Here is a 144,179-nt window from a genome sequence, read left to right on the forward strand (position 1 = left end):
CCAGGGAGGAGGTCACAGGTGGATCCTCGTAATCAGTTCCCCCTTTCCAACCCACTCACCCTCCACTCTCCCAGCATCGCCCCTCACACCTTTGGTCCTGAAGGTATCATCCACCCTGGATTCCCAGTGCCTCCAGCCCCCATATGCACCAGTGTACAACCTCTGCCCTATCCAGCCCTGCAAGGTAGAATTTGGATCATGGTAGTTGGGGGGAGGAAGCATACAGGATCTGGGGGAAAGCTGTGTTCTTCATCGGTACTACCTCGCACCCTGACTGACCCATCTCCTCTTCTAAACCCCTCTATGAAGGGATCTCCAGTGGCCATGTGGCCTCATTTATATTACAAAAGAACTCCCTTCTTTTCAAACAGGATCATGTCCACCAAGGTTCAAATTTCTCACATATTTTGAGGGGGCTACAGATCAATCCATAATGGTTCTTTTGGGTAGCTGTAACAAATGGCTACCAATCGAGTGACTTAAACAGCAGGCATTTGTTCTCTCACTTTTCTGAAGGACAAAGGGTTAAAATTAAGGTGTGGGCAAGATTCATTCCTTCTGAGAGCTCTGAAGGAGAATCAAAGTAGCCTCTCTCTGCTTCTGGTCACTGCTGCTAATCCTTGATATTTCTTGGCTTATAGATGCACTGATCCAATCTCTGCCAGTGTCTTCACACGGGGTCTCTGTGTGCCCACTCCCCTTCTTATAAGAACACACCAATCAGTGCATGTAGTATCCATCTGAAATCTAAACCCAGAAAGATGGAGCTCTTGAAATACTTATCTAAGCACATCTGCCAAGACCTCCTCTCCAAGTAAGGCCATAGCCTCAGGTCCCATGTGAACATGAATGGGTGTGTGTGAATGTGATTTAATGTACTACAGAGGGCACGCTTTGGCCTCAGGAGGAGTGTTTCGCCATTACCTGCTTCACAGCCCTGAGATTGCCCAGGCATTTGCCACATTTTCTTGTCTTCCCAACATTTATCCACCATTAGGCCTTTTTCCCTAAGTTAGTCAAGCGTCAGTTTCTGTCACTTGTGATCATGACCCTCCCTCCCGCCCAGGTCACAAATTTAAAGTGACACAGGCAGTTTCTTTAATGGGCACTATGTTATCCTGACTAGCAAGCATTGCTAAGGAGGGAGGATGAATCAGGGAGAACCCGCTTGCTTCATCTAGCTTCGGGGCAGTCCACAGAGGATTGATCCCTGAGCCACTAACGAATTTTGCAACTGTCACAGAACAATGCAAATAAGTAAGATCCACATCTGCTGAACACCATCATGAGGTCAAACTGTGTGTAAATAAATGCCTGTTTCAAAGAGTGAGTAAATCCTAAGGTAAGGAGTGACAGGGCTTTGTTGGCATAAACCCAGCAAGGCATTATGGGTCGGATATTAATGAACTCATGCTCCTGGGCCTCACAGAGCCCCAGCTCAACTGCTTCAGCTTGTTGACAAACTGAACTCAGGGTACCCGGAGAGAGCACTACCATTTTGATGAACAAGGTTGGTTGGGGATGATGCTTCCTAACTTGCATTTTAATATAAATTTGATGATTCATCTGAGCAATGTGGAAAGAGCATTCAGATAAAAGAGAGGGACAAACATCAAGTGACCAGAGGATGAAACTTCTATCTAATCTGTGCCCACTGGAATTGCTTCTTGGGAAGGTATTTTTTGGGGGTGTGGGGTTGTTCCCCTACCCTGCTCCAAGCCTTCCTCCTCATGCCCACCCCCACCCCAGCATACATCCTACTGGGAGAATGTCTCTGAATAATGAAGTTTTAATAAATGAAGCTTTAATGAGCCTGATAGTCTGCCTAAGACCCCTTCAAACTGTAGTCTTTCATTTGTATTCTTCCATCCTTTCTGAAGAAATGAACCTGATGGCAGGTAGTATGTTTCCTTTCCAGGATGAGCTGATAGAGCCTCTCGCTGCTGCAGTGGGAGGTGAAACATTAAAAGGCCCTCTGTGGCCATGAGACATGCCCACTCTCCAAGAGACACTGGGCAGGTTTTCTGAAGCTCCTCAGAATTGACTAGTGGCCCTGGTCCACCCATCTCAACCAACCCAGTCTTCATTTGCACTGCATGCCCTCTCTGAGCTCCAACTGCATGCTTCATTTGAGGATGACAAAGCCTCTATTGTCTGAGAAGATGCGCAGACATATGAACTAATCAATGCTCCCCCTGTCCCCGGGGAGTGTGAAATTCTCCCATCATGACCCACCAGCTTCCCTGGAAATTCCTGTCTTAACTCAGGCACTTAATATCAATGGTGTCTCTGCTTCCTTTCTTCTTGCACACCCCCCAGGCATTAACTGTCATCCTTCCTCTCCCTAAAATATACTTTGAATCTATTCACTTCATGCCATCCCTACTGCCCCAAGGTGTGTCTTGCATTGACTATGAAACTAGATTCTGTATCCATTTTCCAGGGCTGTCAAAACAAAGCATCGTAAATCAGGTGGCTTTTAAGAACAGTCCACCACCTGTCTATCAGTTCGTGGTGCAGTGGTAGCTAGAGTGCTGCTGTGAAATTGGAAGCTGTGCCACCGATATGACAAACCCCAGAAGGGTCAGCAATGATGGGCAGGCTTCAGTGGAACCTCGAGCCCTGTGGTGCTCAACCTTCCTTTAATACAATTCCTCATGTTGTGGTGACCCCCAACCATAAAATCATTTTCCTTGCTACTTCATAACTGTAATGTTGCTACTGCCATGAATCGGGTGACTCGTGTTAAAAGGTCGCTGGACCCCAAAAGGGGTCACAACCCACAGATTGAGAACCACTGCTCTAGCCTAAGGCAGACTAGGAAGAAAGACCTGGTGATCTACTTCCAAATATTAACAAATGAAAGCCTTATGGGTCACAACAAAATATGGTCCTATAGAGTGCTGGAAGATGAGCCACTGACCTGCAAACAACAGCTACAAAAATAGACTCAAACACACCAACAAAGGCCTGCTGAACTCCAAAGCCCTAACAAACCCACTGCCCTCAAGTCCATGCCAACTCATAGCGGCCCTATAGGACAGGGGCGAACTGTGTATTAGTCTGGGTATGCTAGAGGAAAATCGAGGGAGACTCATGTGTATGAGAGAGAGTTGGTGGTTTTTAAAAATCATTTCCCTATTATTTAATCATTATATTAGGGATTTATACAACTCTTATCACAATCCATCCATCCATCCATTATAAAGCACATTTATACATTCATTGCCCTCATCATTGTCAAAACATTTGCTCTCCACATAAGCCCCTGGCACCTGCTCCTCATTTTTCTCCTCCCTCCCCACTCCCCCCTCCTTATGAACCCTTGATAATTTTATTGGGGGCTCATACAACTCTTATCACAGTCATTCCATCCATCCATCCATCCATCCATCCATCCATCCATCCATCCATCCATCCATCCACCCATTGTGTGTCAAGTACATTTGTACATGTGTTGCCCTCATCCTTCTCAAAACATTTGCTTTCTACTTGAGCCCTTCGCATCAGCTCCTCATTTCCCCACTTCCATCCTCCTCCCCCTCCCTCATAAATCCTTGGCAATATATAAATTATTTTGTCATATCTTACACGTCAAACATCTCACTTCCCCCACTTTTCTGTTGTCCGTCCCCCAGGGCAGAGATTTTATGTAGATCCTTGTAATCGATTCACCCTTTCTACCCCACCTTCCCTCCACCCTCCTGGTATTGCCACTCTCACCACTGGTCCTGAAGGGATCATCTGTCATGGATTCCCTGTGTTTCCAGCTCCTGTCTGTACCAGAGTACATGTTCTGGTCTAATTCTACCTTATAAATCCAGAGAGAGAGTTTTATATCAAACAGTAATTGTACATTAAGCAAACGTCCCAGCCCAGTGCACATCAAATCCATAAGTCTGATATTAGCCCATATGTCTGATACCAATCTATAAATTCCTTTTCAGACCCATAAAACATGTGCAGTGATGCTGAATGCAGGATAATCACAGGCCAATGGGTGGAAAGTCTTGTGGATCCAGTGGCATTGTAAGCATCTCAGTGCTGGCTGCGATCTCTCTGAGGCTTCTTTGGCTTCAGAGGTCTGGTTGCATCCATTTGGCTTGCCTTCTGCAATGTCTCCCAAGGAGTAGCAGAGAGAGAGAGAGAGAGAGAGAGAGAGAGAGAGAGAGAGAGAGAGAGAGAGAGAGAGAGAGAGAGGTGTCTTCCACCTCTAAGGAGGAAGTACCAGATTTCTCAGAGTTCTCAGGAGAAGGCTATGCCCACATAAAAATCTCACTGACTATCTCCAGATTGGCAGCCTAGACTCCACGCCTACACTCCTAATCCTTAACTTGACACAAGATTAGGTGACTACCACAGGCTCCTAATCCATAACAAGCCCATTTATTTTTTCCCTGCATACCGACACCAATCCAATACCCAAAGCTTTACACAATGGGTGGAGATCTACTTCTAAAACATGAATATAGAAAAATCGCTTTTGCTTGAAGGCTCTCAAGGAAATGCTCACTGAAAACTCCATTCCTATTATCTCACCTCCCCCAAATTAGTCTTCTTCTGGGCTTTCAGTCACACCAAGATCTCTCCTGCCCCAAGGCCTTTACATGCACTGTCACCTCTTCCAAGCCCTGAAGTGCCAAGTTCAAAGTTCCAGTTAATCTCCCTGATCCTGAATTTTAAGAACTGTGTGTGTGGGAGGGAAGGGGTTGGGCTGTTTGTTGAACTGCTGGGTTTTGGAGCCATTTGTCATGCAACCTCATTTTGTCAATGACTGGTTAATTAATGCAGCATTCATTTGCCCTTCTTCCACTCACAGCACATGGCTTGTATCTTTGGGATCACTCTTCCACCATGCTCCATCTCCATGCTTCTGCTGGCATTGACCCAATCTGCCAGCTCCAGGCCTGGCTAGTCAGGGCATGACTTTCCTCTGTCCAAAGGGACTGGGTCAGACTCAGTATGAGACTCATGCTAGGTTAATGATATCTAACCCTAAAAAATGCCCCAGAAACAATTTCTCCATTGCCAATGAGTCCATTTTGAATCATAGAAGGTCCCTGTGGGGTTTCTCAGACTGTAAATATTTATGTGAGCAGAAAGTTCCATCTTTTTCCCTATGAGGTAGCTGGTAGGGTAGCACTGCCAACCTTGCAGTTAGCAATCCAATGCTTACCTGATAGTACCACCAATGATTAGAAAGGAAAAGAGCCTCTCTCTAATAGAATTCCTGAGCTTCTAGATAAAACTACAGCTGTCATCAGGAAGCCTGCGTGAAACTCAAAAGGAAACAGCTCTGAAAGGAAAAGGTTCAAACTCTGATGGTATCAACTGAGTGCCAGAACCCAGCTATTCCTGATGCTCTGTCTCCAGACTTACAAATTCCATAAACCTACCCATTAATTCCTTCTCCTGCTCCTTCCCTTCTCACGCCCCAAGGTACTTTGACTTCGCTTTGAAGGCACTCACAACTTCACGGGTTCTGCCTTGCACAGGTGTCTGCTTGCTTCCAGTTCAGTCCTGACATTGTCCCTATCTTTAGCCATGTTAGGCTTGCGTCCTAGAGCTTTCCTTTGCTTGTCTCCCTATTGCTCTTGTCCTATGAAGTCTGTGGCTTTATCTTTAAGTCTAAGTCCTGCCCTTTCGCTTTCGTAGAAATCTGTCTCTGTATCTTGGCTCATGGCAGGTTGTGTCCTTCAAAGATGACTGTCCTAATGTTGCACATCGCACATTCTCTTGTTACAAGATGAGTTTGTGTTCATTTTTCCAGAAACAGGGCCTGCTTTCCCTCTTCCTTGCATCTTGGCAGGCCTTTGACTATGGCAGAAGTGTTGCTCTGTGACTTCCACCTGGTCGTATTGGGTTGTTCACCATTGGGACCCTGTCAGGATGTTGCAAGGAAGACCAAGCCAAATGAAAATGTTACATATAGGGTTCTTCTTGAGCTCCAACCAATAGAAGTATCAGTCGTGTGAGGGAGTGAGTCTTAAGAGAGCTGCAGCCTCTGTCCTTTGAGCTACCCCAGCTAATGCTTGATGAAGCCAAAACTAGTGTCCTCACTGAGCTCTGCCCAGATTGCAGATTTGTGAGCAAAATTGATATTATCATTACTTTAAGATGTTATTTGTGGGGATACTTTCTGTTAGCAGCAGATTATCAGAATACTGCCTAATCAGACTGCATTGCCAGTTTTACTCTCTCTCTCTCCATATATAGATATAGATATCCTCCACTCATCTGTCAGTTGGTTGTACTATAATGGTTTGTGTATTGTCATGGTGCTGGAAGCTCTGTTCCCAGAATTTCAAATACCAGCAGGATTGCCCATGGTGGACAGGTTTCAGTGAAGCTTCTAGACTAAGACAGACAAGGAAGAGGGGCCTGCTAGTCCACTTCCAAAAATTACTGAAAGAAAACCTTATGGATCACAAGAGAACACTGACTGACTAATGTGTTTTGGACACACTATCAGTGGACAATTGCTAGAGGAAGACATCATATTTGATGAAATAGAGGGACATGGAAGATCCTTATTGAGGCAGATTGACCTAATCGCTGCAACAATGGACTTCAACATTCAGGAATGTGTGACAATGTTGCAAGATCAGACAGCACTCCATTCCATTTCATATAAGGTCTCCATGGATCACAGTAGACTTGATGGCACTCTCTATATGTTTGTCTTCAGTGACTTCCCAGAGGGCTGCTCTGCCTGGCAGCCTCTATTCTTCATGCTTCCAAATGGGGAGCACAACAGGTCCATAGTCACTGATATTCCCCTCAATCCCCAGGTCAAGTAAGGAGGCATGAAACTAACTATGTTGTTCTCTTTGCCTTGTCTCTCTTCCTTTTCCCCTCCTCCAACAGGGCTAGAGGGGGTAAATACTTACCTTGCAGTCTAGAAGAGAATTTCTTCCACACCAAAATCTTCTCCTTCTTCAAAAGGCACATACATGCTTTTCTCCCTGTTTTGAATTAAAATGGCAGATGGGATGGTAGGAAAGAAAATGAACTAGTCTAACAGAATGGCCAAATAGATTTACCTTCCACATAAGAATGCAAATAACTCCTCAATCTTGTTATAGAGTCATGATATGATGAGCTCCATCAAAGCAGAGTAGAACACCACGGAGGTCAGACCAGAAAGACCATATTGAGTTGATTTTGTATGAGAGATTCTAGTTGCTAATTATACTTTTCATAACAGACAGATGGCAGGTATAGAAGCCCAGACTTAAAATGTCTTTATCTAATTGCCTGCCTAAATATATATTTGCAATATGGTCTTCAAAGGGAATACTTTCTTTACCTTAAATTCCATTTCTTTTTCCCCTTTTTTATGTAATTTTATTGAAGTATCATTGATGTACAATAAACCATAGTGTGTTTTGCTCTTTGAGGTTTTTAAAAAGAATCATTTTATTGGGGGCTCCTACAACTCTTATCACAATCTATACATACATCCACTGCGTACATTTGTTGCCATCATCATTCTCAAAACATTTGCTTTCTACTTGAGCCCTTGGTAGTAGCTCCTCATTTCCCCTCCTTCCCCCTTCCCCTCCCTCATGGACCCTTGATAATTTATAAATTATTATTCTGTCCTATCTTACACTGTCCGACATCTACCTTCACCCACTTTTTTGTTGTCCCTCCCTCATGGAGGAGGTTATATGTAGATCCTTGTAATCAGATCCCTCTTTCTACCCCACCTTTCCTCCATCCTCCTGTTATTGCTACTCTCAGCACTGGTCCTGAAGGGGTCATCTGTCCTGGTTTCCCTGTGTTTCCAGTTCCTATATGGACCAGTGTATATTCTCTGGTCTAGCCAGGTTTGTAAGGTAGAATTGGGATCATGATAGTGGGCGCGGTAGCATTTAGGAATGAGAGGAAAGTTATATGTTTCATCGTTACTACACTGCATCCTGACTGGCTCATCTCCTCCCAGCGACCCTTCTGTAAGGGGTTGTCCAGTTGCCTACAGATAGATCTTGGATCCCCTAACTGTACCCCCCCTCATTCACAATGATATGATTTTTTTGTTCTTTGATGCCTGATACCTGATCCCTTCTACATCTTGTGATCACACAGGCTGGTGTGCTTCTTTCATGTGCGCTTTATTGCTTCTGAGTTAGATGGCCACTTGTGAACCTTCTAGTCTTTAAAACCCTAGACTCTTTATCTTTTGATAGCTAGGCTCCATAAGCTTTCTTCACCACATTTGTTTATACACCCACTTTTTGTCTTGAGTGATTGTGTCGGGAAGGTGACCATCATGGAATACCAGTTCCTTAAATTCCATATCTATAGGCTTAAGTCTTACCCACAGGAAACCTATTTTTATTTTATCCCTGGAACAAAATCTTGCAATAATTTTCTCTTTTTGGGCAAGTCCATCCTCAATCACTTATCCTTTAACATTTACAAGAATTTATCTGTAACCAACCCCATTTACATAGTCTCATTCATGCTATTTCCACAATAATTGCTAATAACCCTATTTTTTAGAATCGGCAGAAAGCATCAGCATCAATATCCCATTGCCACTGGGTTGATTTCAACTCAGTGGTACCCTATAGGACAGAATAGTATTGCCTCATAGGTTTCCAAGGCTGAAAAAAAATCTCTTTATTGTGAGTTGGGTGAAGGTTTACAGAATACATCTGTTTTCCATTTGACAGTTCACACATATTTTGCTTCATGATATTGACTGCAATCTGCTCAACGTAATATCACTTATCGCACTTCCTCCTTGTATTTCCTGTTTCCATTCCCCCTTCTTTCCTGACCCTTCTGAACTTTATCTTTGAATAAATTATATCCTTTTGATTCAAAGAGTTGATTAGTGTTACATTTTACCTTATAGATCTACCTATTGTTTGGCTGAAGATTGAGCCAAGGGAGTGAGTTCAGTTCCAGATCTGAAGGTGCCTAAGGACAACAGTCTTGTGGGTTCCAAGAATCTCTCTCTGAGCAATACCACTGAACATTTAAAATAAGTTTAAACTTTGTTGCACATATTTCTCCTATTCTATCCCAAAATTCCAAAGCAAACTCATTATCATTGTGTTGAAGCTGACTCATAGAGACCCTACAAGATAGAATAGAACTTCACCCTTTGATTTTCCAAGGCTTAAATCTTTACCGGAGCAGACAAACTCCTATTTCTCACATGGACCAACTGATAGGTTAGAACCACTTTCCTTGTGGTTAGGAGATCAATGAGGAGTCCACTCTGCCATTAGAGCTCGTTAAGAATGCGATCCAGCATCCCCTAATGCTATCCCTCTCAGATCAGTTGGTAGTGGTAATCAATGTAAATCTTAAGGGGGTCAGACTGCCACATCGTATCTCTTCCTTGGGGAAGATGGTGGGTTTGAACTGCTGATTGATTAGCCCTTAAGTGCTTAATTACTGCCTCATCAGGGTTCTCCTTAACATCAAAACAGTGGACACTTATTGGTTTATCTTACTGGTCTCTGTTCCCTAAAAATTGCACTTCATCCACAGGGTTTTCTTCCACAACACACAGCTGCTAGTGTTTTTGGTTTGTTTTTCCACATGACTTCACCTTCCTGGTCAAAGCTGATTTGTCCAGGGCTAAACACACAATGAAAACATAGCCATATTTGCACACTACAAAATTTGAAGTGAGACAGCAAGCTATTTGTTGAACTTTTTGAATAACTGAAGTCTAAAAGGAAGTGTTATGATACAGGAAACAGTGAGTTTTGATGTCCAGGATCTATGCTGGGGACCCAGTTGGCACTCTGAATGACTATTCAAAGTGATGGTATGAATTCTCCTCTTCCATGACCTACACAGATAATAGCTATAACCACTAAGTCCATGATTTGACAAATGTCTTGTGTGATTGAGTTTGGGTTCCCCATAGGATTAGATCCTGAGACAAAGGTTTTAATTAAGCCATTTTCTGGGGAGATATCAATAAGGAAATGGGAAATAGAAAAGAGAAAGAAGGCAGCCAATGAAGAGTACATTATCAAACAATTTAAAATTGTGAGCAACTGGAGGTTAATCTTACTGGAGACACTGTAGAAAATCCACTAGTTATTCTGCCCAGAATGTGAGGGAGTGTGGCTATTTGTCCAACAACTCCTATGGGTCATTGGTTAAGGGTTACTCCAGGAAGCAAGAATTAACTCCACAACCTCCTACGCCATGCATGCTCAGGTACAGTGGTCTACAGAAACTAGAGAAAGCAAGAAGAGAGATGTGCTGGCCATTCGGAATTAGGCTAGCATGCCAAGTTGTCAGACATGTCAGGTTCTTGAACTATCATAACTTGAAAGTCATCATGATCCTGTGAGATATACCACTGGTATTTCAAACACAAGCATAGTTACCCGTGGTGGAAAATTTTCAGAAAAGCTTACAAGCTAAATAGACTAGAAAGAATAACCTGCCAATCTACATCTGAAAAAAATAGTGGTGTTTGTGGAGCACATTGATAGCAGTGGAATATTGTTTCATATAGTGCAGGATGATGAACCCCTCAAGTTGGAAGACACTCAAAATATAATTGGGGAAGAGCTGTCTCCTCAAAGTAGAGTTGACCTTAGTGATATAAAGTTTTCAGGACCTATATTTGTTGATGTGGCAATGACTCAAAATGAGAAGAAACAGCAGTACTGCAATAACCACTAACAAGAAGATGGGATGCATGAAATATGGATCTAGAAAAATTGGAAGCCATGAAAAAATGGAACACATAAAGATCAAACACTCTAGGTGTTATTGAACTGAAATAGATTGGTATTGGCCATTTTGAATGTCACAATAATATGGTTTACATACCAGAGTAACAAATTTGAAAGGAATGGATGACTTTCATGTTAAAAATGAGAATGTTTCAACATCGATTCCAATGTTCACCATTGTTAGGTGTAGGATATATTACACCTACAAGGATGAATAATTAATAAAGTTATTATTCAAATTTACACACCAACCACTAATGCTAACAATAAAGCCATTGAGGATTTTTACCAACCTTTTCAGTCTGAAATTGATGAAACATGCAATCAAGATTACTGATGACTTGAATGCAAAAATTGGAAACTAAGGAGGAGGATCACTAGTTAGAAAATATGGCCATGGGGATGGAAGCCACATGGGAGATCTCATGATAGAATTTTCCAAAAAGGATGGCTTATTGATTGAAGATTTATTTTTCAGGGATGTAAACAGTAACCATAGACATGGATCATGTATATTCGATAGAAATACACACGAATTAAATCAACTATATCTGTTGAAATAAACTACTATACATACTCGAGTATAACCCAAGGCAACTAATTTTACCCCCCAAAGCTGGGGTGCTTTTTCAGCATAAAAAATGTGCTGAAAAAACCTCGGCTTATACTCAAGTATTTACGGTATAAAGAAGTTCAATATCATCAGTCACGAGACTGGAGACGAACTGTGGAACAAACCATCAATGGCAAATTCAACTCGAATTCCAACAAAATTAAAACAAGTCCCCAAGAGTCAAAGTATGAATTTGAGTATATCTCATCTAAATTAGAGGATACTTCAAGAAGAAAGTTGACACATTGAACACAAATCACCTGAGATGATACGAGTTCTGCAATAATATCAAGAACATCATAAATAAAGAAATTCAAAGATAATTAAAAAGATAGAAACTAAAGAAAAGACAAAACGGATGTCACCTTGAATGTGGAGTAGCTGAAGCCAATGAAAGAAATGAAGTACGAAAAAGAGAGAAAGAAATATAGAAATAATTGATGAAGTAAAGACGCTGAATAAAGAAGCTGAACATAAAATTTCAAAGGGGAATTAAAAAAGATGGAATAAAGAATTATATGAAAAGGTGCAAAGACCTGGAATTAGGACAGCAAAAATGAAAAGCATGTGCATTTCACTAGCTGAAAAAATTGAAGAGAAATTCAAAATACAGAATTACACAGATAGCATCAAAAGAAGATGAAAGGGATTCACTGACCACATGAAGCCCAGGCTCCACAGCGCTGAGTCCAGAAGACCAAGATAGCATAGGGTTCTCACTGCAGATTGCTCTGAAAGTGCTCACAGTAGTAGGCCCTGGATCAACTGGGGAAAATGTAGAACTCAAAATAAGAAGACTAACCTTAGGATATGATAGGCACTAGTGGAATTCCCATTTGACACCTGACCTCACCTCCATGGCTCAACTTTCAGCCCCCAAATAGGAGACCTATACTGTCAATGATGTACAATTCAGAGCCCAGCATTTGTCAGGGAGTTACTCAGAAGGCAGGAAGGCATGGGAACGAAAGACCAATGGAAACGGCAAACAAAGGGAGGGAATAGGAAAAGTAGTATTGCATTGTAGGTATTGCAATCAATATCATAAAACATTGCATGAATTGTAAAGAAAATCAATTTACTCTGTAGATTTTCCCTCACATCACAATCAAAACAGTGTAAAAAGAAAATAAGTCATATGACCGAGTACACTGGTAGATCTTGCTGAAGACCAATTTCCAGTGTTAAAAGATGTCACTTTGAGGAATAAGGCACAGCTGAGCCCTAGTGGTATAGTGGTTACAAACATAATGCGTCAGAACCAACCAAGTTGGGTTGCTCAACACAAGATCAGCAGTTCTGCTCCCATACAAAGTTCCAGTATTGGAAACCCACAGGGATATCTCTCCCCTGTCCTACAGAGTTGCTAAGGGTTGGAATCAACTTGATGGCAGTAAATTGGATGTAAGCCAGGCTGACTAGAGACACAAATCAAGTGACACTCATATATGTGCAATAAATAGTTTTTAATCAAGAAGTCATTATAGTATTTCTATTTCAAGGAAATATCCCAGGCCAGTCCAACTCAAGTCCATAAGTCCAACACTAGCCCATAAGTTCCTTTCCAACTTACGCAGTTACATGCAATGATGCAGAATGCAGGGATGTCAAAGGCCAGTGATTGCAATATCGTGTGGACCCAAGGTCGATGGAAGCATGGCAAGACTCTGGCAGCTCTCAACGTGGGCAGGAAGCAGTCAGGTGAATGCAAAAAGAAGGGGAGGTTCCCAGGGTCTTCCTTATGAGAAGGCCATGGTCACAAAGAGGCACCATCAGGCTATGGTGTGATTGACAGATTGGATACCAACCTTACACTTTTACATATCTTCAAACTGACATAAAATTATTTAACTATCATACTATGGCATTTTCAATCACCTCATATGTACTTGAAAATGGACAATAATTATGAAAGGTAAAATAAAAGTTGATGTCTTTGAATTATGATGCTGGTGAAGAATATTGAATATTCCATGGACTTTCAGAAGAAGGAACAAATCTTTCTTGGTGGAAGTAGAGCCAGAATGCTTCCTAGACGTGAGAATGGCAAGACTTCATATCACATACTTTGGACATCTTAACAGCTGAGCATAGTCCCTAGAGAAGGATATCATACTTGGTAAAGTGGAGTGGTGAAAAAAAGAAGAAGGTCCTCAATGGGATGAATTGGCATACTGGCTGCAAAAATGGTCTCCAACATTAACTGTGAGGAAACAGGCTGTGGGTGCTATGAGTTAGAGCCAAATTAACAGTGTCTAACAATGAAAACTCCCCTCCCGCGCCCCATCTGTCAATTTGCTGCACTGTGGTAGCTTGTGCTTTGCTGTGATGCTGGGAGTTAGTCCACTAGTACTTCAAATACCAGGCAGGATCACCCACGGTGAACAGATTTCAACACAGCTTCCAGACTAAGAACTGACAGGACGACAAAACAATCAGTCCACTTCTGAGGGATTCACCATTGAAAACCTTATGCATAGCAGTAAAATATTGTCTGATATAATGCCAGAAAATGAGTCCCTCAGATTGCAAAACAATCAAAATATCACCGAGAAAGAGAGCTTCCTCAAAGTAGAGTCCACCTTAATGATAACTCAAAACCTCACAACTAGAGCTGTAGATAACATCATAATAAATGGAGAAAATATTGAAGTTATCAAGGATTTCGTCTTGCTTAGATTCACAGCTAATGCTCATGGAAACAACAATCAAAAAAACCAAATAACATATTGCATTAGGCAAATCTACTGCACATAACCACTTTAAAGTACTGAAGATCAAGAATTTCACTTAGGATTAAGTTGCGCCTGGCCCAAGGCATGGCATTTTCCGCCACACCTTATCCATGTGAAATTTGAACATTGAATGAGAACGACTGAAGGAGAACTGGTGCATTTGAATTAAGGTACTGACAAAAAAATACTGAAAGTACCATGGGTGGAGAGAAGAACAAACAAATCTGTCTGAGAAGAAGTGCAGCTAAATGTTCCTTGGCAGATAGGATGGCGAGACTTCATCTCATGTACTTTGCAGATGTTATCAGGACAGACCAGTCCCTGGAGGACATCATACACATTACAGTGGAGGGGTTGCAAAAAGAGGAAGACACCCGATCAAATGGATCGAGACAATTCCTACAACAATGGACTCAAACATAACAAAATTTTTGAGTATGGGGCAGGACCAGGCAATGTTTCATTCTGTTGTGTAGACATTATTATGAGACAGAACTGACTTGAAGGCATCTAGCAACAAAGTGTACTAAAGCTTCTTCTGGCACCTTCATTTGCTAATGGATTATAATTCAAAATGAGAAAAATCATTGCAACCATTCATTAATAATCAGAACATGAAACGTGCAAAATAAGAATCTAGGAAAATTGGAAATCATAAAAAAACGGAATCTGACCTACAAAGATCAATATCCTAGGCATTGGTGAGTTGAAATAGTCCCTTTGAATCTTAAAATGATAAGAATGACTATGCTGACAATGACAAATTCAAAAGAATGTCTCTTTCATCCTCAAAAAGAGCATTTTTAGATCTATCTTGAAGTGCAATGCTGCCTGTGACAGAATAATATTTATCTTCATACACAAGGAAGGCCGGTTAATAGAACCATTATTCAAATTTTCTCACAAACCACTAAAGCCAATGAAGAATTGTACCAACTTCTTTAGTCTGAAATTGACCACACATGTACTGAAAATGCATTAATAATTGCTGACAATTGGAATGCACACATGGAAACAAAAAGGAAGGAAGAGTAATTAGAAACTATGGCTTTGGGGATCAAAAAGAAGCTGAAGACTGCATGAAAGAATTCTGCAAGAGCAATAACTTCCTCATTGCAAACACCTTTATTCAACAACAGGAGCGGCATATATACATGTGGAAAACACAGGAATGGAATTGATTAAATCTGTGGGAAGACATGATAGAGAAGCTCAATATCATTGAGACAAAACAAGACCGGGGGCCAACTATGTAAAAGACTATCAATTACTAATATGCAAGTTCAAATCAAACCTGAAGAAAATTAAAATAAGAACGCAAAAGAGCCCAAATACAGTCTATATTATATCTGTGGCCGGCTGGGGTTTCTAGAGAAACAAACCAGTGATACTGATACATGTAGAAGAAGGAAATTTATATCAATAAGAATTTTACATTAAGAAGTCCACACAACAGGAAACCCCAGTCCAACTCCAGCCCATAAATCAGATGCAAACTAGAGGCCCTTCCAGACTCCTGAAGCTGTTGGAGGAATAGCCCAAGAAACAGGAAAACCACAGGTTGGTGGAAGCAGAGTTGGGAGAATCCAATGTCAACAGGCAGTTGGCAGGCCACAGACAGCTCTTAGGGTCAGCAGGTCTCATGGTGATTGCCATCCCAAGAAGCCAGACGTAGGGTCCAGGGTCATTTCATCAGGAAGAAAAAGAGTGAGCCCATTCTCCACAGTCTACTTATAGCTATGAAATAGGTCATACCCCCAAGGAGAGTGTGAGCTGCACCTTCTGAAGATCCTGGTCAAGCTAAATTGACATGAAACCTTACTATCACAATATCTCACCTGAATTTAGAGCCTATCTCAAGAATGGTTCGGACATATTGAACATTAATGATCAGCTACCAGAAGACTTGTGAAATAGCATAAAGGTCATCAATCTTTTTTTTTGTCATGTCACCTGTGGCTATTTATTTATTTATCATAAATCATTTTATTGGGGGCTCCTCAAAAAGATCATTAATAATACAGGAAAGAAAGAAAATACTACAGTGGATATCAGAGGAGACTGGGAAACTTGCTCTTGAACCTAAAGCAGTTAAAGCAAATGGAAGAAATGATGAAATAAAAGAGTTGAACAGAAAAATTTGAAAGGCCAGCTTGAGAAGATAAAGTAAAGAATTATATTGTAACGTGTAAAGACCTGGAATTAGGAAAGCAAAAGGAATGAGTACAGTCAGCATATCATAAATTGAAAGAACAGAAGAAAAAATCCAAGCCTCGGATTACAATGTTTAAGGATTATTTATCAAACTATTGAATGATGTAGGGAGAATCCAAAGAATATGGATGGAGTGTACAGAGTCTCTGTTCCCAAGAATTAGTTGAGGTTCTACTAGTTCAAAAGGCCAAGAGGAAGTTGAAGCTGCAATGTAAGCATTAGTGAAAAGCAAGGAAGGGATAGGAATGGAAATATTTCAACACGCTCATGCAGTGATAGTCCATGTCAAGAAATTTGGAAGATAGCTATCTGGCCAACCAACTGGAAGTGATTAATATTTGTGTCCACTCTAAAGAAATATGACGCAACAAAATCTGCAAATTAATTTAAAATAACATTAATATGACATGCAAGTACAATTTTATTGACGATACCTTTAAAAGTAGTTATAGCAATATGTCAACAGGAAGCTGCCAGATATCCAGGCTGTATTAAAAGAGGGCATGGGGCAAGGTATATCAATGCTGGTTTCAGATGGACCGTGGCTGAAAACAGAGGATACAAGGAAAATGCTTACTTATGTACTATTGACTATGCAGAGGATTTTACTGTGTATCATAACAAACTTTGGGTAGCATATGAATACATATGAGAACAATGGGAATTCCCGTACATTTAATTGTGCTCCTGTGGTACCTGTACACAAACCAACAGGAAGTGGTTCGAATAGAACAAGTGGATAGTGCGTGGTTTAAAATCAGGAGAGTGTGTGTTGTGGTTATATCCTTTCACCATATGTGTTAGACAGGGTTCTCTAGAGAAACAAAACCAGGACATTTATGTTTTGATAGATAGATAGAACACGAAGGAATATAACAGCTAATTAGTCCACATAGCAGTACAAAGGACTCAGTTTAACTCACTTCCATGCAACAGTAAATATGGCAGTACAGCCAGGCAGCAAACTGCAGAACTAGGTAAGGCAGCCACACACTGGTCTGATCACCAGAGAGCAACTGAGAGATAGGTGTGGCTTGCTGAGCCATTTATCTCTTTGCCCACGAATCAAACTGCGAACTTATTAATCCCACATGTTCTTATTGGCCAGGTTGGCACTATAAACCTACCTATCTATCACACTATACTTATTCAAATAATCTGAGAAGCTGCTCTGTATGAAGAAGTTGAGACATCTGGTTTGGAGGAAGAATCATTAACAACCTGTATTATGCAGATGACCCAATCTTGCTGGCTGAAAGTCAATAGGCCTTGAAGTACTTACTGATAAAGCTCATATAGTACACCTTCAGTATGAATTAGTCTTCAACACTAAGAATACAAATGTCTTCTCAACTTGACAAATATAAACACACAACATCATTACAAATAGAGAAATGTAGCTAAACTCTATTTTACTTGGACCCACAATCAATACTCACAGAAGCAGCAGTCAATAAATCAACGTATTTCATTGGAAAAATCTGTTGTAAAAGACCTCTTTAAAATGTGAAAGAGCAAATGTTTTACTCTGGAGATTAGCAAATTATGCCTACTTTTAGCCTTGATATTTTTATTCACCTTAGATGCATGTGAAAGGAGTCTTAATTTCAGTGTCTGGTATGGGTTGAATGACTAACAGCAAGGTTGGTGGTTCAACCCACTTGCTGCTCCACAGAAGAAAGAGGAAGCTATTTGACCCTGTAAAGATTTACAGCCTTGGAAACCCTATATGGTCACTATGAATAAGAATAGACTTGATGGTAATGTTTGACATATGCATGTGAAAGATGGAACATAAATAAGGAAGACTGAAGAAAATATGATGCCTTTAAAATATGATGTTGCAAATAATATTGAATATGCCATGAATGCCCAGCAGAACAAAGAGGTCTATCCCGGAAGAAGTACAGCCAGAATGTATTTTAGAAGTGAGGATGGTAAAACTCCATTTCATATACTTTGAACATGGTATCAGGAGAAATTAGTCCCTAGAAAAGGACAAAATACTTGGTAGAGCATCGTCAAAAAACAGGTAAGCCCTGAATGAGATGGATCAACACAGTGGCTGTAACAATAGGCTAAAATATGACCATTGTGAGGATGTCACAGGACTAGAAAGGCTTTTATTCTATTGTGCATAGGGTCACTATAAGTGGCAGTGCGTGAGTTTTTGTTGATTAACAACACTGGGATATGAGCAATGTGCCCATGGCATATGCTAAACTGTCACCATGCTGGACACAGTTGATCTTTGTGGCTTTAGAGGGTAATTATTTAGAGGGTTATGATTCCACTGAATTTTTTTCTGTGTATTCAAACTATTCCATCCTAAGATTCCACAGATCTATCCAAACCAAGCTCACTGCCATTGAATCAATGCTAACTCATATCGACCCTACAGGACATGGGTAAAATTGTACCTGTGAGGTTCTGAGACTGTACCTCTTTACAGAGTAGAGTCCCATCTTTCTCCCGAAGAGCAGCCGGTGATTTCAAAATACCGACCGTGCAATTAGCAGCCCAATGTGTAACCAAGAACTATTCAGGGAAGCTAGAGGGAGAGCATGAAAAGAAATGAGTAGTTGAGGTGGTTGGATGCGCATCCATCCCTTTGTTCTACTCTCTATGACTTTTTCTGAGTTCATTCAAAATGTAAATTAAGACACAAAATAGAATTCTACCCAACCCTGCTATATGCCTAAACAGTATCCATTTTTCTCATTCTTACTACTAATAGAAGCTCAATTTTGTTTAGGGCGATAATGTACCTACTTAAATCGCTCCCTCCTAGGCTCCCTTGCAGCTATGCATAAGCATTTGACCCAGTTTGGGCCAAATATGTGTAGGTGAAAGATACTGAGTAGGACTCCCAAGAAAGTTTTTGTTGTTGTTTAAGGCAAAACACTTGTCTGGCATAACCCATTTCATTTTTGTCCTTGGCTCTTCTGCTGTCATGCTCCCTAGTCAGAATATTGAAAGATGAGAGAGTCACATAGGTTACATGAGTTTGGCAGACCAAAAAGCATGCATTCTCCTATATCCAAGATGAGTCCCTGAGCAAATACGCCAGACCTAGGCTACCTATTTCAAGACTTACTATTGTATAAGACAAACCCCTGTGTGGTGCAAAGGGTTAACACAATTCACTGCTAAGACAAAGATGCCTTGGAAGAAAAACCTGGCAATCTACATTTAAAAATTCAGCCCTTGAAAACCTCATGGGGCACAGTTCTACCCTGAATCATATGGGGTAACTGTAAATCAGAATCAATTCAGTGGCAACTGGTTTGGTATTTTTGGTGTTAATATAAGAAAAATGAAGCTTTTGTGATTAGACCACTAGTGTCGGTTTGTTTTTTCCCATGTAGCCAGATGCAATTTGGAATGATAGAGAAATAATTAAAACAATGTAGAGTTAAGTAAGCGTAATGATTATGGAACTAATCATTTAGCAATGGGCTGTCACGGTGTATCATATGAGGTCAGCCAGCGGGCCTTGGGGGCCCTTCCCATTATCCATAGATATTTGAAATAAATGGAGGCCCTCAGCAAGATGGGCTGCAGACACCTCCAGGACTCACTTGATCCTTGGCAAGCTCCCTTAGCCTTAGGACACCACCTGCTGGAACTGTGGCTTTGCTGCCTCTCCTGGCTCTCAACTTCCCTCCTAGAGGACTCCAGCCACCCTTCTCCTTCCAGATCCTTCCAGCAGGAGGCAGATATTGGTCTCTATGCTTTTGCATGTGGCCAGTTTTCTAGAGACAGATCAGCCTCTCCCAAGAATTTGGGTTGACCAGAGTGAGCGTGCCCACAAGTCTGCAGAGCGTACAGCCAGGCCTCTGAAGAGAGAACTGCTGGAAGATTTGCCCCTTTTCAAAAGCGCTAATTCCATAGTTGAGAGCTCGTCTCCTGGGGACTCAGCTTGAGTCTCAAGAAGCACATCCCCTTTGACACTGCTGGCAACTCGAGGTGCTGTGGGTCATTTTCTTGCCTTTGAGGAGTGCAAGGGAAATGCTACAATATGTCCCTTCACATGAACCACCAATCCTTATCTGGAGAACTCTCCGAGATGACAGGGATGGGAGGGAGATGTTTCTGGGGCACGCTTTCACCTGCACATCTCTCAGGTGAGTCAAACATTTGACCCCCCAAAAGTTGAGTGTGATGGTGAGAGTTCAGGCTGGGAGAAAGAGTGTCTGGGTTCAAATCAAGAGACTGCACATCTCAGCTCCCATGGTTCTCCTGCATAAAACCCAAGCCAAGCAGTTTATCACTTCCCTGCTGAGCATCCTACTGAGGCCAGCTAAACTCATTCTTTGCTGATAACAATGTTGCTTGTACCAAATGGCTTTGCCATGTAGCCCTTAGCAATGGCCAGAAGGGCTGCTCATCAAACCGCAGAGCAGGGCTTCTGGCGCACATGTTAAGAAGGGGGCTATTCACAACAAAGTCGGTAGTTCAGAACCCACTAGCTGTTTCTCTGGAGAAAAACTGTGGCTGTGTGCTTCCATAAAGATGCCCAGCCATGGAACCCCCCTGGAGAGGGCCATGATGAGCTGGAGTGAGCTCTACAGGAGTGGGATTTTTTACTGTGGATGTAATCCCACCCGGGCAGAGATTTTCTTTGTGACATTAAAGAGGCTGTACCTTACACCAATCACTTGGCTGATACAAAAGGATTCAATTCAACACTGAAGCAAACCAACTCCAAGGGAAGAAGGCAGAGAGCTCCAAGGACCACCAACCATGGAGGTTTTTGAAGTCAAAACAAGAATACCGCCCACGAGCCCTCAGCCCCCAGGGATGGACAAAGAGAGCCTGCCCATCAAGCTGGTGCACTGGCATGATGCTGTCAGCCTCCGGTGCTGTGAGAACATTGACTTTAGTGTGTTAAAGGCACCCACTTGCGGTATGTTTGTGATGTCAGCGTGTGGAAACTATGGCAAGCCCCCCTCCCTGCCTCACAGCAGCAAAGCCTTGGCATTAAAACCCCGTGCCTTCTGTGGCGCTTGCCAGCTGTGAGAGGGCAGTAAATGCCCTTGGCTTTTCTGCTCCTTGTTGCGACCTCCCTCTGAGGCAGGGAGCAGAGGATGTGAGGTTGGAATCTGTTTTGTTTCATCACTACCCTTTGTCATCTCTCTGAACACTGTCATGTGCTCCTCACCAGTGCTTCGCCCTCTCTATCACCAAGCCATGTGCTTTTTAAAACATGCACACACACACACACACACACATACACACACACACACACACACCTGATGTTCACATTTTGAGGCACATTTGTCTTTAATTCACTAATAATAACCATAATTATTCAAAGCCACTTTACCATCTGAAAAGAAATCTCTATGCATACACTTAGATCATGGATGCCAACTGCCTTCTTAAGAACATTTCCCAATGAAATATTCAGCAGCGATTATATTAAGCGTGAAGCTGTTCATCCAGTTTGTGTTAATCAAAACAAAAACAAGAGACGAAGGGATCCAAAAGGACATGTAAGATCATAGACTGAAAGTAGCCCCCTCGAGCACCAAAGGCTTGTCCAGAAGGGCAGAGCCACAGGTAAAAGCTATGTCTCTCTGGAGTTGCTGGCATTTAACTAGATGCAAAATGTCAGCGCAGGAAATTGCTTGCCCAATGCAAATACTAACAAGGGAGGCATGTGTTCCTGTGTAAATGGAGCTTCTGCCAATCCGGGCCTTCAGGATCCAGCTCCCATCACAGCATCCACGGGAAGCACCAGGGGAATGTTCCGTTTGCTTATTTTCCCTCTCTTTGCTAAGAAGAAAAAGAGCCTTTGTGGCCTAGTGGCTACAGGTTGGGCTGCTAATTGCTATATCAGCAGTTTGAAACTACCAGCTGCTTTGTGGGAGAAAGATAAGGCATTCTGCTCCCATAAAGAGTTCGAGTTTCAGACATTCACAGGGGCAAAATTACAGGGGCAGTTCTACTCTGCCCTATAAGTTGGCTGTGAGTCAGCATGGATTCGATGGCAATGAGTTTTCTAAGAGTAAGGAGTATTTAAGGGGTGTAAACAGTTAATGAGCTCTGCTATTAAGGGAAAAGTTGTCATTCCCAACCCACTTAGAGGAGCTGTGAAAGAGAAGCCTGGCAATCTTCTTCAGAATCCTCGGCCATTGAAAAGTTTATAGAATGTATAGGCCTTGGTTGTTAAATAAATCCAGGTATATGGTGGAGCATACAGGGCCCAATGTCATAAAACTGGGTGGGGGTGGAAAAAATCTCTGAGACAGATGCAAAAACTGTGAGGGAATGAGTTGTTGAGCCTGGGGGATCAGGACCATCGTCTCTGGGATTTTCAAAGTTCCTGAGCAATCAGGAAAGGGGCAACAGTTGGTCTCTCCCCATCCAGAGGACAGCAGAAGAGGAGAACTGATTGAGCACAATGAATTAATGACTAGTGACTCAAGCAACGATCACCCTCCACCACTGGAGACCAGAAGAACTAGATGGTGCCTAGCTCCCACTATCGACTGCTATGAAAGAGATCACATTAGAAGGGCTTGATTAGAGTAGAAGGGAAATGTGGGGCAAAACTCAAAATCATGATAAAACACCAAGCTTACTGTTTGGATAAAGGCTGGTGAAATTGCAAGACTATGGTGCTTAGTTACCCTGCAGGTCTGGAACTGAACTCATCATGGCTCGATGTTCAACCAAACAATAGACAGGTCTATAATGGGAACAATGACATTAGAGACATACAAATACCGTAGAATAATAGATCACATGAGATCAAAAGACAGCATTCCCCGAAGAACGAAGTTCAAAAAAGTTGAGAATGAAGGCAGCTTGGAGACAAGAAACAAGAAGATGTGGGGGAAGTGATGGTACATTGTGGGAATTGCTGTCAATGACATGAAACAAAATGTGTATGCATTGCTCAATGGACAGCTGAGCTGCTCTTTAACCTTCACCCAAATCACAATAAAAATGTTTTTAATCAAAGAAAACTTCATGGTTCACTTCTACTCTGACACACACGGGGTGATGAGGAAATAGTGTCAACCGGTTTGCTGTGGTCCAACCACCAGACATGTGCTTATGGGAGAAAGAGCATGATGACGCTGGCAATACCGAGCAGGACCAAGATGGTTTTATTTGCCTGCATCATGAAGATGGTAGCCTGGTGGTGAGATGATTCAGAGCTCAAGTGCTAACCAAGAAGCCACGCAGTTTAAACTCACCCAGCCCTACTGAAGGAGATTTCCCTCCTCAAAGGTGTTGTTGGTTGTTATGTGCCATTGAGGCGATTCTGACTCCCTGTGACGGGAAGGAAAGGCACACTGTGCTATAGTGTTAGGGTTTTCAGCGGCTACTTCCTCTGAAGTGGGCAGTGGGACCCTTCTTTGTATTCTGTTCTTAGCCTGGAAGTTTCCCTGACACCTCTTCACTTGGGGTAACCCTGCTGGCATTTGAAATACCAGTCACGTGGTTTCCAGCATCACAGTAACACACAACTCACCACAGCACCACAAATGGACAGACAACAACAGGCTAGGAGTCTTCATGGGAGCAGGCAGTCACGTCTTCACTCTCTCAATGGGGATCAGCGAGTTCAAACTGCCAGTCTCTCTGTTACAGCCGCACATGCAACCACTGTGCTGCTAGGTACATTTCCTTAAAATTCTGCCTAGAAAAATCTGTAGAACAGTTCTTCTCTGTCACAGAGGGTCACTGTGAGCCAGGATGGGCTCTGAGACACACAAATGCAACACCATGAAGCCACCTTACTCTGTCCTGCTCTTATTTAACTCTATTCTTTTCTGAGCTATCTTTTCCATATATTCAGAAGAGACTGGCACTGAGCAGTGTTAATTCCACCAAGGCCAGGAAGGAGGTCAAAGAGTCACAAAGGACTATCTCTTTGCTCTCATGCCACTGCACTAAGGAGGCTTGGGTGGCAGCTGGAAGCTGCACATTTCACTCCCTGTCCCTACACTCCAGGCTGAGTCTCCTCAGAGTGAGACTGCCCCTTTACCCAGCTCACTGCATTGGCTGTCTTGCTCTGAAAAGAGAATTCGCACATGTGAGTCTGACTGGGTGGCAGATGGGAATCTTAATGCTGCTCTTTGGAATATGAAAGGTCTTGGATCAGAGTGCTGCAGGGGAGTGATGTCTGCAGAAGACCTGCTGGTCTCCCAGTTAGAAAGAAGCCTTCCCCTTTGCCTCAGAGGTGCGTTCACTGTGGGTGGCAAGTCAGATCCTTGGGCTGGCACTCTCAGTAAACAGATCATATGGGCACCTTGAGAAGCGCTTGCTCACTGACCCAGCTCCCCAAGGATGTAAATATACCAACCAGGATGACTAAGGACACCAGTGCCAAGAATGATCACATTCTTTGCATGTGTACAAATGAGGTGGGCAGCCAACTTCGCTGATGGTGGCTGCACAGTGAGTGTCTGGAATCACACCTGGCTAGGTGGACCATTGAAAGAGTTGGTGACATGATAATAGGGAGTACACCCCGTTGCCAGTAAAGCTGAGGAAATGGCATTTGAGGAAGCAGGGGCAGCCGGGTCGCCAGCATGAAGTCAGCGAGAACCTTGCTTGTGCCTCCTTTGTTCACTGGTGGCTGCTGGAATCTGGGTAGTGAGGACACCATGGCTACTGCCAGAATTCTCCACGGTCCCTGGTTCCACTCTCAAGTCGCTGGCTTCATCACTACCACTGCCATCGAGTCGATTCTGACTCACAGCAACCCGAAAGGACAGAGTAGAACTGCGGCTGGTGGGTCTGGGGGGACTGTGGATCATTATGAGAGCATTTCTATCTCGCAGTAGCTAAAGGGTCCAAAATGCTGACCTTATGGTTAGCAGCCCAACATAACCCACTTGGTCATGAACCCTTGCCAGCTGATCCAGGGAGTCCATTCCCAAGTGCATATCTAAAAGAATGAAAGACGAGTACCCAGATGGATGCTGTACTAATCACTATGGGCAAAAGGTAAACAATAAGCCAACAATACCCATCAGTAGAAGAATAGAGAAAATATGATCTACACAGAGTGGGTATACATATAGTCTGTCACAAGAAAACTAAGGCCTTTGATTCGGACAGACTCTGTAACACAGGTGAATGCAAGACATGAAGTGAAAGACGCCAAACACCAAATGCCATGTATTGTGAGTCCATTTAGAGGAAAAATGCTGGACAGGTAAATCCCGTAGAGCCATAGAGTAGATTGGTGGTTTCCCAGGGTGGGGTGGGAGGGGCAATGGGGAATGACTGCTTAATGGCTGCAGGGTCGATGAAAATGTTCTGGAACTGGATGGTGGGAAGCTTTCACAGTGTCCTTAAAACTACTCTTAAAAAGGGGAGAGAAAGAATCTGCAGAAAGCACAGTTCTGATTGACTCACATGAATGTGATCACCAAGAATTGGAATCCACTAGAATTGGAATGGCAGCTAGACTATTGTTTCCTTGGGAGGTGCCTCCAGGAAGGACCAGTAGAGAAGGGTAATACTGATAGAGCAAAGGAGGGGGCCGATAAAGAAATGTCATTGAGTAGGTTCCCAGAGACAGTATAAATCCTCTTGTAGTTGTCCCACCCAACGGCTGAGGGAACTGGAGTGTGGCTCGACCTATCCTCATGTGTCATTGGTTAAAGTGGCATTAGGTCCTGGAGGATGTCAACTCCCCTGTCTGCTCAATGACTGTTCCCTGTGTGGGGAGTTACATGTGCTTCCTGTGAGACCATTGGTATTTATGGGAGTGGTGGGTGCCAAATGCTAATACATGGGCATATTAGCAGCTGCTACAGCAAGTGCTGTACATTTTTAGCTGCTTGAGTGACAGGTGGGCCCTACCTCCTGCCTATATTCAGTGGTAGGGTGTTCAGATGGGGGGCATCCGAAAAATAACAAGGCCCTATTCTTTGCAAATAGACATTATTATTATTTTAATCTGTCCCAACCCCCTTTCTTATCTGTCCCTGTGAACTACCTCACTGGCTGAAATATCAGTTCCCTGGAGAAGACACCAAATTTCAATACGGTCACAAGGCTGTTTTCATTGGCCCAGTGGAGACACTGACATAAGATGGGTCAACTAGATGCTTTTTCTGGAGCATTTCCAACCAAAAAACGAAAAAGAAAGTCCCGCTTTTGCAAGTGGCCTGGCATCTAAGAAGCATAATTCAGAAGCACATGTCCTGCCACGTGGAGGAGGCGGTCTATGTTGCGAGATTACAGCATGTGCCCTGAGAGACAGACACAAAGAACACAGGAACATGCCAGTGGTGGTCAGGAACGGTCGACAGAGCCAGCTGTCCTCTTGTTCTCCCCACCTTTCCATTCTCCTAGGATTCTCTCTTCCAAGTATTGGTCTCTTTGCCTGTTTACAACCAAATGAGCCCCAAATAAGATCCAGATCATAGAAATAGAAGGAGGAAGTTGGATGGAGACTGCAGTTCATACTCCCCGGAAGCCATTCAGACTCCCTGCAAGAAGGAGACACTGTGATGGAATTAGCTCTGGATTCCTGACATTTATTGAGGAATGCGCAGGGAATAAGCACCTATGGTGGGAATCAAGGAAGGGCACAAGAGGGAAATATCAACAGAGGTCTCAGCCCTGCCTATGGAGAGTGTCATAGTCAGTGTTCCCTAGAGAAACCAAACCAGTTATATAGCTGTAACTGGAGATATCGATATATCCACCAGGGCTCCTATGGTTAACCACTGCACCAGCTACTCATTGCCATCAAGGTGAACTCAAAGTGACTGTGTAAAACAGTATAGAACTGACCTTTTGGGCGTTGGAGACTGTAACTCTTCAGGAGATTATGAAGCTTCATCTTTCCCTCAAGGAGCCCTTGGTGTTTTCAAACTGCTGTCCTGGCTGTTGGATGCCCAATGGGCCACCCACTATGACACCAGTGCCCCAGAGAGTGAGGCTTATTTCTAGGAATTGGCTCACATAGGGGAATGGCAAGTTCCAAATTCAGAGGTCAGGCAACAGCCTAAAGAGCTCTGTAGATGTTCATCCTAAAATCGATAGGTTAGGTGATGGGAAAAGACAAGAATAAGAATGGTCAGAACACACCCTAGGGAAACTCCCTTTCTGCGCTGAAGGCCTTTGGCTGAAAGGTATACCCCTTCCCACATTATGGAAGGTATTCTATTTTGCTTGAGACCAACTCCTTCATAAGAGCAAATAGATGAGGTGAACAAGCGGCCATCTAGCTCAGAAGCAATAAAGCCCACCTGGAAGAAGCACACCAGCTGGTGCGATCACGAGGTGCCAAAGGGACCATGTATAAGGCATCATGCAAAAATAAAAGAATATATATATATATCTGTGTGTATATGGGTATATATATATATATATATATATATATATATATATATGTATATGGGTATATATATATACCATAGAGAATGAAGGGGGAAGTGCAGAGTGGAGACCAGAGGCCCAAATGTCGACCACTGGAGATCCCCTCATAGAGGGCTTTAGGAGAGGAGATGGGTCAGTCAGGGTGCGATGTAGTACCGATGAAGAACACAGTTTTCCCCCATATCCTGGATGCTTCCTCTCCCCAACTACCAGGATCCAAATTCTACCTTGCAGGACTGGATAGGGCAGAGGCTGTACACTGGTGCATATGGGAGCTGGAGGCACAAGGAATCCAGGGTGGACGATACCTTCAGGACCAGGGGTGTGAGGGGTGATACTGGGAGAGTGGAGGGTGAGTGGGTTGGAATGGGGGAACTGATTACAAGGATCCATATGTGACCTCCTCCCTGGGAGATGGACGGCAGAGAAGGGGGGAAGGGAGACTCCGGAAAGGGCAAGAGATGACAAAATAACAATCTGTGGATTATCAAGGGCTCATGAGGAAGGGGGGAGCGGGGAGGGAGGGGACAAAAAAAGAGGACCTGATGCAGAGGGCTTAAGTGAAGAGCAAATGCTTTGAGAGTGATTAGGGCAAAGAATGTACAGATGTGCAGACCTTCAGATAGGGCTTTGGTTAACAGGCTCATGGCCAAGAGTCTCTCTTTGTGAATAAAATTCTATCAGCACACGGCTATGTCCTTCTCTACTGCTTGCTGCTATTTCCACACTCCATCAGTTGGGTTCAGTAATAGTCTCCAAGAGTATATGACCAGTGGAATCATAAAGTATGATTTTCAGGCCTTTTTCAAAAAAGAAATTTGCTGATCCTTGATCTAGGGGAAGAGTAAGGAAGAAAAACAGCAAGACTTTCAGAAATTTATAATTTTAAACTATAATGATTATTTGACAGAATATAATATTTTAAAATTTTCACTTGAATGGATAGGTAAGAACTACCTACCATGGTTGTACAGTGGTGACTTGCCCAGTAGTTAAATGAAAAGTCAATCATTCAGACCCAGCAACTGCTCTGTGGGAGAAATTTTTGGTAGAATAACCTCATAAGGAACTACAGGCTTGGTATTCTTATATGAGAAGTTCTCATCTGTCCTATAGGATTACTAGGAGTTGGAAATGATCCGTTTTAGCAGACTTTTAGTTTGGGTGAAAAGCAACTTTTTTCAATATATTATACTTGAATAAATGACACCAATTTTCAAACCACCAACTTTACAGCCATTAGTTGAGTCCTTAACAGTTAGCACTACCCAGGAACTTCACTGAGTCTGCCTGAAAGCTATTCGACTGTGGCAGTTAAGTGATTTCCTGTCAACTTGCAAAGGAATGAACTCTAGCCTGTCAATCAGTTTGCAGCTAAATGACCTAATTTGGAGGTGCAAATAAGATAAACATCTCACTAGAGGCCACATACATTCTCTCCATGCGAGGCATTCCTGTTCACAAGTCACATGGAGCTACGCAAATAGCAGCCAGAGCCTTGGAGCTGGAGGAGTCCCGTGGAAACCCATGTTAGCACTAAGATGCTTTCAAGGCCACTGGATCCACAAGACCTTCCACCCACTAACTAGCCTGTGATCTGCCTGTACTCAGTGTTGTTGCATATGTTGCATGAATCGAGAGGAATTTACAGATTGGTGTCAGACATATGGACTACTATTGGACTTATAAGTTTGATCTGTCCTGGGCTGGTATGCTTTCTCAATTTACAATAGTTGCTTCTATAAAGCTCTTTCTATACACATAGAAGTGCCTATGAATTGATTTCTACAATCCACCCAGACTAACATACTGACCTCAAGACATATGCTGATCACCCCTGACAGAGTAATATACACTCCCTGTAGAACAAGCTCATTTGTTTGTTTTCCTCTCCAACAGAATGTTTTCTCTTCTTACAACTTTGAATCCACAAATATTAAGGGTAGGCACTGAATCATAAACAATATAGATTCCAAGTGGGAAACTATGAGATGAAGAACTCTGGATCAAAGTAAGAAACCTGACTTGAAACTCCCTCTCCAAATGCTCCAGAGTCAGAATGCTTCCTTCTTTTCAGGCCCTTACAGCACCCTACAATACACAGCTCCCTCCCTGCATGGGCGGTTCGTATCTGTACTCACACTGACTTCCCTCCGTGTGTCTTACCCACCGTAATACATGGAATTGTGATTGACTTTTAGACTGTCCATTCGCTGATACAGTGTGTTCTTGGCAATGTTTCTAGAGATGGTACACCAGCCTTCACGGAATCTACATAATATGCGATAGCAACAGTACTAATATGTGAAACCCACTGTAGGCCTGGAGCATGACTGATACAGGTTACAGCAGTGCTACTGAAAGTGAATCCAGAGATTGCACAAAAGAATCTCAAAGACATCTTAAGCTCCCTCAAGTCTCCTTCAGACCCAGCCGGTTGCACATTAGTGTTGACACTTGCAAACACAGAATATGCTGGTCATGAAAACCATGACATATTTCCAGTCTCCTGCTCCACACACTAGCTCTCAATAAAATGACTTGTTAAAATACCTGAGTGAGACAAGTCTGTGTTCATACAAACTACTGAATAGGCTTACCTGGGGACTCTGGTACTGAGGATCTTTTCCCAGAGCTGTATGGTTGGGAATGGTGTGGATTTTATTAGCAGAAGGGGGGGGGGCGGTATTTGCATATCTTCCTAATATACAGTGGCAACTATGGCTGAATATTTTCAAAATGCTCACTGTTCCAGCTTAAACGTAAATGAGTCTCCCAGAAGGATTCATTGGGATTATTACTTGGAAATGGTTCCTTATTATGTGATTGCGATACACAGAATACAGTCCTGTTCATATTGTTTCATACACAATAAGCGATTTATATATAGCTGATTTAAGACAGTATGTATGCTCATTTGCTTAACATATTTCACTCAATTTATTTCATTTATGTGGCAATAGACCCATAAGTTTATATCTAGTCAGTATGAAATGATTTTAATGCTTAACATCTTAGAGAAGGAACACGCATATACTACAATTTATCTCTTTTTAGACATTTAGGTTATTTCTCATTTCTGGTTTTATAATGAAAGTTACTATTTGGGTTGAAATAAAAGAGAAGAGAAAAAAGCATTCACATTAATATTACAAGAAATCACAGTAACAGACATGGCCTTACAGTAAACTTTTCTTCAACACAATTGTAATATTAACAATAAATATCATATTTTTAGTGAGAGCGTTCCCATTAGGACAGAAACACACCAAAGTCTTAACTTTGCTAGAGAAGATGTCTTAGATGACATTGGAACTGCATAAAGATTTTTCTAAAATATTTAATAGTTTAAAGCCTCTTGTGTCAAAGTCAATAGGATCTCCCAGAAGCACAGACTTACTACAATACTTGTTTTATTGCAGAACATATCTTAAGATGTAGATAACAAATGTGGCGAAGAAAGCTGATGTTGCCTGGCTATCGAAAGAGATAGTGTCTGGGGTCTTAAAGGCTTGAAGGTGAACAAGCGGTCATCTAGCTCAGAAGCAACAAAGCCCACATGGAAGAAGCACACCAGCCTGGGCGATCACGAGATGCCAAAGGGACCAGGTATAAGGCATCATGCAAAAAAAATGTGTATATATATGTGTGTGTGTATATATATACATACCATAGTGAATGAAGGGGGAAGTGCAGAGTGGAGACCCAAGGCCCATTTACCGGCCACTGGAGATCCCCTCACAGAGGGGTTTAGGAGAGGAGATGGGTCAGTCAGGGTGTGATGTAGTACTGATGAAGAGCACAGCTTTCCCCAGATCCAGCATGCTTCCTCCCCCAACTACCATGATCCGAATTCTACCTTGCAGGACTGGATTGGGCAGAGGTTGTACACTGGTGCATATGGGAGCTGGAGGCACAGGGAATCCAGGGTGGATGATACCTTCAGGAGCAGGGGTGTGAGAGGTGATACTAGGAGAGTAGAGGGTGAGTGGGTTGGAAAGGGGGAACTGATTATAATGATCCACATGTGACCTCCTCCCTGGGAGCTGGATGGCAGAGAAGGGGGGGTAGGGATACTCCAGATAGGACAAGATATGACAAAATAACAATCTATAAATTATCAAGGGCTCATGAGGGAGGGGGGAGCAGGGAGGGAGGGGAAAAAAAGAGAACCCGTTGCAAAGGGCTTAAGTGGAGAGTAAATGCTTTGAAAATGATTAGGGCAAAGAATGTACGGATGTGCTTTATACAATTGATGTTTGTATATGTATGTACTGTGATAAGAGTTGTATGAGCCCCTAATAAAATGTAAAAAAAAAGAGGTAAGTAACAAACAAAATTGATTTCCTTCTAATCGCTTGATGGTGGCTAGGGTAGCAGGAGAGTAATCACTGACAAAATGCAACCAAACTTACCTCTCCTGAAACTCAACAGAATAAAATCACTGAAAGGCTAGGTGTACATTCATAAAAATCTATATCTGACACAGATAAGAACAAATCTGAAAATTATGTCCAGAAGTTACTCTTCAGCTTGTTTGTGTATGAAGTCTTCCATTTCAAGAGGAACATAGACATTTGTAGCTGAAAATATTTTTCAACAAGGGAAAAAGGAAAGGGCAGGCACAGCTTCTCGACCTTTGCAGGAGGAAAGAAACAACGAGAAAGTCGTATTTCAGATGCAAGTTCTAAAAGGAAAGAAATGGGCTTACTTCAGGCAATGGTAGTTACCTGGACTTGAGGTGGGTGATCTTCAGTGGGGCCTTATACCCTGGGTACCATCAATCCTCCAAGGCCAAGCCAAGCAGCTCTTCTACTGAGGCATCTTGAGCAGGTTGCTCCGGAGGTGTAGTGGAATAAACTGTACCACACACTTTGTGTTCAGTGGGGCAGTCATTTCCCCAGCAACCTTTCTGTTCATACTATGGACATTACTTTCTTGGAGGTAACAAATTAGGACATACATTTGCCCATGGCCCCGAGTGAGAGCATCTGAAGCAGGGTGCTCATGGTTCACTCGTGGGCGGCCCAATAACTAGTTTAGATACACCCACTCGGTCCTGGAGGGCACTTGCTAACATTTGAAATTTAACCTTAAGTCTTGATAGCTTATATAACTTTTCCTGATCCTCGCTACTGTTGAAAACTTTGAATGCTGCACTGTGATCTTGCTGTGAAGTCTGGGGTCCACAGTCTAACTTTTTAAGGTTTCTTTTAATGTCTGGAGCTGATTGTGAGATGAAATTTGAGTGACGTACAATGATCCCTTTTGGTGTAGTAGGGTCTACTTTCATGTATTTAAACCTTCTGGAAGATGATGTGACAGAAATTTGGCAGAATTTTCATTTGGTTCCTAAATGATTTCCCTAATTTTGTCATAATTGGCTGCTTTATTTGAGGCTTTTGGCAAGCCCTCAATGAGATGAAAATCATATCATTTTGAAGAATTGGGTGCTCATGATCATCTGATAATTCTAATTAGGGTTGTGCTTGGGAACTGCCTTGAAGTCCACGGGCTTAACCCAGTCTGGGCATACCCTTCATCAGCTCTCTTTGTGCAGCTATCCAGATTCTCTCCCGATCTTCAGGGGTCAAGGTAGTTGTTAAAATCATATGGATGTCATGGCAGGTAAGATCATATGACTGAGTGACATATTTAAATTATTTTATTGTTTATCTTTTATTTCATAATCATAAACTTAACTCTGCTTTCCAGCTGGACACAGGAGAAATAAGGAAAGTAGGAAACCTGAGTAACTGGAGGGAGAGCACAAGATTAAACGATACTGCAAGCACATTGGGAACAGAAGGGTGATTTCTCAAGCTACAAAAGGAATGGTCTGGTGCTTAAGATAAAACATGAAAATTCAGATCAAATTTAATTAGAGTTGTCCACAGTCAGCAATGGTGATCTTCTTGCTGGTTTTGCCATTCGTGGAACCAAAACGCTCCATGGCTTCCACAATATTCATGCCTTCTTTCACCAGACCATCCAACCACTCAGTCTTTGCGGGACAGATAACTGACTGGGAACCGTTCGTAGTGGGCCCAGTATTTGCATAGACAGGGTGCCAAGACTTGTGTGCTTCAGGATGAAGTTCTCATCTTCAAATTTCTCTCTATAGATGGACTTGCACCAGTGCCATTATGGCATGTGAAATCACCACCCTGGCAAATGAACTCTGGAATGCGCCTGTGAATGAAGGAGCCTTTATAACCAAAGCCTTTCCCCTCAGTACTCAGAGTGCGGAAGTTTTCTGCTGTCTTTGAAACTTGTCTGCAAACAGCTTGAAAGAGATGCAGCCGAGGGGCTCACCATTGACAGCTATGTCGAAAAACACAGTAGGGGTGACCGTGGCTGGACCAGAAACCCTAAAAATTCAAGCAGCAGCATCTGCAAAGCCGATATTTAAATTCTTTAATGTAAGTGTCTGGGTCCAATGTATAGCATCTAAGATGTTTTCCTAAGCCTGAAAAATAATTTAACAAAAAAGGGATCTGAATTTTTACTAGCCTCTCTGCTCCTGCAACATCACAGAGGGTACTGAGGGGGGATAGGATTGAGCATGGATGCTTTGGATTTGAAGGAGCTGTCTTTGTGCTGGAGAGGGCTGGACATAAAAGAATGAGAGGTGGAGATGGTGCTGGCAGTAGGGGACAGGTGTCAGATGTCTTATAACATGGCAAGGGTGGGAGGGGAACTGGTGACAGAGAGGTGGGAGGACTGGACAATCATGGTATGGACAAGGGAGGAGTTTGGGTAGAAAGTGTATGAGGTAACAGGGTAGGGGATACTGGATTACAGAGTGTGGGCTCAGAGGTGGTGGGAGGGTGTTGAAACAAGGCAGGAGTGGGAGGAGGTGGTGAGGAGGAAGGCTGAAGAAGAATGAGACACTATAGCAAGAGATATAGGGTTACAGTCTGGCAACTGGGAGAATGTAGCAGCATCCTGTGGGTTGGAGAAACCTGAAGGAGGTTGTAAAGGGGAGGGGAGAAAGAAGGCACAGCTGCAGTTTGGTCAGAGACAATAGGCACTGAAATTGGCGGCATATCATGAACAGAAGGATCACAGACTGATTCTTAGTCTGAGAGAGGAACATTCTCCTGAACCAGTAGGACTTGCATAGTGGAACAATTCTGAAATAAATGAGGTTGAGCACAAAGGAGAAAACTTGGATATACGGAATATCAGAATATATTTTGTAGATTAAAAAGAAATTATTGAGATCTTGAAAAAATTTAAAATCAAGTATACCACCTGGTGACCATCTTGAATTGTTGTCCAATTTGTACTGCAGTCATGCATTATTACATAAGAAAATCAATTTTCCCCTATGAATAACTGATTTAAGACCGAGTGAATTGAAGTTTGCCAGTACACAAACTAGAAGTATTTTATGCCATTGCTTAGTGTGGTAGTTATATAAACATTTGACAATTTGATGATTAAGACTGAAGGGGTGGAGTCCAGCCTGCCAATCAAAATATAACCAATGGCCCCTGTGTGGGTATGGCCTTCTCCTGACAATTTTGGAATTCCGGAATTTCCTTCTTGGAGGCAGGAGACAGTCTCTCTCTCTCTCTCTCTCTCTCTCTCTCTCTCTCTCTCTCTCTCTCTCTCTCTCTCTCTCTTCTCTCGGCTCACTCTCTTAGAGACGCTCTACTGACCAGACACATGATACTATGCTGATAGACCCCATGCCCTGGGAACTAGAGAAGCCACATGGAGACCCCTGCCAATGCTGAGATGCTTACACCACCACTGAATCCAGACTTTCTACCCACTGGCCTGTGATTATCCTGCATTCAGCATCATTGCATGTGTTTCTTACGTCTGAAGGGGACTTCATGGATTGGTATCGGACATATGGGCTAATATCAGACTTATGGGCTTGAACTGGACTGGGTGGGAATGCTTTGTTAATGTACAATTTCTCTTTATATAAACCTCTTATACACACGACTTTCTATGAATTTCTCTAGCCTACCTGGACTAACACACTGAGCATTCTTACAACCCATTTTAAAATGCTGAGTGAAAATGTGAGCTCTGTTATATGAGGTAGTAAAACAGGAGAGCGTCCTTACACTGGGTAATTACCACCTAAGCCCCCGGGGCTGGGAAGACAATCTGACTGAGCAAAGCTTTCTGGTACGTGGACATTTTCAGAAAGGCCAAGAGAAAATGAGCAGATGACCTTGAAGTAGGGAGCTTTGGATTTAACACTCACCAATGTGTTGTCAGAGGGTCTTTAGCTGAAGATGTGGAGATCCCTCTGTTAGGCTCACTGGCTTGAAGGGGGTCCAGGAAGGCTGCTGGGAACTTTAGAGGCTAGGGAAAGGAAAGTGCCACTCCAGTCCTAGCCTCGACAGCCCCCCACCTCCCCCGTGCAGGCCACCATATCTCAGGTTTTACAGAGATAAGAGACAGAGTGAGACCTTTAATTTATAGATTTATTGAGGGAGGTGTGGTTTGTAGGGAACAGGAAATCATAGGGGTTTAGAATAGTTAGGTAAGAAAGGTTAGAGCTGGCCCTTCGTCTAAAGCCAGAGGATTAGCTAAATTAAAATGTGTAAAATCCATGAGACCCACTATTACATAAGAGAACATGAACAAACTACAGTAGAATTGGTGAGGAAGGGGTTAAACAGCTCTAATGTCTGCTGCAGAACCTGCAGAAAGAATCTAAGTGGGAGGGAGAGCCAGCCTTACAGGTAGAGAGAAGAGGTGAGAGCAAAAGAGGCCAGAGCAGCAGGAGGGTAGAAGGAGCCCAATCCAATCCAGGCTCAATTTGAGTGTGTAAGTCTTTGGGATATCTGTACTCTTTTTGATAGGAGGGTTCCCCCACATCTTTGTGGGTGGTCTGGATAACTCCAATGGACTGGCTGCCAGCTTCCACAGACTGACAACACAGCTGGGTGGCAAGATAGATGGAGGAAGCTTTGTAAACATAAGAAACCTATGCTTTCCTTAGTAAAGGCTTCCAACGAACCCTAGAAGGGTTCTGGCCCTTCTAGAGACCTATAAGCTTTCCCCCAAAATACTGGGTCTCCCTTTGACTGAGTTCCAGGTCACTGAACCCAATCTTTCTAGGGCGGGGCGTGTCTCTTCTTCTCCTGCCAGCTGCCAAGGTGTTCACTAAGAGCCACCGAACTGGGCCATCTCCTTGAGGCCCCAGTCCTGGAAGGGCTTAGCCCAGCAACCTGGGAATGCCAATCAGTTTCAGTGCATGGTGGCTGCACTGGAATACCACTTCTACACCCACAAGGCTGAGGCTCCCTGCGGCCACACAACAGCTGGCACTAAGAGCCAGGGAGTTTCTAGAACTGGACCTTGGGTTCTCCCCCGGCCCTGCTTCAGAAGAAGGTACCGCACAGGTGACAAGTCTTAGCAAACCTCCGGAGGAAGCCCTAATGTTTTGCGCACCAGCTGCAGCCACTAGCTTCTGGAGACGCGTGCTCTTCTTCGTAGTGAGAGAAACAACAGACCCCAGGGCTCACCGTTGAGCTGATGAGGTGCAAGGAGTCTCTGGGAGAAGGTATCGATGTATGGAAACAATGAAAAGGGGGGTGAGCAGAAACCCACAAGGCAACGAACCTGGGAACCTCGAAGACAAGACCCCCAGCCTGGGATTACCTTTCTCCAACAGGGATTTCCACCAAGAACCCCAACCAATCCAAAAGTTGGGGGATGGGACACCAGCTCACCTCTCACCAGGAGAGGAGCGTCCCCTGGGGAAGGTGAGGAGAAGAGAAAGGTCGCTTACACCCCAGCAGGACTTCTGTGTGCACCAGGGTACCCCAAACTGGCTGCTGCCCACACGCACATGCTTGGGAAAGAGCGCCCCTCACCTGGGAGCGCTGGCTACTACGCAGAGCTAAGGTACCAGGAGGTTCTCTCGCACCACATGCAGCGCACAGTAAGTAGGACGCTAGGACGCGCCCAATAAGCCACACTTCCGGCTGGGACATCGCCACTTCCACCCCATCTCTGAGCACCCGGGTTAGGAGGAGCCGGCGGGGTTGGTCTCTGCCTTCACTTCACCTTTGAGGCGGTTCTGGACCGGACCATTGGCTTGGATGCACACACCCAGGTGTCTGGGGAAGGGAAGAACCAGGGTGCTGTTTAGGCTGGGGGCGGGGCCAGAGGCGGGGCCTGGGGCGGCGCGGGGAGGAGCCAGTGATATTCCTCCCGCAACTATGGGCCCTCAGACTTTGATAATGATGACCAAGTCACCTGCGGGCAGAAACGGTACTTTCTCCCAGCACCGAGAGTGTGCATGGGAGACATAAAACGATGTACAACGTACGTGGACTGTGTAAGCTTGTGATCAGATTCCCCAGATGGGGCATCCTCCTCACTAACATGAACCATCCAGCCATTCAACCCTGCCACGGTGTTAATGGTGCTGACGCAAGAACCGAAACTAATGACCTTTGAGGTGAAGGGCCATTCTGCTCCCCAAAGCATTGTCATGTATGAAGACTGCCTTTAGGAAAAAAGAAGTAGCTGGCATCAAATGCTCTAGGTAAATTTTATGTCAGAGTAACAAAATTTAAATATAAAACAAGCGGGAGCACTAAAACGTGATGGGAGAGGGGGGAGGGGAGTTGTTAAACTTGACTGTCCTTAGAGTTGGAGTTTGTACTTTTATCTTGTTTTATTTTGCTTGAATGCTATTGGGGCAGTTAAACATGACAGTTCGATTCAATTATGCATATCATGATTTCCCCACTCTGCTAATTTAATTTATCACTCACCAGAGGTTCTATCAATCCAATGGTTTCAAGTGCATGGGCAGAATATTTGTAGAGACTCTTCCAAATTGCGAGGTCTGGAATTTAAATTTAATTCCTCCAAGTAACTCTGTTTGGTCTCTCACAACAAGTGCTTATGGGACAGATCAAAGTGAAGCATGTCCCTATTAATTTGCATCCATAAAGACTATGCTTCTTTTATGGCTGTTATACTAGATAATTTCATTATGAAAGTTCTAGTCAGATTCCAAAGTTGCTGGCTGAAAATGGAGATACAAGAATTTCAATATTGTTACATTTCCCAATTTGGTGAGATCATTCCACAGACGATGGAAAACTGTCGCCTAACTTTATAAGGAATCAAAAAAAAAAGTCACTTATCAGCAAATATTTAGTGAATTAAACTGATTTATGTTGCCAGTTCTGATGGACTCACCATATCCTTAAATCATGGGAAACAGAGACTAGATTTTGCAAAGAAAAGGGGACTTCTCTTGAAATACCTGCCCTGTTCGACTGGGTAGGCTAGAGAAACAAATCCAGGGACATTCATAATGTATACGAAAGAGCTTTGTATCAAAATGTAATTGGATATCAAGAAAACATCTCAGCCCAGTCCAGACCAAGTCCATAAGTCTGATATTAGCCCATTACTCCAATACTAGTCCATATATTCCTCTTCAGACTCATGCACCACATGCAATGATGCTGAATGCAGAAGGATCACAGGTCGGTGGCTGAAAATTCTTGTGTATCCAATGGCGGTAGACTTTATTAGTGCTGGCTCAGGTCTCTATGTGGCTCTTTTGGCTCTCTGAACAGTGTGAAGGTGAAGCAGAGAGAAAGAAGTTGGCCAAATTCCAGGGAGAAAGAGTGGAAGTTCCCAGAATTCTCATGAGAAGGTCAAGCCCACCAGGAAGCATCATGGAGCTGTGACATGAATGACAGGCTAACCTTCACCCCTAGACTAATTTATCAGGTGAATATGAAATTATGTAACTACTACACCTGCTTTCATGTGAGGTTTTCTGCCCCCATGGATAAATCATGAATTGTCAAAAAATAAAACAAGCAAACAAAAAATCAATCACTGCGATCGAGTCAATATGGACTCAGAGGGATGCTTATAGGACAGGGTAGAACTGCCCTTGTGAGTTTCCAATTCAGCGTCCAAATTAAGTTCCCATGGTTCAGATGTTTACATATTTTTGCAGTAGTTGATTTCACAGTACATGATTTTACATTTACCCTGTAATTATAATTCATGAAGTGTTGTTTTACTTCCAGTATTGCTGCTTCCAACCCAGTAGCTGCTTTTAACAGACTAGATACTTTCAACACAGCAGCTGCTCTCTACAAAGTAGCTGCTCTCTACACATGTGTTACTGGTAAGCAAAAGCACATTATGGCACTAACCCTGTCACACACACTTGCATTTGTACGGGGTGTATGTGATTGGGTTGGAGTTATGATATCATTACGCCAGTTACTCATATGTGGGTGTTTTTTGCATGTGGGAGGATCTGCCTGGAGACAGATAGAGGATTGGTGTCTTGGTTCCTAAGACCATCAGAAATATGTTTTTTTTGATGGTCTTAGGCGATCCCTGCAAAACGGTGTTTTTCTGGGTATTTTAGAGAAACAAATCCAAAGAAACTCGTGTATCAGAGAGAGTTTTATATAAAGGTTAAGTACACATCGAGAAAATATACCAACGCAGTGGTACCCAAGCCCACAAGTCCAAGATTAACCCTCATGTCTGACACCAATCCATTAAGTCCTCCTCCACCTCACAAAATACACACAATGACTGGAGGAAAGCCAAATCAGAGAACATGTAAACATCTCAGTGCTGGAAGGGGTCTGCCACGGCTGCTCCAGGGCTGTATTGGGGTAGGTCCATGCGACTTCTCCTTGGGGATGTCTTGCAGGAAGTGAACCTTGTCAGCTTAAGCAGAGAACTGGCCAAGGCCGCTGCACCCTGGTCCGACCATCACAACGCAAGAGACCTGGGAACTAGAAAGGCAAGGCTCACCGAGTCATTTATCCCTCGGCCCTTCAAACAATCCCACATGTGTTTATCGGCCAGGTAGGCACAATAAACTAATTACCTTGAGTAGTTCGACCTTCAAAGGGGTAGCGACCCTCCAAGTTGAGAACCAGTGCTCTATAGGGTTTATATCAGTCTTAAGTGACTGGACAGATGTGAATTGTATGTTTGGGGTCCAGCACCTGAGATAGACCCAAGGTAACAAGGACAATCACAGTTAGCCATGTGTTCAAGAGGAGCATCTCCCCACTCTCATGTCTGAATTCCTAAGGTACTCTCCTCTGGAAACAGCTCCCAGAATGGACTCACTTGATTTGATTTTTCTAAATATAAATCAACCAGTTTTTAGGGAAGAGGCTGAAAAGAATTTATTTCTACATAAGTCCAATGGTCACAAATCATAATATGCTTCATAAAGGAAAGGCAGATGAACCACTCAAGAGAGATTTGAAAACAGTTTCCCCTTGCAAATTAATGGATTGAAACCTGAGGACACAGGCTTGAATGACCCAGCAAACTATAGTGAAGAGCAGTCATTGTGAACTCCAATGAGGCTAACCCTACTCTCTACCCCTGGTTTTTCCAGCTTTCCACCTGACCACTTTTTAGCACTTATTTCATGGAATATATTTGTTTTCCCTTTCCACAACGTTTTACCTTATGCTACTATTTCCTTTCTAAAGCTTTACAGCAATCCCTTTCTCGTTGTTGTTCTACTAATTCTACTACTTCTGCTTCATCTTCGTTTTCTTTTACATTAAGAGAAAATAGAATGGTTCCTACTGGAATTCCTACTAAATCTGTTGCTAAAATGCAAATTTTGTTTGAACAAAATAAACTAAAAACCACAGCAGACCATCCTATTTGTGCTCTCACTTGCACCTACTCCTGGATCCTGGGCCTGTGCTTTTTGGGCCTGAGCACACCCATTACCCTGAATTCCCTTCAGTTCAACCCCAACCCTGTGCTGCAGGGTGGTTTATATGGGAACTCACATTAACTTTCCCTCACTGTGTCTTCTTGCACAGTCATACGCAGCCGGGTCCTCCACGGCCACAGTGCTCAGGTGCAGGGAGAACTGGTTCTTGGATGTGTCTGGGTTGATGAATAGATGATCTCTGAAGGATGGTGTGTATTCGCTAAACCACTCTTACCTGTAGAAGCTCCTTCCTATCCACCCAGGGCCTCTCCCAGGGCTGCCTGATCTGCTCCCAAATAGCGCTGGTTCTGGAGCCTGAGTCCCCAGTGATGGTGCAAGTGTGCGTGAGGGTCTGTGATGCCCTCACCACCTCATGGTCTGACTCCTGCAGCTTCACTTTGGACGGGACACAAGGAGACTTACAAAACAAGTATTAAATATCCCACCTGTCATTAAAACTGCTGTGACCTACTGTATCTCCCTGCCACTGACACAATGGGAGACACAGTACCATCAAAATGAGAAAAAGAATGCAAGCAGACCTTTCTGTATCAGAGTCTCCCTGGTACAGCAGGCTCTGGAATTCTGCTGGTTCCAGAGGGGAATCTTGAGGGTGGGGTGGGTGTTCATATCATTTAAATAATAAACCACACCAGGCTTTTGCTTATGAGTGTTGCTGGCTGTTATCAGGGGGTCAGAGGATGACTATTAAGAGTGTGCTAATTGACAGGGCTCACAGCTCCACATGGAAGCTTCTCCAGAGCTGGTTCTTGAAGCACGTTGTATGGCAGTGATATGTAAGCAATGAGAGTGGGGTGGCCCACAGGCATACACTGAATTTATACCCTCCCAGATCCTAATATTTGCAATCATAAAATTATCCGAGTTCCAGTGTACCTTGTATTGTTTGATTTGAAAAAATGCATCCACTAGTGTGTGCATTAATTTATTCATTTGAGTTCTGAGAGCTATGAACACGCCAGACATTCTTCTGCACTGAGGGAAAATCAGTAAACCACGCAACTGAGCTAGGAAATGAATGATCTCTTCCTCAAAAACTAAACCCACTGCGAGTGCACCTGTCCTGATTCATGGGAACCTTATAAGATTGATTAAAGCTGCTCATAGAAATTCTCTGACTGTAAATAATAACAGGAAAAGACAACCTCATCTTACTTAGGAGGAATGGTTGGCTGGTTTGTGGTGAGCAACCCAATACTTATCCCATTACATCACCACATCTCTGTATATCTTTATACTAAGAAGCCCATATTAAGGGCTTTTTAAATGTCACTTTGAGAAGCCAAGTGGTGATACTTTCAATATTATTATATGAATATGAGCCCTGGACTATGAATAAGGGGGTCCATAACCAAATTTATGGCCATTCACTTACCTTTTGGAAAAGAATGTTGAAAGTACCATGGACTGGGCTATCAATATAACAAGCAGATCTCTTGTGAGGGAAACATAGCCTGGGAGTTCCTTAGAATGAAGGATGGTGAGACTTAGTTCCATGTACTTGAACATGTTATCATGACACCAGTCCATTGAGAAAGACATCATCAATGATAAAGGGGATCAGTAAAGAAGAAGGTGATGGACTGACACAGTGGCTGTAACAATGGGCTCAAACATATTTATTGTGATAATGGTGCTGAACTAGGCATTATTCAGTTCTGTTTTGCGTTGAATCACTGAGATTTGAAATTGATTCTGTGGCACTTAACATCATCAAAATTAAATGAAAAGACACAATATTCTTCCAAAGTTGAATGACAGTGCTAGGGAAAGGATATATGTTTTATTTTCCGTAGCAAAAGGAAATATGTAACAGACTACACTCTTTATAATTGTTCTTATGTGGAATTTCATTTTGCCTTGGTTAAATATTGGTTGCAAAAGTCTTGTCTTCGTATTTATAGAACATTAAGCATCCAAGGTTGTTTGGGTGCAGGAACATAAAGACTCTTAGTGACCCTACATGAAAGAGAACTCTCTGAAAGGATTTTCTTTTCTGTAATAATGATGGGATAACCTTATCAGGTCTTTAACCAACTGAGTCACCATGTGGTTTTGAACTGCCAACCTTTTGGCTAGAAGTTGAGCATTTAATCATGCCCACATAGTTTTGTGGTCCAGGTTCTACTACATATAATTTACATGTATCTACTTTTACTTCCTACAGGTGAATATTTATGTGTATGTTGACTGGTCTTAAGACATTATGTAGAGTTCTTCTAGGTCAATACTATTACTATTATTTGTTCCTTGAGTGTTTAATATGGGATTCTGGCCAATGCATTGTGTGATTTTAGTAGTAACCCTGGGCACCGTCTTCAGTGCCAGAAACACCTCCCAGAATTGTGAAAACTAAGAGTGACTCCTGTAATGGCCAAATACCCCATAAGACATATCAAGGAATTGATGCATTTGGGTTATGTTGTGGCAGTTTCATCATCTCTTGTCAACTTGGGAAGGGATGGAGTCTAGCCTGTCAATGAGATCTCAGCTTGATGACTTCATTTGTAGGTGCAAAGGAGATGAATATCTCCCTGGAAGCCAGACCCAGATAGCATCTCTTCTTGTTGAGACATTCCTGTTTACAAAGCCACATGGAGCTACACTGATGCAGCTAGAGCCCTGGAACTGGAGGGGCCATGTGCAGACCCATGACAGTGCTGAGATGCTTCCATCACCATAAGAACCAGAAGACTTTCCACCCACCGGCCTGTTATCTACATCATTGCATGTGTTTCATGAATCTGAAGAAGAATTTATAGACTGATATCAGACATAGGGGCTAATATTGGACTTATGGACTTGATCTGAGCTGGGATGTTTTCTTAATATACAAATACTCTTTGATATAAAACTCTTTCTTACACACATGTGAGTTTCTCCCTGGATTTGTTTCTCTAGTATACCCAGAATAGCACATGGTGTTAGAGAATAATATTAAATCTGTCATGGGCTGCCTGAAGGACAAGCAGGTCTGTCTTGGAGTAAACACATCTTGTTTAATTCTTGTAATCATTCAAATAAGATTGTAACTCACTTATTTGGGCATGACATTAAGGAGAACCAGAACCCAGAGAATGATCTTGTACTTGGTAAAGTAGAATGTCAATGAAAATGTGAGAGACTTTCAATGGGACTGATTGTCCTAAGGCTGCAATGATGAGTCCAAAGAGAGGGATGATTGTAAGGATGGCGCACTTTCGGGCAGTATTTCATCCTGTTTGTATTAGTCTGGGTACTTTAGAGAAACAAATCCAACGAAACTCATATGTATAAGAGAGTTTTATATAAAGGCAAGTGCACATCAAGAAAACATCCCCAACCGGTGCTGCGCAGGCCCACAAGTCCAACATTAGCCCATACGTTCAACACCAATCCACAAAGTCCATTTCCATCTCAAAAATACATGTATTGACATCGACTGCAGGAGGAAAGCTGAGTCAATTAATGTGTAAGCATCTCAGCTCTGGCAGAGGTCTCAACATGGCTGCTCCAGTATCTAGGGTGCATTGGGGTGGGTTCATGTGGCTTCTTCTCAGGGATGTCTTGCAGGAAGTAACCCTTGCCAGCTGAAGCAGGGAACTGGCTAAGGCAGCTGCACCTTGGTCCAACCATCAGAAAACAAGAGACCCGAGAACTAGAAAGATGAGGCTCACCGAGCCATTTAGCACTCTGCCCTTCAATTAACACCACGTGTTTATCCGCTACATTGCACAATAAACTAACCACCTCACTGTTGTTCATGTGATCACTGTGAACTTAAGCCAACTTAAAGATCCCTAACAAAATATTATGCAGGTTATTGTAAGTTAAAATTATTACATAAACATATATTTGTGAGTATTCACTGGAATGAAAATATTGGACATGCAGCTGATGGATTGGAGAAAATTTGAGGCTCACATAAGAATTTTATACTGCGTTAATATTTTTATAAGGAGTTTTGGTGGCATAGTGGTTATGCATTGTGCTAAGATTTGCATTCACCAGTTTGCAACTACTAGCCACTCCATGGAAGAAAGACAGGGGATTCTACATCAGTAAAAATCAGAAACTCACTATAAATTGGCATTGAAATAATGGCAGTGGGTTTGGGTTTGGTTTTCTTTTAATATTTTTAACTTGACAACAAATGGCACTAGTTAGTATCCTGAATTGTAAACTGAGATCTGAGTACATATTGTTGTGAAGTCTGCCTTTGGGTAGATGGTAAATAAAGGCCATCCCTATAAAAAGAAGTATGGTCAGATGCCTGGAGATTCCCTAGAATCACACTCTGCACAATGGTCCCTAGAGAGGTGCTGACAAGGCGAGGGAACCACAGCGTCTGAGAGGAAAGCATCACTGACCTAAGTCTCTTGCATCTGCTTAAACCATGACCTGATGTACTAAGGTTTGTGTCTGGGCTCACACTGACTTCCCATCACTGTGTCTCTAGCACAGTAATACACGGCTGTGTCCTCAGGATTCACAGAGCTCAGTTTTAAATAAACTTGGCTCTTGGAGGTGCCCAGGTGATGCTGACTTGGGCCTGGAGAGCTGGATTATAGTCTGTGCTCCCATCACCCCGTATATCACCAACTCACTCCAGTCCTTTTCCTGGGGCCTGGCAGATCCAGTACACACCATAGCTGGTTAAAGAGAATCCAGAGACAGTACAGGTGAGAGACAGGGTCTGTGAGGGCTTCACCAGTCCAAGACCTGACTCATAATTGCACCTTGGCCAGGATACCTGGGTATAAAGACAAACACAGTGAGTCGTGTGCTCAAATGCTGTAATCTCAGACTTCATGTACGAATCTCTGAAGCACTCACCTCCCAGAGTTGCCACCAGAAACAAGAAAAGCCATACACAATTCATGTTCATGTGGCTGAGATTCATGATAAAGGAATGCTCTCCAGGGTGAGAAGGCATATGACTTTAAGTACATGTATGCTGTGGTTTCATCTGAATGCATATTAGGTATTTGCATGTGGGAGGTGCGGTTGTATGTAAAAAGGTGGAAAGGGCAGAATGGTGGTGTCCAAGTGTGTAATCTAAAAAGACTTTTCCCCAGCTTTGTCTTCCCTAAAAATATGCCAAACATTAGAGGCTATTTGCCAGCGTATTGTGGGAGGTAATTGTTTCCATGGAGAGCCAGAGAAGTGGTCAAACCTGCTCAGTGACATCCAAAGTTAGGCTGCCATCCTGAATCTGAGATCCGTCCATCTTGGCACAGGTATACCCCAATCCCTCCCCTTCCTATTGCCTGTATACCCCTAGATTTTCATCCTCTCATTACTGTATTACCTATAGTATGACCCCTCCCTGTGATGTGTGTCTTTACCTGAAATTAGGGGGCTTGCACACCCTCAAAGGTATATAAATCTTGGTTAGAAATAAAGAATCTCTCTCCCGTGGTGCTCTCCTCTGCGGTCCTCGCTTCCGTGTCCCCTCTCCCCTTGTTCTCCTTCCCCTCACTCTCCTGCCCTCAGGTCTCCCATCTCTATGGGAATCACCGAGCGGGGCTACGGTGAGCATGCTAACATGAAATTTGTCTGATTCCATCATTTTACTCTTTCTTCTATCGCCTGTATTTCTCTATGAGTTTACTATAATCTTTAATTATTATCACTGTACAATTGTGCCTACCAGACCTGGGATGATTTGTGAGGCGCTGGCTACCCTGACAGCCATGGGAGAATACAGTCTTCTCCCTGAGGTCTTCACTCTAGCAATCATACAAACATCTGTGCAGATTTCATGTTTAATGTAGCTTTATGTCATTTCCATCAAAATACCCAGATGTTCTATTGAAATTAAAGACAATCTCTATCCTAACGATGTTTAGGTAACAAGACCAGGCCTACCTGAATCTTTCCATACATCTGAACACATAGGGAAACAAGAGTATGTCATCCATAAAGCTCCTTGGCCCTATGATATTTCAGAATATTTAGAAAGGAGTAAAAATACTTTAACCCTATCTTCTAGATTTAGAGTTGGAATAAAAGGTTTCCTAACAATATGGTTATTGTGTGGTTAAAAGAAACCACAGAAATAAGAAAAAGTGCATTTATCCTCTCATGAGTTAGTACCGAGGGTGGGCATTGGGCTCAGTGTATTTTGAGAGGCGCCTGCTAACAGCAAGAGGCGTTTCCTGGACTTACACTGTCTTCCACATCTGTGGGTACCTCAGCAACATTCTTTTCTGGTACTGAGCTTTCAGACTCTTGGTCAGGAGTATTACCTGGAGTTGTCTCTGCAGGTTTCCTGCCATGGGCAGTAGAGCTACCATAGTGGTCAGCACAGCAGTTCTAGCTGACCAGGCACTGCAGTCCTTACCCAGACTCCTGTCTTCACTTCTGTCTTCTCTTGGTCCAGAGCTGGTGGGTCCTTAGCATCCATGCAAGTCTGCTTTCTCCCTGAGACTGGTTTTCTGTCTGGACTCACACTGACTCTCACTCACCGTGAAAAGCTTGGGCCATAGAGAATGATACAAGTTGCGAACACTCTGAATTGGTTGCAGTGAAATGAAGTGAGATCGATTCATGTAGATATTTATATAGATATTGTTATGAGATATATGCCACAATAAAATATCAATCAAGAAAGACATTTGCCTGAAAGACAATCAAAGTATTAAACAGAGGTTAGGGTTCATTCTGTCCACAGAAATAGGAACCATACTTAAAGCAGATTTCTATTCAAAGTAATTCAAGCAAGAGAGTTATAGAGTTATTTATTCCATGTTAAGGAAGAAATTGTCAAGTGAGAATTCTTTTTATGGGTTTCTGTGATGCTTTTGGGAGGGAATTTTGCAGCTGTTGGTAATTGTTGAACACAATAATAATCTAATGCCATTTGTGTTAGTCTGGGTACATTAGATAAATGATCCACAGAAACTCATATGTATAAGAGAGTTTTATATAAAGGTTAAGTGCACATCAAGAAAACATCCTAACTCAGTGGTACCCAAGCCCACAACTCCAACATTAGCCCATATGCCCAACACCAATCCACAAAGTCTTCTTCCATCTCACAAAACATGCACAATGAGGCCGATGGCAGGAAGAAAGCCAAGTAAGAGAATGTGTAAGCATCTCAGCACAGGCAGGGTCACCCCTCAGCTGTTCTAGCACTCAGGGCTTCATGGGGGTAGGTCCATGCAGCTTCTCTTAAGGGATGTTCTTGCAGGAAGTGAGCCTTGCCAGATGAAGCAGGGAACTGTCTAAGGCAGCTGCACCCTTGTCTGACCATCAGAAAACAAGTGACCCTAGAACTAGAAAGGCGAGGCTCACCAAGCCATTTATCCCTCGGCCCTTCAATTGACCCCATAAGTCTTTATCGGCCAGGTTGGCACAATAAACTATGTACCTCTCCATTGAATTATGTATGAGAAGAATGTTGAAAATATTATTTTGTAGCACATATATGATAAAAATAACTTAGAATATGACATAGTTTTCATTTTTTACTCACAATTAGAAACTGATGGAGAGTGTTGCTGGTACAACATTTCAAAAGACTAGCTAAAATATTCAATCAGAAAAGAGATTATGATATAAGCCAGAAATTTGAATTTATAAAAAGTGTTAGCAATGGAATAAATATTCTTTATTTAATATTTTATTTATTGTCTCACTTTTCCTCCAAATCTGTTTTATTGGGAGCAAATGCAGTTGTCATATCCATCCGTAGTTCAAGTGCATCAAGCAGTATTATACAACTGCTACCCCAATTAGCTTGAAAACATCATCTTCCTTTCTCAACTAGTGGCACCATCTCCCTTTATTCCACCACCACCACCACTCCACTGTAGTCCCAGAAACCCTTATTCTACTTGCTGTCTCTTTATGTTAATCAATTCTGGCTTTCATCTACCATCAAAAAGAAAAACATATCGCTGAAATTCAAGAATGCTATCCCCCAATGACAAAATACATGAGATAAACTCCAATAAGAATTTAAATTGAGGAAGCAGGCAGTCCAAGTGCAGTCAGCAGCCCTTCCTCGGAATCCATAACAGACCTAGGTGTGCTTCGGATGTGTCAGTCTGGCTACTGGAATGTGAGGATCTTGTCAGTTGACTGCCTTTCTCAGGATATTCTGGATCCAAAAGCACTCTTTAGTAGCTGGTGTCCTGCAACACGCCCTGTGGCTCATGCTGAACACGCAAACTGCTTGTCATATGCATGATATTGAATACAGCAAGAAACAACAAAAAACACCTACTCCCTGCCTTCAAGGAGATTTCAGCTCACAGCACAGCCTTATTTCTCTATGTTTGCTGTTCTTCAACTGCAGCACAAAGGAGGGATGCTTGCAAACCTCCCTCCCTGCACTGGCCACAGAGTGAAACCACTGGCTGTGAGGACTGCTGCCTACTCTGATGGTGAGCCGGCTCTGTCTCTTCTCTGTGAGCAAACTACTGTTGCACACAGAGCCTGTGTGTGAGCTGAGCTTTTGTCAGTGACTTCCGACACTGGTTTAACAGAAATCAACAGTTATATGTGTGCAGTACACAAGAAGGGGAGTAATTCAACTTGAAGGGAGAATAAGGTTATTTTTATAAAAGAACCTTGTAAATTGGAGCACAATCAGGAAAAATATATTTAAAAGGAAAACCATTAACATGTTAAGAAAGATTTTTAAAATAATATAAAAGATGTCACAGAAAAGGATGATATAATTAAAATGAGAATACGATATATGAAGTTTTGTGGAGACCAGGATGATGGAAAAAATAGAACAATTTTTAAAAATAGAACAATTCCTGATAATAATATGAAGTATGATTAAACACAATGCAGAATACACAGAAAACAAATTAATGGACATAAATAAACAAAACAAGATGCAAATTCAGAAATTCGATAACTATAAGCCATTGGCATCGTTGAATCCCGAATCACAGTGATTCTAGGACAGAGTAGAACTGCTCCGTAGGGTGTCAGACACTGTTAATCTTTTGGAGGAGCAAACAGCCTCATCTTTCTCGCTTGGAGGAGCTGGTGATTTCAAACTACTGACATTGAACTTTGCATCCCAATGTAAAATAGATAAAAAGATGGCAAAATGAAAACCTGTGCCAGGGGAGGCTAAGAGTTAAGTGAGAAAGCCCTAATTCCAACAGGAAATCCTCCCTGTCATCCATCTGTGCCTGTCTAAGGCTGGGTTCTCTGCGCCCCCTGCTGCCCAGTGTCTTCCCTGCAGGGGAGGTTTGTGTCTGGGCTCACACTGACTTCCCCTCACTGTGCTCCTTGCACAGTAATACGTAGCCGTGTCCTCAGCGGTCACGGAGCTCAGCTGCCGGGAGAACTGATTCTTCGATGTGTCTCTGGTGATGGAGAGTCGGCTTTGGAAGGACGGGTTATAACCTGTATTACCACCATAATCTATGCACCCCATCCACTGCAGCCCCTTCCCCGAGGTCTGGCGGATCCAGCTCCAACGGGTAACCACTGCTTGTTATGGAGAAACCAGAGACAATGCAGGTGAGGGACAGCTTCTGGGAGGGCTTCACCAGTCCTGGACCCGACTCCTGAAGCTGCACCTGGGACAGGACGCCTGCAAATTAAAAAAAGAAAATTCCATGTCAGTCACAACTATCTCCATAGACCCAGGTCGGATATCTGAATCTCTCACCTTGGGGAACTGTCACAGGCACAGCAGAACACACAGCAATAGCATCTTTAGACCACAGCTCTGTTTCCCAAGAGACCCACAGCCCTGTCTGAAGAGAACTGATAGTTTTCCCACCCCAAGGGTGAAATTGTACCCTAGTGCCTGAAAGATAATTTGCATATGAGGGAGTCCTGTCCTTATAAACAGAAAGTGATAGAGGCCAGGCCCCCCTTTATCTTCTGAGCCCATGGTACGGTAACTGTTTGAACTCATATGTTAAGCAGGGACCCTCAGTTCTTGCTTCAGCCCCATTAACACTTTGGCAGAGTTGGGGGTTTGGGTGTTTCCAGTTTGTTAGGAGGATGCACATCCACACCCAACGTACATGGTTCTATCTCAACCATGTCACCCATGCACTCCCTCTGCAAAGGGCCAAATTACTGGTGCCTCAGCCATTGTTATCTGAGTCTTTGCCGCTGGAGTTTCAGCCACAGGTGTGGACCCTTTGGCGTGGACCGCCTCTCTCCTCTCTGGCTCCTCCCCGAGCCCCGCCCCAAGCCGGCCAGGCCCCGCCCACCCCCTCACCAGGCGCCTGTGCTGGCATCTCAGCAGAAATGGGCGGGGAAAGAGCTGCCTTGAGAGGAAGTGAAGGCAGACCCCTACCCCTCTCTGACCCCGCCAGCTCCTCCCACCCCGGGTCACGCCCAGACAGGGCCGGAAGTGGCGGTGTCTTATTCTGAACTGCAACTCACTGCAAGGATTCCACTGTCGGTGCTCTGCTTGCGGTGCCAGAGAAGCGCCCACAGCCTGAGCACCCTGTTGCCGGCGCTCCCAGGTGGGAGGCTCTGGGCTCCGGGACATGTATGTGGGCGGAGGCTGTTTTAGTCCAGCTGACTAGGGTGCAAGCGCCCTTTCTCTCCCCCAGGAACCCTGCCAGCGCTTCTCTTGGTGAGAGGTGGGCGGGTGTCCCCAAGGCCGGTCCTATTTCCCTGCTTTCAGATTGGTTGTGGTTCATGGTGGGAGTCCCTGTTGGAGAAAGGGGATCCCGGCTGGGGTTTGGGGCTTCGGGGTTCCCTGATTCTCTCTTTGCGGGTCTCCTAACCCCCCTCCCTTGTTTCCTTCCGCACAGCGATGCCTCCTCCCGAGACTCCTTGCGCCTCCTCAGCTCAAAGGTGAGCCGGGGATCTTGTTCTGCTGACCTCTCTCTGGACCCGACCAGAGTCTGTTCTAGGCGCAAGATCTCTTGCTGGTCCGTGACAGAAACGTCTTCCCTGGCTTTAAAATATTGGTGGCCGCCCTTTCTTCTTACTCTTTGTTTTTATTTCTATCTATATATTACTAAGGTTTTTAAAATCATTCCCATTTCATTTCCTTTCTATTCTTTATTGTTTCTGTTGGGTTCAGTTTGTGAAGCACAAAAGGAGTGGATGCCTAGAGATGAAATAACATGCGAGTGTCTGTAAGGATGCCTGGGTGGGGTCGGGGTGGGTCGCTGGCGGAGTTGGGGAGGGTGAGGGGACTTGGGGAGTAAGAATGAAGGATTGAGGGGACTGAACACTACAACTGAAGGTGACTAATAAGTCTGCTTAAAGGCGATTTAATCATAGTGGGAAAATAGACGATGTGAAATCGATTGTGGTAATGATTGTGGAATGCTTAAGATGGCTGAATTGTGGGATTATGTGGGATATGTGGATTAAGTGCCCCAAAACATGTTAAAAAGAAAGAAAGATGCTCTCCATCACAAAAGTAATCTAACTAAACTATGCACAGAAGAATCAAAAACCAAACTGAAACAAAGGAACCAAAAACAAGGTAATGTTAAGGTGTTCAACCTCTATTTGGGGGATGAAACTGGAAGTGACCCTGAAATGGGCCCTTGGCGTTTGAACGTTGTGAGGCTGAAGGACAATTTATTTGGGGCTGGTGTAGTGGGCGTTGGCCCTGGGGCCCTTGGCCAAGGCGCCTCTGCCAGCTGTCCAGGCAGCAGCAGGCTCATGGTCACCAGGATGTCGCAGGCTGTGATGGTGGAGTAGTTTGGAAGGTGCCAGTTGAGATGCCTGGTCGGCGATGTGCCCAAAGGTGTCTTTGATCAACGAGTGCACAACGCTCATGGCCCTGAACGAGATACTGGAGTCTGAGTGGACCTACTGGAGCATCTTGTGCACATAACACACAGTAGGTCTCCTTGCCGCTGCATTGGCATTTCTTGCTGTGCTCCCTTTGAGCCTTAGCTGCAGCCTCCTTGGGACTCCTCCCTGGAGCAGGCAGGGACTTAGCAGGGTCAGGTGGGTTGTTTGACTGGGACGGTACACCTGGTAAAGGTAATGTAGGTGTCCTAAGGCGAGCTGAGGGAGGACAGAAACCTCCCCTGGAGCAGAAATTGTTGAAGCTCACTGGATCTTGATTTTTAGTAGGAATTTAGACCATGAAAGAAGGACCTCTAGATCCCTCTGACCTGTTGGGGTTTCAGCAGGAAGTGTTGGAAAAGTTACCACAGGGATAACTGGCTTGTGGTGGCCAAGTGTTCATAGTGATGTCACTTTTTAATCCTTCAATGTCGGATGATTTGATCTAATCTTCCTTGTAAGATGGGGGTGGAGGGGTGAGGGGCAGGAGTAGAGGAGGGAGGACAGGAGAGAGGAAGGAGGTGAGAGGGAATGATTGGAGCTGCCTCCACACTCCCTGATCGCCCCTAGCCTTGAACCCCGGGCAGCCACCTGCTGGAAAAGGTGTGTAGGCCAGCCACTGAGTGGGGACTTGTTTTTCTCGACACTACCTAGGTGGTCAATGAGGAGGTCCTGTTAGGAAAATGGGTTGGAGATGCTCACATTGTGCACTTGTGTGTCAGCATGCCGTTTGGATCCCTGGCCCGCTGTCGGCACTCTCCCACCCTGGGGTCCCCAGGCTTTCCCACCTGTCTCACAAACTTGAATAGTTGAGTTGGATCCCATTTTATTTTTGTAGATCTTATCATTGTTTCAAAATGTTTCACACACACAAAAATCTATTTTCAATTTCATTATTTATGTGATTTTGGTGTGTACATAAGTGCATGTGTGTGTACCATACACGTTTTTGTAGTATCCTTTTTGATAACAACTAAGGATGTTTACCAGTAGTTTTGTTAGGGCAAAATGTGTGCTACCTGCTAACTGCATATATAAATCTCCTAGTACTGCTTTTGCCCATTTTAGCCCTGCAGGCAGGCTGGCCGGCTCTCCCTGCTCTCTGGCAAACAGCATCACCTCCTCCTCCTCTTGTGTTTTAGAAGGGTATAGGTGTGTTTGAAAGATGGTCAGCATCTTAATATGTAAGGGTTAATGGTTTGGGAGTTGGAGATTAGCAGTTTATCATTAGGGATTTAAGTACCAAGTATTTTTGTGTGTTGAAATGTTGCCTAGAACATTTTAACATTTACTACCTATATATAGTATTTATGACCTATTTGGCAACTTTTAAAAAATTTAATAAATCTTTTTATTGGGGCTCATACAACCCTTATCACAATGCATAAATATATCAATTGAGTAAAGCACCCTTATACATTAGTTGCCCTCGTTATTCTCAAAATTCTCCTTCCACTTGGGTTCCTGGAATCAGCTCGTTTTCCTTTTTATCCCTTCCCTTCCCTCCCCGCTCTCCCCTCCCCCATGAACCCTTAATAGTTTATAAATTATTATGTTATCTTATACTTCCAGGCCTCTCCCCTCACCCACCTTCCCATTGCCCATCCCCCAGAGATTAGAGGAAGGTGATCACACAATGATGGTTTTTGTTCTTGGTGTCTGCCACCTGGTCCGTTCAACACCTTGTATTCGCTTAGGTTGCGCACTTCTCTGTGGGCTTTGTTGTTTCCGAGCTAGATGGCCGCTTGTTTGCCTTCAATTGGCAACTTTTTTACATGACATCTTCAATTTATGATGAATAAGGAATTTTCTTTTCTTCTTTTTGGAAGTCATTTTCTTCTTTTTATTAATTCTTTTTTTCTGATCAATCTAGCTAGTATCATTTTTAATATGAGTGGTGAAAATGGATATGTATGTTTATCCTGATTCTGCGATGGGGTGAACTTTTTTCTCTTTCCCTTACATGTGACATTTTCAAAGTTTTTTTTACAAGAATGTATATTAGCATATTGAGTTTTACCTATTTCATGTTAGATTTGTAGTTGTTTTTTTTTAACATGAAAAGCTTTTTACTTTGTTTATTATTCATTCTGTGTCAATTTAGATAATTGACTTTTCCCCCATCACTAGGCATATTTGAGTGTTCATTTTCTTGTGTTAAATCAATTCTGGGATGAATTAGAATTAATCTTGATGCATGCTTATTTTAATATATTGTCTGACTCAGTTTCCTATTTTAAAAATAACTTTTTCATTCAGATCCATTATCAACACTCGTCTATAGTTTTCTTAAAATATCGTCATCTGACATGGGTATCAGGTTATTTCTTGTCTCATAGAAAATGTTACTAAGTGCTCTAAAAACTATTGTTATGTTGGAACCCAATAAGTTGAACTTAAGCAACAAAACAGTAAAAAAGTGCTTATTAATCTTATGTGAATACTCTAGCTGCCAGAATTTTTAGTTTTCATCTATCTTACAGTTAGGCTGGAAGTTTCTCAAGAAATTTTATTTTGATTCAATTGATTATAGACCTTCTAAGCATCCTGCAATCCAGTGAGTAATTATTGTCAGTCTCTTGCTCTGCTGGATCCTCTGAACTTCCAGCTGAACCCTCAGTGTACAGGACTGCATGATTTACAGTTTCCTAGACAGACAAATAGCTGCTCACCACTTAGTGAGTGTGTTGTTTTAGACTAGAGCCCATGTTCCTGAAAGTACTCTGCCACCTGGCATGCTGTGAGGCCCTTAGAGAACTGCCTTCAGCTCACCAAAAGAATGGACTAATGAGGGGTGGAAATGCCTCAGTGATTTTGTTGTCACCTTGTTTGTTCCAACTTTTTTTAACTGAAGAAACCTCTTCCCTTTTTTTCATGAGAGAAATAATATCTTTTGTAAACATAACACACTAATGTCTTTGTGTTTGCGCTGGGTGTATATTTGTGGTTTCTGAGACTGTTGTCATATCAGCTGTCATTGAGTCAGTGCCATCTCACTGGGACCCATTGCACAACAGAACAAAACATTGCACTCTCCTGTGCCATCCTCATAATTGAGGATGAACGCATGTTTTTAAAAAATTTATTTATTTTAACTCATTTTATCAGGGGCTTGTACAGCTTGTATTACAATCCATGCATATATCAATTGTGTTACACACATTTGTACATGTTGCTATCATCACTTTCAAAACATTTTCTTTCTACTTGAGCGCTGTATCAGCTCATTTTATTCTTCCCTCATGAAGCCCTGATAAATTATAATTTTTTATTGCTTTTTCGTGTCTTATACTGTCTGATGTCTCCCTTCACCCACTTTTCTGTTGTCCATCCCCCTGAGAAGGGGTTATATGTAGATCATTGTGTTCATTTCCCCTTTCACCCCTCACCTACCCCTTACTCTCCTGGTATTGCCACTCTGATTATTGGTCCTGATGGGTTTATCTGCCCTTGATTCCCTGTGTTTCTAGCTCTTTTCGGTACCCATGTGCATTCTCTGGTCTAGCCAGTTTCGTACAGTAGATTTGGGGTCATGATTGTGGGGTGGGGGGAGCACTAAACAACTAGAGAAAAGTTGTATGTTTCATAGGTGTTATACTGAACCCTAACTGGCTCATCCTTGTGACCCATTCTGATAGGTTAGTTTATTGTGCCAACCTGGCTCATAGGAACATGGTATAAATAATGTTGCAGTTTGATTGGAGGGCAAAGAGATAAATGGCTAGGCAAACCGTGCCTCTCTCTCTCTTGCACTCTTCTCATCAGATCAGGGTGCGCCTGCTAGTTCTCTGCCACAACTTGTGAGCTACACTAAGTGTTGGCCTAACAACCTGTGGATCATGTCGCTAGAGCTTGAGGTTCCTTTGAGAAGTGCTTCATCATGTTGCTGATGTATGCATCACTTGAGCTTGGGACTGTTGGATCCTATCTTCTTGCTCTTTGTTGATGATCTGCCCTTTGTTTGCTGCCTGTGTCCAGACTGCCTGCATTGCCGTACATAAGACTCACCTGTCTGCTTCCTTGACCTTGGACCCAGTGGCCCTCATGAGTTGAAGGACTTCCAGTATATTAAATGTTTCACGGAAGTGAGTTGAACTGAGCACTCTGGACAGCTGTGTGAACAAATTAGCTGCTCTATTCTTTTGTGCTTTATATGTCTATCCATTATATAGAATATATAATAATATATAATGGTTTTATATATAATGATTATATATTGTATATGTAATAGATGTATGTATGCACATATCTATATATATTCACAAGTGTCCTGGTTTTGTTTCTGTGTAACACACCCTTCTGTAAGGGGGTGTCCAATTGCCTACAGATGGACTTTGGGTCTCACTCCACACTACCCCTCTTTCAAATTGATAGGATTTTTTGTTCTGTGTCTCTGATGCCAGATACCTGATCCTATTGACACCTCATGATCACACAGGCTTGTGTGCTTCTTCCATGTGGACTTTGTAGCTTCTCAGTTTGATGGCCTTTAGGACCCCAGAAGCTATATCTTTTGATAGCCAGGCAGCATCAGCTTTCTTCACCATATTTGCTTCTGCACCATTTTGTCTTAATCGATTGTGTCAGGAAGCTGAGCATCATGGAATGCCAGGTTATTAGAACAAAGTCTTCTTTCATTGAGAGAGTACTGGGGTAGAGGTCCAATGTCTATCTGCTACTTTTATACTTAAAATTTAAATATATTTACATAGATATGTTACCCTTTTGTCATATATATGTGTACATATGTAAATGACTGTATTTAGAACTCTATAAATGCCCTTTGTCTCCTACTTCTTTCCTCTATTTCCTTTTACTTTCCTCTTGTCCCACTATCATGTTTGGCCTTCATCAGTTTTCAGTAATTCCTCTCATTACATTGCCCTTGATCACGCCCTACCAGGCATCCTACACTCTCCTCAACGTCGATTTTAGATCACTTGTTGTGCCCTTGACCCCAGGCTTACAGCCACTTCCTTTCCCCCACTTCCCTGTTTCCTTTATCCCCCCCCCCCAGAACCATCAGCCCCATTGTTGTCTCCTCTGGTGTGTTTATCCTGCCAATCTTATCTAGATAGACATGCGGAGACAATAATAAGCACAGAAACAAGACAGAACAAAATAACAACAACAAAAAAGGAAGCAACCACCGGAAAAAAAGAGAAAAGACTTAAGAATCATTCCAGGTTTGTTCGTTGATCATTAGGAGTATTTTACTGTTGGTTGAGTCTGATGTGGTACCATGCCTTGGCCACTCAGTCTGTTTTTTTGTATTTCCCGGGCACTTCATTGCTTTGCTCCTCTTGCTGCTCTGTTGCATGCCCTTAGAGTTTTGCCCCAGTGTGGTGAAGTCAGATCGAGCACATTTCCCACAGTGTGCCACAGTGTTGTCCCTCATAGCGCTGTGGGTCATTAAGGGATGCCGTGTCTTGTGATTGGGATGGCCCTATGGTCCTCTCTGTGCATTAGGCAATTTGAGCAGGAATATCATTCTTCGGGTTTGGTGAATCATTTGTCGCAGTCACTTTGTTAATCCATTTGGTAGTGGGATTCATGTTTTTCACTGCCCGTCATCTTTACCAAACAAAATATCCTTTTCGAGGAATGATCTTTTCTGATATATGTCCAAAGTATATAATATGAACTCTCACCATCCTTGCCTCTAAGTAGCACTCTGACATTACATCTTCCAAAACAGACTTGTTTGTCCTTTGCATGTCCATGGTATGTGGGACATTCTTGTCCAGAACTACAATTCTAATATATTCATTCTTCTTCAGCCTTCCTTTGTTCATCTTTCAAATGCACAAGAGTCAATTGACAATAGCCTGCTTTGGTCAGGTGAAACCAGTCCTCCAGGTAATATCTTTTCCTTTCAATACTCTAAAGAGGCATTGTTCAGCAGATTTATCTAATGCAATGATTGATCTCTTGACTGTTATACTTTCAGTATTCAGGATATTTGTTTGTTTGGTCTTTTTTCTATACACCAACCAATTTTTTTCTGGAAGGAGTTAAAATTTACTCAAGCTTTAGATGAAGAATTTTGATCAAGGAGGGGCTGTCGTAGCCAGCTCAGGAGTCAAACCGTCCTGAAAGAGGGGGAATGATTATTAGGGTAAAAAGAAGAGATTAAAAGTATTGGGAGGGCAACAGTGAATACTGAAGCTTCGGGTTTGTTTTACATACTCCTTTTATCCATGCAGAAACAACCCGGGGTTTATTATCTCATTGTTAAGCAAGCACATTTGCTACACATAGCAATTTTGTCTTCTGCCAAGGCAGACATCCCTGAGAAAATTAAACAACGTATCTTCCCAGACTTTGCATACTTTCTTGTTCTTTTTTTTTTGTTGTTCTTGTTCTTAACAGTATGTTCAAAACGTAAAGTCACAGAAGAAATCAGCAAACACTGACACATAGTTCATGAGAGTTATCAGCTGTTTCAAAGCTGAGTCTTAATGGCCTTCAACAGCCCCCGCTTTTTTATTTACTGAAGACGTCTTTACTCAAAACGTCAGCAGATCACTGTGTCTGTCTTAGGTTGTGAAGTCCTGAAATCGCCCTTACCCGTCATCAGTCACTGTCTGCAGGAGACTATGACCTGTCTTAGGTTGGAATACTCAGACTCGATTTTACCCGTCTGACTAACCAGCCTCTGCCTTATACTCCTGTTTGGGGAGGGAGTGAAGTATGCAGGTGTACTTCCTGTAATTTTGTTCCTAAAGCCAATAATTCAACCATAACCTTGTGCAGTATCATAGGGAGTATGCATAAGATAAACAATACACACACTCCCGCTGTGACTAGAGAAAAAGCATGTGAGGTAGGCCTCTGAGATTTCCTAACGAAGGGAAAGAATCTTGAAAATGCTGGAGCCAATCCTCAGCAACCTTGTCGACATCAAAATAAAGAGACTTAGCATCTTTTATGGCTAATATTTCTTGATGGAGTTGTAATCAATCTAAAGACTCATTAGCATTGTGCCAAGTACCTTGAAGATGATTCTACACTTTAATCCAGCTATACTGACTGTTAGTGTACTATTTAGGTGTAACACAGATCCATGTATGTACAGCATGGCACTGTAGACTAGACCTGGCCTTAAGCCCCTGCACCTCGTCTCCTAAATACATGACCATGTCATAAAGAGCATTTACTTTTTGTTCTAACTTCCTGTCTATATCTTCTTGAGTACCCAAAACATTAGTCACATCTTTGGATAATTCATTTCCACAGTGGGCAGTTTGTAAGATTTGTGAAAGTACAATTGCTGCAGTAGTAGCAGTAGCAACTAAACTTAATATAGCTAAAATACTTGCTATAAGCAAACCTACAAAACACTTAAATCTGGTTGATGCTTTTTCAGTCTCTTCTAATACCTGTAACCCTCTTTCTGAATACCAAGGCCCAGTAATATTCACTGGCAGCATAACAAAAGAAGGTTGATATAAAATGGCGATGACAATACCTTCAGGGGACCAGGTAATACAATTAGACAAATTGCAGTTATTACAAGACCTGTTAAACTTAGAGTCATCATGATCTATAGTAATATTCCCTGCCAAAAGTACATAAGGCGATGGTACGCAGGCAGTAACATTTCCCTGTGGTCTGGAGGTAGGGCCCATAAGCTTCATGTCCCCCTAAGCAGCCCCTATTTTCCACCACTGAGTTTGTGGAAAACCCAAATCTGACCACCAAAGCCCTGCAGACAGCCCCTTTTCCCATTTGGCAGTGTTTTTTTTTTTAGTATTGTCCTGGTTAACAGACCAATCGATGATATATCTCTCTTTTGTGACGTTATACCTGATGGGCTTGTCTGTGAGACACGATCTCCACAATATGGTTTTATTATTCTTTTGAATCTCTAGTCTACATGAGGAAAAAGACTGTGGAGTGGGTGGAATAACATTTCCTTCACTTTGTACAGGGAGGGCGTGAGTCATTAACCCACATCTTGATTTCCAGACCTTCCCAGACAGCAGGAAGTAAGAGTGGTGGATCAGAAACTTAAGCCTAGTACTTCTCACTGAGCCATGTCCCCAGAAGCACTCTGAGGCAAATTACCATCTGCATGGTTTGCAAACTGCACCAACCATTCAGGCAGCCCCCATGCTCCATCAGCATCCTGTGTAAAAACCCAAACATGCCCTCCTCCCCATATTAATAGCGGGTTGGGGCCATTCCTCCAGGCAAAACAAGCCAATGATATCTCTTCATAGGCTCTTTGAAGTTGGTGGAAGGGACACTAAAGGCAAATCTCTTACAATATTTTGGATCCAAGGGCGTGGTATAAAAACAATCTTTTAAATCTAAAATGATCTTATATGTATTGGCTGGAATAGCAGAGGGGGAAGGGAGCCCAGCCTGCAGGGCTCCCATAAGTTCCATAGTATCATTAACCCTCCTTTACTGTTTTTCCTTACAAAGCAGCTGCTATCGCAAGCCCCTGAGTAAAGAAAGGTTCAATGTCTGAGCATAGTCTGATATAATCGGACAGGTTGCCCTTTTTTCCAAAAGGTCTCAGCGCTGCCTGGCAGGCAGTATTTGCATTTTCAAAAGCCAATTGTTTCCATTCTGCGGCGGGAAGCACCTCGAAGGAAAGTGTATCTAATAAAGATTGAGTAAAAGAGGCAGTTGGGCCATATTGGGCACAAGCAACCTTGAGTTCTTTTAGCTGTTTGAAAGGAATAGGAGTAAGCCCTCTCCAATAGTTTGTGTTATTTTTCATCAGTTAACCTTATTTAGAGAGCTTGAACCCCATTCTCTGGGCAAAGATGATGGAAGATAAGTCATCCTTTTCCTTGATCCATCTCATTTACCTTTAAACTTCTGCATTCACGTTGGCTCTTGGCATCACCCATGTACCTACAACTAGACATCCTTTGAGTGTAGCGTGCATTCTTTTACAAAGGCTTTATCATTGCCATCCATAAACACAAGAGCTTCAGAGAGGAGAAAATAAACATCCCTCTGGGCCTGTTTCCTAGTTAAGGATGTCTCTGCATTGACTAGTTCACCTCTAGGATTTGCTGTTCATGTCCTTCTGTTTCTTATTGTCCACTTTAAAAAGAAGTTTCACGGATTAGCGTACTCTGCTGTGCATATTACTATGGGCCTCTAATGGATTCCCCCATGCTTAGTAATTTCTTAACACTCAATAAAGTATTTTATTCAAGGAGATGTGAGCTCATAAAGTTTGAAGAGCTCACATGGGTTGGACTGAACACACGCAAGCAGGAAACTCACATAATGACATTTGTGTTTTAACAGTCATATTAACATACACATGCCTACTATGAACAAATCAGCACATATACTAGAACTAACAAATCTTCATACAATACCCTCAGATTAATAAATATACATGCATTTACTTAAGAAAAAACCCACAAAGACACACTAAAATATACTAGAATTATAATAATAGAATCAATGCAGAACAGACTACAAGTTCTGTCACATAGTATAACATATTAAGGCACAGAGTAGTTCATGTGTACTAGCACATACAAAAAAACAGACAAAGTGCATACAAGAATATACACACTGAGCTACAAGAATGTGGAGGTGTGTGGCAGAGACATTTTCTCTGCAGGTAGAGGAAATAGGTACCTAATTTAACTAATCCTTCTTAGGCTCCTCTACATTTCTCCCCTGAGGGTCCCTGTTATCTGTGGGCTTGAGTGACCCCTGAGCCCCGCCCTCTCCCTGTATGGGTGTATGTGTCTGGGTTCCCATAGCCTTTCCCTCTGTGTGTGCCTGACTCAGAAATATGTGATCATAACTACAGCAGTCACAGTACTGATTGACAGAAAATCAGTCCCTGGGCATGTCTCTAGAGAAGGATATTCTGACAGAACTTGAAGGGAACCTGTGGGTGCCCTGTACAGAATAGGATGCTTATAGCCCATGCACAAGGGGACATAGGGCAGGAAGGGAGGTGAGGTCTGTGGAGGCATGTTGAGACTAAGCATAAAATGTGTCTTATCTCCCTTTTCCTACTCTTGTATCAATATGCACAACTGCTAAATTAAACAGCCTTTGGAGAAAAAAACACTGACTCTCAAATTAGCCTGTGGTGGACAAGGACAGACAGGAGCTGTGAATGAATAAAATGAATGAACTCAGAGAAGAAAGTCTCCATTTGGATGAATGGAGAGAGGTGACTTGATCTAGGATTGGGCTACTGGTGGTAAGTTCATGTAGTATGTTGTGTGGAAATATATATATATATATATACACACACACACACACATACAAAGATAATAAAGTGAGATCCTTTGCACAGCAGGGACTGTTATCCCGAGGAAGGAGGGAATACAGGAGGGTTATTGAAAGCAAGGGATAAAGTTTTTGATGAAGCCGATGATTTGAACAGAATTTGTCCTAGATGCAGGAATTACCAATTACATGGGAAATTTGAGACAATTCAAGGGAAAAACGAAACAAGCTAAGTTTGAAATCATCCTATCATCAGAGGGAGATTGGGTGAGTGTTTCAGAAAGACGGGAGGAGATGCACTGATTCCCTGAGGGATGCTGAGAAGGAGAAGAATCCCCAGACACAACAGGAAGCCAGTAGTGAAGCTCCATTTGGACCTGCTCCTGGGTCTGAGTCCTGTGCTCTGCAGATCCTGAGGGGTTCCTGCAGCCTAACCTCTTCCACTAGGGTACATTCATGTCTGGGTTAACTCTGACTTCTCCTCACTGTGTGCGTTGGTCTGGGTAGACTAGAGAAACCAATCCATAGACACACGTATATTGTGTATAAGAGATTTAATATAAAGGGCAATTGTACATTTAGAAAGCATCTTAACCCCAGTTAGGGCCAAGCCCATAAGTCCATTATTAGCCCATGTGTCGGATACCAATGTATAAATTCCTCTTCATACTTATGAAATACATACAATGATCCAGAATGCAAGATGGTCACAGGCCAGTGGGCAGAAAGTCTTTGGATCCAGTGGCATTGTAAGCTTTTCAGCGGAGACGGGTCTCTACATGTCTTCTCCAGAACCCAGGGCTGCATGGGGTAGGTCCATGTGGCTTCTATTCAGGGATGTCTCACAGAGAGTCACCCTTGTCAGTAGGGTGTCTCCCAGGGATTAGAGAATCTCTCTTCCACCTCCAAGATGGAATACGGGATTTCCCAGAATTCTCAGAAGGCCATGCCCACGCAGAGGCTTCATTGGCTATGATCCAATTGACAGACTCCAACCCTTCCCTCTTTATCCTCTGAAGTCCCAAATTCACACCAGATTATGTAACTACCATACTGTGCATCTTTTGCACAGAAATACAAAACTGTGTCCTTGAAGTTCAGGTTGTCCATTTGAAGTTATAGTATGTCCTTACCATTGTCTTTGGAGATGGTGAATTGGCCCTTCGGAGAGTCCTACCAACACTATTCATGTATGAAACCCACTGCTGCCCCTTCTCTGGGGCTAGGCAGATCCAGTGTATATTATAAATACAGGCAATGAATGCAGAGACTGTACGGGAGAATATCAGAGAAGCCTCCGACTGCCTCAAGTCTCCCTCAGATGCCATAGCTCCACCTCACACTGGACACCTGCAAACACACAGACATCCTGATCCTGAAAATCATATTTACTGCCTCTCACTCATGCCCCCTCATGCACACTTTCTCTGCATCAAAGCGTCTTTTGAAATTCCAAAAAGGAAAATTGAGCTCAATAGAGATTCCATTGTGACTTGATTTGTTCAGTCTTGAATGGGGGTACCTTGGAATTCCAGAGGTGGAGCAACTGTCCAAGAGCTTCAGAGTTGGGACTTGGATGGTTTTCCTCAGCAGGGGAGGGGTCTATTTGCATACCTTCTGCCTATATAGTCATAAGTAATGTTGAATGACTTCTAAGAGAGTCACTCCAAGAGTAGATAAGAATGTTCTAGATATCTTGGAAAGCCCTGCGTGTGGGGTTCATTATGCAGTGTGCTGCTAAATGCAAGGTCAGTCATTCTAAATCTCCAATGGCTCTGCAGGGGGAAGAATTCTCTACACACCCATGAAGATTTATAGACTCAGAAGCCTACAAGGGCAGCCCTATTCTATAGGGTTGTTAAGAGAAAGAATTGACTTAATGGAAATGTCAACCTACAGTTAGAGACAGTGCCTTGAAATGTGCCCTCCTCCTCTCCACCCCTTAAGTGTGGTGCTTATTCATTTCTTGATGCAGTTAAATAAATATTCCCCTAGAAATATATATTTAATCTGACACAAGCTTCCCTTGTCTAATTCTCTTTTAAATTATCTTTTGGAAAAGAAAATTCATATGCTAAAAGTAAAACCCTCCCCAGCCCCTTCTAGACCTTCCCTTAATTGTCCCCTTGAGCTGAATATGACAGTGGCTCCTGAGTCTCGCTCCTTCCCTGCAGGTTTGTCTTGCCTTGAATCAAGCTTGCCTTCCCTTCACAAATCTTTTGCACACCAAGAATTTTAAGGTACTGAGTTAAACTTAGAAGTTCTGTAGATGCTGAAGGTCTCTACATACCCAGAGAAGCCAATGCTGTCTGTGAATTTGCATAACACATCGGGACGTTTCCAGGGCATCTTCCAAAAACTAGAGGAAGTCTCCCATGCTTGAGGAGTTGATTGTGCTCTCCAAATCTAGGTATTATGCTTTACAATACTAATGCTTTCTTTTTTATTAAATACTTTTATTGGGGGCTCTTAGGGCTCTTATCACAATTCATGCATTCATCCATTGTCAAGCACATTTGTACATATGCTGCCATCATCATTTTCAAAGCGTTTGCTTTGTACTGGAGCCCTTGATATCAGTTCCTCATTTTCCCCTCCCTCTCCCACTCTCCCTCTTTCATGAACCTTGATGAATTATAAATTATGATTTTCATATTTTGCATTGTCTGCTGTCTCATTTCACCTACTTTTCTGCTGTTTGTCCCACTGGGAGGGAGTTCTATGTCAATCCTTGTGATTGATTTCCTCTTTCTACTCCCACCTTCCCATTACTCTCTTGATATCTCTATTCTCATTGTTGGTTCTGAGCGGTTTATCTGTCCTGGATTCCCTGTGTTGCGAGATCTTATCTGTAGCAGTGTAAATATTCTGGTCTACTAAGATTTATAAGGTAGGATTGAGGCCATGATAGTGGGGAGAGAAGCATTAAAGAACTAGAGGAAAGTTGTTTGTTTCATCGGTGCTGTAGTGCACCCTGACTGGCTCTTCTCTTTCTTGTGACCTTTCTGTAAGGGGATGTCCAATTGTCTATAGATGGGCTTTGGGTCGCCACTGCACACTCCTCTTCATTCACAAAGATATTATTTTGTTCTGGGTCTTTGATGTCTGATACATGATCACGTGTACACCTCATGATCATACAAGCTGGTGTGCAAAGAATGTACAGACGTGCTTTATACAATTGATGTATGTATATTTATGGATTGTGATAAGAGTTTTATGAGCCCCTAATAAAATGTAAAAAAAATAATTTGACAAATCCTGGTTAAAGGATATGTTTTTCTCAAGAGAATAATTACCTATTAAAATAATAAATATTGACAAAAATAATATACAACTGTCAATTATTTCAGAAATGGTAAAATCAGGTTTGGTTTGGTTTTCTCTTCACAGGAGATACTTGGGCTGGGATTCACACACATACAATTTCAACCTAAAGTAATTTGGAAAAAATAATTAGGATGGAGAGAAACTGATTGTGTTGAGTGAAGCACATGGAGGTCAGAATTTAACGGCATAGAGAGACTACCAGTCCTTCTGGGATTGATTTCAACTTGTCCCAAGTGTGATTTCTTTCTCCCCTGTCTTCTGAGGAAGAATATGGGCTTTTAATTTTTAGGATCTGCCCTCCAGGAAAATAAGAGGCATGCGAACCTAGTTGCTGAAGGTTCCTTGAAGTGGTCTTCCACATGGGTGAATTGGAAAACTCCAGACACAAGAGCAAAGAAACACTTGGCACCCCCTGCACCTGCTCCTGTGGCAAAGATTGTGTCCCATGTACCCTGAGCTCCCTCTGCTGCCCAATTAGGGTTGTGATGCTTGAGATGTTTGACCATTAAGCCTTCATTGTGTCTCCTAGTACGTTTCCTACATTTTACATGTCAGTGTCCTCAGGTTTCAGATTGTTAAAACACATGCAGCTGGTTGAGCTATAGTGGTTGCAATGCATCAATATGTGAAAACTGAGTTGTTGCTAAGACTCATCACAAGGCTTCTGTGCCACCTAACACAGGTCGTGTTTCCCAGAGCCTTTTAGATCTAGAAACATTGATATTTTCAGACCTGGAAGCTAGACATAGCACTTTGAGACATAGCACATAGCTTTCCCAACTCATGACTGGTCTGTAGCAGCTCTACCTGCACGATCACACCTAGGAATACGGGGGGAAATATAATTTAAAACCATTCTAAGATGAAAAGAACTGCTTTTGACATGAAGGTGCTTACAGGGTAGGACATTCATGTCACCAAGAAGAATCCAGAAGGGTGTCACCTCCACAGGCATCTCTGATTAACATGGTAAGGATGAAGGCCTAAGATACCTGACTTTCATGTGTGACTTGGAGCTCTGTTACCATATTTTACTGTAGGCGATCCACGTGTGCTGTGCTTGTGGAAGCAGAAAGAGGATGGCTCTGAGTAGGAGCAGTAATGGCCTCTAGAGGGGATTTTCCTGACCTGTGTTCTGTGAGGTCAATCTCTACCCTTCATCATTTGCACTGACTGTGGACAAACAATTTCTTCCTGAAAACCATGGGTAGATTTGTAGAAATGCAGACAGTTGGCCTGAGGTGTGAGCCATAATGAAGGGAATTCCTGGGGATACTATTTTCCTAGGAATGTTCCACTTTCTCTCTGGGCAGCCCAGTTCTACCCTTAGGACAAGGGTAGCCCATGAGATGTGCAGGCTGTTGAGTTAAAGTGGAAGGTAAAATGATGAACATTTCTGAGCATCCACTTCAAAACAAAACACTTTTATTAGAACTTTCCCCCTTATATAATTCAATACTTCAACCATATCAAGAAGAGTTGTATAATCTTTACCACAGTCAATTATAGAACAATTTCTCCCCCTCTGTAATCATTATTCATGTAATATATTTCACATACTTGCAAAACTGTATGCAACAAAACTTTCACCGATTCAACGCCTTCTACATGTGTAATTCAGTGCCATTGAGTATTCTTTTCAGGTTGTACAACCATTATTTTTATCCCCCTGCATATTGTTTCACTGCAGTTAAACTTAATTTAATGCCCCCCTAAGCCAAATCTCTTCCCACTTCACACATGGTAACCATAGATCGTTTTCTTTCTTTCTTTCTTTCTTTCTTTCTTTCTTTCTTTCTTTCTTTCTTTCTTTCTTTTCCTGATATAACATTCACATTTCCATACTTAAAACACTTCTAAAAAAAAGTTGTATGCCCATTTTCAAAATAAGCTTAATGCTCCCTCCTGCTTCACAGATCCACTGATTACTCCTCCCCCTTCCATATAAACCATTGCCTCAGTTATGGTCTCTATTCATCCACTCCTTTACTTCCAAACTTGGAGATAATAACAAAAACAATTAAAAACAAAGATATAATTAAACATAAAGAAAAATTATAATGACATAAAGATACAAATAAGAGTAGAGTACAAAACAAATAGAGAAGGTACCTACTTCGCTTTTCCTGTCCTGCTCTTTATCTGCCTCCATGGTTGCTGTGGTAGTTGTATAATCTGCTGTCAATTTGAGACTTAAGATGAAGGGATGGAGTTTAGTCTGTCAATCTGGGTGCAGTTTGATGACATCATTTGGAGGCACTGAGGAGAAAAATAGCTCGCTGGAGGCAGGACACAGTCTCATGCCCTATGAGACATTCCTGTCAACAATGCACAAGGAGCTACGCTAGAGCCCTGGAGCTGAAGGAGCCACGTGGAGACTCTTAACAGCTTTGAGATGTTTCCACCCATCTCCACTGGATCCACAAGACTTTGCACCCACTGGCATGTGCTCTTCATGCATTCGGCATCATTGCATGTGTTGCATGAGTCTGAAGAATTTATAGTCTGGTGTCAGATATCTGGGCTAATATCAGACTTATGGACTTGAACTGGACTGGGCGGTTATGCCTTCTTAATGTACAATTTCTCTGTGATATAAAGTTCTCTCTTGTACACATATGAATGTCTGTGAATTTTTTTCCCTAGTCCACCCAGACTAACATAGTTGTGGAGTTTCACATGTTCACTTTCCAGGCACTAGTTAGAGGTGCCCATGGTATATGACAGGATTTAGCTAGATCCATCCTCTAGGTGATCATATTCTGGGTACAGGATCTTAACATGGCTCTGCTCAATACTTACCTTCATTGAAAAATCAATGAAGATAGGGGCATTATAGCAAAGTGGGGTGAAGAAAGCAGATGGTACCAGGGTATCAATTATCTGGGATCTAAATGGCTTGTCTTCAAGCAGCCATCTAAGTCAGGTGTCAAGGAAGTCCACAATGAAGAAGCACACCAGCATGTGTGACCCAAAGATAGTGACAATTCAAATGTGATGAAGGAAAAACCTTCAGAGCTCAAATTATGAACATCCAATTTGTCGAAGGGTAGGTGAACAGTGAGAACTCAAAAAAATCCATCTGAAGAATATTTAGTCATATTAAACCTCTGGCAGATCCCCTTGAAAAGCTTTACTCTCAGACAGAGATAACTGCGAACTTGATCACGGTGGATCAGACCATGGCATAATATGACAATTGGTCAGTTGACCTACCTCTCGATCCAACCTGTACTTGCTCTAAGGTAAAGCATTTCTCACTTGTTCCATGACAGGATTTTTTTTTTTTTTGCTGAACTTTAAAATATTGATGGTAGTCTTTCCTTCTTTATTCTTCATTTTCATTTTTATCTTTATATTATTATTATTTTCTTCTTGCTGTTTTATTTTGGTTTTGTTTTTTGTTGTTTCTATTGGGTTTCAAAGTTTGTAAAGCACAGAAGGCGCGGATCCCTAGAGACAATAACTGATGCAATGGTCTATAGGGCCCTAGGGGAGTAGAGGAGTAGGAAGGGTGAGGAACTTTCGGGAGCAAACAATGAATGTGGGAGGGGGAGAGAACCAAAGAATTCATTATTATATATATGCATATATACATATAGTACAACATTTTAAACATCTATGTAAATGAATACTATTTTTAAAAAACATTTTATTAGGGACTCAGACAACTCTTATGACAATCCATACTTACATTAATTGTATAAAGCACATCTGTACATTCTTTGCCCTCATCATTTTCAAAGCTCCCTCCTCCCTCATGTTCCCTTGACAATTTATAAATTATTATTTTGTCATATCTTGCCCAGTTCAGAGTCTCCCTTCACCCCCTTTTCTGTTGTCTGTCCCCCAGGGAGGAGGTCACATGTAGAGCCTTGTAATCGGTTCCCTCTTTCCAACCTACTCACCCTCTACCCTGCCAGTATCACCCCTCACACCCTGGTCCTGAAGGTATCATCCTCCCTGGATTCCCTGTGCCTCCAGCTCCTATCTGCACCAGTGTACATCCTCTGCTCTATCCAGACTTGCAAGGTAGAATTTGGATCATGGTAGTGGGGTGGGGTGGGGTGGAGGGAGGGGTGGAAGCATTTATGAACTGGAGGAAAGCTGTATTCTTCATCAGTGCTATATCACACCCTGACTGACTCAAGTCCTCCCCTAGACCGCTCTGCAAGGGGATCTACAGTGGCCAACAAATGGGCTTAGGGTCACCACTCTGCACTTTCCCCTTCATTCACTCTGGTAAGATTTTTTTTTTCTTATGATGCCTATACCTGATCCCTTCCACACCTCTTGATGACACAGGCTGGTGTGCTTCTTCCATGTGGGCTTTGTTGCTTCTGAGTTAGATAGCCGTTTGTTTACCTTCAAGCCTTTAAGACCCCAGACACTATCTCTTTTGATAGCCGGCACCATCAGCTTTGTTCACCACATTTGCATATGCACCTGTTTGTCCTCGGTGATTGTATCATGGAGGTATGCACCCAATTATAAAGATTTTTTTGTTCTTTGATGCCTGATATGTGAATATTATATACATCTATTTTTAAAACTATATAAAAACAAACAAAGCTTGACCAATGGTTACCATGGGTGAAGGTGAAATGGTTGTTGCTTAGGGGGAATTCAGTTTATATTATTGGTGATGGGATAATTTTGAAAAGGATATCAATAATGGTTGTAAACATGAAAAGTATCATCAAAGATACTCAATTGTACATATAACAGTGGTTGAATTGGAGAATGTTTTCTTGTGTACATTTTGCCAAAAATGTAATGATATGAACAAAAGGAAGAAAAAATTTAATCGATAGTGATGATGATTGTATGCCCCCCACTTTTTTTAAAAAAAAGAAGCATCTTTATTAATACAGTATTTATTTGTCTCTGTCAAACCTTGAGCCAATTATTTTCCCCAGGCTGTCCGGGGAGGTGCAGGGAAGGGAAATTTTGGGCAGAGAGACTTGGGACAGAGAAATGTGGGGGGTAGATATGGCTCCTTCACATGGTAAAAAGGATGAGGAAGGCCACCATCAGGCAGAAAAGCCCGAGGGCCTTCGAGAAGGCAAAGCCCAGGATGGCATAGGAGAAGAGCGGCTGCTTCAGAGAAGGGTTCCTGGCATAAGCAAGGATGAGGCTCCCAAACCCAGTCCCAATGCGGGCTCCAGAGATGCCACTCCAACTGTGGCAGCCCCAATGAGCTTGGCTGCTGTGTCAATGTCCTTTGAGATATGCTGGTTTGGAAGCTGTGACTAGGGATCAATCAAGTCAGGGAATGTAGGGATGCCAAGCTGCTGAAGCGCTCTTCTGTCAGTGTCTAGGATGTTTCTGCGCCACAGATGGGACACCTCATCAGCTGGAAGGCATTCCTGACCAAGGGATGAGTGGAGAAGAATTTGGCACTGGCAAAAATTTTTAGGGGATGAGGGGTAGTGGCAGGCAAGCTGCTCCTGCTGCAGAGAAAATCAAGACAGGTATATGCCTCTTCTTGATATGATTGAATTATATCATGTGCATGAAATTCCAATAAAACTGTTTTAGAAAAGAAACAGAAGATCATCTGTTACTTACACAGACCCTCATTGAAGGGCTTTGGTTAACAGGCTCATGGCCCAGTGCCTGTCTTTGTGAATAACATTCTATTAGCACACAGCTATGCCCTTTTCTCTTTCCTGCTGTTGTTTTCACAATCAGTAAGGTTGAATAATTGTCTCCAAGTCTATATGACCAATGGAATAATCAATTATAGTTTTCAGAGGTCTTTTTGAAAAAAGAAATTTACTGACCCCTGATCTAGGGGAAGAATCTGGATGAAAAACAGCAAGGCTTGATGAAAAACATAATTCTAAACTATGAAGACTGTTTGACAGGATATAATATTTTTTAAAAATAACTGATAGATAAGTAAGAACTACCAATCCTAATGGGACAGTCATGACTTGCCTAGCTGTTAAATGAAAATTCAGTCATTCAGACCCACGAACTGCTGTGTGGGAGAATTTGTGGTGGAATAATCTCATAAGGAAATACAGGCTTGGAAATCTTGTAGGAGCAGTTCTAGTCTGTCCTCTAGGATTACTATGACTTGGAACTGATCAATGTCAACAGAATTTTAGTTTGGGTGAAAGCAACTTTTTACAATATATTGTACTTGAATAAATGACACCACGTTTCAAACCACCAACTTTACAGCCATTAATTGAGGCCTTAACGGTTAGCACTCCACTGAGTCTTCCTGAAAGATATTCAGACTGTGGCAGTTACATGATCTCCTGTGAACCTGCGAAGGGGTGCAGTCTAGCCTGTCAATCAGGTCACGCCTTCATGACCTCATTTGGAGGTGCAAAGGAGATGAATAGCTCACTGAAGGCTAGATACACTCTCTCCCTGTGAGGCATTGTTGTTGACAAGCCACATGGAGCTATGCTAATGGCAGCCAGAACCTTGGAGCTGGAGGAGTCACGTGGAGGCCCACGCCAGCAGTAAGATGCTTCTAATGCCACTGGATCCACAAGACTTTCCACCCACTAACCTGTGATTTTCTTGCACCTGGCATTGTATCATGTATTGCATGAGTCTGAAGAGGAATTTACAGAATGGTATCAGACATATGGGCTAATATTGGCCTTATGGGTTTAATCTGCACTGGACTGGTGTGTTTTCTCAATATACCGTTGCTCTTTATATAAAGCTTTTTCCTATACACATAGGAGTGTCTATGAATTTGTTTCTCCAGTCCACCAGGACTAAAACACTGACCTTCTCAAAATACACGCTGATCACCCCTGGAAAATTTCTACTCCCTATGGGACAAGCTCATTTTGGTTGGTTGTTTTTCTCTCTATGAGAATGTTTTATTTTCTTACAATACAACTTTGAATTCACAGATATTAAGGGTAGGAACTGAATCATAAAAAGAAAACAAAACATAAATTCCCGTGTGAAATAGTGAGATGAAGAACCCTGGATCACAATAGAGATCCAGACTAGAAACTCCCTCTCCAAATGCACATGATCCAGAATCATTCCTTCTGTTCATGCCCTTACAGAGCCCTGCAACACAGCTCCCTCCCTGCATAGGAGGTTTGTGTCTGTACTCACTTTGACTTCTCTCTGTGTTTCTTCCCCACCATTATACATGGACGTGTGATTGACTTTTAGACTGTCCTTTCGCTGATACGGTGTGTTCTTGGCAATGTCTCTGGAGATGGTAAACCAGCTTTCATGGAATCTGTACAATATGTGATATCAACAGTACTAATAAGACACCCTGCAGGCCTGGAACTTGGCTCATACAGGTCATGGAAAAGTTACTAAATGTAAATCCAGAGTTTGCACATTAGAATCTCAAAAATGTCTTATGCTCCCTCAAGTTTCCTTCAGACTCAACCAGTTGCACATTGCAATTGCCATTTTCAAACAAAATATATGCCGGTCATGAAAACGATCACACATGTCAACTGTGTGCAACTCATACCCACTCACACACACTTGCTCTCAATAGCATTACTTATTAAAATAGCTGCCTGAAAAACCCAGCTTAGTACAGACTCCATGATGATTCTGTGTTCATACAAATTTCAGAACAGCGACTCTTGTAGATTATGGTACTGAGGATCTTCTCCAAGAACTGTTTTGTTGGGATTGGGGTGTTTTTTTTTATCAGCATAAGGAGGGCCTTTATTTGCATATGCTTCTCCTGGAGTGAATGAGCCTGATTCACAGATAAAGCAGTCACAAAACCCCATGCTTCAATCCCTGAGCGTTTCACCTCTGAGAGTTTCCCCAAGAAGAGGAAGAAACTGACATATTGGCAATGAGGCCTATTTTCCCAGGTGTATTAAATCAGAATAAGAGCTAAATTTGAGTAAATACATCATGAGACTATATCCAATGGACTATGTGCAGATTTGCATGTGAGTGGTAACTTTGTAATAAAGTTTAAAAGGGGTCAATCTGAGATGAGAATGTTGGCTGCTTCCTCATAGAACACATTCCCTTCCGTGACTTCTCCATTCTTCAAGAACAAGGCCTATTCTTTCAGGCCACAGAAAGTGATGAAGAAGATGGTTGAGGAGGGAGACACAAATTAAGTTTGAGAACAGCTTTGGGAATAAAGGCAGTAGTCCTCTCCTCTCAGGGACTTATATCTTTCTAAGATACTCAGAACAAAACCAAGAGCATTTAAATTGTCAGATACACATTTTCTCTCTGCAATAGATTATGTAAAATTAGATATTCAAATATTTGAAGGTCAGCTAAATCTAGAAATCTCATTGAATTCAGCCAAAAATAGCTCCCATTCAATGCGTGCTGTAAATAGGAGTGGCTTTTGTAAGTCACTAAGAAGGAAGAACTTTTCTTTGACAACTACACTCCTACATCTACTCAAGAGTTATTCTAGTGTGGAAAGAGTACATGCAACACTAAAAAAATTACCTTTGACACAGGAAGACATGTAGTATCCACAAAGTCATCATTAATAAAGTTATTCACACCTAATCTTACATTTCATACAGGATCTTATACCAAAATAGCTGAAATTCTTCACTTAAGGTTGTGTGTCAATGGATACTGGGAATGTTACCGGTATCAAACAACAAAATACTAGCAAAGCCACTAGGAGAAGGATGAGCTCATTAATAGGACAAATGTGGACCCTCTGGGTAAAACCAGAAGGAGTGGCCGACATTCTTTGGGGCTGTGAAGGTGAAGATACAACATCCAGCATGAAGAACTGAATGATCCCGTTTGGCCCTAAGCTCTCCCTGAATCCTGAATTTTCACAAAAAGGTAGTGTGTTTCCTGGACTATCATGGGCTGCAGGTTCTGAAGGATAGACTGATATAGGATATTAACACCCAGATAATAAAATGCAGTTGGCGAATTTATGTATTTTCAGATGGGATTCCAGAAAAGATACACACACACACACACAGCCACAAAGGTTAGGAAAAACAACCAAAGCTGTCCTGACCCCTGAGATTTCCCCAAATGTTGGAAACTTGACTGAATAATTTGTGGTAGTAGAGCCCTGCGTTTGCACTCTACCCTGGGGTAAAAAAAAGGAAAACAAAAAAAGCAAAAATCAGCAACAACAAAAATTGTGTCATTTGAAGAAACAATTCAATATAAAATAGGCAGACTGCCTATCTTTTATTAAATTATTAGCTAGATGATTGCCAGAATTCCTCAGAGTGTGCTGAAAGAACATACTGTTAGACTTTCAGCCAATACTCAAACACTTAATAGATACCTTTACCCAGGCACCATTTTCCTGAAGTCTGATTGGAAAATATTTTATCTGAGCGTCTTGAGAACTCTGATGCAGGGACCGCTGGCAAAGTCATTTCCTGTCCTTAAAGGTTAAGAAGCGGATTGTTGCTGTGGGACAGAATATAGTTTTGGTTACAATATAACTTTGAATTCACAGATGCCAGGAGTAGGCACAGAAGTATTATTTTTTAAATTAGAGATTTCCCACAAGGAACTGAGATTTCTGAGAATCCACATATAACCACAGGAAACCAGCCTTGAGCTCCAGCTGCTCCTGGGTCTGAGTCCTGTGCTTTGTGGGTCCTGCGCACCCCCTGGAGACCAATATCCTCCCACCAGGGGAAGTTTGTGTCCGGGCTCTCACTGACTTCCCCTCACTGTGTCTCTTGCACAGTAATACATGGCTGTGTCTTCGGCTTTCAGGCTGTTCATCTGCAGATACAGCGTGTTCTTGGCGTTGTCTCTGGAGATGGTTAATTGGCCCTTTACTGAATCTGTATAGTATGTACTAACACCAGTACTAATGCCTGCGACCCACTGCAGGCCCTTCCCTGGATACTGGCGGGCCCAGCTCATCCATGGTCACTGAAGGTGAATCCAGAAGCTGCACAAGAGAGTCTCAAAGACTCTCCAGGCTTTTTCAGATCGCCCACAGACTACACCAGGTGCACCTCACACTGAACACCTGCAAACAGACACTCTGATTAGATGACTTACATACAAACACATGCACTCACAATTATACACACACACAGCAAGCTCTACAATGATTACCATGTAAAATGGCCAAAATGAAAGCCACGTTTGGTACCAAATTCATTATGTGTCCTCTGGACTAGCTCTTGCTTTCAAAATATTAACAGCAGAGACCCCAGAAACGGGTACTGTCCTCTGAGAAGTCCCACATCAGGGCCTGTGGTTGTTTTATCAGCAGGCAGAGAGCTGCATTTGCATGTCCCCTGATATTTAGAAGCAGATGAGTAGAGAATATGGACAAGAGTTCTCCCTCAGACTGAACGAGCACTCCCAACAGAAAACAGCTCTTAAGCAGGTTGTTTATCAAGCATTGCTTTAATTGTTATCAATTATCAATCTTTTTAAAAAATAGTTTTCAATTTGTAAACTTTATATTACATACATAACAAACTTTCTAACTGAGTGGTATGAGCATTCACAATGCATCCTCTCTGATTCCCCTTATGGTGTGGATTCACATGATGATAGTGGACCGTTCTATTACCTGTTTCTTGTGTGGGAACCTTACTGATTTTCTTTCCTTCTAAGCATTTCCATATTTCAGTGATATTTGTACAGTGTGGACAGGAAGTTCTTCATAAAGCATGTCCACAAAACATGCAGAATGGTGTCTCCTCTCCGGTTTCTGATCTGAGAGATTCCAGTCCTCCTGCTTTTGTGATAATCAGGAAACCTGGCTATTTATCACTTTTCTTCATCTTCTAAAAGAGTCAGTTTTCATATAATCAGCTTACTGGTTGTGTTCCTGTTATTTCATTTATCTTGGTTACTTTTTTATTGTCTCTCCCAGGCCCGTGCTACCTATGCCATGGATATTACCTATGCATACTCACCTTTTTCTAGTTCCATTAGTTGGAAACTGAAGTAATCAATCTCAGAGTTTTACTTCTACACTATACAACTGTGTGTTGCTATGAATTCCTCATTAAGTTCTCTTCAGATGAACCCCACGGTTTGTTGTCTTGTGATTTCATTTAATCCAGTACAGCCATCTAGGATGTGAAAATCATTAAACACATGTTCATGACACAAATAATATAGTATATATCCATATATTCATCACTCACACTCACTGCCATGAGCCAGTGCAGACTCATCATGACCCTATAGACAGCGTAGAATTGTCCTTGAGCACTTCTGAAACTGTAACTCTTTAGGGAGAAGAAAGCCCTGTTTTTCTACTGTGGAACAGCTAGTACTTAAGAACTCCTGAAATTTCAGGTCGCAGCTTAATGAGTAACCAACACACCACCAGGATTCATTTATGCATACATATATTTAAATGTGTTTATGCATACAACATATAAATGAATGAATATTGAAATTGATGTGGTGTTTTGTAATATTTAGGAAGACAAGATTCTCAGAGAAAATGTTTTGGAGGGAAAGGAAACCCTAGATACTAAGAGGAAGCTCCTTGCTCCCATGCCTCCCCCATTGCCCTTGCCCAGAAGTCTGGCTCCTGTGCTCTGTGCAGCTCATGTGATCCCTATAGACTAAGGTCATTATTACAGGGAAGGTTGTGCCTGGATGGCACTGAGTCCTCTCACTGTTCCTCTCACACAGTAATGGACAGCTGTGCCCTCAGTGGTCATTGCGCTCAGCTGCGGGGAGAACTGCTTGGTGGATATGCTTTTGGCGCTTGAGAGTCAGCTGCATTAAGGCAGGTAATTGTTTCCTGATGCTCAAACATATTGATAACAAGTGCTGCAAACTTTTCTGCTGGTTGTGGTAGATTCAGGTCCAGAAATATGGAGCCACAAGAGACAGCAAATCTTAGGGAGAGGATTTGTGAGGGATTCATCACTCCTGGGCTCAAATCCTGATGCTGTACCTGTCACAGGGCACCCAGGACAGGGAGGAAAAAAATCCATGCTGACAACTAATGTAAGTCTCTTTTATGTTAACCCATTTTTGGAGTCTCTTGCTATTACCAGAGACATAACTTCCAGGCCAAAGAATATATGAAAGAAAATAAAAACTTGCGGACAAGTTATACAGTTTCTGGAGAATTGTGACCAGTGTGGTGCCTTTCACCATGTTTTGAACTTTAACCTGGAAATTGAAGGAGTGATCTGCATGTTAGAGCCCAAGGAGAACAAAGTAGAGATACTTTCAATCTTTTCTCAAAAAACCGAAAAGAGAGTCTAATGTCTTCATCTTCTCTGGAATTGGCTTCCATTTATTGAGAACTCAAGTTCCTTACACCAAAGAGTGGAGAAAATGTCTGGACACAGAAAGCTTAGAGAGTGTTAAGAAATTCTGATTTCATTAACCCCCAGCTGACAGTGGATATTACTTCTACTGTGTTCTCTCATTTCTCTGAATAGTCTCTTGAAAATTCAGTCCTCTTTCTTTAGCCTAACATGTAAATTAGCACGAGTTGTGATGGTGGACATGTACAGAGTTTTGAGATGCAAATGGGCAAAGGGCATGAATAGATACTTGACTAAAGGGGACATTCAATTTGCAAAGATACACATACAAATATGTTAATTCCCCTTACTCATTGGTGGTGTTATTGTTTATTTGGTTGACTTTGTTTTTGAGATCTTTTCTTGGAATGGTTACAGAATACCTGGCCATATTTTCTGGAAAACATTTTAAGCACTTTCACGGAATATTTTTTCTAAAACATATATGTTTAATACAACCTGTAGTGTGGTTTGTTTGTTTTTTCCATGAATTTTCATTGTGCATCACAGTAATACAGAATCATTGAAAGCTGTAGTAGTTTCTCTGTGCAACACGCTGTTCTGAGCAAATAACCTGAGAAGCTGTACTAACTGAAAACTATGACATCAAGATTGAAGGAAGCCAGGTTCATAATCCGGCACATGCAAATGACATAAAACTACATGTTGCAAGACAATATGACTTGTAGAACTTACTGATAAAGAGCAGGGATTACTGCCTTCACTTTAGATTAAAATTCAATGTAAAGAAAATTAAACTCCCTAATATGGGACCAATGGAAAGTATCAGGATAAATGGGGATAATATTGAAATTTGGAAGAAGTTCATCTCTCTTGGATCTACAATCAATATTCATGGAAGCTTGACTCAATCAACTGCTGCATTTAGTTGAGGAAACCTGCTGCACAGACCTCGTCAAAGGTGAAGAGCAAGGAAGTCTCTTTGAAGACTCAGATGTACCTGGCCCAAATTATGAGGTTTCCAATTGTCTCATGTGCATGTCAAAGTCGGACAATGAATGAAAAGGATGAAAGATCAAACGATGTACCTGAATTATGGTACTGGAGAATAATTTGATGGTAGGATGGACCACCAGAAGAACAAACAATTGTATATTGAATGATGTGCAATGCTTAATAGAAAGAAGGGAGGAGGTGATTACTTCATCTCAAGTACTTCGGACATTTGTTAGGAAAATCAGAACTTGGATAAGGACCTAATGCTTTATGAAACATAAGGTTATTAAAAAAGGTAACCTTTAACAAGCTAGATTGGCACAGTAACTGCAAAAAAGGCCTCATACATCACAACTGTGAGAATGAAGCAAGACCTACGCTTCATTCTGTTTTCTCTAGTGTTGCTGTGGGTCCAAATTTATTTGATAGGACTTAAAACAGCAAAATGCAAGGTCAATGACAAACATTGAACTCAATGCAGAGTAAGTGAAGGCATTCACCTTTCAAATTGGAATCAGATAAGGCTATCATTAAATACCAATCTTAATTCGTATTGTGCTGAAACTGTGGTAGTTAAATAATCTGGTGTCAGCTTGAGAATATTGAAAGTGAAGGGGTGGAATTTAGCCTGTCAATCGGGTCACAGCTTGATGACCTCATTTGGTAATGCTATGGAAATAAATAGCTTGCTGGAGGAGGGATACACACTCACTCTAGTTGTGGGATACAAAATGCCCCCCAGCTTTGTCTCACACAAATTTCTGACAAACAGAGGTTATTTGAAAGCTCATGGTGGGAGGTCAGATGCTTAGACATATTCCTCCTGCAGGCATCTGTTCCACTCTAGGTGGGGTACCCACCCAACTGTTAATGGTTTCCATGGAGAGCCAGGAAACAGGTCAAACCTGCTTGGTGACATACAAAGTTAGGCTGCCATCCTGAATCTAGGATCCACCCATCTTATCACATGTAAACCCTTAATCCCTCCTCTTCCTATAGTGTATGTACCCCTATATCACCCCCCCCCCCGTACCACTACTGTATTACCTATTCCACAACCCTTTTCTCTGATGTATGTCTTTACCTGTAATTCGGGGGCTTACATGCCCCACCCAAAAGAAGATATATAAGCCTGGGTTAACAATATAAAGCCCTCTCCCCTCACTCTCCCTGGCTCTCAGCTCTCCCTTCATCTCCCTCCATCCTTGCTCCCCTGTTCCCTTTCCCATTGTCCTCCTTCCTCTCCCCCTCTCTCCTGCCCTCCTGTCTCCCATCTCCACGTGGACCACCAAGTGGGGCTGAGGTGAGCATGCTACCAGGAAATGTGTCTGACTCCATTATTTCAATCTCTCTTCTAATCTCTCCGTATTCTCTAGGACTTTATTATAATCTTTATATATCTCAACTGTACTATTGTGCCTATCAAACCTGCAATTAGTTGTGGGAGGCTGACCTTTACCTCACACTCCCTGTGACACGTTCCTGCTGATAAGACACATGGAGCTACACTAGATTCCTGCAGCTGGAGGATCCTGTAGAGACCCCTGCCAGCATTGAGAGTTTCCATTGCCTCTGGATCCACAAGTCTTTCCACCTACTGGCCTGCGATCTTCCTGTATCCAGGGTCATTGCATGTGTTGCATGAGTCTGAAGCGGTATTTTTAGATTGGTATTGGACATATGGGTTAATATAGGACGTATGGACTTGGATAGGATGTTTTCTCAATATACAATTGCTCTTTTATGTAAAGGTCTTTCTTAAACAGATTTGAGTGTCTATGAGTTTGTTTCTCTAGTCCACCCTGACTAACACAAACTTTGAACAATAGCTATCAGTCAACAAATGAAAACCAAATGCATCCTAAATGGCAACAAAGAGGTAAAACTCTCTATAATTGCTGATGACAACTCTCTGTAATTGCTGATGATTTTCTAAACATAGAAAATCCAAAAGCCCTAGAAGAAAATTGTTGAAAGCTCTGAAAAGGAAATCAGAAAATAATATCATTTACAATAGCTACCTAAAAGATAAAATAAATGGAATAAACCTAAGAGAACCAAAGTCTTGTAGAAAGAAGTCTATAAGAAAAACACTACTCCAAGTTACCAAAAGAAATGCAAATAATGAGACTAATGGACCATGTTCATGAAGCAGAAGGCTCAGCTTTGTGAAAATAACACACTCTAAGCAATCTATAATTATAATGCAATTACCATTATAATTAACTTCTGACCAAGATCCCAGTGTCTATCTTCAAGGACATGGAAATTACTGACCATATTTTAAAAGAAATGGGAGGAGATGAGTCACTCAGGGTTCAGTGTAGCAACAATGAAAATCAAAACCTTCCTCTAGTGCTTGAACGCTTCCTCCCCTCAATTCTCCTGATCCCAATTCTGCCTTGGGGACCTGGTTAGACCAGAGGATGCACAGCGGTGCAGTAAGGATCTGGAAACAGGGAATCTAGGACGGATGAACCCCTTAGGACCAGCGGTGAGAGTGGCGACACCTGGAGGGAAGGGGGTATAGAAAGGGAGAACCGATCTAGGGGATCTACATGTAACCTCCTCTCTGGGTGATGGGAAACGGGAAGGAAGGTGAGGGGAGAGACCGGACAGTGTAAGATAAGATAAAATAATAATTTATAAACTATTAAGGGTTCATGGGGGAGGGGGGAGAAAAGAGGGAGGGGTAGGGGAAAAAGGAAAATGAGATGATTCCAGGAACCCAAGTGGAAGGCGAATTTTGAGAATGATGAGGGCAATGAATGTATAAGGATGCTTTACTCAATTGATGTATGTATGGATTGTGATAAGAGTTGTATGAGCCCCAATAAAATGATTTATTAAAAATTACTCTTCAACTTAAAAAAATGAAACAAATCCATCATAAAAAGGCCAAAACTACACAGACACTCCATACCTAGGAGATCCAGTGGTGTTGTAGATTACAAAATAGACTACTATTTGCAAGTTCTGCAGTTCAAGACCATCATCTAATCCTCAGGAGAAAGACAAAGCTTTCTGATCATGGAAGGTTTTACAGTCTCAGAAATCCAAAGGGGCAATGATGGTTTGTCCTGTACAGTTTCTATGAATCTTAATTGATTCAACAGCAGTTAAGTTGGGTGTTTGGGGGTGGGGGGACAATCCCTATAACTGCACCTGAGATTGACCTATGGGAAAACGGACAATCACAGTTTAAGTGGATCATCGCTAGACTTGTCTCTGAGTCCCTAAGACAGTCTTCTCTGGAAATGTCCACCTGGAAAAAAAATCACTCACTTGTGTCTCAGGTATTCTGGATGTGAATTAGCTAGTTTCTAGAGAATATACTAGAACAGATTGATCCATATATAAAGCCAAGGGTCACACAGCAGAATATGTTTCACAAATCCAGGCAGATGAACTACCTCAAGAAATGATTTCAAAATACTTTCCCTATGCAAATGAATGGATTGAAATTGAGGACACAACCTTGTATGAGTGTGCAAGATAAAAACAAATTTTAAAAATATGTCCCCAAACAAAGCAACACACTCAGGGAATTAAAATAGAGATAAAATGACTCCAGGTGGGAATACACAGTTAAAATGGAGTCGGCATAAGTCTAAACATAGGACAAGCTGCTAGAAACTTCTTCAGAGGAAACAGAAATTTACCTTTGGGCAATAAATAAGCAGGAGCAGCTCCCACACTCCCCCGGCTTTGTAAAAATTAAAGAAACAACGCAAAATTCTTGAAGAGTGTATGTGGGAAGGGAGATCTTCCGTACTTGGCTCTTGCCCTTCTATCGAGACCAATACGCTTTCCCAAAGAAAGACTGGCCTTCACTTTGGCTGAGTTCCTGCTCACTGAACCCCATCTTTGTACAGCTGGGCCTGTCTCTTTCTCCTTTTACTTGCCACCTGCCAGACTGTTGACTGATAGCCACCAACCTGGGTCACCTCGCTTGAGGCCTCCAGTCCTGGAAGGACTTAGCCCAGCTACCTGGGAATGCCAATCATGTCTCAGTGCGCCGTGCGTGCGCTGGAATATCACTTCAACAACCTCAAGGGTGGGTGTACTCCCCGCAGACACCCTACTGGCTGGCAAGGAGCCAGGGCATTTCCAGACCTGGGTTCTCCCCCCGCCCCGCTCCCCGGGGAAAGTTACTGCACAGGTCACAACATTGGGCAAACCTCAGGAGGAAGCCCTAACGTTCTGTGCACCAGCTGCAACCACTCGCTTCCTGAATAGCGTTCACTTCTTCATAGCGAGAGAAGAAAGGGACCCGGGGCTCATCTTTGAGCTGAAGATGTTCCAGGAGTCTCGGGGAGGTGGCACACTGTATGGAGACAATGCAGGGGGCTTAGGAGAGACCTGCAAAGCGACTAATCGGGAACACAGACGCCCAAAGCCAGTCTGGGATCCCCCTTTCTCCAACAGGTTTCTCGCAAGGAATTCCAACCAATCCCCAAACAGGGGGATGGGACCAGTCTCTGGGACACCCTCCCACATCTCACCGTACAAGGGGAGAGGTACTGGATAAGAGGAGGTGAGGGGAGAAGGGTGCTTGCACCCGAGCCAGGCTGCTGTGTGCGGCAAGGTCACCCCAACTGGTCACCAACACGACCCCAACGTGGGCGCGCCGACTACACAGAGCTCAGGCTGCAACACTTCTCTGGCTCCACACCGTGCACAGCAAGTAGGAACCTAGCTATGACCCTCACTTCCGGCTAGGACACTGCCACTTCTGTCCTGTCTCAGCGTGACCCGGAATAGGAGAAGCATAGTCATGGGTGTGATTGGGAAACACATAAGTGAAAATTCAGTCAGGACAGACTTCATTAAGCACAGATATTCAGGAAAATATGGATGTGGTAGAGGTTAATATGGATGTGGCAGAGACATCAAAAACAGTAGTTCCTGGTGCTTAAATTCCCACCAACGTATCTGAAAGTTTGTTCTTCATAACACTGACCATACAGGAAATAATTCAGATGAGTTGGAAATAATGCAATGTGTAGGTCTTAGTGGGGAAACCCCCCCCACCAGATTCTTATCCTGAAAAACGGTTAGATTAGTATTACATATATGATCAAAGTCACATATCCCATACAGCACTGAGCTAAAAGCACCAACCTGTGACATTCAGTATCCACATCGGAAAAGGTGACGCCTGAGTCACTGTGATAGTGGGTCAGGATGTCATTCTCTTACAACCAGAATCTCACAGCTGTGCTCAGGGCCTCATAAAACAATTAAGAATACACTTCTACCATATCGACACAGTTGTATACAAAATAAACTGAATATGTTCTTCAGCTCTTGGATAGTCGAGTACATTTTAACTTCCAGGTGGTGCTTATACATGTCTGAGACTGAGAAAATCAACCACTGCATCACCTGTCTAGTTTTGGACTATTGTCTATAAGGACACTACTTGCTGTGGTAAAGATGAAACATGTTCTATAAAATGTAAAACACAAAAGCCTAAGGAGCTGTTTCTCTGCTCTCTGTGGTTCTATGAGTCAGAATTCACACAACAGCTCTGACTTTATTGTTCTTCTTTTAAATGTATTTTCTTATTCCATATATGTAAAACCTTTAGAGTTTTGTGTATTTGCAAACCGGAGGCAAAAACAAGAGATATATCACTTCAACCATGGAGCTTGGTAAACAAGAGGAAAACTTTTTAGATTGAAAGAGGCTGAGACAATGGGCTCAAATATAAGAACAATTATGAGGACGGTTTAGGGCAAGCCAGTGTTTCTCCCTGTGGTGATATGGTCACTATGATTTGGAACTAACTTAGTGACACCTAACAACCTCTCTTGTACAGGGACTGTATGTACAATAAGTACTGAAATGTTAGAGTGTTTCTTTTTAAAATAAGCAGTAAAGTAATAATCATTCCAGAATCTTGTTGAAAAAAAATATAATCATGGTTTTAATATGTATACCTGCAATATGAATCAATAGTAAAGGACAAAATTGAATAAATATAGATTTGTACAAGAAACCTTTTTATTAATGCATGAGAAACTTTAAAAGAAAATTTTATGACTACAGAGAATATGGGGTAAAATTATTTATAAAATACACTCTACAACAGAATATATTATACTAATATTTTAACAATAAAGGAACATATTTGATGATTACATAACTATTGGTTTAGGTGAGTGAGTAGATCATACATCAGACCAGTTTATCTTTACATTTGTGGGAATGGGATGGATTGAGTTAGAGAGCGCCTATCCCTGACTTTGAGTTCATATTTCAACTTGATTAAGTGGGATTATTACCAGGGACACAAGAATGTTTCGATATTAGAAAAAATTAATGTAACCAACCACATAAATAGGACAAATAATAAGAACCATATCATATTAATAGATGCGTAAAAGGCATTTGACAATATCTACTACCTATTCCTGATAAAAACCCTCAATAACATAGAAATAGAAAGGAGAGACCTCAACACATGAAATATATTAAAGGAAACATTCTGTGTAGGACAATTAGTTGACTGTAACTTGGTCGAAATAGACACTTGTTCACATAGAAAGGTTTCATAAAAACCTATGTGAACATAAGAACCCACAGATTGGGGGGAAATAAATCTTAAGCAGTGCTGGGAGAGAGAGAGAGCAAGGGAGGAGAAGAAGACAACAGGATAACTGGCATTTTCAGGGATTCCCCATCTTGATGCTCACCTGATCATACACAGGGAGCAGAGCCTGAAATCAGTGTCTGAGTTTCAGAGGCGTCCAGGTGAAAAGCAGGAGAGATGTGGTCAGGTGGAGCAGATGGCAGCAGATGTTGTCAAGTGTGTGTCTCTGTGGCCCTAGCTGCTGGAGTGTCTCTTGGGGAAATTCTCACTTGGGAAGCATGCCTTCCACCCATCACTTTTCTTTCAGTTTGTCTTTGTGCCTGGACTTGTGTGGTGTTGGGATTCAAATGCAAACGCTTTTCAAATGCAAGCTGGGCCACCCAAAGTGCTCAGATTTCAGCAGGGCTTCCAGACTAAGAAGAAACTACTAAGAATGAATCCTTTGCCTTGCCAGGCCCTGAGCCTCACCTCCAGGAACCTCCCTCCACGACACCCTCATTACCTCCAGGCCCCGCCCCTTCCCACAGAGACCACCCCACCCCCTCCCCAGGTGATAGTTTCCTGCTGAACCCATTTCCTCTGAGTGAGAAGGATCCAAGAGTGCGGCCCAAGAGCTTCTGTGGGTGAGTTTCTGTGTTTCTGTGCTGATCCCTGGCGCGGAATCCCCTGCAGGCCTGGAGTCCCAGCTGTGTCCGGGTTCCCGTGGACGTTACACTTCCCGCACCCCATACAACAGTGTTCCAGGTCGCCGCGACCCCCTGGGACATTTCCAGTTAAATCCTTATTGAATTGGTTGCAGGCCTTTGCCTTCGGGCGCGGGAATACTCTGGCCGCTTTTTCTGCTCAGAGCTCCTCCGTCCAGAAAGGCGCGATTGCGTGTTTTGTTTTTGTTTTTTTTTGGGGGGGGGTTGCCTGGGGCCTGTCCCTTCGTGTCAGGTCGCGGGCATGAGAGCATGGGGACCCCAGAGTGGCCTTTACTGAAAGGAGAGGCAGCCTTGCAGTCATCAGGCCACCCCACTGATGACCGAGGTCTGTATTAGAGCTTAACTTCTCAGCACCCTGCTTTGCAAAGGGGTACCAGAGCAGTGACAGCCCCAAATCCCCGCACAGATCTGGTCCTTGCATAGATTGCAGAGCCCCACATGGAGTGAGCCTCTATTGAGTGGTTTCTGCCCAGGAACCAAGGTAGTAGGTAATCTGGCCCTCAGGCTTTGCAGGGTGGCTTTGCTTCACCTCTGCAGGCAGCCCATGGAGAAGCAGTTTCTCTTGGAGGTTTGCCTGAGTGTGTGTCCTTGATGGAGGTCACCAAACTGGAGACAGTCCAGGGGACTCCTAGTCAGGAGCCACTTGCTTTTAGCCTTTCCCTGACTGCATTGGTCAGGAGGCCCTGGACCCATTTTGTAAGCCTGCTATCTAAGGATGGAATGTCTGCCATTGAGATGCATGCTTTTGTGAGTTTCCTTTGCCCCGCCCCTCCCCCACACCCTCTTTGGCTCACATCTCAGTTGTGAACCTTGGAAGCCATTTCCACCTCCTGTTGGTGGCTTCCTTCATTCAGATGATGTGTTTGTGCCCTTGTGCTGTCTTTGTCTCATAAGATTTAATAGATGTTCTCTTTAAACTATATTTAAAACGCGGTCTCCTTTTTACTCTACTGCATGTTCTTAACCATTTCTGCCCATCAAAAACTAGCTTGTGCTCTGATTTGGACTACAAAAGGAACTCCAATCTCAAATATAATTTACGGAGAACATTTATTAATTATTAAAAGAGACAAAGAGAATACAAAGACGCGGACCCATCACCGGATGGAGATCATAGTGCAGTTCAGGGAAACAGTCAAGTCGGGAATCGAATGAAATAAGATTGCAACAGAGGAAACGGTCACACGTTTCTGATTGGTGGAGCATCAGTACAGCATGTTATAAATGGGACTACAGAAGCAGGGACAGGACTGTAACTGAGCCACCTTCATTGCCAGATAGAGCATTTTACAAGATTGTTCCAAGTCCTTCTGACCCAGGCAGTCAGGGCTCAACTGCTAAGGCATTTTGGGCTCCTGACTATAGGACCCTCTGCATTACCTGGAGATCAGTGAATGGTGTTCACCTTCCCAGTTCCTCTGTCCCTGGGCCAATTTAATCTATGTCCTTGCTTGATGATCAGAAAGAATTCAATGGAGGCTTAATCTACAGCCATCTATCCTATAGCGCTTTACTCACTGGAGTGCTAAGACTTTAATCTCTAATACAGCTCCTGAGATTTGTGTCTGCGGATGCTGGACTTTTCCACTTGGAGTGTGAAGAGCCCCAGGGGGGGATGTTTCCCCTATAAGCCTCATCTCAGAGATTGGTTGCATTGATGGCTCATCTCTCTTTAAACTGCCACTTTCCCCCCTGCCGCCACCCTCTTATGATCCTTCTTGGCTCTTAGAGCTTGCTGGCCCAGATTTAATATCCACTCATATTTTTAATAGGGAGTTTTGGTTTCCTTTTACATCCTTTTGATTTGCAGGACCCAGCAATTATTTTACTTACTTATTTTCAAGTCATTTTATATATTAATGTGGAGAAATAATAGGTCTTCCCCTGTAGTGTTTCAGTTTTGTAAATCCACAGGGCAGTTCTACTCTGTCCTCGGGGGTCACTGTGAGTCAGAATTGATGTAAGTTAGTGGCACATGTGGTCAAGGTCAGCACTTTTTGGTAATTTCAGTTATTTTATTTTCACAGTGACATAGATTGAAATCCATCATTTATCCTACTGGATACAGAAAGCGTTTGAAATATCCTGATGTTTATTAATTAACCAGATGAATTTAGCTTCTATATTTTCCAGCTTATGCTTGAGTTGGTCCCCATCCTCCCCAACCCCCTCTCCCCACATGATTTATTTTGAAATCATTAATAGTGGACATACATCCACATCCTAATGGCTGCATACTGTGACTGAACGACCCTAAGTCTCATTTGCTAACCTGCTGACACTCGCCTCTATATTTCCATTGCTTAAGCTTGCTATTTCTGCATTGGTCCCCGGACCCACCAGATTCAAAATGTTAGTGGGCTGCTGCCCATGCCCATGTTGGATATCAGCAGGAAGTTCCCTAGCTGCTCCACCCCCCTTAGTCAGCGTGTACAGTTGTGATCGGAGGAGAAAAGTATTCCCGACCGTTCGTGGTTTCTTGCTGTATAAACCAGAGTTCAAGTAGTGCGCTTGGGGCCCGATGGATTGAGCGCCAGCTGTTTCCTGGCGGCCAGCTCCAGTGAAGCTTTGCATTTGATCCTTTTCCCTGTGGCCCTGATTAATCTTTTGATTTACTTTTTTTTCATATGTTAGCTCTTCAATTTGTTTGCATTTGCTGTTCAAGAACAGAGTCCTACTACTAGCTCCTCCTTTTAAAATTTGTGTCATGATTATTTCTAATAGAAGGCAACCTCCAGATATATAACTGTTATATATAGTAAGATAGCATGTTATTTTCTCTGTGCCCCACTGCATGGTAATGCTTGAATGTTCTAGCCTTTTATCCACGCGTTCTTGATAAGAGGCTTGTTTTGTCCACTGCGCTACAGTGGATTCTGTGAGTGATGTCACAGCACCTTCCACTCCTCGTTGGGGTTTCTAGGCTATAATCATGCGTTACCAGATGGCCACTTCATGGAGCTGCCAGTCCTTTAACCACTGGAGCAGTGGGGCTTCTTCACGGACTAATTTAGATGGGCCACACTGACATGTTATTCATTGCAGACATGGTGATTCTTAATGGGAATTATATTTGTTTTTGATTTAGTCATAATTTCAATGTAATATCCATGTGTATACATAGACAAGAATATGTGATCATGTTCAATTTCCCCTTTGGTTAGGTGTCATGGAGTTAGTTCCATCTTATGGCTATGTCATGTGTTATAGAGCAGAACTGTTCCATAGTTTTTCTGGAGCATCATGTTTGTGGAAGCAGATCTCCTGTTCTTCCACAGTAATGCGGGCTGTTTACCCCCATCAAGCCTCAGGGGAACAGTCTAGTGCAAGCTGTTTGTGCCACCTAGAAACTTTGTCCCACCCCCCAAAACAAACTCACTGCCACACAGTCAATTCTGACTCATAGTGTTCCTCCATAGGTATCTGATAACAAAATCTATACAGAAGCAACCAGCCTCATTTTCCTTTTGCAGATGTGCTGGTGAGGTTGAACTGCCAGCCTGCAGAGTAGCAAATGATACCAGAATTCATTTTTCCCCCAAAGGAATGAACCAAATCAAGCATCTGCCATCAAACCCACACCAACTCCTGGGGACTCCATGTGAGTCAGAGTGCAGGGATGTTGCCGAGGGGTTTCAGTGACTGGTTTCTCAAGTGCATCACCCAGGCTTTCTTCCCTGGAGACTGAGTAGACACAAACTTCCAGCCTTTCCATGAACACCTATCCATGGTAACCATTATCATGCTCAGGGACATAAAAAACTAAGCAAGACACACATGTGTGTATGTACACACATGCCAGAACCTATGAAACCTGGCAATCTATCAAAGAAGGAAAATTCAAAACTACAAGGAGATTGAGTTTCTAACTATAACATGAAAAACCACACAGTTGAATTTGTAAAATTTGCAGGACCCAGAAAAATAAAGTCATTCTGTAAATTTTCAGCTCTCAAGTTTTTATGTGTATCGTACATATATACGGTAACCTAACTGGTCTCTTTACCATAGATAGAGAATAAAATTAATATCAGCTTTAATAGATCTTTAAGAGAGATGCTGTATGTAAATAGCTTAGTATTCTTTCTGAATTATCATGGAAGATGAACAGGGATCCTAAATACTTTTAAGATGTACAATATTTGAGGAATTAAAAAAGATTTATGACATTATTCTATTTAGCATAATTTTGCACTGTTTAGCATAATCTATTAGGAAAAGATATGCAGTAGCTTCCAAATGGAAAAATTCCATTATTTTTATTCCATTTTCCCATGGCCTTTTTCAAAAACCCCTTGTGCATTCATGGCATGAAGGATTGGCTACCAATGAGCTCCTTGTATCTCAATTAAGTAATACTTGTTAAATATCAATCATTTTGCCTACCATTGGGTTCCATATGGTGACCGTATGTGGTTTCAGAGTAAAACTATGCTCCGTAAGATTTTCATTGGCTAACTTCAGAAGTTGTTGATTTCTTCTAAGGTTGCCTTCAGTCTCTAATCATTTGTTTGGTAGCTGAGCACTCTGTTGCTCACACTACTCAGGGACTCCATTTAGGGACCTGCATCTTGAAGTGTGAGTGCTTGCAGGCAGAGCCCTGTGTAGCCTGATGTGTCAGGAATTAGCTTCCCTTACAAATTGGTGGGCCTTTCTGGAGCTGCTTTTCTTTTTCTGTAGATCTTTCATGAGTTCCTGTAATGATACTTTATTGTATGTGGGACACGTGAACAAAGGAGTCCTTTTGTCCAGTGGGTTAAATATTGGGCTGCTGACTGCAAGGGCAGCTGTGCACACTCACCAGAAATGTGCAGAGAAGATGAGTCTGCCTGCTCCACTAAAGATGTGCAGGCGTGGGAGTCCTACAGGGAGTTCTGCTCTGTGATAGCTCTGCTGTGAGTTGGACCAGATGTGGTGGCAGGGAGTTATGTGCGGATAATGCCAACCCTTGTTCTTGACCCCTTATTAGCTATTTGAGGCTAAATGCAATTTGATTCACATTTTTTGTGGACTCTTGTGAAGTGCAAAAAATAGAATATTTTTTGTTGACAGTTTTGGGAACTGATATATTAGTGGAGGAGAGTTTTTTGGAACATGCTATTTTTTTTAATCATTTACGTTGGGCTCAGACAACTCTTATCACTATCCATACATCCATCCACTGTGTCCGATGTCTCCCTTCACCCACTTTTCTGTTGTTCATCCCCCATTTGTCTTTAGTGATCTTATAGGGAAAGTGAGCACACAATGGTATGAAATTTTGGAACATGCTACTTTTTTATTGATTTCAATCTTTTTGCATTTCTTCATTGAAATCCCAATGACACACCTTTCTGACTTACTTTATCCTTATAAAAATGTATTTGTTCAACCTGGGCTTTGACTGTCCTTAAAACATAGCAAGTACATTTCTTCCTAATACCCTGTGGTCTGGTATTTTCTCCTCTAGGAACAAACTCTTTTGGACTACCCATTAGTTAATCCCATCACATCCTTCAAATCACTGTTTTCAATGAATGCAATTGATTAGACTACTAAGGGCAGATAAGGAAAACCACTTGTAAACAAAAGGGCCCCATAGGCAGGTACACAGAATGATTTCACAATGAAATCAGCTGAGAGAGTACCTGTTTTCACCGCCCCTCTGTATTGAGGACAGATGTTTGCTCTGGGTCCTAACTAGAGTAATTAATTAGAGGCATTTAAAAGGATGCTTTTCTTGTTGTTAGTTACCATCTAGTTTTCACCAATTTATTACAACACTGTGCACCCATGGTGATGTAGTGTGCTATGCGTTGGGTTGGTACCCACATGTTTAGCCATTCAAAACCGCTCACTGGTCCATAGTAGAAGATGAGGCTTTCTACTCCCTTAAAGAGTTGCAGTTTCAGAAACGCGCAGGCCCTGTTCTACTCTGCTCTGTGGGGATGCTTTGAGTCAGAATTGACTCAATGACAGTAATTGTTTAAAAAAATGTACACCAGAAAGAAAAACATGCCCTGTGACCTCCGTACTCTGACTTCAACATGGTCAGCTTTTATCTCTGAGACTGGAATGGTGACTTTGAGCTCTTCACATATTGGTCATAAACCTGAACGTCCTCATTTGCATTTCTTTTAACTATTGCCTCTTTTGTTTTACTTTCTTGCTGGTGCTTCTTCATGCTCCACTTATTTTCCAGTGTGGGAAGTTCCATGAATGCTTATTGCTAACGAGCTTTTCATTTAGTGGCTGACCATGGAGCTTCCCTCTCTGGCCCCTGAAGACCTGGGTGCTCTTTGACTCCTTAGCCTGTATGTTTGAGAAACGGAAATCGAACTGAGCATTTGCAAATTCATCACAGAACCTTCCCATGTTGTTAGAATTTCCTTATCATGCCAGGGTTCTCTGGCTAGTGTTTCCTAAAGTGATCATTTTATTTCTCCCTACACTAGCTCACGAAATGTAAATATGTATGTGTTAATGCTTAGACTCCACCTCTGTTGCATTTCTCATAAGAGTTATTATCATTTGGCCTTGTGCTTTTGTTCTTGTTATTTACTGTGGAGTGTTTTCAACTCATAGCCACCTCATGTGTCCAGGGTTGAACTGTTGGTTTTGGAATGGTGTGCCCTCTCAGAACACATTGGTCTGGTTTTGTTCTGATTTGCTCAATGGTTTTTTATTTGCTCAATCAATCTAATAATTTCTTATATGCAAGAGCCAGTTGTACGGCCCTGAGGTAAGCAGTATTGTCTGAGGGTCCTGGCTTTTCCAGGACAATGCGTTCCAGTTATCTGAATTGAATAGATTGTTTTCTTCGTCTCCTCTTTGTACTACACAGAAGATCCAGATCATCTCTGTAACTGATGACTGACAGAATAAAAAGCTCTGGGCATATGAACAGAAATGTAATTGCCAGGCATTTAGTTGTACACACATGGACCTGCATGCTGACCTGGTTCAACAAGTTTTCATTTGAGCAATACTGAAATTGTGAGTTATGTTGGTGACTTCAGCTCTATCCCATTGGGAGCAACATCTGCTTAAAAGTGAGTGACAAGAGGACTAAATGAGCCAATGTGGCCAAATCTTTTTGGAAATTGCCTCAGAATCGTGGTTGCTGAATAAATGCAGTGTTTTATCATGAACATGTTGTGTGAAAGAGGCCCTAGTGGTTCACTGGTTTAATCGATGCCGCTGGCCAGACCCTTTGTGGCTCCAGCATTCCAGGCCCATCAAGGGAGGCCAAGGAGGCTGCGTGGGCCCGTGAAGATTTACAGACTTGGAAACACTAGCGAGCAGTTCCACTCCCTGTTTTATGGTCAAAATGAGTTAAAATGTACTTGACCGCAGTCCATTTGGTTTTGGTTCATCATGAAGGAATGGGAAGGCTTTAAAACCCGGCACCCGATGCACTGCTGTGGATGAGATTTTGAAAGGCTTATTGGATCGACACTAGGTTACACTGTTGTAGCAGAATTGTGGAGTGACCGTGACAGCTCATGCGACTTTATGCCATAGCTAGTTGGCCATGCTGTGAAATCTTAGCATAAAGTGCAACCTTTTCTATGTTGTTGTTAGGTGGCTTCGTGTCCATTCCAGCCCCTAAAGCCCTCTATGTAACAGCGCGACACACTGCCCTGTCCTGCACCATCCTCACATGTTCCCACGTTGGAGCCATTGCGACAGCCCCTGTGTCGATCCATGTTGGCGAAGGCCTTTCTCTTCTTTGCCTCTCTCTCCCTCACCAAGCACCATGTCCTTCTCCAGGGACTGGTCTCTCCTGAAAAGATGCGGGAACAAAAGTATGACAAGTCATGGAGGCCAGTCCCACAGCTGAGAGAATGCTAGTGGTCATCATGTTCAGCTAGTCGTCCTTCCATGATCTGCAAATGTGAAAAAATCTTTAAAAATCTAAAATGTGAAAAACATCTCAAAGCCTGGTATGTAAGTCCTAGTATCCTAACAGTTTAACATTGAAATGCACTGAAGTTCAGTCAACTTATAAGAAAATTGGAACCTAAGTACATTTTCCCAATCAGCAAAAAGGACATGCTATTATGATACTGAATATATTGTGCTCTTTTGTCAGTATATCCTATGAGCTTAGTGTGTATTGATGTGCGTATCCAGTATTTTTTGAGGGGAGCAGTCCATAATAATTACATGACAGTAGCTTTGTCTCAGTGGGAAAATTTTCAAGATATCTGCATATATTCTTTTTTTTAATCATTATATTACAACTCATCACAATCCATACATCAATTGTGTAAAGCACATTTGCACATTCATTTCCATTATCAATATCAAAGCATTTGCACTTCACTTAAGCCCCTGGCATCAGCTCCTCATTTTTGCCCCTCCCTCCCCACTACCCCCTCCCTTATGAACCCTTGATAACTTATAAATTATTATTTTGTCATATCTTATACTGTCCAAAATGTCCCTTCACCCACTTTTCTGTTGTCAATCCCCCAGGGAGGAGGTTATATGTAGATCCTTGTAATCAGTTCGCTCTTTCCACCCCACCCTCCCTCCATCCTCCTGGTATCGCCACTCTCACCACTGGACCTGAATGGATCATCCACCTTGGATTCCTTGTTTCCATGTTCCTATCTGTACCAGTGTACAGAGGGTATCTATATTCTATTGTTACCTTTCACTCTTGCCCGGTTTCCCTTTTCAATAGCTTGTCCTATCTCATTGAAAATACAAAATACACAAGCGTGCAACTGCAGAGTGACTGGAAAGTAGGCGAGTAACATAGACACTCTATAGAAAATTTCATAATTCCCCAAATAATCATCTCTATCACCAGGTAACACGTCAGCTCTTGATCACGTAGAATTCTCCAAGAGGATACCATGACTCCAGGGCTTTGGGTCCCTACTTTGTTAGTTCATACCAGCAGCTCTCCAATGGCTAAGGAGGGGCAACAGGGAGAAGCACAAATTCTGCAGTGTTTCCTAGTTGTCATCTTCCTTTCACCCTGTGCTTCCTGTTCTGATAAATATTCTAATTTCAATCCTCCCTCCAATGGAAGAGAGGATATGAATTTGGAATCGAGGCTTTTATTTTTGATCATTCATCTGATTTATGTGTTCTGACTGTTCTCTATTCTGAAACAGCTAGATAGAAATAAGGCTGCAGTTGGTCACAGACAAACTGTACAGAGATAAACTCATTATGCTAGAAGCATGCAGTCCTTGGGATAACATGTAATTAGTGAGGGAGTGTGTCTAGTGCAGTGGTTCTCAACCTTCCTAATGCTGCAACCCTTTAATACAGTTCCTCATGTGTGCTCACCCCCCAACCAAAAAATTATTTTCATTACTGTAATTTTGCTACTGTTATGAACGGGAGAACCCTTTGAGAGGGTTGTTCAACCCCCAAAGGAGTTGCAACCCACAGGTTCAGAACAGCTGATCTAGTGGGTGAAGTGGGTTAGCTAAACCCTGATGGAAATCCTTAGAGCAAGACCCCTGTGTCTAATGCCCATGTGAAGTCTCTGTTTCCCCAGGACTGTCTTCTTCATCCTTTCACATAGTGGAATGCATGGTACCTTGCCAAGCCAGAATATACGGGATGTTTTAGGACACTGTGGCTGTTGAGGAGGTGGCTCTGAATTTCTCCGAGGAAGAATGGGCATTGCTGGACCTTTCTGAGAGGAAACTATAGAGACACGGGATGATGGAAACTTTTAGAAACCTGGCCTCAGTAGGTATGAATATTTTCATTAAAAACGGAAAGATGTGTGCGTGCGTGTGTATATGTATATTTGTGTATGTTTCATACTCAGTGATGCTATTGCAGTATGTGAGCTGAGTAATGGGAATACTTTGTTATATAAACAAGTGTAGTACTTTCCTCTCAGGAGCATGATGTCATGTTTCCCCATGAATATAAGGCTCTTAGTGTTATACTGATTTCTTATAGCAAGTGTGACTATGAGTCTACTAAGTTTCCTTACGTGTTATAAATGTGAGTGTTGACCTTTGGTGCAGAGAGGCTATGTGTGCATTGTGCCTTGTAAGAGCTCTGTGTTTTTTCAAGGTTAACATGATAGCTTTATCTATTTATTATCTATTTATCCATTGTGTGTCAAGCACAGTTGTACATGTGTTACCTCATCATCCTCAAAACATTTGCTTTCTACTTGAGCCCTTGGTATCAGCTCCTCAATTTCCCCCCTCCCTGCTCACTGCCTCTCCATCATGAACCCTTGATAATTTATAAATTATTATTTTTTCATCCTTACACTGTCCGATGTCTCCCTTCACCCACTTTTCTGTTGTCCATCCCCCAGGGAGGGGGTTTTATGTAGATCCTTGTAATGGGTCCCCCCTTTCTGCCCCACCTTCCTTTCACCCTCATGATAGCACCACTCTCACCACTGGTCCTGAAGGCATCTTCTGTCCCAGATTCCCTATGTTTCAGGTTCCTATCTGTACCAGTGTGCATCCTCTGGTCTAGCTGGATTTGTAAGAGAATTAGGTTCATGATAGTGGAGGGGAGGAGGAGCATTTAGGAAGTAGGGGAAAGTTGTATTTTCATTGTTTCTACACTGTACCCTGACTGGCTCGTCTCTTCCCTATGATCCTTCTGTAAGGGGCTGTCCAGTTGCTGACAGACGGGCTTTGGATCCCCAATCTTCACTCCCCTTCATTCACAATATGCCCGATACTGATCCCATCGACACCTTGTAATCAATCCATAGGTTGTGTGCTTTTTCCATGTGGGCTTTCTTGCTTCTAAGCTAGATGGCCACTTGTTTACCTTCAACCCTTTAAGATCCCATATGCTATATCTTTTGGTAGCTGGGCTCCATCAGTTTTCTTCACATTTTCTTTGCACACAGTTGTCTTCAGCTATCATCTTAGGAAGGTGAGCATCGTGGAATGCCAGGTAATAGAACAAAGTGTTCTTGCATTGAGGGAGCACTTGCATGGAGGCCCAATGTCCATCTGATACCGTAATACTAAACCTATTAATATATGCACCTAGATCTATTTCCCCACCCTAATATAAATATATTTACATATGCACATGCTTGTATTTAGACTTCTGTAAATGCTCTTTGTCTCCTAGTTCTTTCCTCTATTTCCTTTTACTTTCCTCTTGTCCCACTATCATGCTCTGTCTGTAGTTCAGTAATTTCAGGGTTTCAGTAATTCTTCTCAGTTACATTGCCTTGATCAATCCCTACCAGGCATCTTACACCCTCCTTGCCACTTATTTTGTGTCAGGGGAAAGGCCAGACCCTAACACATCACAGCGGGTCGGTTGGTGCAATTGTACAGTGATAATAAATAAAGATTATAGTAAAGTCATAGGGAGCATGAGAGATAGAAGAGGGATTGAAATAATGGAGGCAGACACATTTCATAGTTGCATGTTCACCTCAGCCTCACTTGGTGGTCCACATGGGGAGAGAAATATTTATTGCTAACCAAGGCTTTTATATCATCTGGGGATGTGCAGGCCCCCTAATTACAGGTGAAGAAATCCATCACAGGAAAGTGTTGTGCTATAGGTAATATAGTAATGGGAGTGGGATGCTGTAGGGGTTCATATGCTGTTGGAAGAGGAGGGAGTAAGGGTGTGCATGTGACAAGATGGGCGGACCCGAGATTCAGCATGGCAGCCTAACTTTGGATGTCACTGAGCAGGTTTGACCTGTTCTCTGGTTCACTGTAGAAATCATTATCAGTAAGGTGTACTGTAAACCCACCTTGCAGGGTCTAAATTGAAGCCTTTAGGGGGAAGTATCCCATTGTCCTTAACAGCAGGGATGGGCCCTATATGTGGTGGGACTAGACAGTCCTCTGACAGCTGATTGCCTTCAGGGAGGTAACTTGACAATTATTTACCATTAATTGTGAGCAGTGTCCTAAGTCTAACATATATTTGGGGGAGATGACTTGGAGAAATCTTTCTGTTTCCCACTATTTTGGATCACTTATTGATTGTTCCCTTTTCCCTGGGTTGGTTAACACCACTTTCTTTCCCCCACCTCCCCTTCTCCCATGTCATGCTCCCCGCCCCAACCATGGGTCCTGTTGCTTTCTCCTCCAGATTGTTTATCTGGCCTATATTATCTAGTTAGAAGTGCAGATATAATATGCACACACACACACACACACACACACACACATACACACACACAAGCACACATACACACAAAAGAGCAAAACAAAATGACAAAAGAAAACAAAACAACAGCAACAAGAAAAAAAGGGAAAAAAGAGAAAAGCCTGTAAAAAGTTAGAGGTCTCTATGTTGACCTTTAGGAGTGCTTTTCTGTGGAGTCTGATGGGGTGCCACGCCCTGGCCCCCGAGTCTAATTTTGGTACTCTTGGGACTTCCTTGCTCTACTTCCCTTGCTGTTCTGTTGCACAACACCCTTAGTGTTTTGCCTGGGTGTGGTGGGGTCAGATCGGATGCAATTCCCAAACTGTCTCCAGTGTTGTCCCCTATAGGGCTATAGGTCAGTGAGGGATGTCATGACTCATAGTCGGGGCAGCCATAGTGCTTCTTTTTGCATGGGCTGCTCAGAGCAGGCATATTGTCCTCAAAGCTTGGTGGGCCAGGATGTGTGCTCCACTCTCTCTTCCTCCCCCTTCATTTTCTCCCGTGTGCTCTGATCAGACATGTCCCTTTCCCTGAGCTGTAGCTTCAGTGTTGTCCTCTGAAGTAAATTCTTCTGGGGGAAGGGGCAGCTGTCCTCTTAGTTGGGATTGGGGCTGGCCCCTCTGATATTTTTGTTATAAATAGATTTTCTTCCACCAAAATTCCACAGACCTAGAGGAGCATAGGACTGGCTCAGTGTCAGGGAATTGTTGATTATCTTTTCACACTTTCCTTGTGATGTGTTTTTCTCCAAGAGCAGCATGTCAGGTACACCTTTTCGCCCTCATATGACACTAATGTGATGGGGTTCTGCCTTAGGCTGGGTTCTCTAGAAAAATAAAACTATAGACACTGACATATGCATAAGAGAGAGCTTTTCATCAAGAGAACATCCCAGCCCAGTCCAACTGAAGCCCATGGGTCCAATGCTACCTAGAGCATCCATGGCTCAGTGTGTTCAAGTCCCCAAACTTCAGTTTTTGGGTGAGCATCAATCCTATCTGTTGTCCAGCTTGATATATGTGTGTGTATCACATACATATATGTGTGTGTATCACATACATATATGTGTGTCTATATAGTCACTCTAATATTATATGTGCACACGAATGCCTTGGTTTAGTTTATTAATTCATCAGTATATGAGGACCTTCAACACTACAGAAAACTACAGGACTCTAAATTCATGCTTTCATCACAGAATGGGTGGAAACAAATTCCCTGTTTCAGGGTTTTAATCTGAATACATTTGTACTTCCTTTTCTGTAAGATAAATGCTATAATTTTGATCATGCTGTATTTCTTTTTTTATTAAATCACTTTATTGGGTCTTGTAGAACTCTTATCATAATCCACACCTCCATCCATTGTGTCAAGCACATTAGTACATTTGTTGGCATACTCATTCTCAAAGCATTTTCTTTCTACTTGAGCCCTTGCTGTCAGCTTCTCATTTTTATTCCCCCCTCCTCATGAACCCTTGATAATTTGTAAAGTATTATTTGTTCATCTCTTACACTGCCCTATGTCTTCCTTCACCCACTTTTCTGTTGTCTATCCCCCTGGGGAGGGAGTTATACGTAGATCATTGTGATAGGTTCCCTCTTTCTCCCCCCACCTTCCCCTTCCACTTCTGATTAACAATTAATAGTTAGGGAGTTAAGTACCAAGAGTTATTTCAGCGTGTTTAAATGTAGCCTACAATGTTTTAGCATTTATTAGCTATTCATGGCATATCGTGAATATTTTATGGATATGATAATTAAATTATGATTAAAGGAATTTTTATGTCTTTTTGGAAGCCTCTTCCTTAAAAAAAAGTGAACCTGGTAGCTCTAGTTAGAACATACAGTCAATTTTTAATATCACTGGTAAAAGTGGACATTTATGGTTGTCCTTTTTCTGACGTGGGGTGATGTTTTTTCAAGTATGACTTTTTCTTTTTAGGAATGTATATTAGCATATTAACATTTTGAACTATATTTGTTTTATGTTAGATTTGTAGAGTTATTTTTCCTTAGCATGAAAAGTCTTTGACTTTGTTTAGTAAGTTTTGTGTCTATTTAGATTATTAATTCTTTTTTACATTAATTGGTATATATTACAGTGCTCATTTTCTTATATTAAATCAACTCTAGGATAGATTCTACTTAATTATCATGTGTAATTATTTTCATGTGTTTTCTGACTCTATTCCCAATGTTTTCAAGAACTTTTTCATGTAGATCCATTATCAATATTGCTCTACAGTTTTCTTGAAGTATCATTATCTGACCTTGTTTACAGGTTATTACTGGTCTCATAGAAAATATTAATAAGGTTACTCTGACAATTATTGTTATGTTTCACCCAATAACGTGAACTTAGACAAAAAGAATAAAGCGTCTATTCATATTGCGTGAATACTCTCCTGTCTAGCTGCCAGAATCTTCAACTTTAATCTGTCTTACAGTTAGCCTTGAAGTTTCTCATGGAATTGAATTGTGATTCAGTTGATTGTAAACTTTCTGAACATCCTGAAACCCACTCGACTCTCATAGATCACTTGCTCTGGCTGGATCCTCTAGAGTGATAAATGATTTACACCCCTCTTGACGGGACAAATCGTCACTCACACCTGAGACTGTGGATGGGACATCCTTGAACCCAAGCCAATAAGCCCACTACTACAGTGTGTGTTGTTTGCCATCAGTCAGCATTACCTAGAAAGCTTGGAATCCAGAATTTAGGTCAAGATGACAAAATGGTTTGATCAGTCATCTCTTTTCTGGATACATCTTGCATTTTTAAGCATCTTCCCTCACCTTGGCTCTTACCATGACCCCTTGCCATTCCATGACTGTAAGCTGCAGTCTTTCCCAAAGGCTTTAAAATCGGACATCTGTAAACACAAGAGCTTAAGAGAGTAGCAAATAAGGATTCCCCTGGCTTGTTTTCTTGTTTAGAATATCTCTATCTTGGCCAAGGTACCTCTAGGATGTGCTATTGGTGTCGCTCTGTCTCTTGTTGTCCACCTGTACAAAAACTTTCTCTAGTTACTACACTATTGTGCATAAATGGGCTACCCAACCATAGGGATTTCTTCACACAATAGATATTGTAAAGAATACCCAGGATGCAAGGGGATTGGAGTAGGTTTTACTTAATGAGAAGCTCAGCCTGAGTTGGAGTGGCAGATATGAGCGTGATTCAGCTTGATCACTTTCACCAGATATGTCAAGGGTTTTGGTCTGAGGTTCCGTTATGGGCTTTTAAAGAACATTCTTCATAAAATATTCCGTTCTTCAGTTAGATTGCTGGTGAAAAGAAGATATTTACCTTCAATGGAGCTTGAGAAATTTGAGGCCTTAAGTACTTCCACTTTGTGGATCCAAAGTTGATCATGATATTTGGGAAATTAGTAAAATTGCTCTGCAAAGATAGAGTGGACCCTTGTTTAATGCAAACCCTCAGCTTTGAGCAGGATTTTGATCCCAGGTGGTGGGGGTGGTCACTATTTAGCGCAAGAAGTACAGGCCAAGAAAGTGATATGCCTTTTTCAACATTGCCTCCTCTTCTGTTTCAGAACAAAGATTTGCCACAGAGAAATACAGTCCAGTCTAGGGAGCTAGAAATCTGGTACTAGTGTCTTGCACATTGAAGCATGACAAGGAAGGACTTCAACTTCTGACTGGGTCGTGAACCAAATCCATTCACCTGACTCCAAGCAGGGTGAGCATCCCTGGGGTTCCTGGGGTCAGCACTGGGCAGAGGAGTTTGAGGGGAAGCAGGAGGGATCTGAGCTTTCTGGGGTCTGAACCCAGGAAACACCAGTGTACAAGAACCCAGGCTGCCCCATTGGTCGGGGTCCGAGCAATTTGCGCATCTCCCGGAATGATAGAATTTGCTGATAATGTAACCATGTATAATTGTATTAGAACTTAAATTGTGAGCACTCCAATTTGCAAAAGGCGGGTGGCATAGTGGTTACAGATTGGACTGCTAACTGCAAGGTCAGCAGTTCAGAATTACAAGTCACCCCTGAGGAGAAAAACAAGGTTTCCAATCTTGGTAAGAGTTATAGTCTCCGAAATCCACAAGGGGCCATTCCACCTCCCTTTAAAGGGTCACTGTAACCAGAATCCACTCTGTGGCACTGAGTTGGGTTTAAGGTTTGCATTGCTGAAGACAGTCCATTTGCTGCCTCCCCAGTTTGATTAAGCCTCCATTGAATTCCTTTTGATAATTAGCCAAGAATGTAGATCATCTTACCCTTGCGGAAAATGCCTTACAAAATAGATTGCCTGCACTCCTCTCCATCCATCCCCCTCCAAGGGCCTGCCTAGATGTATCCTTGATGGAGCTCACCTAAGCGAGGACAGCACAGGGGCCATTGTTATGAGTCTGGCCTTGATTGCTTCAGTTTGAAGGCCCTGGACCAATCTTTTAAGTCTTTCTATCTAATAATGTGCATGTCCCAATTATGGTCCCATTCCTGCTGCTGCAGTCCCACCTGTATCTGATGTATTGCTTTGCCACCAATCATGATCTGTGACATGGCCTTTTGTTCTGTGTCCTATTTATCTAGGGTCCCGACTCTGAATCCTCAGTTGCATTTGAACTGCTAATGGCCTCCCTTATCCATATGATGTGTGTGCGTATCTTTTGTTGTCTCTTAACGTTCAATAAATGCTCTCCTCAAATTATGTTTGACAAAGAAGTCACTTTTCCACCCTAACACACAATTTAGCATCATCAGTGCCTCAAGGTACAGTTCTCTGGGACAGCATCTTGACAGCCGTACCTGCAGGTGAGGTCAGGCCCTACAACCCCCTGGCTTCTGTCCTAAATGTACAAAAATTACAAAGTTCTCTTAGTTCTGCGGATAAATTCTCTCTCTGCACCTTAGCCTTATACCAGACACACTTAGCTCTATGTGGGTTGGCAAATCTAGTTCCCCAGATAAGAACTCAAATGTACCCCTATTTCACCTCTAACCTCCTGCCCAAAGGCACTTAGCTCTCTTGTTCTGTGGTCTGGGAATGCCACTGCTCTGTCTCAGGCTCTTGGTTCTGCTGCCACCATGTCTCTGTTGCTGCTTCTTCCCTTCATGTCCACTCTTGTGTCACAGCTGCCTGTCTGCTGGATTGAAGAATTTCTGTGAAAGAATCTGGGATCTAAAGGCCCCTACTCCTGGTTCTTTTTTTTTTAAAGTCATTTTATTAGGGACTCATACAACTCCTAATACAATCCATACATATATCAATTGTGTAAAGCACATTTTTACATTCGTTGCCCTCATCATTCTCAAAACATTTGCTCTCCACCCAAGCCCCTGGCTTCAGGTCCTCAATTTTTCTTCTCCCTCCTCACTCCCTCCTCCCTCATGAACCCTTGATAATTTATAAATTGTTATTTTGTCATATATTTCTGTGTCCCATTTTTCTGTTGTATGTCCCCCAGGGAGGAGGTCACATGTAGATTCTTGAAATAGGTTCCACTTTTCCAACCCAACCTCACTGTGCCCTTCAAATATCACCACTCACACCACCAGTCCTGAGGGGATTATCTGCCATGGCTTCCCTGCATTTTCAGTTCCCATCTGCACCAGTGTACATCCCCTGGTCTAGTCAGACCTGCAAGTCAGGATTCAGACCATGACAGTTGGAGGGGGGAAGGAAGCACCCAGAAACTTGATCAAAGTTGTATTTTTCATCGTTGCTACATCACACCCTGACTGTTTCATCGCCTCCCCAAGACCCTTCTGTAAGGGAATGTCCAGTGGCCTACAAATGGGCTTTGGGTCTCCACTCCACACTCCCCCGCTGATTCACTATGGTAAGATTTTTTGTTCTGATGATGCCTGATACCTGATCCCTTGATACCTTGTGATTGCACAGGCTGGTATGCTTCTTCCATGTGGGCTTTGTTGCTTCTAAGCTAGATGGCCGCTTTTTTACCTTCAAGCCTTAAGATCCCAGATGCTATATCTTTTGATAGCTGAGCACCATCAACTTTCTTCACCACATTTGCTTATGCACAAATCTGTCTTCAGTGATCATATTATCGAGATGAGCGTGCAATGTAATGACTCTTCTCCATCTATCTTGATTGATAATTTGGCTTGGTAGCGTATTCTTGGGTTTGCATTGTTTTCCTTCAATTTTTTGAAAATGTTACTCCACTCTCTCTTCTTCATAGTTTCTGCTGATAGGTCTGATCATATTCTTATTTGGGAACCTTTATATATGATTGCTTGTTTTCCCCTAGCTGCTCTCATGATTTTCTCCTTTTCCTCAAAGTTGGATAATTTAACTATTATGTGCCTTGATGACTTCTTCTTGGGATCCAGTCTTGCTGGGATTCTTTCAGCTTCCTGAATGGTTGCCTTGTTTTAATTCACTAAGCTGGGGAAGCTTTCCTCCAAGAATTCTCTCACTACTGTTGCAGATGACTTCTTTGTTGTGTCTTCCTCCAGTAAGCCAATACTTCTAATGATGTACCGCTTCATAGCATCAGACTTAGTTCTTAAGTTTTCTTCAGCTTCTCTGATGATCTTATTAGATTTTTGTTCTCGTTTGTTGAAGTCTGCTTGGCTGTCCTCCAAGTCACTGATGCGGGCCTCTGATTCTTCCAGTTGCTTGTCGAGGTCCATGAGTGTGCTACTGGTTTTTGTTATCTCCTCCCTAAGCTCCTGTATTTCTCTTTGATTTATGGTTTTTACCTTTTCTATCATTTCATCATTTTTCTGTATTGTTTCCCTCATATCCCCTGACTCCAAGTAACATTCTGAAAATTTCTTTCTGTGGCAGCTCAATGTCTGCTTCCTCTATGCATGCATTATGTTCAGGACATCTTCTGGCTTTGCCTTTTGTTCCTCTCCTTTTTTTGTTGAGGTTTTTGGGGCTGATGGCTGCTTGTGTTGCGTTGTTTTAGATGAGCCAGGTGCCATTTTCCAGGGAGTCGAAGAGCACTGGCTCTCTCTGGGAGACTTTGAACTGCCTATAGCTTATTTCACTATGGAATTAACCTACCACTTTGTCCTCCTGTGGCTTCCCTCTCGGGGGAGTGACCCAGAAGGGTTGCCTGCTTTGGTGTTGCAGAGGTTGGGCAGAGGCTCCTGCAGTAACTTTTGTTGAGGAGTGTTGGCCGAGCTGCCTTATGCCCCACAGGCACAAAGGCTGGAAGGAGTTCCCCAGTCAGAAGTTGAGCAGAGTATCCCCTGTTGGGGGCCAGCAGGGATTTTTCCAGCCTGCTAACTACACAGGGTGGAGCTCACCTAGCTGCGTGTGGCTCAGGTGTAAATGCCCTAAGCTAAGGGAGTGGTCTGGAGGTTAGCAGTAGAGTGTGAGAGACCAAGAAAGAGGAAAAGAGGAGAAAAAAAAGTTAAAAAGCAAGCCAAATGTGCCCATGAGGGGCGGGGGAGGGGGAATATAGTGAAGAGATGGATAGAAAGCAACAATGTAGCTGAGCCCTTATCCAGGCCAGAGGAGCTGCAAGGGTTTAATCCTTGTTCGGAGGTGGTAGCAGCAAGCTGTGGCTGTGTTGAGAAAAGGCTGCTGCACAGCCCTCCAAGGCTGATAGGGTGACAGAGAGGAGATGCAAAGGTCTAGTGCCTGCCCCAAGGCAGGTGGTGGCAAACTGTGGCTGTGTTGAGACCAAGCAGCCCTACAGGCTCCAAATGGTCCTGGCTCTGGCAGAGACAGTGGCGGGGCAAAGGTCAAGCCCCAGCCGGCCTCCACTGAAGTAAACCAAAAGCCCCCAGCCCCTCAAAACCCCATGGGTCTGTGCCTACTTGTCTTTATGATGCTCCTCCTGCATTCCAGCAGTGTTCAGTTATCTCTAAGTAACTCTCCTAGCTTGAATTCTGTGGAGTTCCTCTGGTGTTTGTTACTCCTTCGCCATCTTGCCGCAAGTCCCCCTGGTTCTTCTTTTTTGTTGGTAGTGAGATCCCAATTTCTGTCTCTGAAATAACTCAATTAGTTGTAACATGAATTCCAAAGTAACTAATCTGTAGGTTAGGTTTCAGACAGTTTATTTACATAACCACAAGGCACAACGGTACCAATGTATTGTTGGCCAAGCTGCCCGATTGTCTTATATGAGACTGTAACTTTATAACGGAGTAAAAAGCCATGTCACTCATGCTTTCGAGGAGAAATTGGTGGTTTCCAATTGCTGACCTTGCAATTAGCAGCCTGACAGTAACCACTATGAGGGACAACTTTTCCTCGTTCACATTGGCAGGCGACAAACCCAGGTAAATAATTTGGAGGAAGTTAAGGGGGCATAGCTAGACTGTGTACTTGTATAGACCACCTGTCTGACTCAGTGATTCTCAACCTTCCTAATGCTGCGACCCTTTAATGCAGTTCCTCATGTTGTGGTGAAGCTCCAACCATAAAACTACTTTTGTTGCTACTTCATGACAGTAAGTTTACTACTGTTATGAATCAGGCAACCCCTGTGAAAGGGTCCTTCAACCCCCAAAAGGGTCTCAACCCATAGGTGGAGAACCACTGATCTAACTGCATTAGGTACTACAAATAATGGTATATTAAAAACATTATCTATATTGGGATTCAAAAGTGCACTCATTATTGGGGGATATATACTTCTTCATTTACATTTATATGTAATTTATATATGTATAGATATAAATTTCAATCTAATAAATGTCATATAAATGTTTATTATGGAGCCTTGTTTTTGACATGTGTTAAGTGTTGGACTTCTATCCTCAAGGTCAGAGGTACACACCCATTAGCATCCTGTCATGGCTTTAGAATCTTGGAAGCTCTGTACAGCAGTTCTCCTGTGTCCTATCTGCAGCTTATATGTCTAACTCTACTTGATGGTGAGTTTAAAAGTGTTTCTAAAGTTATTTTACAATTTATAGTTCTCCTATAAAATAATCTTTAGTTTATAATAGCTCTTTATATATCCCATGTAAAATGTTTCCAGATGCTTTAATTAACATAATCATCTTAAAGGTTCATTGATTTGTCATTCTCTTTGAGAGTCACACAGTAAGGAATTGGTAGTTTGTATGCTGTGGGGTAGGGATCCAACTCTTTGTTTATTTTTTTATATTTATATTTGATTGCCCAATCTCTATTTGTTATAAAATAATCTTTTATTCACATGTGTGAACATTATGAGTTTTAGATTTTATTGCTCATGGTATAAGCATGTTTCCCATTACTCAGTAAGGGCACCGTTAACAGTATTGGGGACTTTGGGTGTTTAGAAGAAGGAAAGAGCAGTAACAGCACCTGGACCTATTGGTTATGTGTTACACTGTATTCTCCCATCAGCCTGCCGATGGTGCATCACCAGCAGCTTAGAGGAAGGAGGAAGAGTGCCTTGTATTATTACTTTTGGGATTTCCTCACGAGAGATTGAAATTTGTGAGCATCATTAGAGCTGATCCAGATAAGACAGAGCATCCCAGTTGCCTGTAGTGTCCTAAGGACCAAAGAAAATGGCCAAGGCTCAGGTGCTTCTGATGTGTTTTATCCTTTTCTGTATTTTCTACTGGAATTGTAGGAGCCTGAATAATACTGATTCAGTTCATTGGAAAAGCAGAAATTTGAAATAGTAGAACTTAGAGCTAAACTTTTACTCTGATTTCAACATTTGGCTGGAGAAGATTAGGAATATATTGATCATAGGATTAACAATAAACTATTGACATTGAACATAATATAGCACTGAGGATTCTTTGGATAACATCTTCCAGCTCATAATTTATTATTCTATGGCCAGCATATCTTTCAAATTATATGCTATACATGGTTTTTAAGGAGAAATAAAATCACTTCTTTAGGAGAGTTCAGTAGTCCATGGGATTTTTGTTTGAGTAACTTTCTTTAATGCTTATTTCTGAAGGTGATATGTTAAATACTCTCCCACTCAGCAGCATTCTCATCAATGCATCTAAAATGGGTCTTGTTGCATTAGTGGTTTAAAAATGAGACAGCATCTCACCTCCTCTAACTAGAGATGCAGGAGAGAGAATTAACTGTCAACATCAGCTCTGATTCATATGAGGCAGAGCTTAGACAGACCTGTACCCTCCAATGGTTTTCCAGTCTGACACCAGTATCTTTGCCACACTCCTCTCCTACTCAGCTTATTCTTTTTTTTTTTTTTTTTTGCAGTGGCCATGGACTAATTACAGTCCAGAGTCACAGGTACAAGTTTTACTCAGTAACAGAGTATAATTTGGTATCAGAATTAGTAGGCTACACATTGACTTTCATATTAAAGAACCATGTAGGCACATTTGCTCTTCTTCAGGGAAGGCCTGTTTTCCCTGTCCCCTATCAGACATTTTTCCTTCTAAAGATAGGCTCATTTCTTAGTTCCATCTTTATATGGTCCTCTCAACTACTTTTGAATATCCTCTTCTTGATCTTGCCTGCCTGTCCCACTTTCTTGGCTGAAAAGCCCTTTCTGGACCTGACACCATTGGCTCTGTCACTCTGTCCCTTCTGCCCTGGTCATTGTCTCCATTGGTGCAGCTCTTGACCCATGAATAGTACAGTTCATTTTGCAGGAGCAGCAGTAGACCCATCCCTATGTGGTAGAGGTTCAAGATGGTCCATGATTTGCTCAGCAACATCTCACAAAACTCAAAAGTCATCAAGTAAATAAATCGCTCTTCAAGATGTGGAAGCTGGTGAGTTCCAGATCTATATAAAGGTCAGGAATCAGTCTGTAGGTTTTTCCTCATTGATTTGTTTATAAATGCTGATGAACCAGATCATCAGGTCAGACCACAGTCCACTGCCTCACAAAGAGAAGTTGTTGAATCTCGTCAGCTAATAGGTTGCAGGGGCTGAGGAACCCAAATTGGAAGGTCAGACAGCAAGCTAATGGCTCATAGAGTGGAGGAAGCTCTCAAGTCAGGTCACACAGGCAGCTCATAGTTGCCATTCAAGGAAATGCCACATTAATTTTTTGGAAGCTGCAAATCCCTAATCCATGGGTTCATTCTGAACTGTGTGGCTGCAGGGGCTAATAAACCCAAATCAACAGCTCAGATGACAGGATAATGCCTCACTGTCTCCTCTCAAACCATGCCTGCAGGCAGTTCTCTCTCTCCCTCTTAATATGTTGGCTTCTTGGGCCAACCCAGCATCTTCCCTGCCTAGGCAAGATTAGGAAGGCTCCAGAGATCCACCCAGCAGAATTAGGCTGGGGGCGCCTTGGAGAGCATGTGGTGAAAGATGGCAAGTTCAAGAGGACCTTGCAATTAAAGTTAAGATAATTCACTCCAAAGGTGGCTGAGGAGAATTTGTCCTAAGGTTGTCAAGAGGAGCTTGTCCTAAGGTGGCCTTTAAGAGCTTAGAAAGTTGTTCTGCACTCAGTAAGGGAGATAATGTCTATGAACATTCTGATCTTGGTTCTGACTTATAGCTTCTTGTTCCTGATCCCGAGTTGTACCTTGTTCATTAATAGACCACTTTGATCTATTGAGTGTTGTGTGACCACAGCAACAGATTATCAAACCCAGAAGTGAGACAGAGTGGTGTGGAAGGATTGACTTGTTTTAGAGTTGACAAAAAGTGTTGGAGAGTTGAGGTATGTTTGACCTCCCCCATCTGCACTGTTCCCAGTACTTATTGCCACTGAAGGTACCGAGCCTCTAATAATGGTGATGCTGGTAGAAACCCTAATGCCATTTGATAACAAATAGGTCTTTATCTACCTTGTGTGATTATAAAGCTGAGCTATTTCTAGAACATTCAGATAATGTCACTGGAACTCAAAATTCTAATGTTAAGAGTGGGTGCATTATTTTCAGGCACTGGGGTCCCCAACACTCCAAAAGTGATCCTCAGGAGTGACATTGCAATTGTGAAAATATTAAAAGACAGAGAGCAGACAGCTGGACACAGGGGCTCTCTTCCCATGTCAGGCCTGAGAGAGTGAATATATTTTCCAGTGGGTATATATAATGGAGCTTACAGGTCTTTCCATAAGGCGTTCGTGTCATGCAGTTAGCATGTACATAGTTAATGGGTCATATCATAAGCGGGTAAAATTCTAAACAAGCAAGATGCTGAGTTACCATCTTGACCTAGTGTTAGTTGACTTCAAACCGGCCCTGTGCCCTCCCCAGGTGTTTGCTACATTTATGTTGGGCTGGCTCTAGAACCTGATTGCTCAGATATACAGATAACCTTCAGGCATAGTGAAGTAGCCAGGTACAGAAATGATTCCTCTACTATGGGAGCTCCTTTAAGCCTGCTCCTTAATGTGGAGCTAGCTATTGTGGGGGCACAGTATTTGACCTGGAGAATGTATTTGAAAACATTTATTTCTCAGAACACTGGAGATCTTTCTAAAATTAGGGCTAGTTTTCTCGGCTGATGGTCGTGAATGTAGAAATAAGGTAAAATATTTTGTACCAAGTCCTCAGTTAATGACACATTATGGAATGAACTACCACAATAGTTTTTATTATTGTTTTGCTTTTTTTACTGTAAGATATATATTTTTTTAAATCTTCAAATGGAAAATACTTCATTAAGTAGACCCCTCTTACTACAGGAACCACTGACATTCAACGATGTGGCTGTAAAGTTCACCCGGAAGGAATGGCAGCTCCTGAACTCTGCTCAGAAAACCCTATATCAGGATGTGATGTTGGAGAACTATCGCAACCTGGTTTCCATTGGTGAGGAGAATTCTCAAGTCATTGACCTCGTCACTGGCTTTTCCTGTCTTATATGTTAAAAACTTTGCGGTGTTTGTGGTATTCTCAAAGAGGTAGATTCTCATTGCATTTTCTCATCCTAGGTTAGTGGGTTAGGTCTTCTACCCTTGAAAGAATGCTATTTACTTTGTTCCTTTGAACATTATTTTTCTAGAAATACAAAACTGCAGTCTTTACAAACTTTACGTTAATTTTGGTGTGTCCAAGATTCTGTAATTTCCCTTAAACAGGTTATCTAATTGTCACCCCAGAAGCTTTCTCTCAATTGGAACAAGAGAACTGTGTTTGGTATTAGAAGCAAGCTATAGTGGAATTTTCTCAGATGCATGGTCAAAACACCTTAAGGGGAATTGGCTGGGGTAGTTGATTGAACAGGGAGAAGGCCTCATATCTATGAAAGGTGTCAGAAAATGCATAAAAGTGTGTGCTACTTTGTATGTGAGAGTTCACTTGTCCAAGATGTTGAGGGAAGTACACCTGTAGCTCTTATGAGATTAGATTTCCATTTTCTTGTTTTACACTAAGTGTGTTTGCTTCCATAATTTTCTTTAACATTCTGAAATTTTCCCTTCTTTTATGTTTCCACTTTACTATGAAAATCTGTCTTGCACGCTTCTCTCCAAACAGAGAACTCTGAATTAGTAACTGTCCTCTGAATACAGCACATTCCTCCCCTACTGAGTAAGAATGGATATCCATTTGCAGTATGCAGCACCATCTTGCATCTTGAGCTCCCACCATAAACGGGTCTCCTTTGTGCTTCCTTAGCTTCCCCCCTTGGAGTTTCTCTAAAGATTTGGTGTCCATATTCTCATTTGGTGTTCTGTTCCTTTAAAGTTTTCTTCATGCAGGTGATGTCAGTTCTTTCTGTTTTCTTAGAGAGATGGTCAATTTGCCTTCTCTGTTGGAATTCTTTAACAGACATATTTCCCCATATTTTACTCCTTTTGGTGAAATATATTTATGACTTCTGTTGTTTCCAGGTATCTAAAATCATCTTCCTAGCAAGAAAATTATCAGCTTAAAGTATACTTTAGCACTGTACCTTACATTTTTTTCTACCTGTAAGATTTTTTTAAGTTGTCTGTTCCTCCAATAATTTTTGTAAGTGGAAAGGGCATGTTTTTTTTTTAATTAAGCAATGTCTGCTATATATTTCTTACTATGTAGTGTCCCTTCCTTAGGCCCACCCCTTCTTAACAGGTCCAATACACGAAAGATGACTGTTGCTGCTTCTAAAGAACATTTTTGCAGTATATTCCAATAGGTTTTATTGCTGTTATTCAAACAATGCATAGTACATTCAATATTGCTCTCTTTTCTTTTCTGTCTCTTGAGTAGCCTTTTGGTTTCCATGTGTAAGTTGCCTTTCATGTCATCCCACATCTCATCTGGTCTCTGTCATTAGTCTTCAGTCAGACTTTTATTCCTCATGTTTATTCTTTACATAGTCTCTAAGCTGTGCTCTAGCTACTTTGGCTAGCTTCTACTTGGATTTGAGCAATTTATGATCTGTTCCACAGTTAACCCCTGGGCGTGTTTTGACTTATAAGCTTCTCCACCATTTCTTTCTGTAGATGTGGTTGATTTGATTTTCATTTGTTCCATTCCGGAAAATCCATATGTGTAGTTTCCATTTCTGGTGTTTAATAAGGAATTTGCTATGAATTCATCATTAGTCTCAAAATGTTATCAGTGAACCTGTGTGTCATTTCTGTTACTAAGGTCACATTTTCCAACTACTGCTACTTTCCCCAAATTTTACACTTATCAGTGTGTATGATTGTTTGGTTGATCAATGTCAGGCTGAAAAATTCATGTGAAAATTTCAATATATATTTTTAAATATTTTATTGGGAGCTCTTATAGATATCATAACTTCCCATAGTTCAATTACATGGAGCAGTCCTGTACAATAGCTACCACAGTTTGAAAACTTTTTCTTCTTTAATTCCTTGATATCAGCTCTCCTTTATCCCTTCTCCCCTCAATTTCATTATTGTGGTGGTAAACAGAACCTGGATGAAAGTGTGAGCAGCAGCCTTATATCTGTACTCCTGACCACAGGGCTTGGAAGACCAGTTCTAGTGTTGGAAGAAAACCCCCACAAGTCCCAAAGCTAGAACTGCTAATGAGCAATCTCCAGACAGAGATTTCCCCCCAACTGCCCTCCAGGAAGATGTTAGTATACAGCTGCTACAGGTGCCTGACTTCTTGCTTCTCAGCTGAAAGATGCCTAGCTTTGAAAGCAATCAGGTTCCCTTTGTTGCTGTCACTTAAGGAATCAATTATCTCTTTCTCTCTTAAATGCCCACTGGATGGGTCCTAAAGGACTGGTGTGTAATTGAAGGGCAGAAATAAAAAGGCTTTGCATTCTTTCACCAATTTATATAATCTCAGGGCATGCAGCTCCCCCGCCTCCCACACAAACACAGGCAGACACCTAGCTACCTAACAAGGTAGGCAGGATCTTTAGCCTCGGGATCCCTGAAATAATTGGATGAGCAACTTAAGACCAGTGCTGAGGGTAGGTGGAGTGGAGTAATTGTCTCCTGAGCGGGGAGAACAATAACAACAACATGTCTGCTCTTGTCGTTAAAGCTGCTGGCAGATAGTAATTAGCCATGCGCTTGTATGAGGTATCATTAAGGTGGCACTACAATGAAAGGATAGTGTGGCGATGATATTTAACTAAGAGTATGTGACTGGGACTCTTCTCCAACTTTGTGAATGCTTCTATGTTTGCTTTAATTGGTGCACAAAACTGAATAACACTTGTACTAACTGGTCTTGCTTGCAGGCATATGAATATTAGCCTACCACTGACAAAATTATACATCAGGGAAGATATTGCAGTGTGCTTTTGGATAATGAATATGATGCCAATCTTCTTGAATTTGTCGATCTCAGCCTTATAAACCACTTGATTATCTAATTAAAAATAGCCAGTACCAGTCTATTAAAGTTGAATAATGCATACACTATCAATTTTTACCATTCCATTTTGTTTTGACAACTTGCAATTTTTCATGACAATATTGCATGTATGCCATTTTCCATTTACTAGAGGATATTAGCAGCTATTTTTTCTCATTTTCAGTCATGCCATGTCAAGCACTGAAGGTCCCCAAAGCTTTTCCTCCATCTACATCATTATGGTTGACTGTACTTTGAGGATTTAGTACTTGTTCAGTGTTATTTCATTGCCATTAAACCTGAGGGGTTCATGTTCCAGAAGTCGATCATCAGATCTTCCTCCCAGTCCCTATTTCTGGAGAATCCACTAAGACCTGTGCACCATGGGTGGTCCTGCTTGTATTTGAAACACTGGGTGGCAGTGCTTCTGGCATCACAGCAACCTGCACGCCACCACAGGACAGCACTGTAAGAGGAGTGCTGTGAGCTAAAATACAGGCTCCACAAACATAAGGAATGTGTTTCTGTACCATAATCCCTTTCATATATACCTGTAAAAATGGTTTTCTCCCAAGTAGAATATTCGCCATGTTTCGCATTCCCAACTTTATCTAGCACTTAGTTGTCTTTCAGTAAAGATTGATTAAATGAATACATTTAACCTCTACCAAATGGAATTAGCAAGTCATATCACTCCGGTGGTCTATTGGTCTCATGTCTTCCTTCTGTTATGTTTGTTGTATGTATTCATGTACCTCTTTAAGCAAATATCAAACCTGTGTCCATTTATCACTTTCATATCCAACCTGATTTCTATAGTAACTATTTTTACCATTTGAATTGTTTACATGATTGTATTTCGTCCAATGGGCAATAAACATTAAGCATAGTGTTTTATTTATAGTCATAAAAGAGGGTTGTCACTAAAGATCTACTTTATATCAATGTGTATTTTATGGGGTCCATTGAAAACCAAGATATTTAAAAGAGTCAATGTTGTGTTCTTTTATAGAAATCCAGAAAGATGATGATCATTTGCTTGAGCACTTGCAATGTGAAAGATGCATTGACAGAATGGAATGGTGCTACAAATGTAATACATATTCTCAGCATAAAAATAATTTTCCTCCAAAGGAAACTTATGAGATGTTTGGATTACATGAAAAAAATGTAAAATCAGATTTAATCATTCTGGAATTAAATCAGAACAGAAGCAACAAAATACAGAAGATGAGAAAACTTTTCTCCACAGTGAACAAGAGCAATTTAATACTGAAATGAAATTCCCTGAGTGTGAACCACCCAGGTTCATGAAGTCACAGTGCATTCAGCATCAGGAGTCTGATGAAATTGAGAAACTACACACAGGCGATAAATGTGGAACAACCTTCATTGAAGACTCTGTGTTCTATGAACACCAGATTATTGGTATACTAGATAAGACCTACGAATGCAGTCAGTGTGGGCAAATATTCAAGAAAATGTTCAAACTCAATGAACATTATCAAAAAAGTCATGAAGGACAAAAGCTAGGAAAATGCTTGCAATGTGGGAAAAATTTTCACAGTGTATCATACCTCAACGGACATCAGGAACCTCATGTGGCAGGAATGTCCTATGTATGCAGTGAATGTGGGAAAGGCTTCACTAGGAAGAGTGATCTCACTGCTCATCAGTAAACTCATACTGGAGAGAAACCCCACATATGTGGTGAATATGGAAAAGCCTTTATCAGGAAGACTCTTCTCACTGTTCATCAGCGAACTCATACTGGAGAGAAACCCCATGTATGTGGTGAATATGGCAAAGGCTTTAGCCAGAAGAGTAAATTTACTGTTTATCAGCGAACTCATACTGGTGAGAAATCCTATGTATGTGGTCAATGTGGAAAAACCTTTCTCACGAAGAATGTTCTCACCGTTCATCAGTGAACCCATACTGGAGAGAAACCCCATGTATGTGGTGAATGTGGAAAAGCCTTTATTCGGAAGCATGCTCTCACTGTTCATCAGCGAACTCATACTGGAGAGAAACCCCATGTGTGTAGTCAATGTGGAAAAGCTTTTATCAGAAAGAGTAAAGTTACTGTTCATCAGCGAACTCATACTGGAGAAAACCCCCATGTATGTGGTGAATGTGGAAAAGGCTTTATCCAGAAGACTGCTCTCACTATTAATCAGCAAACTCATAGTGGAGAGAAACCACATAAATGTAGTGAATGTGGCAAAAGCTTCATTCGTAAAGGAAATCTCAAAACTCATATAAAAATTCACAGGAGTAAAACCCTATATATGTGGCAAAGGCTTTATCCAGAAGATTTCTCTCACTGTTCATCAGCTAATTCACACTCGGGAGAAACCCCATGTATGTCATGAATGTGGAAAAGCCTTTATCTGGATGGCTTCTCTTACTGTTCATCAGTGAACTCATACTGGAGAGAAACCCCATATATGTGATGAATGTGGAAAAGCTTTCAGCCAGACACAATGCCTTACAGCACATCAGAGATTTGACAAAAGGAAAAAAGCCCTTTGCATGAATTAAATGTGGAACATCTTATATGTGGACATCAGATCTCGTTAATCATGAGAAATTTTCAACAAGAAAAACTTTCATTGGAGTTAGTGTAACAAAGCTTTCAAAACAAAGGAAGAGGTGCTGGAGTTTGGCCTGGGCCAAGTGTGTGAACGGACAGTTGTGACTTACCATATGGGTACCCGTGTTCTGTGTTGCTGTCCCTCTACTGACATGGCCCACCATCTTGGCGACAGATGACCTTCCAGACTTCCACAGAGTGCATGTTCTTCCTCAGATGCATGAAGGTTCCCTAGACTATACACGGTAGTCCCTGGAGAAGTGCTGACAAGGTGGGGAAACCACAGCTTCTGAGAGGAAAGCCTCACTGCCTTCATTCCCTTGTCTCTGCTGAAACTGAGTTTGTGTCTGGGCTCACACTGAGTTCCCATCACTGTGTAACTTGCACAGTAATACATGACCGTGACGTCAGGATTCACAGAGCTCAGTTTTAAATTAACCTGGTTCTGGGATGTATCCCTGGTGATGCTGACTCAGTACTGGAGAGCTAGATTATAGTTTGTGCCCCCCATTCTCCCATATTATCCCAATCCACTCCAGATCCTTTCCTGGAGCCCGGTGGACCCAGGTCACATGATAGCTGGTTAAAGACAATCTAGAGACCGCACAAGTGAGAGATAGGGTCTGTGAGGGCCTCACTAGTCCAGGGCCTGACTCTTGTACCTGCACCTGGGCCTATACAGCTGGGGATAGAGAGAAACCCAGTGAGTCATGTGCCCCGATTCTTCACTCCCAGACTTCATGTCTGACTCCCTGAACCACTCACCACCCTGAGTTGCCAGAAAGAGGAAAACCCACACATGCTTCATGTTCATGTGGATAAGATTCGTGACACCCAGAAAATGCTCTCCAGGTGAGAAGGATTATGAATTTAAGTCCTTGCATGTTGTGGTTTTATTTGGGTTCTTGTCAGGCATTTGCGTGTGGGAGGTGCATGGTATGTAAAGGTGGAAAGGGCTGAATGGGGCCCCTGCCTCTGGGACTCACACTAGAAAAGTGATGCTGGTGGAGTCCTTGAGAGAACACAGCCCTCTCTTTGAGGTCTTCACTCTACCAATCATGCGGACATCTGTGCAGATTTTAAGTTTAATGTAGCTTTACATCTATTACCATCAGAAGTACACAGATGATCTGGTGAAATTAAAGACAATCTCTATGCTTACCATGCAATGGAATCAAGACTAGGCCTACCTGAATCTTTTCATTCCTTTGACCACGTAGGGAAACAAGTATATGTCTCCCTAAAACTCCTTTCCCCTATAACATTTCAGAATATTTGGGAAAGGATAAAATATACTGCGTTATAGTCCATGTTTAATATTGGAAAAAAAGTGTTTCCTACCAACAAGGTTATTTGTGGGGAAACAGGAACCCACAGAAGTCTTAAGAAGGTCATATTTCTTCCCATGGATTAGTACCCTCTGTGGGTGATGGGTATTCTGAGCCCCCTGCTGACAGCAACCCATCACATACAGGAGAGGTGTTTCCTGGGCTTACACAGTCTTCCAACTTCTGTGGGGCACACAGTAACATTTTCTCTGGTCATAAGCATTCAGATTGTTGGTCAGGAGTGTTACCTGGAGTTGTCTCTGCAGATTTCCAAACACGGGCACTGGAGCTACCATAGTGGTCAGCACAGCAGCTCTAACTGCAGTCTGTATCCAGGCTCCTGTGGGGCCTAAGCACCCCTGCAAGTCAACTTTCTCCCAGAGGTTATTTTTACCTCTGGTCCCTCAGTGGGAAAAGCTTTAGAGGTAGAGAGTGCTACAAGTTGCAAACACTGTGAGCTGGATACAGTGAAAGGAAGTATGATCTACAGACATAGCTCTTTATACAGATTTTGATATTGAGATGTACGCCACAAAAAATACTGGTAAAGAAAATCTGGCTCAAAGACAAAGATATTCTACAGGATTTAGGCTGCCTTCTTTACAGAGGAACGGGGAAGTATTTAAATCAGGCTTCTATTCAAAATAATTGAAACTGGAACGTTTTAGTTAATTATTTGATGTTAAGGGGAAAGTTTCTAGTCAGAATTATTTTGGGGGTGGTTTTCTGTTATGTTTGATGGGAAGTTTTGCAGATGTTTTTAATTGTTGAAAACAATACTCTAATGCCACTGAACTACACCTGAGAAGAATGTTGCAAATAGTATTTTGTTGCATGTTTCATGAGAAAAATATGTTCCAATACATGACAGAAAGTTTTGCACACATAGCTGCAAACGGACAGAAATTCTTGCCAGTACAATATCTCAAAAACTTTAAAATATTGAACAGGAAAGGGATTGTGATATAAACCAATAACTGAATTTACAATAAAACATTTCATAATGAAATAGTTTATGTTTATTATTTTATTTGATTATTTGTTTTTTGCCCAAACCATCTTATAGTTAGCTGTGGTCGTCATATAATCATTTGTCAATTTCACAGGATTAAGAGTGAAGGGGTGGAGTCTAGCCAGTTAATCAGATCATAGCCAATGTGGCCTCTGTGTTGGAGTGGCCTCCTGAGGATTCTGGGAACTCCTTCATTCCTCCTTGAATGTAGGAGTCTGTCTCTCTCTGTCTCTTTCTGTTGACTTCCTGGGAGACATTGCAGCTGACAAGACATGTGGAACTATGTGAGTGCTCTCAGCTGGAGAAATCACGTGGACCCATGTGAGCGCTGAGATGCTTACAATGCCACCAGATCCAGAAGACTTCCCACCCACTGGCCTGTGCTCTTGCTGCATTTGGCATCATTGCATGTGTTTTGTGAGTCTGAAGAAGACTTTAAAAATAGGTATCGGACATATGGTCTAAGATTGGACTTAAGGAATTGATCTGGACTGGGCTGGGATGTTTTCTTGATATTTGAGTTCTCTTGTACATAAAGCTATTTCTCAAGGACGTGAGTGTCTATGAATTTGTTTCTCTAGTCTACACATAGTAACATAGATATCATATCATCCCACCGTTCCATCACATCAAGCAGGAGGAAAACATCTTTCTTGAACTTTTTAATATCGGCTCCCTTTTACCCCACCCATTGCCCCACTGTATCTCCAAGAAATCCTTGTTTGTCTTGCTGCCTCTATACATTTATCAATTCTGGGTTCGTATACTGTTAAACAGAAAGACACATAACAAAACTCAAGAGAATTACCCCCAATTGCAAAATACATCTGAGGTGAACCCAAAAGGAATTGCAAGTTGAGGAAGAAGGCAGTCCAAGTGTACTCTTCTGTCCTTCCCTGGAGTCCAGGACTGAACCAGTTGTGTTTTGGATCAATTATGTCAGTCTGGCTCCTGGGATGTGGTCACCTTGCTGGATCACTGCCTTTCCAGGGGCTTCTGTGTTCAAACATACTCTTTAGGTCTGGTGTCCTACAGCCTGCCCCTTCTACCTTTGGTTGAACACATGCTAACATTCCCCAAACTGATTGTTAAATATATTACAAGGAATACAAACGACGACGACAAAACTAACTCCCTGCCTTCCAGTAGATTCTCCCTCATAGCACAGCCCTATTTTGTCATCTTTGCTGGTGAGGAGGGAACACTGTTCTTTTAGCAGCTCAAACGAAGGATGCTTACAAAACAACATCCCTGCACTGGCCGCAAAGTGAGACTGCTGGCTGGGGGTAGTGAGACCCATTACTGATGAGCCAGCTCCATCTCTTCTCTGTGTGTGCAAAGTACTGTTGCATGCTGTATTTGTTGGTAAACTGTGCTTTTGCTGGGGACCGCAGACAATGGTTTAACAGATTCATGCTGTTAAGTTGACCTTACATTACAATAGAGGGGGATACTATTGGAAGGAAGAATAAGGCTATTTTTGTACATCTACCTTTAAATTGAAGCAAAGCAAGTGAAAAAATATATTTAAAAGGAAAGCTAAGTGTTGGATCGGCCCTGTGAACAGCTCACTGCTGTGGGATTGCCAAATTTGCAGGTAGGTAGCTGGGTTGGGGCCTGGGATATAATACCAGGTGTCCTTTAAATTGGTTTATCCACAGAGAGCACAGCTGTGCTCTCAATCATGCCGTCGGAGTTCACAGCACCTTCCTGTGCTTTGCTTCCCTTGCAGGTGCTGTGGCAACTCCCGGCCGAACTGTTGATACTTCAGGATCATCCCACAGAAGCCTGCAGAGACAACTGGAGGCTTGATGGTGAACCACAAGGTCTGCAGAGGGAGGAGAGCTCCCACTGGTGATAATCCCTAGCTATGCCCAGCTCCTTCCTGCAGATGATTAGATCAGGCCACGTGGAGAGAGTCTCAGCACTGGGGAAACAGGAGTGCTTGGAATCTGCCAGGTGCAGGGCTAGGTGTCGGTGGAGGTGTTTCTATATTGCTTTGAGAAAGGAATCACAAAATGCCTCACCGTGCTAGTAGAAATAGGACCTGGTATTTCCAGGTTTCCGGCACTTGTCCTGCACAGGCCAGGTACCTTTCAGAACTGGTGCCCAGACTGTAGCCTGATCCACTTCTGAATGTACACTCCTCCCTGGGCCATTCATTGTAATAGAAAATTGACACCCCAGGACCACGCATAAACAGCGGATAATTCTGAGCTGTTTAGGAAACCACTGTTATAAGCACAATAAAAGTGCACTCTTCTAAAAATAATTCACAGGGTACATAAGGGACTGTAGTGGATTGGTTATACTCCTCCCTTGCCCCAAACCACAATAACCTCTGGAAATACAGACTGGTATCTCTCATGAATATAGATGCCAAAATCCTCAACAAAGCCCTGGTCAATAGAATCCAACAGCATATAAATTTATTTTAAAAGACCAATATTCTCAGGTCAATGAATCAGGACAGAAAACCCAACAATAAAAACATCCACATACAATTGATTTTTACATTGGCCCAAAAGACATTAAATGGGAAGCAGGTGCCCTCCTCAATAAATGGTGCTGGAAAATCTGGATAACCACCTGCAGAAGAATGAAATGAAATATCTCATTCTATGTACTAAAATAACTCCAGGTGGATTAAACACCTACATGTAAAATCCAGAGCTAGCAGGATCATTAGTCCAGGGAATACATGGGTTGGCAGAATTAACAAAAGAAACATACTCCATAGAAGGTAACATAGATGAATGGGACCTATGAAAAAGAAAACACTTGTGTAAATCAATAGAGTTTATTTAATAAAAGAGTAAAAAGAGAGCCCACAGACTGGAAAAGGATATTTAGTAATGACACATCATATAAAAGACTAATGATTAAGATCCACAGAATTTTACAAGGTTATAGCAAGAAAAACACTTTTGATAAGATGTGCTAAAGACCTGAACAAACAATTCATACAAGATGATAGATAAATGGCTAATAAACACATGTGGAAATGTTCTAGGTCTGTAGTCATTCAGGAATTGGAAATCAAAACAACAATGTGATACCAACTAAAGCCCAGTAATGTATCCCAATTTAAAAACAAAACATAACAGAACAATAAAGGGTGGACAGGGTCTGGTGGGATAAGGACTTTTGTACAACTGCTAGTAGTCATGTAAATATGTACAGCCACTATAGAAGGAGATATGGCGATACCTAAAACATATGGAAATTGAACTACCATCTGACTCACCAATACCATTACTGGGCATATACCCCAAAGAAATAAGAAAGAGATGACGAACAGACATGTGTTCCCCCATGATCATTGCAGCACAGTTCACAATAGCACGAAGCTGGAAACAGCCTAAATTCCCATCAAGAGAAAAGTGGATACATTAAAAAACAACTCTGATGTAAACACACAAATAATATGAATCCCTAAAAAGCAGCATTGAAACACTTCAAGTCGTGGAAGGATCTGGAAGACATGCTTAGTGAAGTTAGTCAAGCACAAAAGGACAAATGCTATTTAAGTTCACTCCACTTGGAAAAAGTCGCAGAAAGGGCACAAGCTCAAGTTTGCACGTCATCAGGCCCTCTGGCTAGGAGCTAGATCGCCTGGGAAAGAGCTGGACCAGTGCCATGAACCACAAATCCTCTGGTCAAGGTAAGTATAGTGGAGGTCATTTGGCCAGAGGACACTTCCTGATCTCCTGATAGCTGGGATCCATTGGTGGGGGAAAGGGGGCAGGATGCTGAGTAGTAGCAATATGGATCTGGGGTGAGGTCCCCTGGAGAGGGTGGTGGCCCTCTCAAAGGGGTGAGGCTTAGTGATGGTAGGGCGTGGGCAGCACTGAAGAGGGGAGATGGAACAGTCAATTTTGGGTGAACGTAAGTGCGTGTCTGCTCGGGTGTGGGAAAGGAGAGCTGACAGCCAAGTGGAGTAAGGAGAGACTGCAGGTGCTCTTCGGATCAACAGGTAGGGAGGGTATTTCATGACTTGCACTCGGAGAGCAGAGCTGACTTAGGACTCTGGGGTTACCTGGGAAGCCAGGTCAGATGTCACAGAACAGTGGGAAACTGAATCCTGACTCTCAGAGTACAAGTCATGCTGCAGAGCTGCTTCTGTGGGATCCCCAAATGGGAACTCCACTGGGGGAACTGGATTCTACCCCAGACTCACTGTAACCTGAGGAATTAAGCTGGAAAACACATGGTGTCTGGGGTTGAAGAAAATAGCTGTACCAAGAGCTGTCTACTATTGGTTGTCTAACAAACAAGTCTTGGTACAGCAAGTGTGCTGTGTTAAGACGTATTATCCTGGCAACTGTGTGGCTGTTCTGTTGCAGTCTGCTTATACTCATCTACATTAGGCTGTTTCTCACAGGTGTGCCGCCATTGGAGCTCACCGTCTTGAAGCAGTGTAATTTGTTTGGTTATTTTTCAGAAAATGAAACCTAGGGATGTTGTGCCCACAGGGAAAGAAAGCATAACAAGGTTTTAGGGTGCTTGAAGGGTGGAGGAGAAAAAAGGGAGATGATTTCAAGAAGTCTAGGAAGGAACCCTATCATTTGGAAAACATGTATGAGTATGCAAGAAATTGCACAATTCGTTTGGACAGAATTGAACTATGGAACAATATGACCTATACAGTGGTTGCCAAGTTAAATAATTTTAATTTTATCAAATAAAAGGTAATAAAGTAATAGATCAAGGAATGGGTTTGGGGCTTGCACTAAATCCTATCCCCAATTTAAGGACTATCAGTTCGAGCCCACAGGACGATGGCAACGTAGTGACACATGCCAGGGGGACTCTGCAGAATCCAGCCCAGGAGAGTTGCTTAGAGGGAAATTCAACGCTGCTGGATTGCAGGAGGTGCATCATAAAGATAAGTAGGCGCATATCCACTGGGTTTTGAAGGGCTGTGGGTTTTGGCTTACATCACTGGAAGCCGCCGGGGGCTTGACCTTAGCCCAGCCGCTGTAACTGCTGGAGCCGGGACCATTTGGAGCCCAGCCAATGTATCTGCCGGAGCCGGGGCCATTTGGAGCCTGTAGCAGGGCTTGGTCTAAACACAGCCACAGTTTTCCCCTGCCTGCCTCAGGGCAGGGACAGGACCCTGGCAGCTCCACCAGCAGGGATCAGGGTTCAGCTACATTGTTGCTTCTGTTTATATCTCTGCTCTCTATTCCAACACAGCCGTGGAGGGCTGCACAGGAGCTTTTTCATGTCATGGCCACAGCTTGCGGTGCCTACGTGGTCTGAGCAGGGACTAAACCCAACACCCCACAGCCCAACAGGCAGGGATCAGGGTTCAGCTACACTGCTGCATCTGTTAACATCTCTGCTCTGTGTCCCCCCACTTCTTTGGGGGCTGCTCAGCAGCTTTCTTGCGACTCTTGGGGCTCAGCTGTGGATAGCAGCTGGGGCTTGGGGCAGGGAGTAAGCCCTTGTAGCTCCACAGGCAGGGAGTGGGACTCAGCTACATAGTTGCTTTTGCTTCCCTCACTTCCCTATACCCCTGCAGAGTCTAGTCTAACATTTTAATTTTTCTCCCCCTGCTCTTTATTCCTACCCTGCTCTCTCATGCTCCATTGCAGACATATGGGGCACTCCCATTGCCCTAGGGCATTTGCGCCTTGGCCACACCCAGCTAGGTGAGCTCCACCCTGCTTAGATAGCCAAAGGCTAGGGAAAGGCCTGCTTGCTCTCTAGGGGATACTCCTCAGGCTTCTCACCAGGGAGTTCCTGCCTGAGTACCTGGGGACATAAGGCAGCTCAGCCAACACTTTTCAACATTCAAACCAATAACAGGAACATCAGCCCAGCCTGTGCAACACTGGGGCAGGCAGCCGACCTGCCATCTGGGGTACTCCCCTGATAGGGAAGCCACAGGAAGATAAAGTGGTAGGTTAATACCATAGCAAAATCAGCTGTAGGCAGTTCGAAGAAGCATTCCTGTAAGTCTTCCAGAGAGAGACTAGAAAATGGCACCTGGTCCCTCTAAAATAACTCAACGCAAAAAGCCATCACCCCTAACGACTTCAACGAAAAAAACAGGAGAAAAAAAGACAAAGGCAGAAGATGTCCTGAACATAACAACATACATAGAAGAAGCAGACATTGAGATGCCACTCAAAGAAACTCAGAATGCTGCTTGGAGCCATGCAGGATATGAGGGAAACAATACAGAAAAAGGATGAAACGATACAGGAGCTTAGCGAGGAGATAATGAAAAACAATAGCACAATCATGTTCCTTGAAAATTGATTGGAGGAATCAGAGAACCCTATCAGTGTCTTGGAGGACAGCCAAGCAGACTTTAATAAACGTGAACAAAAATCTAACAAGAGCATCAGAGAAGCTGAAGAAAACCTAAGAGCTATGTCTGATGCTATGAAGCAGAACATTAGAATTATTGGCCTACCGGAGGAAGACACAACAAAGAATCATCTGCTACAATAGCGAGAGAATTCTTGGAGGAAAACTTGCCCAGCCTAATGAATGAAAACCAGGCAACCATCCAGGAGGCTGAAAGAACACCAGTATGACAGGACCCCAAGATGAAATCACCAAGGCACATAATAGTTAAACTATCCAACTTTGAGGAAAAGGAGAAAATCATGACAGCAGCCAGGGAAAAACAAGGAGTCACATATAAAGGTTCCCACATAAGGATATGCTCAGACCTATCAGCAGAAACTATGAAAAAAAGGAGAGAGTGGAGTAACATTACTCCAAAAATTGAAGGAAAACAACGCAAATCCAAGAATATCTACCCAGCCAAATTATCGATCAAGATCGATGGAGAAGTAAAAGTCTTCCCAGACAAGGAAAAACTCAAAAATTACATTACAACAAACCCAGCCTTACAAAAGATCCTCGCCGACTCAGTATGGGCAGATGAACAACACTCACCAAGCACAAATAAGAGACCAATACATAGAACAACTTCACCCAGAGCACAACAAGGAGAAAAGAGACCCCAAGATAGCATTGGTTTAAGGATGGAAAGAAGTCAAGAATGATACACACAAAAAACACACACTAATGAGAAAGGAAAGTAGGAAAACTCCCAACACAAAAGGTATAAAATGGCATCACAGAGTCCACAGATGGAGATAATAACCCTGAAATCAGTGGCCTGAACTCAGGCATTAAAAGACTGAGACTAGCAGAATGGCTTAGAAAACACAACCCATCCATTTGCTGCCTACAGGAGACACATCTCAAGGCTACAGACAAAAATAGGCTGAGAATCAAAGGCTGGAGAAGGACCTACCAAGTACACAGCAATACAAAAAAAGCAGGGGTTGCAATCCTAATCTCGGAATAAATTGACCTCAAAGTACAAACCATAAAAAGAGATAAGGAAGGATACTATCTAATGCTCAAGGGAATCATAGACAATGAACCACTAAGCATTGTAAACATATATTCCCTGAATGAGAGACCAGCTGAATATGTCAACCAAACACTCCAAAAGATTAAGAAAAAATCACAGACCCGACAATTATAGTGGGTGACTTCAACACACCACTCTGAGAAAGATAGATCACAGGGAAAGAAACTCAACTATGATGCACATACCGGCTTGGGAGGAACTGGAGGAAATCATGCTAAGTGAAGTAAGTCAGGTACAAAAGGAAAAGTAAAACATGATCCTGCTGAGGCAAATATTAAAAAAAATGCTAATGTGGCATAGGGGAAAAAGTTACTATATACTAACATTTTTGGGTTGAAGACTGTGTAGTATGGCAGAGACCAGATCAAAACCAGGGATGCACATAGTAGACAACTGGGGAGGAGGTGGGGAAAGAAAAATAAAAGGATGAATATAAGGAAGAAAAGGTGAGCTGGGGCATGGGGCACTAACCCACCCAAGGGGAGGGTATTGTTTATATCTCCACAGGGAAAGTGGGACCAGACTTCCACCCAGTGCCGCGAGGTGTGAATGCAGCATTCCGGAGTGGAGTAGGGAACCAGTGGAGAGGTCTGGGAGGCTGGCCCCAACACCAAAAATTAAGTGGATTCCTGCCCCTCCCCCAAGAAGAATTTGTTTCAAAGGACGACATTGATTCTACAGCTCGGGCAGAAGGATATATCGGATCAGAGCACACGGGCGCAGATGAAGGGGAGGAGGAGAGAGTGGAGCACAGACTTGCCCACCAGGCCGTGAGGATGATGTTCCTGATTAGAGCAGCCAGTCCACAGAGAGGACAACATGGCCCCCACTATAAGACATGATACCCCTCAGTGACCAATGGCGCTACCGGAGAAAGCATCAGAGACACAGTGTGCAGATTGCACCTGACCTGATCCGACCACACTGAGGCAAATCACTGGGAGAGTTCAGCGGAACAGCAAGGGAATGGAGTGGCAAGGTCCCCAGGGAATGCTGAAAGTGGATTTGGGGCCAGGGCGTGGTGCCCATACAGACTGGACTGGAAAACACTCCTAAAGGCCAACAAACGAACCTTGAACTAACTACAAGCTTTTCTATCTTGATGTGTTTTGTTTTGTTCTTTGTCAGTGGTTTGTTGTTGTTTTGTTGTCTGGCTGTATACTGTTGCTTTGTTTTCCTCTGTCTTATTTTTGTGCATGTTATTATCTCCACAGGTTTGTCTACATGAGACAGGCTGGATGAACTATCTGGAGGAAAAACAAAGGGACCGACAGTTCTGGGGGTACCTGGGATAGGGGGAGATTGGGCGTAAAGAAGTGGTGTTAACAAACCCAGGGACAAGGGAGCAACATGGGATCCAAATTGGTGGCGAGGTGGGGAGTGGCTGGCCTGGTAGGGAATGATAAGGGCAAGGTTACTTAAAGAAGAGGTATAGCTGTAAGCCAGGTGGGGATGGAGCATGATAGTGGGGCAGGAGGAAAGTCAAGGGAAATAGAGGAAAGAACTAGGAGGCAAAGTGCATTTATAGAGGTCTAGACAAAGACATGTACATGCAAATATATATATGAGGATGGGGAAATAGATCTATGTGTCTATATTTATAGGTTTAGTATTAAGGTGGCAGAAGGACCTTGGGCCTCTACTGAAGCACTCCCTCAATACATGAATAGTTTCTTCTATTAAATTGTCATTCTATGATCCTCACCCTCCCGACACAATTGCTGAAGCCAAAGCATTTGAACAAGTAAATATGAAGAAAGTTGATGGTGCCCGGCTATCAAAAGAGATAGCGTCTGGGGTCTTAAAGCCTTGAAGGTGCACAAGTGGCCATCTAGCTCAGAAGCAACAAAGCCCACATGGAAGAGCACATCAGCTTGTGTGATCACGTGGTCCCGAAGGGATCAGTTTTCAGGTATCAAAGAGCAAAAAATCATATCATTGGCTGCACAGCTCCATGATACGATTGTCGAGGACAAACGGGTGCATAAGCAAACGTGGCGAAGGAATCTGATGATGCCCGGCTATCAAAAGTGATAGTGTCTGGGGTCTTAAAGCCTTGAAGGTGAGCAAGCGGCCATCTAGCTCAGAAGCAATAAAGCCCACACGGAAGAAGCACACCAGCTTGTGTGATCACGAGGTGCCAAAGGGATCAGGAATAAGGCATCATCATAAAAAAAAACCCAAAAACTTAACATCGTGAATGAAGGAGGAAGTGTAGAGTGGAGACCCAAAGCCCATTTGTCGGCCACTGGAGATCCCCTCACAGAGGAGTCTAGGGGAGGAGATGAGTCAGTCAGGGTGCGATGTAGCACCAATGAAGTATACAACTTTCCTCCAGTTCCTAAATGCTTCCTCCACCCCACCCCCCAACTATCATGATCTGAAATCTACCTTGATAGAGCAGAGGTTGTACACTGGTGCATATAGGAGCTGGAGGCACAGGGAATCCAGGGTGGATGATACCTTCAGGACCAGGAGTGTGAGGTGCGATACTGGGAGGGTAGAGGGTGAGTGGGCTGGAAAGGGGAAACCGATTACAAGGATCTACATGTGACCTCCTCCCTGAGGGACAGACAACAGAAAAGGGGTGAAGGGAGACGCTGGATAGGGCAAGATATGACAAAATAATAATTTAAAAATTATTAAGGGCTCATGAGGTAGGGGTAGCAGGGAGGGAGGGGAAAAAAGAGGATCTGATGCAAAGGGCTTAAATGGAGAGCAAATGCTTTGAAAATGATGAGGACAAAGAATGTACAGATGTGCTTTATACAATTGATGTATGTATACGTATGAATTGTGATAAGAGTTGTATGAGTAATAAAATGTTAAAAAAAGAAAATAATCTAAGAAGTTGTCCTAAATATAGAAGAGCATGGAAATAATATTTGTGAAAGCCTTATTAATTCCCTGTAGTGTGAAGATGCCTTAATACTGCATGCCATAAGGTAGTCTGACTTGAAAAACGTACTGATGAAGATCAGAGACTGGTGCCTTAACTACAGAATACAGCTCGATGAAAGAAAACCAAAATCCTCACTATAGGACCAATACAAATTACCATGAAAAATGGAGATATCATTGAAGTTGTCAAGGATTTCATTTCACTTGGACCTCAATCAATATACACAGAAGCCATAGACAAGTGATGTGTTTCCCTGGGCATATTTGTTTCCCAGGACCTCTTTAAACATTTAAAAAGCAGTGTCTATTTGAGAACTAATATTTACCAGATCCAAGCTATTTTATTTTTAATTGTCTCATATGCCACTGAAAGTTGAAAAATGAATGAGGCTGTTTAAAAGTAAAATGATGCATTTTAATTATAGTGCTAGTGAAGAACTTGATAGTTTGATGCACTGTCAATTGTAGCTTAGAAGTTGTACAATTATAATGCTTGTCATAAATGGATACTATGAAAATTTCATTTTAAGTATATTAGAAATTTGTTGAGAGATCTGTCCATTAAAGGACATCATGCTTGATAAAGCAAAATATCATTGAAAAAAGGATGAACTTCAACAACATAGAACATCACAGTAACTGCAACTAAGCTCAAACTTGACAACTGTGAGAAGGAAGCAGGACCCATATGTGTTTCATTCTTTTTTTTCTCTAACATTTCTATGAGAGTGACATGATTTAATTTGACTTAAACAGCAAAATGCAATGCCAATGACAAACATTTTGCTTGATGCATAGTTAATTAAATTTTTCCCTTTACATATTGGCACCTGATAAGGATACCATTTAATACCACTTTTATTTTAATAATATGCTGCAAGTCTTTATGGCAGTTATTGATCAACAAGTGTCTAATAAAAGCTGACAATGGTAGCAAAGATGTAAAACTGTAATTGGAGATGGTATCACTCTAAACATGGACAATCCAAGGCCCTACAAGAAAATCATTGCATCCAAATGAAATGTTCAGCAATTTCACAGGCCATAGGTCAATATAGAAAAGTCCATTTGGATTCCGTGTACCAACAGAGAACGCTCTGGAAAGGAATTTAAGAAAATAATACCATTTACAAGAGCCACCTATAAGATAAAATGGAAAAAACCTGGGCAGAAAAACAAACATCTGTACAAAGAAAACCTTAAAAACAGTACTACAGGATACCATAAGACATAAAGTGAAAAATTAGCCATACTCTTTAATAGGGAATTTTACTTTGTGAAAATATCAAACACACCACAAGTGATCTATAATTATAATGCAATTCTGATTCAGATCCCAGCATCTTTCTGAAAAGTTGAAAAAGAAAGGGAAGAGATTCTATACCTAGAAGCTCTGATGGTGTAGTGGATTATACAATGGGCTACTCGCTGCATGGTCCTCAGTTAAAAACTGCCAGCTACTCTTTCGGAGTAAGATGATCCTGAAAAGTTTTATGATCTCAGAAATCCAAAACGGCCAGTTAGCCCTTGTCCAATAGGAGTGGTTCTCAGCCTTTCAAATGCCATGACCCTTTCATACAGTTCCTCATGTTATGTTGTGGAGAACCCACACCATAAAATTATTTTCTTTGCTACTTCATGAATGTAATTTTGCTACTGTTAAGAATTGTAATATAAATATCTGATATGCAGGATGCATTTTCTTTGTTACAAATTGAACATAATGAAAGCATAGTGATTAATCACAAAAACAATATGTAATTATGTATTGTGAAATATTTATTTCTGATTACAAATAAATGAAATTTTGTCTTGAAGCATGGTGTAGCATGGTTAACAGTCTTTAATATAATGATAATAAACTGCATTGCTACATTTTGCGACTGTATGCATAAAAAGCCAGCGTGCGTGCAAATGCTGAGAAACCTTCCTTCTCACCAGATCAGAAGTTCTCAGTCTTTGCAAGAGCACAACGAAGTCTACTTTGGTATTTAGACTTGATAACCAAAAAGCTGGAAAGCCCTGTTTCACAGATATGTTGTTGGAAATGGAAGAAGATGGTCTCAGATAGGTATATGACTGCCAACACTTGATCCAGAATTTTGTAACTGGCATTGTAGCGAAATCAGTTTGTGCTGACTCACTGTTAATGAGTTCAATGAACACTTCTTGAACTGTCTCCGGAGCATCTTCATCTTTGACTGTGAATGGGTGTCTAGCAAGTGCAAATGGAATGTCAGGTAGATTTGGAAAGTACAATGAAATTTTATCTGCAAGCATGTGCAAGTGTTCTTTCATAGGAATGACCATCGTCATTCTTTTGTATGGTTCAATGTCATGTTCCTCAAAAAAAGCAGATACAACATATAAATTTTATTTTCATCCTTTTTTTGTGTGCCAAAGCTAAAGTTTCATTTGGAATGATCAGATCTTTTCAGAAAATCAAGTCATGTTGCATTTGTTCCTCACAGTGATCAATTTAACTCATTCAAGATGGAAAATGTGTCAACCAAGTAAGCTATTTTCTGTAGTTTACTTTGATCGCTGAAAAGTGCTTTGAACTGCGTTGTTGCCTTCTGATTTTAAAATGCTTTGAGTTCATCACAAAGCTCAAAAACACGTTTTAAAACGTTTACTCTTAACAACCATCTTACTTCCGTGTTAAATAGCAGAGCATTATTGTGCTCATCCATCTCGTTCTGCAGTTGCAGTCAACTGTTTAAAGTGCTCGCCTTTACAAAATTGACAGAACTTATGACACTATTCATTATTTCTTGTAACTCTTGTGGAAGCATCTCATTGCTAATATTTGCCGATGAATCATACAGTGAAGTCCGTTGACTTTTAGTGACTCATTCAGTACCAAACGTTGAAATGCAGGTAGGCATCCTAGCATAGCTGGAGCACCATCTGAGTAAACTCCATAAACTTTTCCCAAGAGATCTTATGCTCTTTCAGAAATGAACCTACTGTGTCAAATACATCATCTGCAGTAGTTGTTGTTTCAAGAGGTTTGCAAAAAAGAAACTCTTCTTTAAAGTTGCCATCATTAATATACCTCAGGTAAACCAGTAACTGGGACCAGGTTGCAATGTCTGTAGATTCATCAAACTGGATGCTAAATATTGGAAGTGGAGCAGATTTAATTTCCGGGATGACCTGATAAAGGATATCAGCAAACTTGTCACCTATTCTTCTGCGGACAGTATCATTAGATAAGGAAATTGACTCAATTTCATAACAAGTTTGTGTCCAATCATAACTCAAACAATGACTTTGGTCACTTGCAACAATAAATCCTCAGCAATGGTGTGAGGTTTCATAGCTCTGGCAACTCTGAGTGCCACCAAGTATGAAGCTTCATTGGCTGTTAACGTTTGGTTTGTGGTTTTGCCACCAGTGTCAAGTCTGGCTTTCTTGAGTCCATGAGCTTTGCTTCTAAAATAGTTGGTATAATTGTTGGCAAACCTAACAAAATGGCGTTATAGTTTCTTTGGCTTCATATATTCAGCTGATAGAACTTCACAACAAATAACACATTGTGATTCCTCAATTCCTGCTGTAAATATTGAGATAAATACATACTGTAAAAAATCCTCGCTATATTTTATTTTGTTAACATTCTTCTCTACATGATTCATTGTCATGGCATGGTTTTCTAATGAAAATAATATAAAACAATCGCTTTAATAATACAAAAGGTGATACATGGCACAGTTCAGTCAATAGAGTTCGTTAAAGTTTCCTGTGATTTACCATTCTGTGGTTTTGGTTTGTTTGTGTTTTTTTACATACCTGTTACTCTCACAAGGGAGTAGTATTCATATCAACCATAGCTGAATTTAACAAGACCAATCAGCATCAGGATTAAGTTGCCATGGTACAGATATCCCATATTTTTGCAGTAGTTGATGATTTCACGGTACAGGATTTTACATTTACCCAATAATTATAATTCATGAAGTGTCGTTTTACCTCCAATACTACTGCTTTCAACACAGTAGCTGCTTTTAGCAGAGTAGCTAACTGCTTTCAACAAAGCAACTGATCTCTACAGAGTAGCTGCTCTCTGCACATGTGTTACTGGTCCGCTTAAGCACATTATGGTGCCAACCCTTTCACATACACTTGTATTTGTATGGGGTAGGCGCGATGATGTCATCACACCAGTTACCCATATGTGGGTGTATCTGCACGAGTGCATACCCACCTGGAGATGGATGGAGGAGTGGTGTCTTGATTTCTAAGACCATTGGAAAATGTGTTTACTGATGATCTTAGGTGATCACTGTGAAAGGGTTGTGCTAGTCTGGGCACTTTAGAGAAACAAATCTACAGAAATTCATGTATAAGAGAGAGTTTTATATAAAGGTTAAGTGCACAGCAAGAAAACATCCCAATCCAGTGCTACCCAAGCTCACAAGTCCAAGATTAACCCATATGTCTGACACCAATCCATAAAGTCCTCCTATATCTCACAAAAGACAGGCAATAACACTGACTGAAGGAGGAAAGCCAAATCAGTGAACCTGTAAGCATCTCAGAGCTGGCGGGGGTCTCCACACGGCTGCTCCAGCACCCAGGGCTGCACTGCAGTAGGTCTATGTGGCTTCTCCTTGGGGATGTCTTGCAGGAAGTGAGCCTTGACAGCTGAAACAGGGAACTGGCCAAGGCAGCTGCACCCTAGTCCGACTATCGCAAAGCAAGAGACCCAAGAACTAGAAAGGTGAGGATCATCGAGCCATTTATCCTTCAGGCCCTCATTTAACCCCACATGTGTTTACCAGCCATGTTGGCACGAGTAAATACCTCAAATGTCGTTTGCTCATCCCCCTGCCCCCCCCCCCCCAGCAAGTGGTCTCGAACCATAGGTTGAGAACCAGAGCCTTATAGGGTTTCTAATATTCTTATGTGACTGGACAGCAGTGAGTTGGGTGTTTGGGGTCCAGCCTCTATACCTGCAACTGAGATAGACCCAAGGAAACAAGGACAATCACAATGAGCCATGTGATCAAGAGAAGCATCTACACACTATCATGTCTGAATCACTCAGGCGCTCTCCTCTGGAAACGTCTCAGAATAGACTCACTGTGTTTTGATTTTTCTAAATGTAAATCAACCAGATATTAGGGAAGAGGCTGGAAAGGATGTATTTCTATATAAGCCAATGGTCACACAACATAAAATGCTTCATAAAGCAAAGGCAGGTGAACCACTCAAGAGAGATTTGAAAACAGTTTCCCTTTGAAATTAATGGATTGAAACCTGAGGGCACAGACATGAATGACCCAGCAAACTGTAGTGAAGAGAAATCATTGTCCATTCCAATGAGGCCATCCCTACACTCTACCCCTGGTCTTTCCAGTTTTCCACCTCACCACTTTTTAGCACTTATTTCATGGAATATAATTGTTTTCCTCTTTTCACAACTTTTTACCTTACTCTACTATTTCCTTTCTAAAGCTTTACAGCAATCCTCTTCTTTTTCTTCTTCTTCTTCTTCTTCTTCTTCTTCTTCTTCTTCTTCTTCTTCTTCTTCTTCTTCTTCTTCTTGTTCTTCTTGTTGTTCTACTACTACTACTACGACTACGACTACTACTACTACTACTACTACTACTACTACTACTACTACTACTACCACTACTACTACTGCTGCTGCGTCATCTTTTTTTTTTAAATTAAGAGAAAATAGAATGATTCCTACTGAAATTCCTGCTAAATCTGTTGCTAAAATCCAAATTTTGTTTTAACAAAATAAACTAAAGAACACAGCAGACCATCCTATTTGTGCTCTCACTTGTACCTGCTCCTGGAACCTGGGCCTGTGCTATTTGGGCCTGAGCACACCCATTGCCCCAAATTCCCTTCAGTCCAACCCCACCCCTGTGCTGCAGAGTGGTTTGTGTGGGAATTCACATTGACTTCTCTCTCTGTGTCTTCTTGCACAGCCATACACAGCTGGATCCTCAGTGGTCACAGAACTCAGGTGCAGGGAGAACTGGTTCTTGGATGTGTCTGGGTTGCTGACTAGATCTCTGAGATTTGGTGTGTATTCGCTAAACCACTCTGACCTGTAGAAGCTCCTTCCCATCCACTCACAGCCTCTCTCAGGGCTGCCTGATCTGCTCCCATGTGGCACTGGTGCTGGAGACTGAGTCCCCAGTAATGGTGCAGATGAGAGTGAGGTACTGTGATGGTCTCACCACCTCAGGGCCTGACTACTAAAGCTGCACCTGGGACAGGACACCAGGAGTCTTAGGAAACAAGCTTTGAATATCCCATCTGTCCTTAAATCTGCTGTGACCTAGTGCATCTCCCTGCCATTGACCTGATGGGAGACCTAGGACCATCAAAACGAGGAAGCGGATGGAGACAGACATTTCTGTATCAAAGTCTCCCTGGCTCAGCAGGCTCTGGAATTCTGGTTCCAGAGGAGAATCTTGAGGGGAGTGAAGGTGGGTGTTCATATCATTTGAGAAAATAAACCACACCAGTCTTCTGCTTGTGCTAATGGACAGGGGTCACAGCTCCACAAGGAAGCTTCTCCAGAGCTGGGCCTTGAAGCAAGTTGGATGGCAAAAATATGTCAGAAATGTGAGTGAGGTGGCCCACAGGCATACACTGAATTTTTACCCTGCCCAGATCCCAATATTTGCAATCACAAAATTATCAGGGTTCCATTGTATATGAATTGTTTGATTTGAACACACGCATCCACTAATGTATGCATTACTGTATTCATTGTGAGTTCTGAGAGCTATGAAGACACCAGACAGTCTTCTGCACGGAGGGAAAATCAGTAAACCAAGCAAGAAACGAATGAGCTAAGAAACGAATGATTTCGTCCTCAAACTAAGCCCACTGCAAGTGCACCTATCCTGTCTCATGGGAACCTTATAAGACTGATTATAAATGTTCCTGAGAACTTCTTTGACCATAAATACTTACAGGAAAAGACAACCTCATCTTACTCGGGAGGCACAGTGGGCTGGTTTGCAGTGAGCAATCCAATACTTATCCCACTGTGTCACCATATCTTCATATATCTCTACACCAAGAAACCCGTATAAAGGGCTGTATAAATGTCACATTGAGAAGCCAAGTGGTGATTTTTTAATACTATTATGTGACTATGAGCTCTGGGCTATGAATAAGGGGGGCCATATCCAAAATTATGGCCATTCACTTGCCTTTTGGAAAAGAATGTTGAAAGCACCACAAACTGGGCTATCAATATAACAAACATCTGTTTTGAGGGAAATACAGCCAAGGAATACCTTAGAAGGAAGGATGATGAGACTTTGTTTCATGTAATTTGGACAGGCTATCATGACACCAGTCTGTTGAGAAAGACATCATCCACGATAAAGCATGGGATCAGTGAAGGAGGAGGTGATGGATTGACACAGTGACTCTAACAATAAGCTTAAAAATATTCGTTATGGTTATGGTACTGAACTAGGCATGATTTAGTTCAGTTTTACATTGAATCACTTAGCGTTGCAATTGTCTCTGTGGCACGTAACATCATCAAAACAAATGAAAAGACACAATGTTCTTCCCAGATTGAATGACAGTGCTGGGGGAATGGGTATATGTTTTCTTTTCCTTAGAAAAGGAAATATGTAACAGAATACACTCTTTATAACAGTTTTTATGTTGAAGTTCCCCGTGCCTTCGTTAGTTATTGGTTGCAAAAGTCTTGTCTACATATTTATAGAACATTAAGCATCCAAGGTTGTTTGGGTGCAAAAACAGTTAAAGACTCGTATTGACCCTACATGAAAGAGAACTGTCTGAAAGGATTTTCTTTTCTGTAATAATAATTGGATAACCATATCAGGTCTTTAACCAACTGAATTGCCAAGGTTTTGAACTGTCTACCTTTTGGCTAGAAGTTGAGCATTTAATTATGCTCACATAGTTCTGTGTTTCAGGTTCACCTATGTACAATTCATATGCATCTATTTTTACTTTCTACAGGTGAACATTTCTGTGCATGATGGCTGGTCTTAAGACATTATGTAGAGTTCTTCAATGCAAGTACTGTTACTATTATGTGTTCCTTGAGTATTTACTATGGGATTCTGTCCTAGGCATTGTGTGATTTTAATAGTAACCCTGGGCACCATCTTCAGTGCCAGAAACACCTCCCAGAGTTGTGCAAACTAAGAGTGACTACTATAATAGCCAAATACCCCATAAAACATATCAAGGAATTGGCGCATTTGGGATATGGTGTGGCAGTTTCATAATCTCTTGACAACTTGGGAAGGGATGGAGTCTAGCCTATCAATGAGGTCACAGCTTGATGAATTCATTTGGAGGTGCAAAGGAGATAAATAGCTCACTGGAAGCCAGACCCAGATAGAATCTCTACCTGTTGAAATATTCCTGTTTACAAAGCAACATGGTGCTACACTGATAATAGCCAGAGCCCTGGCACTGGAGCCCTGGCAATGTGAAGACCCATGCCAGTGCTGAGATGCTTCCAGCACCACCAGATCCACAAGACTTTCCACCCACTAGCCTGTGATCTTTGTCACTACATGTGTTGTGTGAGTCTGAAGAAGAATTTATAGATTGGTGTCAGACATATGGGCTAATATTGGACTTATAGATGTGATCAGAGCTGGGATGTTTTCTTAATATACAGTTACTCTTTGATATAAAGCTCTTTCCTATACACATGTGAGTGTCTCTCTGGATTTGCTTCTCTAGTCTGCCTGGACTAACACATGGTGTTAGAGAATAATGTTAAATTTGTCATGGGCTGCCTGAAGTTCTGTCTTAGAGTAAGCACATCTTGTTTAATTCTTGTAAGTTTTCAAGTAAGATTTTATCTCACTTATTTGGGCATTACATTAGTAGGAACAAGAACCCAGAGAATAGTCTTGTGCTTGGTAAAGTAGAATGTCAATTAAAATGGGAGAGACTCTCAATGAGATGGATTGTCACAAAGGCTGCAACGATGAGTCCACATAGAGCTACCATAGTGGTCAGCACAGCAGTTCTAGCTGACCGGGCACTGCAGTCCTTATCCAGGCTCCCGTGCTCACCTCTTTCTTCACTTGGTCCAGAGTGGGTGGGTTCTTAGCATCCTTGCAAGTCAGCCCACCCCTTGAGGTTAGTTTTATGTCTGGACTCCCACTGACTCTCCCTCACTATAAAATACTTTGGACATAGAGTGTGATACAAGTTGCAAACACTCTGAATTGGTTGCAGTGAAAGGAAGTACGATATATACATGTAGATATTTATCTAGATTTTGAGATTGAGATATATACCACAATAAAATACTGATCAAGAAAGAAATTTGCCTGAAAAACAATCAAATATTGAACACCGGTTAGGCTTCATTCTTTCCACAGGAAGAGGAAACGTACTTAAAGAAGATTTCTATTCAAATTAATTAAAGCAAGAGAGTTATAGAGTTATTTATTCCACGTTAAGGAGGAAATTGACAAGTCAGAATTCTTTTTTATGGGTTTCAGTGACGTGTGATAGGAAAATTTTCAGCTGTTGATAATTGTTGAACACAGTGATAATCTAATTCCATTTGTGTTAGTGTGGGTATATTAGAGAAACGAGTCCACAGAAACTCATTTGAATAAGAGAAAGTTTTATATAAATGGTAAGTTTACATCAGGAAAATATCACAACCAAGTACTACCCAAGTCCACAAGTCCAACATTAGCCCATATGTCTGACACTAATGCACAAAGTCCTCCTCCATGTCACAAAACACATGCAATGAGACCGATTGCAGGAGGAAAACTGGATCAGTGAGCAGTGTATGCATCTCAGCGCTGGCAGGGGTATCCACAGAGCTATTCCAGCACCCAGGGCTGCATTGGGGTAGGTACATGCGGTGTGTCCTTGGGGATGTTCTTGCAGGAAGTGAGCCTTGCCAGATCAAGCATGGCACTGGGTAAGGGATCTGCAATCTGCTCCAACCATCAGAAAGCAAGAGACCCCAAAACTAGAAAGGCAAGGTTCACCGAGTCATTTATCCCTCCGCCCCTCAATTGACCCCACATGTGTTTATCTACCAGGTTGGTACAATAAACCACCTCCCTCTCCATTGAATTATGCATGAGAAGAGTGATGAAAATATTAGTTTGTTGCACGTGTATGAGAAAAATAACTTTTAAAATATGACATAGTTTTTCAACCACAATCAGAAACTGACGGAAAGTATTGCTGGTACAGCAACACTTCAAAAAGCCAGCTAAAACATTGAACCCGAAAAGAGATTATGATATAAGCCCAAAATTTGAATTTGTAAAAATTGTTAGCAATGGAATAGTCTTTATTTAATATTTTAATTATTTTCTCACTTTTTTTCCCCTCCAAAACCATTTTTTGGGGAGCAAATACAGGTGTCATGTTCATCAGTAGTTCAAGTGCATCAAGCAGTATTGTATGACTGCTACCACAATTAGCTTCAAAACATCATCTTCCTTCTTCAACTAATGGCATCATCTTCCTTTATTCCACTCCCCTACCCCCCACTGTAGCCCCAGAAGCCCTTATTCTACTTGCTGTCTCTTTATGTACATCAATTCTGGCTTTCATCTACAGTCAAACAGAAAAACATATCACAGAAATTCAATAATGCTATCCCCCAATGACAAAACACATGAGATAAACTCTAATAGGAATTTAAAATTGAGGAAGTAGGCAGTCCAAGTATAGTCTGCGGCCCTTGCCCGGAATCCATAACAGACCTAGGTGTGTTTCAGATGTGTCAGTCTGGCTACTGGAATGTGAGGATCTTGCCAGTTGACCGCCTTTCTCAGGATTTTCTGGAACCAAAAGCACTCTTTAGTAGCTGGTATCCTGCAACACACCCTGTGGCTCATGCTGAACAAGCAAACGGCTTGTCCTTCACATGACATTAAATACACCAAGCAACAACAACAAAAACAACACAACCAACTCCCTGCCTTCCAGGAGGTTTCAGCTCACAGCACAACCCTATTTCTCTATGTTTGCTGTTGAGGAAGGAACACTATTCTACAACTGCAGCACAAACAAGACATGCTTGCAAACCTCCATTCCTGCACTTGCCACAGGTGAAGCCACTGGCTGTGAGGACTGCTGCCTACTTTGATGATGAGCCGGCCCTGTCTCTTCTCTGTGCGAGCAAACTACTGTTGCACACAGAGCCTGTGTGTGAGCTGAGCTTTTGTCAGTGACCTCACACACTGGTTTTACCGAAATCAACAGTTATATTTTGTGCAGTACACAAGAAGGGGAGTAATTCAACTTGAAGGGAGACTAAGGTTATTTTTATAAAAGTACCTTGTAAATTGAAGCACAACCAGCAAAATATATGTAAAAGGGAACCATTAACATGTTAATAATAATTTTATAAATAATATCATAAAAGGTGTCACAGAAAAGGATGATATAATTAAAATGAAAACACGATGTATGAAGTTCTATGGAGACCAGGATGATGGAAAAAATAGAACAATTCCTGATAATATCAAATACGATTAAACAAAACACAGAATACACAGAAAGCAATTAATGGACATAAACAAACAAAACAAGATACAAATTCAGAAATTTGATAACTGTAAGCCATTGGCACCAAGTGAATCCCAAATCACAGTGACTCTCGGACAGAGTAGAACTGCTCCGTAGGGTTTCAGACACTGTTAATCTTTTGGAGGAGCAAGCAGCCTCATCTTTCTCCCTTGGAGGAACTGGTGGTTTCAAACTACTGACCTTGCACTTTGCATCCCAATATAAAATAAACAAAAAAGATGGCAAAATTAAAAAAAAAACTGTCCCAGGGGAGGCTAAGAGTTAAGTGAGAAAGCCCTAATTCCAACAGGAAATCCTCCCTGTCATCTATCTGTGCCTGTCTAGGACTGGGTGTCTGTGCTCATGAATCCTGCGTGCCCCCTGCTGCCCAGTGTCTCCCCTGCAGGGGAGATTTGTGTCTGGGTTCACACTGACTTCCCCTCACTGTGTGTTTCCCTTGCACAGTAATACATGGACGTGTCCTCAGCAGTCACGGGGTTCAGCTGCAGGGAGAACTGATTCTTCGATGTGTTTCTGGTGATGGAGAGTCGGCTTTGAAAAGACGGGTTATAATATGTATTACCAATAGAGCATAGCTCTCCCATCCACTGCAGCCCCTTTCCAGAAGTCTGGCAAATCCAATGCCAGCAGTAACCACTGCTTGTGATGGAGAAACCAGAGACAATGCAGGTGAGGGACAGCTTCTGGGACGGCTTCACCAGTCCTGGACCTGACTCCTGAAGCTGCACCTGGGACAGGACCCCTGAAAACAAAAACAAATGTTCCATGTCAGTCACTTGAAGTCATAACTATCCCCATAGACCCAGGTCAGATATCTATATCTCTCACCTTGGGGAACTGTCACCAAGCATAGGAGAACACATAACAATAGCATCTTAACACCACACCTCTGCTTTCCCAAGAGACCTACAGCCCCGTCTGAAGAGAACTGATAGCTTTCCCACCCCAAGGGTGAAATTGTACCCTAGTGCCTGAAATATAATTTGCATATGAGGATGTCCTGTCCTTATAAACAGAAAGTGATAGAGACCAGACCCCCTCTATCTTCTGAGCTCATGGTAGGGTAAATGTTTGAACTCATATGCATATTAGTCTATAACAGAAGAAGTTTTTACCAAGAGGTGTGTGGGAGAGGTCAAAGAGTGCCCAGAATTTCTGAGCCCAGTGTTCTTTCCTTCCCGGTCCTCATTGCTCCTGCCCTGCCTTGGGCTCCTGTATATCCTGTGCCCCAGAGAGTGGGCAGAATATAGTTTGTTAAAACCATCAATTGGACCCCAAGTCATCTTCAGACCTCACAATTTCCAAGGTCCTTTTTTTCCTGTATACCCTGAAACTTCTTAATTAACCTCCTCAGAGCCTTAATAGTTTTCCTTGTGTGGGAGTGACATCTTTGAGAAGCATGAATATCAGGTTAGTCCCAAGGAGTTGTGGTTGATAAGATCCCAAAGGTCCAACTCTTCTATGAAGCCATTCAGTTCCAATTTCCACCTACTCCACTCTTGAGGAGATTCCCTTATGTTTCTGGATTCTGTGAATCAATGAAAAATCCAAAAGAAATTAATGAAATTTTGAGGAAAGGAATCACGTGGTGGTGGGTTCTGTTCAGTCCAAATTCTGACACTCAGGAAAGGGTAAACCAGATGCTGTGCCCAAAGGACAAGCTCCACTCCCAGCTTTGCAGTTTATTTGCACACATCTGACCTGAAGCCTCAGGCAGAATGTTTCCAGTCAACATTGTCCCTCTGCTAATCTGTTGCAGCCAGGATTTCCCAAACTTGGGCCATGGTCATCACCAACCCCACTACTCTTACCTGTAATACCCACACTACATCCCAGAGCCCAATGATCGAGGTCAACCTCAGTGTAAGTAAAGTGATTCAAGTGTTACTGGGTCTCAGGGAAGAACGTGACACCTGGAAAAGTTGGGCCCCAGGCAAGACAATATTTTAATTCAGTAGCCTCTAAGAAATGCAAGATTCTGAATAGAAAACCACTCCCTTGTTTGCTAGAATATCCGGAATAGTGAAAAATCAGTCAAGTCATGATTTCAAGTACAAAGATGGAGAAAACCAGTAAATGAAAACTAATCATTTAAGAAAAGGCTCAGAGTAAGAGTCAAGTACAATATTGTCGACTTTGAAACCAAAGACCTTTTCCTGAAACCCACGAGGCACTCGTCATTATAATTAGGTCTATCCATCCAACTGATCCTCGACATTTCGAGATTAAACAGACACTCTTGTAAATGTCCCTTGCCCTGGGACTCTGGTTCCATTGAAATGTGAGCATCTCCAACCACAGACAGCCTCTCCATTTGTGCTCTGGGCACAGCCACATCACAACTGCTCTTGGGTCTCACCTGACATTTATTCCCTAAACTCAAAGATTGTCTAATTTTGGAAAATGGTACATATTATTGGCTCTAGAAGCTGTGACATCTATAAACATGTAGTTTATAGATTCTTTCCTCATAAA

The 144,179-nt window shown here is 42.3% G+C and overlaps 1 long non-coding RNA gene across 1 annotated transcript; it reads left to right on the plus strand.

The window, feature by feature from the left end:
* The first annotated feature begins 51,657 nt into the window (after positions 1-51,657).
* Positions 51,658-108,118, plus strand: LOC142436452 (uncharacterized). The gene is made up of 4 exons (XR_012781948.1): positions 51,658-51,833; positions 52,128-52,170; positions 102,847-102,992; positions 108,006-108,118. It is a non-coding gene; the product is annotated as an uncharacterized LOC142436452 (long non-coding RNA).
* Positions 108,119-144,179: the final 36,061 nt, after the last annotated feature.

Source organism: Tenrec ecaudatus, unplaced genomic scaffold (assembly GCF_050624435.1).
Source record: "Tenrec ecaudatus isolate mTenEca1 unplaced genomic scaffold, mTenEca1.hap1 Scaffold_282, whole genome shotgun sequence".
Lineage (NCBI taxonomy): Eukaryota > Metazoa > Chordata > Mammalia > Afrosoricida > Tenrecidae > Tenrec > Tenrec ecaudatus.